The 144,179-nt window shown below is 45.8% G+C and overlaps 2 protein-coding genes across 5 annotated transcripts in view; both read left to right on the top strand.

The window, feature by feature from the left end:
- The window catches only part of POGLUT2 (protein O-glucosyltransferase 2), a 79,234-nt gene extending 49,778 nt beyond the window's left edge, over positions 1-29,456 (top strand). For all 4 annotated transcript variants that reach the window (XM_068113850.2, XM_068113851.2, XM_068113852.2 and 1 more), the window contains exons 8-11: positions 5,923-6,132; positions 22,364-22,453; positions 23,690-23,797; positions 27,214-29,456. In XM_068113850.2, coding sequence (XP_067969951.1) covers positions 5,923-6,132; positions 22,364-22,453; positions 23,690-23,797; positions 27,214-27,231 — 426 coding nt within the window. In that variant the 3' untranslated portion in view covers positions 27,232-29,456. The remainder of the gene's footprint in view (positions 1-5,922; positions 6,133-22,363; positions 22,454-23,689; positions 23,798-27,213) is intronic.
- Positions 29,457-37,059: 7,603 nt separating this feature from the next.
- Positions 37,060-114,665, top strand: LOC137425975 (ileal sodium/bile acid cotransporter-like). Its single transcript, XM_068114698.2, has 9 exons — positions 37,060-37,331; positions 37,610-37,698; positions 40,314-40,552; positions 56,967-57,160; positions 85,411-85,529; positions 106,167-106,255; positions 107,530-107,705; positions 113,388-113,545; positions 114,484-114,665. The coding sequence occupies exons 1-9, from the start codon at positions 37,060-37,062 to the stop codon at positions 114,651-114,653; spliced, it is 1,506 nt and encodes a 501-aa protein (XP_067970799.2). The 3' UTR covers positions 114,654-114,665.
- Positions 114,666-144,179: the final 29,514 nt, after the last annotated feature.

Here is a 144,179-nt window from a genome sequence, read left to right as displayed (position 1 = left end):
TTACTCCCTCCACCCTCATCCACACATTTGCACCCACCCGGACCATGCTCCACACCTCTGTCTCAGACTTACCATCCCTGATCACTGTTCCCCCCAGATACTCAGACCTATTTCTCTCTCTGATCTCCTTCCTCTCTAAACATGATATCCATTTATTTTATCTGCTGTCTGACCCATCACCTCTGTCTTCTCCATACTCATACTCAGTCCATGCTTACCGAATGCCTCGCTCCAGTACTTCCTGCATCTCCCGCTTACTCTCCACCCCAACATGCAGAACGTCCGCATATAACATCCTCCCCAGAATACCTTTCCTTTTTATCCTCCTGCTTACCAGCTTCCTCACCATAATAAATATGAGTGGGCTGAGAGCACTTCCATCCCTTCCACCAACCCAACTTCTGCTTGTAGCAATCACCATTTCTCTTGGTACAGTGTCATAGGCCTTCTCCAGGTCCACAAATCCCAATGCAGTTTCACCTTATGCCTCCAATCTCTTCGCCACCAGCTATTTCAGTGTGATCATCCCATCTGTCGTCCCTCTACCCATTCTAAACCCAGGTGTCATTCTTTGCCGATATTCATCTCCATCCTTTTCCTTATCCTCCCGTCCAGAATCCTATCCAATACCTTTGTGACATGAATAATGTCATGAAGATACTAACATAACTAACGTGAAGATATCCACGGTTTTTTGAATGTCTGTCATTTATGAGATTGGCGTTTATGACACCATTGTGAATATAATGTGAATCATGATATGGCCTTTGCATATAACCTGAATGTTGCATTTAATGTGACAAACTTGTGTTAAGTTAACTGAAACACAAGTGTATTCTCTTTGCCCGGCTGTACAACAGTGGTATGTGATATAGTAATTGGCACATTTGGAATAGCATTTGGGTGGGTGATGACAGACATGCATGGTGTCCAAGCATAATTTATCATGCAGTAACATAACATAGCCAGAGGGGATAATTCGTTTATGGTGGGGACTGGTGAGTCACTTGGATGGGAAGCCACCAGGCTGGTGAATTGCATAGGATGATTGTCCAAGTAAAGGTAGCAAGGTGTAGAGCAGAGACACCATGGCTAGTGAGAATGTAAAAGGGGCCTGATTCATGGGATACGTGGATTGGTTCTGATGAGAGTCCTTTTGGGGAGAGAACGGATTGCCAGGGCGATGTACGAGGCTAAGTTCTGTTGATTGAGGAGAGTACTTCAGGTGGCAGGCAACACGTTTTGAGAGCAAAGCACACATGCGCTGCTCTGAAAGACAGCATTCAACTGAGTCAGAGCACCCGTCAGGTGGCACTGCAGTACAGGATACGCGAGTAGCACACTCTTACCTAGTGGCAGTGCTGCATGTGCGAAATAGGTTCAGCAGTGTGCGGAACATGACCACATGGTTTTGAGAGTGAAGTGCTTTCGTGCTGCTCTGAAAGAGAATGTTTAGATGAGTCGGAGCACAGGCCGGGTGGCTGTATGCTACAGCGGACTTGATTTAGCTAGCACCTGCCAGGCGGGAGCTTTATAAAAGTCTGCTCGTGCATACTCGGAAACTGCTGCAAAGTAGGGCCATGCTCACCACCTCTGAAACCTGAGCCGAGGGTCAGGATCACGAGCTGCAGTGGCCGCATTAACATCGCATTTTGCAGAGGAGTCCAGGCGATAGACCAGCGGCCATCAGATCAGGCGTCGAGGATTGTGCAAGGAGGCAATTTTTTATGTTTATCCTACTTTTCCACCTTTCGTTCGGCATTGGTGTCATCCCTGAGCTCCATGTACCATATGCTAATGAGAGTTCTGGATACTGCCTGGTTTTGATTTGCTACCCCCTCCCCCCCCTCAACTCTCTTCTCTCCCTGACCCCCCCCCCCCCTCTCCCACTTCCTTCCCTCTTCTACCTTCTCTTTCCCTTTGGAAAGAGGGCCATTAAACCTACTCATAATTCACAGAGGTCTTGCAATTCATAGAGGTTCACAGCTGGTGGGGGTCTCGCAACATTTTCTACCCGGGCTATTAACGCCGCCTAACCCAACTTTTTACTTGCAATCAAGACTATGTCCCACTCCCCCCCCCCTCCCCCCCTCGTCTCTCCTTTTTTTCCTGCTTGTTTATTCCCCTTCTTAATGAGTCTAAATAAGACCCCACGTTTCCGCTATCAGTCCATTCATTGACTTTGTGATGACGTGCTAGGGATAGCGTAAAAGGAAAATGTCTTTAAACAAGAAACTGGCTTTAAAAATAATTTAAGTTGATATATTTTAAGGTGATAAGCAGAGTGGCAAACAGTCTGTTTGTTGCCTGTGAAAAATGAAGTAACTTCAACATCATGTTAAGACGACTTGCGTTCCTTGCAAAACATAAAACGTGGACATCCTACCAAAGTTTTAAGGAACATTTTCTGAGCCTTGCTACTAATTTACAAGAGTTGACTCATCACTTCCTTCTTACCTCCACCACCAAAGGTGGATGGGTGAAAATCGGATGAAATTTGGCAGAGTGGGTGAAAATCGGATGAAATTTGGCAGTATGTGACGAGGCCGAAATGATTCGATTTTGGTGAAGATCCAGATGCGGATTCAGTTAGTAGAATTTTTTAGTAAGTCTTCACCATTGGGAGATAGAGCCAAACACGATACATCGCAGGATATCTCCAAAAGTTGTGGACGAATTTGGACGAAACTTGTTGTTAGGGTTTTGTGTGTGTGACAAGGAAGAATTGTTTCAATTCCGGTGAAGATCTGGATCCAGATCCAGCTAGTTTAATTTTTTAAGTGATTCTTCACCATTGAGTGATACGGCCAACCAGGCGGAGGTATGCTCTCTACTGAGTGCCGTTCTAGTTTATTTCTCTTTTTCATCGTTTGTTACTATGTGGAGGTCATTTCAACCCTTTGGTGTCTTGGAATTTGTTTTTCCTGTAAACTATTTTTTTTATCAATGAAAATATTGATTGAATAGGTGGATTTCTCAGATGTATACAAGTTACTGACCCCCAATGTTTAAGAAGAAACAACATTTAGCAGTTTTAAGTTTCTCCAACATGTGATTGACGAGGTTTAAAAGTGTATATTTTGTCTTTCAAATGACCCATGATGTTCTTGACTTATCTGACCATGTTGGCTCTGCGTGTTGTTTGAGAGCGACCACAACCGTAAAAAAAAATCCAGCTGTTCGCACAGGTTACCTGGCAGAGACTACAACCTGCTCTTTCACAACGGGCTTCCTTGGCTGCCAAATCTGATATTGATTCCAATGTGGGAATGCCCTCACAAAGGATTTCAAACGCACCGGTTTTCCTTTGTGTCCTGGTACACTGAATCCTTTGGTGAGGCACTTGTGGTCAATCAACTTACTTTCTCAACATGGAAGGATAACTAGATTGAGGGCAACCTCGATTCACTCTGTGAGGCTCACACAAGTGTGTCCATCATTGAGCAAGCCAGGAAACATAATCTTGCGACTACTTTCAACAAGTCTCTTGTTTGAAAGTTCTGGTGCATGCCACCCCTCTCCATCCCCTTTCTCACTGTAATGGCCTCGCACTGCTTGAGACAAAGCAGAATGGCTTAAATTGCTGTTTGCCTCCAAATTTTGGCCACTCAACCCACCAACTCTGTCATCATCTTACCCGTTTATACCCAATGCCCACTGAGCTTTGTCTTTTTCAAACAAGAAGGTCGACTTTCCATCTGCAATGGGCTCAGGTAGCAACACTGCCTGTGTTCTCAAATGCTATTCTGCTGCACTTGTTTCTCCACTGTCTACTCTCTTAACCCTTTCCTCCTCCTCCTCTTGTCACCTCTCATCTACCTGGAAGTCAGCTAACATCACTCCCATTAACACCCCCAATCATTTATCAGATCTTCTTTTGCTTCTTTTTGATACAGAGTCAAGGCAGAGCGAGAACACTGAACGGATCAGGATGCAACAGTGCAAAGGAACAGTATGAAGAGGAGGGGTGGGGGGGGGGGGTGAGGGGTTAGGGGTGGCAGATGGGGGAAAATGGTGGGAAAAAGTTGGAAAAAAAAAATAGGAACAGTTGAGTGGAGGCGAAAAGTGATTCTGGATTTTGGTACTTTCACCAGAAGGTGGTTGTTGTCAGATGTTATGTGCCCTGCAGAAGCTGGGGGGTGGGAGGGGGTGTGGAAGGGGGACAAAGCACAAAACGAGCAGAGGGTGCAAGTCCAGAAAGGAGGCGGGATAAGATAGAGAGACTAGCGACCTGTCTGCGATGGGAATATGATATGCCCATAGGCTCAGCTTCAGTGCGGGAGATTCCAATGATTTTGATGGCCTTGGTTTCCATTGCATCAAGCTGAGCAAAGTGTGAATAGATGCGGCGGCCTAGATGGGAGAGCAGTGCTCCACAAAGCTGTGGATGAAGGCCTTGCAAGTGGTGACACCAAGTGCAGGCAAGCTTACGAAAAATGTTGAAAACCTTAAATGAAAGTGACATGGTTAAAAAAGACAAAGGCTATGCTTATGTAATATTAATGAAAGAATAAAACTTTATTAAACCGGGAGCTTACTTCCATTTCCAATTCCCTTGTATGCTCGATTTGGTGTGGCCAGAGCATTCAGGAAGTTTGGCAGTACAAGCTGCCAAATGAAAGGAAGGCCAAACAAGCAATAAGAAATACAAAGAGTTCTCCTTCTTTTTTTGTATGCAGCACATGGCTGTGAGAAGCATCAATGGCTGAGGAGGCCCAGCTGTGCTGCTGACTGATGCAACACCACAAGTAGGTTAGGGCAGGAATTTAGAATTTAGAACTGCTCTTCATGAAGAACACCGAGGGATCTTTAACGCCCTGTTTGATATCCACCCGAGGGATAGAACACACATTGATGTCTCACCCAGCCTGCGATTATACAAGGATGACAGTTTATCTAGGTAGACAGCTTAGAGACGAGTGCGCGTACCTCTAGGCCATCTAGCCAGCCCTGCTGTGGCTCTGATGCAATTGGTCTCTTAGTTAAAACAATTGGAATATTAAGAGAACACGTCGCCACGAGACTGAATAGGCTGTTTGAACTTGCATTTAACAGAGCCCCGTCCTTGGAGTGTTACCATCTTTTCCTTATGTACGTGTTTTTGTATCAGTTCTTTTTTGTTCTGTATACAAGACTGAGGCTCACGGAAGAGCGAGACTCATAGGTAAGTTTCATGAGTCTCCAGAAATATATTGTCTGGAATAATAAAAAGAACGAGATCATTTTCAGACATTAATGAAACCGATATTTTATTTATTTATTTGACTATTTTAAAATCATGACCATGGTGAACAGTCAAAGCTTCAATTTTCATCGTGCCAATCGTTTTGAGTTGCGTATGTTACACTTTAATTCTGTGATGAACTTCGAAGATGTGCAGTATCAGAGATTTCCTCAACTGTTTAGTAATGAGCACACACAATGTGTCCGTTTCTCTCATGTTTTTCAAACTGAGCAGGTTAATAAACTGGAAATTTAATTTTGGATGTAAACTGGAATTCCTGCATAAAATCGTTATTTTGACCGTATTTCCATCGGTCCTGAAGTTCGCATTGATGTGAAATGAAAATGAGGCTTTCTTCACTTAATTTACGATTTCTCTGGAGTACATTTTTTATGATGTGCATGAAATATTTGACTTTTAATTATTGCAAGGAAAGGTTTTATATGTTGTATTTCTTTAATATATATATCCATATTTCACCTGATTATCCACCAACCTGTTTTATTCCTACATTTTCATTATTAAATCTAAAGACATTAGCTCTGTTTGTTTTTACCATCTTCATATGTTTTCTTCCTTATTGCTTAGCTCTGTTTTTTCCAAGATGGGAAATAAAATTTTGAAAATACATTTTTGAAATAAAAAAACATTTTATGAATCCTTTTTTAATCCAGGCTGGCAATCTTTTTTTTCTGCAGCACAAGTATCAGATCAACCTGGATGGTACAGTAGCTGCATACCGCCTGCCTTACCTGCTAGCTGGTGGCAGTCTGGTACTCAAGCAAGACTCATCATACTATGAGTTTTTTTACAAGGATCTTGTTCCATGGAAGCACTATGTCCCATTTCGCCGTGACCTGGGAGACCTTATGGACAAGATACAATGGGCCAAGGATCATGATGAAGAGGTCAGTTTTGAAGATTCAAAAAATATATATATTTATTCATTTTATATTTCTATCCAATTTCTATCTTGTTCCTATTAGTAAAAGAGATACTAATTTTTACTCATTATGTATGAATTTATTTGTTTTTACAAAAATATGATCTCGTGGATAGGTAACATTTACAAGGCTAACCCCTGCTCTAGCAGGGAAAATTGCCTTAAAATGCATGTTGTTGTTGTGTTGTATAACATTCATGAGTAGCTTGAACCACATTTAGAGGCAATTTTTCCTCGCAGGGGCAGGGGTTGGCCTTTTTCGGGCACCGTAGTCGCCTTTTTGAAGCAATATTTTATGGCCGGATGCCCTTCCTGCCGCCAACCCTGTTGGTCGCCTCTTGCGAAACACAGGGAATTACCAGTGAACTGGTACTCAATTTGCCGACCTCGGAAGGATGACAGGCTGAATCAATCCCCCTGGCGTTAATTCAGCGATCGACCGGGATTCGAACCCTAGGATCCCAAGCATCCCAAGCTGGCACCCTAACCGCTAAGCCAACACCAGGCTCTATTCATGAGTAGCTTAGCCCTCCTAAATGTTAATTCTTATTTCCATCCAACCGTAATGTTTAAAACAACAACAACAACAACAGGCATTTTAAGGCCATTTTCACTACTAGAGCGGGGGTTAGCCTTGTAGGCCCCATGACAATATTCTCCATTTTGCCCTATTTTCTGCATCTCCCCTTGTTAACCCCCTTGCCCGCATTTCTTCTTCCACCATCTTTAGCCAAGTCTTTCTCAGTGTTCCCCGTCCTCTACTTCCTTCTACATTCATTTCCATCACTCTTCTCATCCAGTCACTTTCATCCTTCCTCAACACATGACCAAACCATCTCAACCTGTTTCTCTTCACAGCATCCATCACAGGCTCTATTCCCATCATCTTTCACAATTCATCATTTGTCTTCCACTCTCTCAACGATACTCCGCACATCCACCGAACCATTCGCATTTCCACCCTTTCCAGCCTTCGTTGCTGCTCTACGTTCATTACCCATGTCTCGCTCCCATAAATCATAACACTTCTCACACATGCAGCATACACCTTTCCCTTCAGCTTCAACGACACTCCCCTCCTTGTCAGCACGCCACTCATTTCCTGAAACTTCTTCCATGCACATCTCACTCCAGCAACCGTTGCCGAGTCTGATCCACCTTCTCCATTCAGCATGACTCCAAGGTAACAAAATGTTTGCACACCTTCCAGCTTCATGCCGTCTCCAATATCCAACTCAACATTTCCTCCATCTGCAGCTCCCTCTGTGCACACCTTACACTTGAATGTAGCTGCCACACTGGTTAATGACCCTCTCAGACCACTACATTTTTGATGAACCCACTCAGCGCACATTGTACATTGAATGAAGTTCACTCCAACACCCTTCCTGCACACAGCACACGGCCACTTCCCAGTTCTTTCCACCTCACCACATGCTTTACCACTTGCCATCACCTTCGTCTTTCCGATAGTCACCTTCAGACCTTTTGCCCCCCACTTCCCAGTTCTTTTCACCTCACCACATGCTTTACCACTTGCCATCACCTTCGTCTTTCCGATATTCACCTTCAGACCTTTTGCCCCCATACATGCCTTCCACTTGTTCATCTTCTCCTTCAGTCCATCCATACTCTCTGCAATCAACACCAGATCATCTGCATACAACAACTCCCACGGTAATCCCTACTTTACGTTCCGTGCACAGCTGTAAGGACGAAGGACGGGAACAGTGGTGAGTTTGAGGTGAAGGTGGGAGTGTTTATAATGTTTAAAATTAATGTAATTAGCAAGTCATTCCCTAATGTTTAAAATAACATAAGAATTTGGAACACTTGTGACCCAAAATTTTCAACCCACAACAGAATGATAGGATTACCCAAATCATTGTTCTGGGTATTTATAAATACGAGGAACATCTGCCCCCTTTGGGAGCATTGGCAAGTTGTCTTCTCCCTTCCCCACTTGCAAGGGTGGGGTTTGGAAGTAGGGGGGGCTGGCGTTACACTGGGCTCTACTAACATGTATACAAAATTTGGTAGCAATTGGTCAAAAATCTTAAGTCGTCCCCAACCCCTTCCTGGGGATTTTTCTTTCTTTTTTGCCCATGACCTGACCATGGGTACTACCAACATTTATGCAGATTTTGGTGGAGATTGGGCCATCCCTGTTTTTTTCTATAATTTTCAGATGTACATACATGCATACATACATAGTGGTGAGAAAAAGTTTGTGAACCCTTTAGAATTCTCTGTATGTCTGCATAAATTTGATCTAAAATGTGATCAGACCTTCATCTGTCATAATAATAGATAAAGAGAACCTTATTAAACAAATAGCACAAAAATCTACTTTCCATTTATTAATTGAGCGAAATGATCCAACATTCAATTATTTTGTCAGAAAAAGTCTGTGAACCTTTACATTCAGTAACTGGTGGCATCTCCTTGAGCAGCAATAACTTCAACCAAACGTTTCCTGTAACTCTGTGTCAGTCCTGCACATCATCTTCGAGAAATTGTGATCCATTCCTCCTTACAGAACTGCTTCAACTCAGAGATATTTGTGGGCTTACTTGCATGAAGTGCTCTCTTCAGGTTCTGCCAGAACATTTCAATTGGATTAAGGTCTGGACTTTGACTTAGCCATTCCAAAACACAAAATGTCTTCTGCTTCAGCCATTCTGTTGTAGATTTATTTACTTGTGTGTTTAGGATTGTTGTCCTGCTGCATGACCCACTTTCTGTTAAACTTCAGCTCACGGACGGATGCCCTCATATTCTCCTGTATAATTTGCTGGTACCATCCAGAATTCATGGTTCCGTCAATAATGGAAAGCTGTCTGGGTCCTGAGGCAGCAAAGCAGCCCCAAAGTTTCTGTTTTTTCATATAGGGCAGCACCACCCAAGCTCACTCCTGATTATCATCCCATTGAATGAAACACCTGACTGCAATTACCCCACTTAATTGAGCTGATTAACCTGGAGGTTCACGTACTTTTTCTGACAAATAACTTGAATGTTGGATCATTATGCTCAATAAATAAATGAAAAAATCGAATTTTTTTGTGTGTTATTTGTTTAAGCAGGTTCTGTTTATCTATTATTATGATTGAGATGAAGATCCAATCATATTTTAGGTTATATTTATGCATAAATAAAGAAAATTCAAAAGAGTTCACAAACCTTTTCTCACCACTGTACATACATACTGTACATATAATTCCCTTTTTTTTTGTATACTCAATCGAGGCTCGTGAAAGAGCTAACATTTATTTCACAAACAAATCAACCAGACAAACAAAATATATAACAAGTACAGATACATTCAAAGTACACCGCCCCATGCCAAATAATTAAATATGCTGCAGCGCGGCATTGCCGGGGCGCCTCCGGCGCCCGGCAATACCGCAGTGCAGCTCATTGAGGCTGCATTGGGAGGGAGAGGTGTACACTAATTGATTGATTAATTGTATAATTAAAATCAATAAAAGATTATCACAAAATATTTTCATAATCAATTGGCTAATCGCATAACTAAACCACTAGTGCTTCATCCGAAGATGTATCTTTTAGAAATTTAATTAAATAAGTCATTTATAAAAAATTAAATAATTAATTGATTACTCAATAAATAATTAATCGATTAATCAATAAATAATTAATAGATGAAATGATTAATCAATAAATCAAAAATATCCTTGATAGCCACATCACTTGGTCACTCATGTCCAAATATTAGCTTCCCAGCTCAAAAGGTGCCTGAGATATTGGCCAAATGAGAAAGAAAATAAATAAATGATTAATAATGAAAATAAATAAATAATAATCATAAAAAAATTAAATTATTAATCAATTTGGTCAGAGAACACATAAACTACCACTATTTCATCAGAATCTGTAACTTTAAAAAATATATTTTTTTTGTCATTAATCGAATAATTAAATAATTAATCGATTAATTGATTAATTAATAAATCAAAAATATCCTTTGCAGCCAAATCACCTGGTCATTGGCATGTCCAAATAACAGCTTCCTAACTCAAAAGGTGCCTGAGTTAATGGTACGAAGAGAAAGGAAATTTGATTAATTAAATAAGTACTTAATTAATCGCTAATAATTAAATAACTCCTCAATTTATTGATTAATCAAAAAACAAAAAATAACGTTTTTGACAAAGGACTTGCTCACTATTGTGCCGAAATTTCAGCTTCCTAGCTCAAAGGATGGCTGAGATATCGCCTGGACAAACAAACAAGAAAACAAACAAGAAAACAACCAGAGTGAAAACTGAGTACTCTCTTTCAGCATGCGTCACTGCCGAGCCCCCTTCGGTGCCCAGCAATGACGATTTGCAATGCCTGGAGATGGCATAGGCAAGGAGCGGTGTACAAAAAGAGGGAGCGGAAGACAAGATGGGGAGAGAAGGGGAAGCACACAAACATAACATTTGAGAGCAGGGAGATGTGTGGGAGGGAGAGGGCCTGGGGGGAGGAGGCGTGGGAAGGGGGGGGGGGGGGGTGGGTGGGAGAAGTATAAAACACAAGGACACCAAGGACTTCCAGGAAAGAAGTTGGTATTTCAAAAAAGTGGATTTGGGGTGAAATTAGCGGGGGTAGAAAAGATCAAGGTTTTGGATGGGGGAAGATAAGAGATGGTGGTGAACAGCTGTTTTAAAGACCTGGAGGGAGGAGTGGGATTAAAGGGAGTGGGGGAGTTTGTTCCAGAGGCGGGAGAAAAGAGGAATGAAGGAGTGAAGGTGAGCAGAGAGTCTTGATTTTGGCAGTTTAACCATAAGAGGGTTGCAGGCAGAGCTTGTGCGACCTGTAGGAATATTTGGGGGACAGAGCCCAGAGAGAGCTGGGGCGGCAAGGCCAGAGAGGAGTCGGTAGAAGACGGAAAGACCACCAACCTGCCTGCGGTGAGTGAGTGAAAGGCCCCTGGAGTTAGCTTCATCGCGGGAGATTCCAATGATTCTGAACGCTTTGGTTTCAACAGCGTGAAGACGAGCTAGGTGTGAGGCAGGAGCACCAGCCCAGAGGGGACACAAGTATTCCATTGAGCCGTGGATGAAAGCCTTGTATGTGGTGAGGAGCTCAGGTGTGCCAAGGAAGGACTTCGCACGACGGAGGATGCCCAGTTGGCGACTGGCTTTGGAGGCCAGATTTGAAATGTGGTTTTCCCAGGAAAGATCATGGCAGATATAATGAGACCCAAAAGCTTGAGTGACAGAACTTCTTGGAGAGGATCTTTCAGAAAGTGGATGGGAGGGTTGTCCAGTCGGTCTTTTCGGAGAGACATCGTAAGAGTGTGAGATTTGTCAGGATTGAAAGACATGTTCCACTTGTTTGCCCAGTCTGTGATTTTGTCCAGGTCTGCAGAGAGTGAGGAGGCTGCAGACTGCTGACCTGAGGGATGAGGAATGGAGCGACAGAGAGTAGAGTCATCAGCAAAGAGATAGGTAGTTTCATATAATATCGTTTAGTCCATTGACCCCAATCCCCTCCCTCACACCAACACAACACACTACTTAATCTGACCAATGCATTATCATACACTAGCAGAGTACTCACCCTTATGGGTGATCATATTTCAAGCATGCAACACATTCTTCTGAATCTCTCTGAACACATTCAGAGCTCAGAGACAGGATTGTGTTGAGGCACAGATCTGGGGAAGCCTACAAAAATTTTCTGCTGCATTGAAGGTTCCCAAGAGCACAGTGGCCTCCATAATTCTTAAATGGAAGAAGTTTGGAACAACCAGGACTCTTCCTAGAGCTGGCAGCCCGGCCAAACTGCGCAATCGGGGGAAAAGGGCCTTGGTAAGAGAGGTGACCAAGAACCCGATGGAACTCTGGCTGAGCTCCAGAGATCCTGTGTGGAGATGGGAGAAACATCCAGAAGGACAACCATCACCGCAACACTCCACCAATCTGGGCTTTATTGCAGAGTGGCCAGACGGAAGCCTCTCCTCAGTGAAAGACACATGAAAGCCCACAGAATCTTGTTTCTCACAGTCTGAGAGTCCTTTAGGTGCTTTTTTTGCAAACTTTCACTTTCACAAGCCAGTGAAAAGGGAGCATTTCAATCACCTCTGACTTCAGTTAACACCTTATCTTAAGTATTGACTTTGCAACTCCAATATTTTCTGTTCTTGTATTGAAAATACTTTTACAGGTGGGGGCGGGACTTAAATATTTCTACAAGGCGAGGAAGTTTAAGATTCTTTATATGATGTGGATTTTTTTTTTTATATGCAGAGCATTGATCATGATGAACTTGGGTGACATTCGTGAATGTCATTTAGTTATATGTGCCAGCCACAATTTCAAATTTATTTGAGTACCCGACAGATAATGTTGATAATCTTTCATAATCAGCGTAGAAGTGTCAGTAATGGAACCACTGGAGAATATTCTGAGTTGGAGCTTGAGGTAAATTTACTTTTAGTACTTGTTGGTAATTTTCTGTCAACTAAAAGTTTCTGTCAACCCTCGACTCTGATTCTGCAACTGGTCCTGACGGCATCAGCCCACGGGTCCTAAAATCATGTTCCTCCGCTCTTTCACTCCCTCTCTCTGCTCTCTTCACCCTCTCTTTTGCTCAAGATCATCTGCCATCTGCTTGGAAATCAGCCAACATCACCGCTTTGCACAAAAAAAGGGTGCAAAAACAGATCCTAGCAACTACAGACCAATCAGCCTTCTCCCAATTATCAGCAAAGTCATGGAATCCATCATTGCTTCAGATATGAAATCTTTCCTCTTCTCCAATGGCTTGATCTCTGACCATCAATTTGGTTTCAGACCTGGTCACTCTACTCTGGACATGCTGCTTCTGCTTTCTCAACAATGGATGGAGGTCCTCAACGCCAAACAGGAAATTAGAGCTGTCTCCCTTGACATTTCACGCGCCTTCGATACGGTCTGGCACCCCGCTCTGCTCACCAAACTCTCCTCCTTTGGTATCCATGGAAATCTCCACGCATGGCTGGCGGACTTCCTCTCTAGTCGTAGTCAACGTGTGGCCCTGAATGGGTTTCTCTCATCTCCTCTTCCTGTTCAGGCTGGAGTTCCCCAAGGCAGTGTTCTGGGCCCTGTGCTTTTTCTGGTCTTCATCAATGATCTCTCTGACTCTCTTGAAAATCCTCTCTATCTCTTTGCTGATGACTCTACTCTCTGTCGCTCCATTCCTCATCCCTCAGATCGGCAGTCTGCAGCCTCCTCACTCTCTGCAGACCTGGACAAAATCACAGACTGGGCAAACAAGTGGAACATGTCTTTCAATCCTGACAAATCTCACACTCTTACGATGTCTCTCCGAAAAGACCGACTGGACAACCCTCCCATCTACTTTCTCAACAATCCTCTCCAAGAAGTTCTGTCATTCAAGCTTTTGGGTCTCACTATCTGCCATGATCTTTCCTGGGAAAACCACATTTCAAATCTGGCCTCCAAAGCCAGTCGGCGACTGGGCATCCTCCGTCGTGCGAAGTCCTTCCTTGGCACACCTGAGCTCCTCACCACATACAAGGCTTTCATCCGCAGCTCTATGGAATACTGTTCTCCCCTCTCGTCTGGTGCTCCTGCCTCACACCTAGCTTGTCTTCACGCTGTTGAAACCAAAGCGTTCAGAATCATTGGAATCTCCCGTGATGAAGCTAACTCCAAGGGCCTTTCACTCACTCACCGCAGGCAGGTTGGTGGTCTTTCCGTCTTCTACCGACTCTTCTCTGGCCTTGCCCCGCCCCCCAGCTCTCTCTGGGCTCTGTCCCCCAAATATTCCCTACAGGTCGCACAAGATCTGCCTGCAACCCTCTTATGGTTAAACTGCCAAAATCAAGACTCTCTGCTCACCTTCACTCCTTCATTCCTCTTTTCTCCCGCCTCTGGAACAAACTCCCTCACTCTCTTCAATCCCACTCCACCCTCCAGGTCTTTAAAACAGCTGTTCACCACCATCTCTTATCTTCCCCCATCCAAAACCTTGAGCTTTTCTACCCCCGCTAATTTCACCCCAAATCCTACACTTTTTTGAAATACCAACTGTTGTGAGAATCAATCAAGTCCACAACTTTGTCCCATAGGTAGGTTTAATAACAATCAGATCTCTGGCATCATCCTGTGGAATACAATCATGCAATATATATCAGGATCTTGGCATCATATAGGAAGGATCGATTATATTAGTCAATGCAAGCAAGCCTGGAATATCAGCGGGTACGTACCATCCGAGTCTACATGTTATAGAATAATGTCGCAGGAGTGGCCCGAAGTCTCGGACGTCCGAGGTCTTATAGACGCCTCTCAGTGGTTTAAGTGAGCATCACACCTGGGTTCAACTTTGATACATTTTCACTACATTCTCTCCGCCGTTAGAACTACACTGCCGCTACGCAGGACTCAAGCGTGCGTCAGCATTAATTGATTAGTGATGTCAATCCATGTCAGTCGGTCCATCCGTAGAGGTCAGGGCCGCGAATTGCCCTGCCAGCTCGGGTCCGGAAACTACCGGGTACGACATCCCCAAGCCCAGAGTCCCCTGCATCGGAGTAGCCGCTGGAGGCAGGCGTCGGAGGGGGCACCTCAGTGCCTTCAGGCAGGGGTGTATCTGGCGATGGGAGGGACGGCAGATGCTCCATAGGCGGAGCTTCGGGAGAGTCCATAGACTCGTAAATCGGTTCGTGGATATCCCTATAAGGGTCGATGACCCCACAAGGGGTGAGATGGCGTACGGAGACAGTGGACTCACGTCCATCTGCCGTCATCACGCGAGCATGCTCGGGATTAGCCTGGAGTACCTGCACCTTATCCACTAAGGGATCGTACTTGCTCGTGCGAACCGCACGTTTGAGATAGGCCGGCCCCGGCTCAGCGAGCCAACTGGGTAAAGATCGGATACTACCCGAGCTTCTAGGGTGGTGGAACAGCCTTTCGTGAGGAGTCTGGTTTGTGGCCGTACATAGTAGAGCCCTGATCGAGTTCAGCGCCGCAGGTAGTGACCAAGCCCATTTATCTAGGCCCCGGCCGAGGGTCCTGAGGCTTAGCATGACGGCCCTCCATATGATCCCGTTGAAGCGTTCGACCTGCCCATTCGCCTGTGGTCTGTACGGAGTGGTATAACTCGAAGCGACATTATGTTGGAGCAAGAAGCTCCTCACTTCCTGGGACAGGAACACCACACCACGATTTGTATGCACGTAGGCCGGATACCTAAACATAGAAAACAAATTCTGCAGGCACCGTATGACCGTGGCAGCCGTCATATCTGCGCACGTGAAAGCGAAAGGGAATCGCGAGTACTCATCAACGATAGTGAGCAGATAACGAGAGTTACTCGACACCGGCAGCGATCCTTTGAAATCCATCGCCAATCTCTCCCACGGTCTAGTAGCCCTAACCAGCGTCCCCATGGGAGGGTTGTAAAAACGCGGTTTGAGTTCCACACATACAGTGCAGTCGCGGCAGACCCGGCGGATGTCCTCAACCGGGTACGGCAGATTACCACAACGCACAAAATTAGCGAAACGCGTCACCCCAGGATGACACATAGTGTCGTGCAAAGCGTGCAGACCCTCCAAAGTTATAAGACCCGCACACGTAGCCGGCCTCGATAGGGCGTCGGCGACCAGGTTATCCTTCCCCGAGCGATATTTGATGGTGTAGCAGAAGTCGGCGAGTTCGATACACCAGCGAGTGATTTTCTCATTCTTAATGCGTTGGGCATGTAAGGTGTCGTACATAAACGCCACGCTCTGTTGGTCCGTGATAATTTGGAAGCATCGCCCGAGCAAGTACGGGCGCCATCGCCTAATCGACTCGACGATCGCGTACGCTTCCTTTTCAACAGACGAATGCCTCCGCTCAGCGGAGGTGAGAGTCCGCGAAAAGAAAGCCACAGGGCGCCCCCCCTGGGAGAGAGGCTCCGCTATCGCATGATCAGATGCATCACTTTCTAAGACGAAAGATTTGCTCTCGTCGATCGTCGCCACAGCAGCGCCAGCGATGTCGGACTTAAGGCCACGAAAGGCAGCCAAGGCGGCTGGGCTCATGGGGAACGCGTCGCAGGCCACAAGTGGGCGGAGTTTCACGGAGAAATTTTGCACCCACTTGGAATAATGGGCGAACAGCCCGAGAGCACGCTTCAGCGAAGCTCGATCGCGGGGCGAGGCCATATCGAGCAAAGGTCGCAGACGCTCCTTATCAGGAGCAACAGAGCCGTGGGTCACGGTGTACCCCAGAAGATCTATCGTGCGCATGGAGTAACGACACTTAGCCTCATTCATGGTTAGGCGATACCTCTGCGCGACCTCGAGGAAGCGCTTCAGATTCGCATCATGATGCTCCTGGTCATGCCCGCAAACCGTAAGATTGTCCAGATATACAATGACATCGGTTAAGTTCTCCTTAGTGATGAGGTCATCCATAGCCCTCTGAAAACAGGAAACCCCGTTCGTCACCCCAAAAGGTAGTCGGGTGAACTGGTATAACCTTTGACCCGATTCAAAGGCGGTATAGATGCTGTCAGCCCCGGAGATGGGGATCTGATGATACGCACTACGTAGATCGAGAGTGCTATAGAGTGAGTACTGGGCAACCTGTCGAACCAGGGCGTCCATTCCCGGAAGGGGGTAGGCGTCCAGCTGTGTAAATCGATTAATCGTCTGCGAATAGTCGATTACCATACGTTTTCGATGCGCTTCACTTCACACCACTAAGACCTGTGCCCGCCACGGCGACCGGCTAGGTTCTATGATACCTTCCTTTAAGAGCTGGGCTGTTTCTTCCGCAATGAATTGCGCGTCAGCTCGGGAGTAGCGCCGTTATTTTACCGCTACAGGTGTGCAGTCCGTGGTCATATTGGGGAACAGCGACAGAGACTCCATTTCCATCCCTGCGAGTGCACAAACAGCCAGCGTATCAGTACCACCAAAATCCATTTCCAAACGTCCATGTAGCTTAAGAAAATCATGTCCTAACAAGATATCAGCACATAATACAGGTAAGACCATGAGATGTACATCTGGAAACATTCGTCCCTTTATCACAAGCTTCAATCGACATTCCCCTTTTGTGTTGAGCCTAAGCCCTTGGGAGGCCATAAAGATCCGACGGCATGTCCCGAGGATCGGCCATCCATGTTTTTGCACCAGTCGATGATCGATATAACTATCTGTGGACCCTGTATCGATTAGAGCCCGTGCAAAAATTCCCTCGATCATAAGTGGGATGATGGCCTGAGCCAGGCCAGGAGGTCCGGCAGATGCCGAGCCATCAGAGCAAGACGATCGCGCCTCGCGTGTAGATCCAACGCCAGCTACAGTTCTCCGTTTGTTCGAGCAGCCTCCGGAGGGCGCTCGTGTCAAGCGCGTAGTTTGAAAGCCATCTGCAGTCTTCCGTGCCAAAACGGGAGCTTGTAGTTAGTATGAGCAGCCTTCGGATGGTGCTAGAGTCACGCGGTGAGTCTCAAAGCCATCATGAGACGTTCGGATACCAGCCAAGGACAGTTGCTCCGCGTTCGGTCGTATTTTCGCCATTTGTTTTGGCGGCCCGTTGAATCTCACCAAGGTCGAGCGCGCAGCCAGGGGCCCACGAGGAGGTGTGCCGCTCATCAAAGGCGGGTGAGGTGCCCCGCTCCGTGCTCGGCCTCTTGGCCCGGCGATAAGCACATTCATTGTCGCGCGAGTTCGTTTACCCCGCGCAGCTTTTCGGCAAACTTTTGCAAAATGCCCTTTTGTTGAACACAGATGACATATCGCTTCCCGAGCCGAGCAAGCTGACCTGGGATGTTGTCGATTCCCGCAGAAGTAGCACGTAGCGTTTCGTCCGGGCTTTGGACTCGCAGCTGCGGCTGCCGCCAAGCCAGAATCAGGGTCCTCCTCAGGAGAGGCCAGGGGTTCCGGCAGTGATGCCGTGTCGGCTTCCGTGTCCTCGGCGGTAGCTCTCTCCGGTCGGGCTTGACGAGAAATCCCCGCAGTGACGCGCGTATGATCGTAGGAGTCAGATTGTTCACGAGCTGAAGTGTAGACGTGAGCCAGCCGTAAAGCCTCCGTAAACGTCAAGTCCTCAACTTCCAGAAGCCTCTGTCTAACGGTTGAAGAGCTGATTCCTGAGACAAAAGAATCGCGTACAAGGTCGTCCTGTACTTGCTCGTGTGTCCGTACCTCCTGGGCACTATCAGCGAGCAGACGTCGCAGCTCTTGTGCGTAGTGGTCTAGCGTCTCTGTGGGCTGTTGAGTCCGCTTTGCAAGCAGATGCCGGGAATAGACCACGCTTCGCTTCTTAATGTAAATACGTTTTAGCTCCGCCACCGCTGCATTGAATGTCGTACACTGTTCGATTCCCCTGTAGACGGTATGGTGTACTTTAGTCTGCAGTACCTGTAATTTTGTTTCATCAGTGACATCGGCGTCCTGGGCTCTGAACTGATTGTCCAGGGACTTTAGCCAATGTGTCAGCTCCGAGCCTGCATCCACTGCTTGTGGGTCGGCGGAGAATTGCGGCACCTGGATCATCCTGTGTCCCGCCATGTTCACCTCTTGTCCTCGAGTGGACGGTGAGACTAATTGTTATTAAGTGTTGTGAGAATCAATCAAGTCCACAACTTTGTCCCATAGGTAGGTTTAATAACAATCAGATCTCCGGCATCATCCTGTATAATACAATCATGCAATATATATCAGGATCTTGGCATCATATAGGAAGGATCGATTATATTAGTCAATGCAAGCAAGCCTGGAATATCAGCGGGTACGTACCATCCGAGTCTACATGTCATAGAATAATGTCGCAGGAGTGGCCCGAAGTCTCGGACGTCCGAGGTTTTATAGACGCCTCTCAGTGGTTTAAGTGAGCATCACACCTGGGTTCAACTTTGATACATTTTCACTACACCAACGTCTGTCCTGGCAGTCCTTGGTCTCCTTGTGTTTTATACCTCCCCCCCGCCCCCCCCCCTTCCCACGCCTCCTCCCCCCAAGCCCTCTCCCTCCCACACTTCTCCCTACTCTCAAATGTTGTGTTTGTGTGCTTCCCCTTCTCTCCCCATCTTGTCTTCCGCTCCCTCTTTTATATATTTTGTTTGTCTGGTTGATTTGTTTGTGAAATAAATGTTAGCTCTTTCACGAGCCTCGATTCACAACTTTGCCCTCAACATCGACGGTTTCCCAGTATCCACCTCCCCACATCCGGAATCTTGGCATCATCTTTGACCAAACCCTCCCCTTCGACAAATACACTAAACAGATCACAAAGACGGCCTTCTTTCACCTGAAAAACATCGCCCGTCTCCGTCCATCCCTCTCCTCCACGGCTGCAGAAACCCTCATCCACGCCTTCATCACCTCCCGTCTGGACTACTGCAACAGCCTCCTCTATGGTTCACCCTCAATAATCACCAATAAATTCCAATACATTCAGAACTCCGCTGCCCGTCTACTCACCCATTCCTGGACCCGTGACCACATCACCCCCGTCCTTTATAAGCTTCACTGGCTCCCCATCCCCCAGAGAATCCAGTACAAAATCCTCCTCTTGACCTACAAAGCCCTCCATAACCTGGCCCCATTCTACCTGACTGACCTCCTCTCCAGACACACTCCCACCCGCAACCTCCGCTCTGCTGGTACCAACCTCCTGACTTCCCCCCCCCCCCCCCCCCCCCATCCGGACCAAATTCAGAACCTGGGGGGACAGGGCCTTCTCCATCGCTGCTCCCACCCTCTGGAACTCACTACCTCACACCATCAGAGACTCCTCCTCACTCACCACATTCAAAACATCACTCAAGACCCACCTGTTCAACACTGCATTCAACATTTAACCCACAGCATTTAACCCCTGACTATCTCTTCTCCTGCTCCTTCCTTTTGCTTTGATTATTTACCTATTGATTTTTGTCTTTTTGCACTTGTTGTTTGTACTCTGCCAAAGCGCCTTTGGGCTTCTTGAAAAGCGCTATATAAAATAAATTTATTATTATTATTATATATATGTATGTATATATATATATATATATATTATATATATTATATATATATATATATATATATATATATATATATATATATATATATATATATTATATATCTATATAGATATAAATATATATATAGATATATATATATATATATAGATATATATATAGATATATATATATATTATATATATATATATTATATATAGATATAGATATAGATAGATATAGATATATATATATATATATATATATATATAGATATATATATATATATATATATTATATATATATATATATATATATATATATATATATATAATATATATTATATATATATATATATAATATATAATATATATATATATATACTTCATACGTATCATTTGGGTCTGGTAATGTGTGCTTAAATAGGACCACTCCTATTTGCTTATTAGATCCTGATTTAAATTTCGATTTTTTTTGATGCCTTCGCCAACAAAGTCGCCGGAGGCATTATGGTTTCGGGTTGTCCGTCCAGCTGTCCATGCATCCGTGATAGGTTTTTGTTACTGCGATAACTTGAGAACGGCTGTAGGGATCTAAGTCAAACTTAGTACAGGTATGTATAATGATGTAAAGATGAATTGATTCGATTTTGGGGTCACGAGGTCAAAGGTCAGAGGTCATATTAGATAAGAATTCTATTACCGAGATAACTTGTGAACCAGTGATGAGATTTTGACTAAACTTGATATAAGTATAAATTATGATGCAAAGATCAACTGATGAGATTTCTGCATCAAGAGGTCAAAGGTCAGTTGCTGTAACAGGTTTTTCTTGTTAAATTGAGGTCAAATTTGCTGGTACCATCCAGCCACGTGCTGTTATTGTGAAGTGGAAACGTCTCGGAGCAACAACATCTCAGCCGCAATCAGTGACTAACTTAAGAATGGCTGAAGGGAACTAAGTCAAACTTGCTACAAGTATGCATAATGATGTAAAGATGAACTGATAAGATTATGGAGTCAAGAAGTCAAAGCTCAGAAGTCCTGTCAGGTAAAAATTCTGTTATTGCGCTAACTTGTGAACCAGTAATGGGATTTTGACCAAACTTGGTGCAACTATATATTATTGTGATGAAAAGATGAACTGATTAGATTTCGGCATCAAAGGTCAGCGGTCATGTCAGGCAAAAATTGGATACATGAGGACAGCTGAAGGTACTTACATCAAACTTGTGTACTGCCAACCTGAAGCCCTGGTGACAAGAGTGGAATTGAACCTCCTCCAGCATGGAGAATGGAGGAACAGAAGAGTGCTGTGTTGTTAGCCTGGATTTTGGGAGTTTAATCAGAACGGGGTAACTAGAAGAACGTGTGTGTCCTGATGTAGCTGGGAAGGGTGGCAGGGCTGAGAGCAGAAGGAGAAGGATCAGAGGAAATGCGGTTAAAAAAAAACAACAGGCCGACAACCTGTCTGTGATGTGAAAGCAACATGGTTTGTACTTTGACCTCATGGTATGACATGTCAATAATGTTAGGAGTTTTAGATTCCCAATAATTCACGTGTATGATGCAGTGAAGCCAAACCTACAGATGAGACAAACACTCCATTGAGCGAGAGCAGTACTCCACAAAGGACTTTTAGGCTGTAAATACTTCCGCCTATTCAAGGTATAATTCAGAACAACTGCTGAAGCCCAGTCTGCGGTTTTCTTTGAAGGCCAGCTTCGCTATATCGTCAGCTCTGAAGGTTGTACCTGATATTAAGGTCCTGGAGTTCAAGAGACTGAACATCTTTCAGTGACGGACCCTGTAAATAGATTGCTGCATTTGTTGGATTAGACTTCCTGAGTGACAGGGTGAGCTCTGGTCACTTGTTGAACTTCGTACATCTAGATTAGTTATCTTGATAGTGTAAATCACAAGATTATTGAATTTTTTCATCTGGGTTCTTGTTCTTTTTTTCTGATTTTTTTTTTTCCCCCCATTATTTGTCCCCTACTGGTTACACGAGGGGACTATAGGTTTGCTCTCTGTCTGTCCGTCACACCTGTTGTTTTCCAGACTTTTTCCCCATACACTTTGACATTATTCAACAGAAACTTGGTACATAGCTTTATTATGATTCATTATGACATTCATTGGGACCGGTACGGGACATGTATTTCAAAACGATTCTCATGGTGTGCTTTTATTTATTTTGTTGTTCGGATGTAACTTAAATTGTATTTGCCACAGGTGCAGAAGATTGCCAAAGAGGGCCAGGAGTTCATTCGAAATAATCTGATGTCTGAGCAGATATTCTGCTATTATCAGAGCCTTTTAGAGGTGAGCATACATATATTTACATGTACAGTGCATTCAGAAAGTATTCAGACCCCTTCACTTTTTTCACATTTTGTTATGTTGCAGCCTTATGCTGAAATCGTTTAAATTCATTTTTCCCCTCATCAATCTACACTCAATACCCCATAATGACAAAGAGAAAACAGGATTTTAGAAAGTTTTGCAAATTTATTAAAAAGAAAAAAACTGAAATATCACATTGACATAAGTATTCATACCCTTTGCTATGACACTTGAAATTTAGCTCAGGTGCCTCCCATTTCTCTTGATCATCTTTGAGATGTTTCTCCACCTTGATTGGAGTCCACCTATTGTAAATTCAATTGATTGGACATGATTTGGAAAGGCACACACCTGTCTATATGAGGTCTCACAGCTGACAATGCATATCAGAGCAAAAACCAAGCCATGAGGTCGAAGGAACTACCTGCAGAGCTCAGAGACAGGATTATGTCGAGGCACAGATCTGGGGAAGCCTACAAAAAAATTCCTGCTGCATTGAAGGTTCCCAAGAGCACAGTGGCCTCCATAATTCTTAAATGGAAGAAGTTTGGAACAACCAGGACTCTTCCTAGAGCTGGCCGCCCGGCCAAACTGAACAATCGGGGGAGAAGGGCCTTGGTAAGAGAGGTGACCAAGAACCCGATGGTCACTCTGGCTGAGCTCCAGAGATCCTGTGTGGAGATGGGAGAAACTTCCAGAAGGACAACCATCACCGCAACACTCCACCGATCTGGGCTTTATGGCAGAGTGGCCAGACGGAAGCCAAACAGTTAAATCTTGGTTTCATCAGACCACAGAATCTTGTTTCTCACAGTCTGAGAGTCCTTTAGGTGCTTTTTTGCAAACTCCAAGCGGGTTTTCATGTGTCTTTCACCGAGGAGAGACAAACAAAAGGGTGTTTCTTGGACAAACTTTGACCTTCCAAGCCACTCTCTATCGTATTGTTGCTTGAATGTCTAAACTGGGAATATCTGTTTTGTGGGATATTTCTCTCTGGGAATTGCCTTCTTTGTGTAAAACTATTATTTTGAATCTCAACGAGTTTGATGTAATTTATTGGGCATGATGTGCCTTCATGTTACCTGCCAGAGAGAAATTACAAATTTGTGATACAAATGGGATACTTTTGCACAGTACTGCTCAATGTCGTAAGTGTATTTTGATCCTTGTTATTTTCCATGATTGTATTTTAAATCGTTATTGACTCTTCTTCAGGCTTATGCAAAACGGCACACCTCTGTGCCAAAAATTCGACAGGGAATGGAACTCGTGGAACAACCCAAAGATGACCTTTTTCCTTGCACTTGCCACCGGAAACACCAGGTGAGCAATATTATACTGTATGCATGCTCCTTATAGACTGCCCTTCCATCTCAACACCATCATCATTCATTTGATGGATATTCAAAAGGAGCTATTCAAATGTTGTTGAAACTTACATAACTACGGTGATGCTTGAATAGTGGCACAAACGTTATTGGTATTTTCATCCTCGATGGAAGTGAAATTAAACTCTTTGTTCCTGCCCATGATTACCTAGTTATGAGTCATCCATGTGTCCTCCTCCCATTCTGTTATTCTCATAGGTGTTTGTCGTATATCCCATATCCATGCACATGTGAATTCTTCCGACTTCATGCTTAAGGTCCTTCCCCTCCGCATCTTCCCTTTCAGGCGTCAACCTCAAACTCTTCCCCACCCACCACTTTTACTTCTCCTCCCCTTTTGTCTCACCTCTTCAATATTTGATCCCCCCCCCCACCCCCCTCTGCCACTCCATTGAAACTTCCACTCCTCTGCTGCCTACTCCCTTTCAGAATTCCATTATCCCCTCCCTTACCCCTTCCAGGTTATCATTTCATCCCTACCTCACAAACTCTCTCCTCCCGACACTGATTGTTCAGCTGATGCTTAAGCTCTCCAACAGCCATCAAATTCTGTTCGCATGCGCCAATCTGCATTTAAAGGCTTTTTTTTTTAGATGAATGTATGCATTGTGGTGTGTCCAAATCTCCCATTCAACTCTCTTCAAATGTCCTGGAACCTCTGACTCTGCTGCTCTCCTTGAATCCCTCAAACTCTCTTGCTCTATCTGTCCCCATATCCTTGCTCAGTCAAAAACAGTTTTTTTTGCTTCCAAAGACCTTGGTGAAAAGCCTGGTTTTGTATGTTTGCTATTTTGTTCTATAACTGGACAGTTATTCTTCGAAGATATTGTTGCAGTTCTGCAAACCAGCATTCTCCAAAGCAACGGCACCCACCAAACAGGTTACCGACTTAGTTATTTCCTTATTAAATGTTCAGATATCCCTCCCTTCTGTGTAGTGGGTTTCACGGGTCAATATGCATTGTGTTGGATTCGCTAAGGATTTTCTCTCTCTATCTTTATTCATCTTTAAAACAAAGCGCTACCCCCATCGAATCACCATGGAGCTCAAGCAGCTCATTTGCAGATTTGCGCCAGAACGATGTTCAAATTCCCACGCCAATTCCCAACAGTCACCACCACTATAGGCAACCGCATCGACTACCACTAACTGCTATTAACCTCCCAACCATCTCCACACCACCATACCACAACTACCTCCACAAGAAGATACAGCAACCCACCTTGCACTTTTATTAACCACCAAGCTCAACCACCATCCCACAGATTCAGACCTTCACCACACAACCACAGCAAATGCCCACGACTCTGCCTTTACATTCAAAACTGTCGTCAACAGCCAAACAGTACGAGGGAGGTACGGACGTTGATGTGCCTTGCACCCCCATCTTCAAACCCCACGAACAGGAAGCACAAAAGTGCGCTAACCTCCCCATAACTTCCTACAGATCGACATGACCCTCCACTTGCCTGCCATACCATTTGGGTTCCGAGCACATTTGCACCACAAATGCACAGCAAAATATGTCCGCCCCATGTTAAGTGCGGAGATCCGAGCTGTGGCAAGCCCAAACTTCACTGAAGACGAGATGCGTGTAGCAAACTGGTGGTGAGGATGATATCAGCAAGAAGTCCACCTGGGCCATTGAGCACGCTTAGTTGTTATTGTTGTCTTGAGAACAGTGGGGGCATAGCACATGGACCCCTCTATTGCTTGACACCCATTTCCTTACTTTTGTGCAGCTGTTTGATTGAACAAATTACTCCTCTGCAAATTAATCCTCTTAGATCGAGGAAAGGAATAACTACTTGCAAGAAGTATAGTCTCACTTTTCTTGCAACTTTCTTCTCCCGGCATCCTGCCCCTTTTCCCCTCTTTCTTTCCCTCGCTCTTTCCAAATGTGATCCCCATCTGTCCCACTTCTTCCCCATATTTCTCTCTTTCTCTCATATTTGTTTAGTTTCAGTAAACCTCACCACCCTTTACCCGAACTTCTTGTAGATTCCCCCTTAGCCTAGATGTTTTTGAGCCATCAATTTGAGCCATTTGAGCCATATAAGATGAGCCATCTTATATGAATGAAAATCATTGGTTGCTTTTTTTAAAATGACTTTAGTTATTCTCTTTCCTTCATTCTATTAAAGACAAAATATTACAATTGGAGGGGGATTGTTATAATTAGTGAATCTTTATTCTGTTTTTTATTATTCTGACATATACTCTTGGTGTGTCAGTCATTGGTCATGCCTACCTGTCCACGTTGCTGACGATTTTAATCCAAAGATGGCATGTTACATTTCACAAACATATTGCATACGTATCTATCTGAGTCTCAATGAGGATGTAAAAGGAAGCGAAATGCGTGAAAAAAGGATTTTAAAAATAAACGTAGTTGTTGGTGGTGTTGTTGCTGCTGCTGACGTCATGGCTGTGGTTGTTGTAGTTCATGTTGTTGTTGTAGTTCATGCACTCCTTCCATGAACTATTATATATATTTATATTACTTTCAGAAGTATTATTATATTTTGTACGTAAATATAATTTTGTGTGTGCTCCTTTTTTGACATTAATTTTTGTTCCAATTAAATCGATTATTAGCTTTCCAATATATATATATATATATATATATATATATATATATATATATATATATATATATATATATATATATATATATATTTATATATATATTTATTTATATATTTATATATATATATATATATATATATATATATATATATATATATATATATATATATATATATATATATATATTATTCCATGATGGCAGCATCCCTTTAGAGTTTAGAATAAAGCATGATGGACACATGGATGCTTCTCCTTTTAGTAATAGAAGACCGTGCCACAATGAGATCAACATTGTTGATGATATATAAAACTAGCAGAGTCACCTGGCGTTGCCCGGAAAATAAAGTCAGTCACGTGTGTGTAGTGGGCTTTTTATAGTCAGCCCCTTGGGCACACCCCACTGCCGCGTCCCGATTCAAAATCTGATGTGCCCATGTTTTTTGTCATGAAAAGTTACTCCCCATTGGATGCCCTCTTCCCTCTCTAAGTGACGTCCTTGGGCTGTCCATGAGGCACAACCAAACAAAAAGATGTTCATAAATAGGGTTATTTTAGATAAGTGTCCACTGTTTGTTATGCTGTTTTGAAATTATAGCATTTATTGTTAGGTACTGAAAAACAGTATTGATGGTTCAAAATGTTTTCTTGGACCATTCAAATTGTCATTAAGCCATTCAATACTGACCAGACATTGCTGACTTCCATTGTTTTTATAAATGTTGAACACATAGTTGTGTTTATGGATTATTTTACCGATTGCAGATGAAGGATGAACTTTGATGGTGCACCTTCACTCGATGACCATCTTCGGACGGGGTCCAAAGGATTCTCTGCCAATCCTGAACGTTGTTATTCCTGCATCTCACAATTTTCTGCAGCAGTTCTGCTGAATTTTAATGAAATGCCATTTCCCTTATATTGCTCATTTCATTTTTTGCTCATGTAAATGTGGAAACATGTTATCTGCAGTTAATGAGGTGATAAAATGTTGATGAGGATCTGCTTGCAATCGGACCTATAAAATGTATTTGCCAAATATTGCTTTTTTGAGGTTTGTGGGTTGCTATTTTGTTTTCTTTTCAACATTGTGGTTCTGAAATTGATTTTTGGGGGGCTGGTGGAAATGTGGGAAATAGAGCATAAACATTTGTAATATTTGCAAGATTTTCACTTTGATTTCTAAACAAAATAGCCTCGGACATGTGAAAGTAGCCGTTCAACTAAGCTGCCGATCGAAGCTTCAAATCAAACGTTTTTGGATAACCACTCCTTACATACAAATATGTAAATTAATGACAAATAGTTTGTACAAAATGGCAAAGAAGTATCTGTAAATCAATCACCTCTACCTTTCCCCTACTTGTGTGCAGCAAAACATGTATTTTAAAATATTCTCTCTGAAAAGGAAATCGCTCTATTCATTTCCCCAGATGTCTGAAAAACTTTTCATTAGGATCGGTTAAGGTGGCATTATAGGATATTATTTTATATTCAATACACTTTTGTGAAGACGTAAATTTACTGTTTCTTGATCAAAAGAGATTAGAGCGATGCAAAATAGTTTCCTTATTTCTCAATTAATTGAAATTATCCATTTTTATATGTATGTTCCATCACCGGTGCTTTTTCTGAGCTGGGACAAGGGCAATTGTGACATCAATCCAAAGGTCTAATATACCATTCCAAATAAATTGTATGACGCAGCCCCAACGGTTCAAATGTCTTTCTCGCTGTGATTCATGCGAAGTGAGAAGCCCCTGCAGTTTTCACTGAAAATTTATCTTGCACAAGCTCAACTGTTTATGATTGATAGATACATACATTTTTAGTGTTGAAAGTTAATACACCAACACCATTCCTCAAGACAACCATTTTGGTACTTTGCTGTAAAGACACCTTTCTCACAATGAGCCTTAAAGCTGGTTGAAGATGCAGTCACCTTTTTATGGCAAATAATAATCCTACTATCTTCTACTTACTATTAATTTGCAATCACTGGCTTTGATACCATTACAGTTTTTTTTTATAACGAACCATATTGGCATCGAAAAGCTACATATATTGAACAAAGTTTCAAATGGAGCACTTCGTCGCCATTAGGGCATTTTAATTGCGTCCGATGTGGCAATAAGTGTGAATTGTTGGTCCCAGCTTACCGGCTCAATGACAGAAGATTCCGTTTGCATTTTTGCTACCACCATCCCTACCCATTTAGAATCCCATGCAGGCAAGGGCATCTTGCTAGTATACTCAGTGTTGACAACTAATTAGAGCTTTGATCATAAAATCAAATTTGATGATGAAGTTATTGCATTACAACTATGAAATGTTTTTGTTTTTTTTCATTAAGAAAAAAAAAAAAAGGTCGGAGATTTTGTTCAAGTTGAAGTTCTGTTTTTTCAGTGTTTACTGCTCATAATATTTTTGAAATCTGTTTTTCGTTAAAAAAAATCAAAGAAGTTGTTAGCAACTGTCAAAACATAACTCAAAATATATTTTAAAATGTTTGTGTGACCTGAAATCAAAGAATTTGCTGTTGACTGTGAAAACTTGACTCAAAATGCATTGCCTTGATTTTAATTTTATTGAAACGAAAGTGGATTACCGATACTTCTTAGGAATGTGTCTTAAACTAACTTAAGCTTGAGGGTTAGCTGCCAGTATTCCGAGGTGTGGCTACCTGTCGCTTCGCTGACGGATTTAATCAGAAGACAGCAAGTTGTACCTCACAAACATATTTTCTGTCTATCTGTGAATCTCAATGAGGATGTAAATGAAGGTGGGCAATTCGTGGAAAACTGTTATTTTATAACATGCAATTGTTGTTTTGGTTGGTGTTGGCGGTGTGCTCCTTCCATGTACTTTTATATATTTTTCTATTGCTTCAATAAGTCTATCTATATATAATTTTGTGTGCTCATTCTGTGTCCGTGATGCTTTACTCTAAAGGGTTCCTGCTGTCGTACAGTTGGGACGTCTACATTAAAGCTCAAGGTTGTGTTTCATTTTCTTCCATTCTGGAAAGACTTTTAAAGCAGGTAATATTATGATTGATCGACACAAGTCTTTTTTCGGATATTGCCTCAGCAGCACAGCTATACCCTCAGCCAAAAACATGATCTGTAACCTGTAAAAAACATGACATGCAACCTGTAAAAAACATGACATGTAACCTGTAAAAAACATGACATGTAACCTGTAAAAATCATGACATGTAACCTGTAAAAAACATGACATGTAACCTGTAAAAAAACATGACATGTAACCTGTAAAAAACATGACATGTAACCTGTAAAAAACACGACATGTAACCTGTAAAAAACATGACCTGTAACCTGTAAAAAAAAGACATGTAACCTGTAAAAAACATGACATGTAACTTGTAAAAAAACATGACATGTAACCTGTAAAAAACATGACCTGTAACCTGTGAAAAAAACATGACCTGTAACCTGTAAAAAACATGACCTGTAACCTGTAAAAAAACATGACCTTTAAAAAAAACATGACCTGTAACCTGTAAAAAAAACATGACCTGTAACCTGTAAAAAAAATACATGACCTGTAACCTGTAAAAAAAATGACCCATATTAAACCTGTAAAAAAAACATGACCTGTAACCTGTAAAAAAAAACATGACCTGTAACCTGTAAAAAAAACGACCTTTAACCTGTAAAAAAAAACATGACCTGTAACCTGTAAAAAAAACATGACCTGTATTAAACCTGTAAAAAAAAAACATGACCTGTAACCTGTAAAAAAACGACCTTTAACCTGTAAAAAATACATGACCTGTAACCTGTAAAAAAAAACATGACCTCTAAACATGTATCGCTGTAATCAGCATTGAGAGTGCTTCCATTCAACCAATCCCATGACCAGATTCTGCACATGAACAAAATTTTGATATTTTATGATGTCATCGACTTGCTCCTGATGCTGGTGAGCTTCAGGACCCGTGGTCTTATTTTTAGCTCACCTGGAAGGAAGTTCAGGGGAGCTTTTGCGATGGTGCATTGTCTGTCAGTCCGTAAACACTTGCAACTTCTTCTCCAAAACCGCTGAAGGGATTGTGACCAAACTTAGCACAAATGATATTTGTTGTGTTGTGACTAGAGTTTGTTCACGCCATTAAAAAAAAGTCGGGGTTTAAGGGGGTTTACGTGGGTCAAAGAGGATCCAGATTTGACCCCCCAAATAGGAATTTGCTTTTTTCTCTGAAACTACACACGCAATTTCCATGAAATTTCACCACAACCTTCATCACCCGTGATGTACCAATGTTTGTTCAAGGCATTAGAAAAATTGGGGTGAGGAAGTATATGGGTTGGGTGAGGGAGGTTGCCCCCCAAAATAGGTATTTTGTTTGTTTGTTTGTCTAAAGTCTTATGATTATGTTAGTATGATTCTACATGCTGCCTTCTCTTCTAGCAACCATTGAAATTGGTTTTAAATACCCTTCGTCAGTGCAGTGTACTGTTTATTCTATCAGGTGAGTGCCAGGGGTATTGCCCCTATGTTTATTATTCTACGACCGCAGGAACCCAGTGTGACGGACACACATATGGATCAACCACTTCTCTTTTTAGTAATGGATAACCCTCATAAGGTGATTGTAGTACCTCGAGTGGATTTGTAGGTACCTACCATTTCCATGTTAAGCCATTGTAAATTCAGGCTAGAACAACAAAATGTGAAAAAGTCAAGGGGTGTGAATACTTCCTGACGGCACTGTATATATCTAATACATAAAGGAGCTCAGTCTCGGTGTGCCTGCATGCGTCCAGCCATCGACGGGCTTTATGTTCTCGTGTATTTTAAAGTAGCACCACAGGGGAAGGGTCCAGACCAAAAACCAAGAGGAGCCCCCTGGGAGATTTATTGCTGCAGATCATTGCCGACAGTAAATAAAAGCAAAAACCAAGAGGAGCCTCCTGGGAGATTATTGCTGCAGATCATAAAAGAGACAGTGAGGGCTTCAGAGAACATTTCAGACAAACGAGAGGCGTTCTAGATGGCATCATCACAAACTTAGCTCCACATGCATTTTGTGGGGAGGTGGCATTTTATTGAAGTATTTGGGGAGATGGAGGGGGGGGGGGGCTTTTATGATTTCCCTTTTTATTACTTCAATCCCCAATGACATGTCTTTCAAACTTGATGCTTCAAAACCTGTTACAAAAGTCTTTCAAACATGGAGACACTAATGGTTTGTAGCTTGCTGCTAACCTGATGTTTTCTTCCAAATGATGACACAAGCAAGCATAACCTTGCTAACTAGGTGTTGCTTTCATAACAGATGACTGCATGGGGTCATTTTATGATATTTTGAAAAACAAAAATCCATATCCCTTTAAATTTGCTGAACCAACAATACTGACATTATAGGGGCCAAAGAGATACTGTACTTGCCTTATGTTATTTAGTGCCTTTTGATCCACCAAGATCACCATATGCTCCACTGTAAGGGATGATTTATCACATGATGTGCACAAGCATTTGATACCCACTCCAGAAACGTCATTCCCATGTGTTCCCTCCCTTCCCCACTTGTTCTATATTCTTTCTCTCAAACTCTTTTGTACTTCATTCCTCTTGTCCTCAGTCTTCTTGTTCTCCTTTACCCTTTATTTTTCTTTTATTCACAGTGTATTCATGATGAGTACATCCATCCTGCATACGTAATATGTGAATGACTCCAAAACTTTGGGGTGGGGGGGGGGGGGGGGGGATCTAATCACAGGTGAGATACATAATGTGAAGCCAATGCACCAAGTATTATGACTATGTATTGGATTACCCAGTATGCTTCAGAAAAATGACAGAAGAATATTCGAAAGCAATATTCCAGAAAAATATCATTACTCCCCAAACCTACCCTAACTACTTCTCGAATACTATCTTTCCCACTTGAGAAGTAGGCGGAGAGGTTTCTGGAAAATCTAGACTCTTCTGGAAGACCTCGGCATTCTGCGACAGACCCAGACGACTGTTGGATTCAGACCTGGTCATTCTTACCTGAACATTCTGCTTCAACTCTCCCAACAATGTATGAAAGCTCTCGATGTCAGACATGAGGTCAGGGCCGCCTTTGTTGACATATCTCGAGCTTTCGATGCAGTATGGTACCTGGCCCGGCTATCCAAGCTCTCTGCCTATGGCATCCAAAGCCACCTCCTCTCATGGATCACTGACTTCCTCCACTCCCGGAGTCAGCGTGCTTGTCTTAACAGGATCTACTCATCTCTCCCTGTCAAAGCTGGAGTGGCCCAGGCAGTGGCTTTGGCCCAGTCTTGTTCCTCATCTTCATCAATGATCTTTCTGATTTCCTGGATCTTTTCTTTATTCTTTTTTTCTTGGGCTAGGACACACACACACACACACACACACACACACACACACACACACACACACACACACACACACACACACACACACGGACATACTGACAAGACAAAAACCTAACACAGCCATCGAGCTTGGGGGAAGTTCCGTCACTTCCCAGGATACTCTGGGCACAACAATGGCGCTGCTTTTCTCACCATACTCAGCGGTCATTTCCTCCTCCCCATGGATGCCAACCGATGGGGATTGTCCGTGCTCTATCCTTTTCAAGCAAGGAAGCAGCACGTGCCATTTTAAAGTCTTTGGTATGACTTGAACCGGTCCAAACCAGATGTGTGTGTGTGTGTTTTTAGGAGACCATCTCCTTACTGGATGGCCGTTGGTTCCATACTGGAAGTCATCTGCCCTTTATCAGGTGTTGTGTTTGTTCCGGGCAGGGTGTCATAGTCACCCTCCCCACCAGCAAAGACAGTGAGGGGTGTCTGTTTAGTCGCAGACAATCCGACCATGCGGCAGGTAGCACTGGGTTACATGTTACCGGTGGCAGTCCCAAAAGACTGACCTGGCCAGAATCTTTTCTGATTATTCCACCCGCACACTTTGATGCACCCCAACCCCTGCCCCCCATTAATGTGAACCACCAGGGTGGCATGTTAAAGCTGAGTCAAGATTTGAACCCGAGGTAGACAGGATCTCTAAGCTATCCTAAGGTAGACAGGATCTCTAAGCTATCCTGGCAGATCCTCTGAAAGTGCACATACCGTACAGTATTGGATACTCCCAAACAGATAATCAAGACTAATTGAATGACGTCATCCGTAATGACTAAATTGGGATCCAGTACAGTCTGCATACGTTGCCAAAGCTACAAGCTCATTGCAATCGCTACGTATTGTAGATTGCACCTCATTATGAGCAACATTCCACGCATGATGTGCAGGAAGAACAAGGTAAAGTACATTTGCTTACCACACTTGGCACAAAGAAAGAATCGATTGAAATTGAATGAAGGATTGCCATGGAGTATGTGGCTTAATGTTGATATATCTTCCTTTTCATCGCAGGAATTGCAATTTTTCTGGTGTGATTTTTATCTTGCTTGGTTTGCTGGAATATTGGCTGCTGTTGCCAGTCGAACGCACCTGCATCCATTTCTGTTCCCCTCTGACTTGGCTCAGATGTGAACTGCACGACGACAACGCTTTCCGTGAGCTTCGGCTTCGTCGCTGGTAAATGAGTTTGGCCATCTTTTACCCTTTTGTGGGAAATGGGAGACTTTTTATGAAGAAAATATCTGTTCAACCTTTTGTCAAACATTGATAATTACTTTTGATTGAAACATTCATCTTTTTCACTGCATGCCATCGTAGTAAAGCTCATTTATTTAAGGGACACCAGCCAGGTTTTACTGATGTCTCAAGGAGAGTTTAGGCACCACAGAATGATATACTGTATCCGCCTTTCTAAAATAACAGTTCTGTGGCTTTAATCACCTTTTTTTTCATCTTTACACTAGGAATCGATAATTAAATAATGGTGTCGAGCTCTTCTTTTTACAAACATTTATTTAACTTCATCTGTTACTGCGTAGCCCGTAGGGCAATGCCATCTGGAACAGCGTTTGTCTGCCCTTCCGGTGAGTGTATGTATGTATGTATGTCCCTCAAACGTCCACCAATCATAGCTGAGGATCTGGTCACATGACATGGGGACAGCAGATCTTCCACTCAGCAGATCCTTCACTCAGCAGATCCTCCACTCAGCAGATCTTCCACTCAGCAGATCCTCCACTCAGCAGATCCTCCACACAGCAGATCCTCCACTCAGCAGATCCTCCACTCAGCAGATCCTCCAATCAGCAGATCCTCCACTCAGCAGTTCCTCCACTCAGCAGATCCTCCACTCAGCAGAACCTCCACTCAGCAGATCTTCCACTCAGCAGATCCTCCACTCAGCAGATCTTCCACTCAGCAGATCCTCCACTCAGCAGATCCTCCACTCAGCAGATCCTCCACTCAGCAGATCCTCCACTCAGCAGATCCTCCACTCAGCAGATCCTCCAATCAGCAGTACCTCCACTCAGCAGATCCTCCACTCAGCAGATCCTCCACTCAGCAGATCTTCCACTCAGCAGATCCTCCACTCAGCAGATCCTCCACTCAGCAGATCCTCCACTCAGCAGATCCTCCAATCAGCAGTTCCTCCACTCAGCAGATCCTCCACTCAGCAGATCCTCCACTCAGCAGATCCTCAACTCAGCAGATCCTTCACTCAGCAGATCCTCCACTCAGCAGATCCTCCACTCAGCAGATCCTCCACTCAGCAGATCCTCCACTCAGCAGATCCTCCACTCAGCAGTTCCTCCACTCAGCAGATCCTCCACTCAGCAGAACCTCCACTCAGCAGATCTTCCACTCAGATCCTCCACTCAGCAGATCCTCCACTCAGCAGATCCTCCACTCAGCAGATCCTCCACTCAGCAGATCCTCCAATCAGCAGTTCCTCCACTCAGCAGATCCTCCACTCAGCAGATCTTCCACTCAGCAGATCCTCCACTCAGCAGATCCTCCACTCAGCAGATCATCCACTCAGCAGATCCTCCAATCAGCAGTTCCTCCACTCAGCAGATCCTCCACTCAGCAGATCCTCCACTCAGCAGATCCTCAACTCAGCAGATCCTCCACTCAGCAGATCCTCCACTCAGCAGATCCTCCACTCAGCAGATCCTCCACTCAGCAGATCCTCCACTCAGCAGATCCTCCACTCAGCAGTTCCTCCACTCAGCAGATCCTCCACTCAGCAGTTCCTCCACTCAGCAGATCCTCCACTCAGCAGATCCTCCACTCAGCAGATCCTCCACTCAGCAGATCCTCCACTCAGCAGATCCTCCACTCAGCAGATCCTCCACTCAGCAGATCTTCCACTCAGCAGATCCTCCACTCAGCAGATGCTCCACTCAGCAGATCTTCCACTCAGCAGATCCTCCACTCAGCAGATCCTCCACTCAGCAGATCCTCCACTCAGCAGATCCTCCACTCAGCAGATCCTCCACTCAGCAGATCCTCCACTCAGCAGATCCTCCACTCAGCAGATCCTCCACTCAGCAGATCCTCCACTCAGCAGATCCTCCACTCAGCAGATCCTCCACACAGCAGATCCTCCACACAGCAGATCCTCCACTCAGCAGATCCTCCACTCAGCAGATCCTCCACTCAGCAGATCCTCCACACAGCAGATCCTCCACACAGCAGATCCTCCACTCAGCAGATCCTCCACTCAGCAGATCCTCCACTCAGCAGATCCTCCACACAGCAGATCCTCCACTCAGCAGATCCTCCACTCAGCAGATCCTCCACTCAGCAGATCCTCCACTCAGCAGATCCTCCACTCAGCAGATCCTCCACTCAGCAATTCCTCCACTCAGCAGATCCTCCACTCAGCAGATCCTCCACTCAGCAGATCCTCCACTCAGCAGATCCTCCACTCAGCAGATCCTCCACTCAGCAGATCCTCCACTCAGCAGATCCTCCACTCAGCAATTCCTCCACTCAGCAATTCCTCCACTCAGCAGATCCTCCACTCAGCAGATCCAAGCCTGGCTATGCCATTGTTAAACTGTCTTTTTTTCTTCTTCTTTACAAGACGAGAGGCGCATGGAAGAGCAAGGTAAAACTGACAGTGGAATTGTTATGTGTTGTTGTTGTTGTGGAACATTACCTCATGCCTTCATCGTGCTCACTATGCGGTGGTAATCGTTACTCCCATTTGACCGATGATGAAGATTTTTAAACCACCCTCACCGCTGATCTGTCCCTTCATGCTTCCAACCTCGGTGATGCTTGGCATCAATGGACACAGCTGTTCGAATTGTTTTTGGAAGCAAGCAACAGGAGAGAGAGAGAGTTCGGGGTCGGCACCGGCTGAGAGTAAGAAAGCCACCATCTTGTTGCATTGCACCAACGAAGCTGCGCGGATTGTACGCAATACCTTCAGGTTCAGCGAAGCCATCGACACCAAGAAACTCGACTCACCATGCGAGAAGTTCGAGAAATATTGCAATCCAATAACAAATTTAGTCTATGAAAGGTCGGAAATGGATGACATGGTTCGACATCATAGTTTGCGCCATGTTGGATGTATGCCTAAGGGAGCGTTTACTTCATAAAATAGATTTTAAACTCAGCAAAATGGTGGAAATATGCAGAGCAGCAGAGGTCAGTCGCACCCAGTTGAAGACCATGACAGAGACACCACTTGAGGTACATGAAATGCTCAATTCACGACAGCAAGGCACAGTGCTGTATCACACCCATATACCCCACAGTGAACACTGCTCCTCATCAGCCTGGGAAGGGCCACCAACCACCAGTGCATGTTCTCGATGCGGATCCCAAAAGAAACGGACGCATGAATGCCGAGATAACGAAAGGAAGTGCAACAACTGTGGCCACGTGGACCACTTCAAGAAAATGTGTCGCGCTCAACCTCGAGGACAATTGCATGCCATCGACAATCACAGAGATGACGAGTATGACGTAAGTCTTGATCAGTTGTTTATTGATGCCATTGATACTACACTGTCACAGACAAGAATTGCTTTGCGGACTTATTGATTGAAGGGCTGAAGGTGAAGGTCAACCTCATACTGATGTGCAAACATCTGTCATGCCCTTTGCCCTTTATCAGACATGCACTCAGACAGTTTACGGGGGACACCAGGTTGCACACTGGAGTAAAGCTATCCTTCGCTACCAAACAGAGATGGCACGTTTGAGTTCTGTATTGTTGATTCTTCTCCACCACCTATACTCAGGTTGACTGCTTGTGTTGCCCTCGACCTGATTCAGTTTGATGATAACGTGGATATTTGCTATACGCACCTGCAGCCAGAGCCGCTTACAGGTAATAGACCAAAAAAAATAAATGAAAACACCTGGGTAAATGAGGTTTAGTAATGGCTTCCACACAGGTGTGGCCCATGTGTTAATTAAGCAAATAGCATCCCAGTATGCTTAGGGTCTGACGAGTTTTTAAGGCTGAATCGTGTTCACATCCAGGATTAATAAACAAACTCCATATCACGTGTGCATGGACGTGCAATTCACAGATGTGAAATAAATAAATAGACGGGAAATTATTATTTTTTCGGGAAAAACACCGATATTTTGTCGTTATTATTTTACAAGCTATGTGCACGTACACCTTAAATAACTTTATTTGAAATCTTTAATTTAAAAAATGTCATTTTGTATGCTGTTAAAAAAATGTCAAAAAACGTTTTTGTTTTCTTTGATCAAATATGGTTGCCAGACCAGTGAGCGATGACATCATAAATTTATATTCTCTACTAGTACCCGACTGCAAAGCCGCAATGAGCCGGCAAAGCCAAAGCCTCTTGCCACTATTTTACCCATCACTATGGCATCAGTAGGTTAGGTAGTTGGTAGTAGGTAGGTGTAGTAGGTACCGTACCTAGTTCAAAATGACACCATTTGCATTCTGGATGAGATTAAAATTTATAAAATTTACTTCTTGATTAATTCGGTGAATTCCGTCTCAACTTCGGATATTTCCGGCCGTGAAAAACTATGCCCTAGGCCGAGAGATTTCTAAAAAATAATTCTTCGTCAATTTTAGAATATTTGACGCCGTTTTCAGCGTCCGAAATGTGGTAAAAAGCTTTTTTGAAATATTTTTTCAAATGGTCGAATCTCATTGGTTCCGGTGTTTGGTGACGATTTTCGTTGAAGATAACCAGGGCCCGTGTGGGCCCGGGGAACGAGGTTGGTCTTAAAGTATTTTAATTACAAATTAGAGGTGCATAAGATTGTGAATCAAATAAAGATGGGTGAAACAAACTCCTATTGAACTTTTTCACAATTTTTTTATGCATACTTCCGCATCCGGAAGATGGCGGCCTCCATTGAGTGATTTGGTTTTTGAAATATTTTTTCAAATGCTCAAATCTCATTGGTTCCGGTGTTTGGTGACGATTTTCGTTGAAGATAACCAGGGCCCGTGCTGGCCGAGGTTGGTCTTAAAGTATTTTAATTACAAATTAGAGGTGCATAAGATTGTGAATCAAAAAAAGACAGGTGAAACAAACTCCTCTTGAACTTTTTTCAATTTGCTATGCATACTTCCGCATCCGCAAGATGGCGGCCTCCATTGAGCGATTTGGTGCATCAAAGCTTCAAAATTCTCAAGGGATCCAGCAAAATCTGGCTTTTCAACATAATATGTATGCGTTCATTCACAACACCGGCTTCGCCGGCTATAATTGTTGCATAGATCATGCTCAATAAATTCCAATCTGATCAGCCAAAGCGTTGTCTTTGTCAAATTATGACGTCATAATTATGGAATCAATTACGTCATCATTGATCAACATCTATTCCCCATATGGAGTTCTTTACAATGAGCCACATTTCAATTTTTTCCATAGAGTGGTTTTGGAGATATAGACATGCAACGTTTTTTTGTTTTTTCCAAGATGGCACCTGAACCACATGACCTATGACGTCACGCTTATAAAAAATATTCTAAAGGAAGAGGCGCTCCTGTGGTGAAATTTCGTGTCCATCGGACCAAGAATTGCAGAGAATAGAAATTTATACTGATCAAATCAAGCGATGTACTTGTCGAATTATGACGTCATAACTAAGGTACTGATGACATCATCATTAATATATCTTATTCCCCAAGGGAAGTACTTGACAATGAGCCATGTTTCAATTTTTTCCATTGAGCAGTTTGGGAGATGTAGAGGTGTAACGTTTCTCCAAGATGGCGTCTGTACCACATGACCTATGACGTCATAATTTTTAATAGAAATATTCTACAGGCGGAGGCGCTCCTATGGTAAAATTTCGTGTCAATTGGACCAACGGTTGCCGGGAAAATGGATTTTTAAAATGCAGACACGTACGGCACACGGCACACGTACTTAACTGAATGCTTAACCCCGCTTTTCACTTCACGAGCGCAGGGTAATAAATAGTAATTGGCTATTTATGGGAACTATAAATAGCCCATATTAGCCCCGCTGCAGCACGTTAAGCACGAGACGCCTCGGTTGCTCTTCATCGCTTCAGTGTTTTATTTTATTTTTTTACCATTGAACTCCAGTGTGTCTGTCCATGAGGCAATACCTTCTTTTTTTTTACCAATTGAGCTTTTGTCATGAAATCTTCAACAAACCTTTATTATGAGAATATGGAAAAAAAACAATGAATAAAATATCCAATTTTTTTTTTTAACTGCTGTTTTGGTCATGTTTAGTTTGAGTAGTGAGCGGACATGAATGGGCTTTGCATTTTGAGATGCTTTGTAGTTTTAATTTGAGGGCATGACGTTTCTGTACCTTTTAAATAAATAAATTCCAAAATCGAAGTATGCTTGAATCCTTGTTACACGAACATCATAATAATAATGTATATGTCTTCCATATTTGTTTTCTATATGGCTTCCATATTTGAACATCATATACCATATTTGTTTTGATCTTTCTTTTGCAGTAGAGATGGACAACAATCTACATGACTGCTTGCGCAATGCTACTGGTTGTTCTGGAGTGACCACAAGTACCTGTAATGAGTCTTTCTTGAGTCTCAATGTTTCGGAGGAATGTACAGACACCGCTGCCATGAAAGCCTTATCGTTGGTGTTGAGAACTGTATTGAGTGTGCTGCTTGCCTTAATCATGCTCTCAATGGGGTGCAGTGTCAAGTGGATGCAGCTGCTCTACTACCTCAAGGTTAGTACTTACTCCTTCCACAACCAAGGGTTCATATTATACATAGCCCAATAAAAAGTTGGCTCATAAAATTTATTGTTAATTATGGTCTTATAACCATGTCTCATTACCCTGCGCTCATGAGGCGAAAAGCATGGTTAAGCGATTGGTTGCATGCGTGTGTACGTGTCTGCATTTTAAAATATCATTTTCTCAGCAAGCGTTTTTCCGATTGATACAAAATTTTGCACCATTGGAGCGCCTATGATAATTATGATGTCATAGGTCATGTTGGCGCCATCTTGGAAAAACGGAAAAACGTTGCACCTCTATATCTCTGAAACCGCTCCATGGAAAAAATTGAAAAGTGGCTCATAGTAAGGAACTCTGAATGGGGAATAAGTGTTGTTACCAATGACGTCATTGATGCCTTAAAATCTTCAACAAAAGAAGTATGTGGCTTAAGCGAACGGTCAGGTGGCAAGATTTAATGGCATTATATGGAAGGCCATTACTCTGGGTCTTAAGTCTCGTGGACTAGGACTGGACCGATGGACCTGGATGGTGCACCGGGCGTTAAACTCGATCAGGACTTTATTATGCACAGCTACTAAGTGCTTCAGCACTGGCTTCGACTGCTGGCGAATTACCTCGGAGCCCAAGCTGATCTCCCGGATGAGACAAAGCTCGCAGTGCTTAACTCTCGCGTATCCCATTCTGTTTATCAGTACATTTCTCAGTGCGTCACGAACAGTACTACTGAAGCGGAACTACGTCGAATCTACATCAAGACTCGAAGCGCAGTCTACACCCGGTACCTGCTCTCTTCACGACGACAGGACCCTTCGGAATCCATCGACCACTTCGTTCAGAATCCCCGCCATTTAGCGAAGGACTGTACAGGTGAATCTAGATCCCATGAACAGGTCTGTGACAATTTAATGAGAGATTCATTTGTTTCCGGGATACACTCACCGATGATACGTCAAAGATTGCTAGAAACTGCCGATCTAACTCTTCAGACTGCCCATAAGTTGGCGCTCGTTTACTACGAGGCGCAGACACAATCGGAGGCATACCATCGTCCGTATGTCACTGCGGGGCTAACCGGTGAGTGACCGGAGAGGTCTGTGGCAGCGGAGCGAGCGGATGCTGAACCTCCGCTGGAATCGGGGACAACGGACACTCTCGAGGCTTCGGGCCTGAGCGTGACAGCCGCTGCTGCCGTGACCCCATCTGCCGGGAGTACCGCAAAGTGCTATTTTTGTGGAAATCAAAATCATTTGAGAACAGTTTGCCCCGCGCACGAAGCGACGTGCCATTCGTGCTCATGGAAAGGTCATTTTTCAAAGGTATGCCGCTCGACACGGGGCCGGCGAACTCGCCCGACATTGTCCGTGCTTTTCGCATAGTCCGGGGCACAATCTGCATCTCACGCGACCTTGACTAGGATCCAATCGCAGCCTGCGAGGCGCCGTCGCGCGCCCTTGACTGGGATCTCCCCGTGCCGGCCTCGCACGGCACGCACGCCCTTGACGGGAACTCTTTAATCGCCCGCGGGGTGATCCGCGCCACGATCGACACTAGCTGGCGTCGGACCCGCGTGCGTGGCTCGATCGCCACCTCTGGATGTTTCGACAACTACAGGGCCACCCAGGTTAACCAACGCTGTTATTCCAGTCATGATTGAGGGACAGATGGTCAACGCCTTGATCAACACGGGCTCTACTGATACCTATATTGACGTGCGGCTCATGCAGAAGCATGGCTGGCCGATTCTCGGGACAACACGCAGGATTTTCATGACTTCCCAAGCTCTTTGGCTGCGTACCAAAGGCGAATGCCGGCTGAAGCTAGTGATCAATGGCCGAATGTTTCCGGATGTGCATTTAATGCTTTTATCAACGTTATGTGCAGAAGTGCTACTAGGTCACTTTTTTCTCCGTCGACATGGACGGTTAGAAATGGAATTTGGAAGAGACAATACTCTCTCTGTGTGTGCTCTGGCCGGGATGGAAATTGAACCCCTGATGCTGTTTCCAAATTTGACTCCTGACTGCACCCTGGTTGCCATTAAATTGCGACGATACTCCTGGGCTGACACACAATTTATAGCGGAGGAAACTAGCCGACTTCTAAAGGAGGGTATAATCGAACCTAGTCGATCGCCTTGGAGGGCTCAAGTTCTGGTAGTCCAGACAAAATCATCGCAAACGCATGGTAATCGACTACTTGCAGACGATTAATCGGTTTACGCAATTGGACGCCTACCCACTCCCGGGATTGGATTCCCTGGTTCGGCAGGTAGCACAGTACTCGATCTACAGCACATTAGATCTCCGAAGCACGTATCATCAGATCCCTATTGCGGAGGCTGATCGCATCTACACCGGGTTTGAATCCGGACAGAGGTTGTACCAGTTCACTCCATTACCTTTTGGGGTCACAAACGGGGTGTCATGCTTTCAAAGGGCCATATATGACATAATCGCTAAGGAACACTTAACCGATGTCTTTGTTTACCTGGACAATCAAACAGTTTGTGGGTACGATCAGGCCCATCATGATGCTAATTTGCAGCGTTTCGTCCAGGTTGCGCGCACGTATCTGCTAACCCTGAACGAGGCTAAATGTCGCTATTCCGCCCGAACGATAGATATCCTGGGGTACACCGTGACCCAAGGCACTATCACTCCAGACAAGGAGCGACTGCGACCTTTGCTCGACATGGCCCCACCACATGATCGCGCTTCGTTGAAGCGTGCCCTCGGACTGTTTGCACATTACTCGAAGTGGGTCCAAAATTTTTCTGAAAAGCTCCACCCACTTGTGGATTGCAAAGTGTTCCCCATGGGCCATGCTGCCAAGGCTGCTTTCCATGGCCTGAAGTCTGACATAGCTGGCGCTGCTGTGTCGTCTATCGATGACAGTCAACCCTTTGTTTTGGAAAGCGATGCGTCAGACCACGCGATAGCTGCCACGCTCTCTCAAGGGGGGCGACCTGTAGCCTTCTTTTCAAGGACTCTCTCCTCCGTGGAGAAACGTCATTCATCTGTCGAGAAGGAAGCGTACACCATCGTTGAGTCTATTAGGCGTTGGAGTCCCTATCTGCTTGGTAAATGTTTTGACGTTAGTACTGATCAGCAAAGCGTCGCTTTCATGTATGACACGCGCCATGCTCAGCGCATTAAGAACGAAAAGATCACTCGCTGGCGGATAGAGCAAGCTGATTTTTGCTACACTATTAAGTATCACTCAGGGCGGGATAATCTCGCCGCAGACGCATTACCACGCCCTTCGGTGTGTGCGAGTCTCACCTCCTTTGAGGATCTGCATGTTCTTCATGAAACGTTGTGCCATCCCGGAGTGACGCGTTTCGCTCATTATGTGCACAGTCACAATTTGCCCTACTCTGTTGAGGACATTCGGCAGCTGTGTCGCACTTGTTCCGTTTGTGCTGAACTCAAACCTCGTTTCTACAAACCACCAATGGGTACGCTAATTCAGGCTACTCGGCCGTGGGAGAGATTGGCAATGGACGTTAAAGGGCCTCTACCGGCTTCGTGTCTCCCTGCTAGACCAAGCCTACCGGCCTCGGATAGCTCTCGCTATCTCCTCACGATAGTTGACGAGTTCTCCAGATTCCCTTTTGCTTTCCCATGCAATGATATGTCCGCTGCGACGGTTATCTGGTGTCTGCAGATTTTGCTCTCCATGTTCGGGAATCCGGCTTAGGTACACACCGATCGAGGTGCTGTGTTTCTGTCCCAGGATGTGAGGACCTTTTTGCTCCCGCGCAATATAGCTTCAAGCTATACTACCCTGTACAGGCCACAGGTGGAAAGATTTAATGGCATTATATGGAAGGCCATTACTCTGGGCCTTAGGTCTCGCAGACTAGGACTGGACCGATGGACCTGGATGGTGCACCGGGCGTTAAACTCGATGAGGACTTTATTATTCACAGCTACTAATCAAACTCCTCACGATCGTCTGTTTCGTTACTCGCGCCGTTCTGGTGCTGTTTGACCTTTTCCAGGCTGGCTAGCTGAGCCCGGACCGGCTTTCCTCAAACGCGCTGTTCGTCAAAGTAAATATGACCCACTTGTCGACAAGGTTCACATTCTCCAAGCCAATCCCGAGCACGCTCGAGTGCTACTGCCAAATGGACGCGAGTCTACAGTCTCGGTGCATCATCTTGCTCCGTGCGGGGATATCGTTCAGCCGGAACTCAGCCTGGGGGACCAGTCAATGGGGCATTCACCGTCAACTCCGCTCCAGCACACGCCCGATCCGGTCGGCCCTGAGCCGCCATCGCCGTCTCCCGAGATAGGCGTTTATTCCGACGTGGGGGAATTTGGTCTCGCGGTTGAAGCTCCCGACGCTTACCAAACACGTGCCGGAAGAGAAATTCGCCGCCCCGATCGCTACGGCTGGGACTGACATGCATTGCTGCTCTATGTACCCTTTTGCTAACTGACATTTTCTATACTGTGAATCCGCTTGCTTTCACCCCTCGGGGTAGTGTAGTTTTAACGCCGGGGAGAATGTCATGAAATTCCGTCTTACGTCTGAATCCAGGTGTCATGCGTCTTTTGTCCACTACGCGGCCGTTATAAGAACTCGGTCATTCAGCGCTATGATCATACCTGAGACATTTACTGTATGCTATGCTGGTGCATAAATAGATGGTACGTACCGCCACTTTGTTACGGCTTGCTTGTGCTCATCTGTAAACTCATTACTAGTTCAGATGTATGCTGAATATTATTGATATGATGTTCGATGGTTCTCTTTACAGGTACTGTTAGGGATCGATTGAGATTAAACTCATGATCTGAGACAATGTTGTAACTCTGATTCTTACAACAATGACATCATAATTCGACAAGTACAACACTTAGTCCGATCAGAATTGAAATTTCATGCGTGTGATCTACTCAGCAATTATATTAGAGAATGTAAATGTATGATGTCATAGGTCACATGGTCTGGGAGCCATATTAGATCAAAGAAAAAAAACCCCTTAAAAACAGAAGAGTTGGCTCACACCAAGTTGACTGCATGCGGTAAGTATTCTATGAATACCATCTAGTTTTTATGTGCTAAAATTTAAATTAACTTAAATTAAATTACACTTACTGTTTTAAATCTAAAACAGAAAACACTCTGCCTTTTCGTTGGATCACTTGGGGAAGGGTTTTCCAAGCCCTTCACGAACCGGCTGACCAGGCCTGATGTTCAGCTGATGAAGGTGGCAGGAATTTATAATTTGGCCAGAGTGCCGGCGATAACTCGCCCATTCTTGGTGGAAGACACCTTGAGATCTCTAACATCCACTAATGTGTGCTAGCAGGTGGGACGCCCAGCTGAAAGTCCCTCGAAGTGATCCGATGACATACTTGGTGATGCAACACCATACCTGTGATGCATCAATTCGAAAGTATATACAGACTTGGCATTTAGTATGGAATATTTTTTTTGGGGGGGTGAACTTACTTTTCAAGATGTCTTAGAACCAAAAGTTCATTGGAATTATGTTGAAATTATTCTAGATTTTGTTAATGTGACCTTTAAAAGAAACAAAAAACACATTTGACATTTCGAAACAAATAAATTGATCCTTGAAAGTGATGTAAACTGATATCGAACTCAATTCATGGACAGTACTGTGTTAAACTTCTGTACGTTTTCCAGAAGTACCTCTTTATTTTGCACATTAGCCCAAATTTTTTTTAACAAAAACAAAAGTTAAATTACGACTGGGATTACGGACAGTAAAATTACAGTTCAGTACTACGTGTAACCCCCACGAGCATTCAGGAGAGCACGTACACATTGAGGCATGCTGTTCACGAGATTTGCCAAGGTTTGGACAGGAATCGCTTGCCATGCAGTGACAATAGCCTGCTGCAATTCACGCACAGAGGTCGGCTGCTGGTCCAAGTGGTCGATTTGACGCGTTAATTCTGCCCACAAGTTCTCTCTCGGATTCATATCCGGGGACATGGCAGGCCACTCCATATGCTCTACACCACGGTCAGCAAGAAAGTGTTGGATCATGCGAGCACGATGAGGCCATGCATTGTCATCTTGGAAGACAAAGTTTCCTCGAAAGGCTGCACGAGCAAATGGAAGCAATGTTTCTTCCAGAATGGCCCTGTACTTGAACTGGTTCAGGTTTCCATTCAGAACAACCAGGTCAGTTTTGCCCCCTGCATGAAAAGCAGCCCAAACGGTCACCCCACCACCTCCAGCTAGGACTATTGGCACTATACAATCTTTGTTGTAGGCTTCATGCACTTGTCTGCGCACTCAGACGCGGCCATCTTGACGATAGACCAGAAATCTAGACTCGTCACTGAAGATCACGTGATTCCAGTGTCCTGGCTGCCATTGACGGTGCTCTCTGGCCCACTGCAATCGGCACTGGCGGTGTTGTCTGGTCAGGCGTGGCTTTCTCATTGGATGCCTGGCACGATAGCCTGCTTGAACCAGTCGTTGGTTGACTAGCCTTCTGGATACAGGCACATTTGTCAGTTGCTGCCACTCAGCCCTAAGCCGATTAGCTGACTTGGTACGGCCATTGCGGACTAACCGGTGCAGCTGGCGATCATCCCTCCTTGTGGTCCTGTGGGGACGTCCTGGCCTCGGTATTGGAGTAGGGACACCCCTCTGAGCATTTCGTTTCAGGATCTTTGACACCTGACCTTGAGTGATGCCATACTGCTGAGCAATAGCACGCTGTTTCATGCCGTAATTTCGGAAAGCCACCACTCCATGACAAACAGCATTGTCGAGTTGACGGAACATCTCCAGAGGAAGCGGCAATAACTTTTGGAGACGTGCAGCAGTTGTTTTCCACTAATGCAGAACGCAACAACCCTTGTATACCCGACTGTGAAGCCAATCATCAAATGCACCTGTCCGTACATTTTGCCACGCCATCTGTGATATAATCCTGTTGTTGACTTCTTGCTGCGACAGACAATCAGTGACATGGTTCTTTAAACAAATAAATCACCAAAGTGTAAAAGAAACTCACCAGATTGATATACTGAGTTAAGAAAGTAAACCCAAGTCAAGAAAAAAAAATTATTCCATATTAAATGCCAAGTCTGTAGTTATAAGGCGAGAATCAAACCCAGGCTGGACAGTTCAAACGCAAGTGTGCTACCTCTGCACAATCCTACAGGACAGCTTATAATAAAATATGAAATTAACGTTTATCATTATAACCCTTCAAATGCCCCCAATCCATAAACCGAAGAGAAACCTTTTCAACCAAAAAACACAATTTACTCTAAAACATGATGAAATTTTTATTTTATTTTATGATAAGCTTATTTTTTATTTTATTATAAATATATTTCATGATATATTTTATTATATTATTTTATATTGGCATATTTTATTTTATTTTTTATTTCTATTATATGTATATATATATATATATATATATATATATATATATATATATATATATATATATATATATATATATATATATATATATATATATATATATGTGTATATATATATATATATATATATATATATATATATATATATATATACAGACTTGGCATTTAATATGGAATATTTTTTTTGTGGGGATGAACTTACTTTTCAGGATGTCTTAGAACCAAAAGTTCATTGGAATTATGTTGAAATTATTCTAGATTTTGTTAATGTGACCTTTAAAAGAAACAAAAACCACATTTGACATTTCGAAACAAATAAATTGATCCTTGAAAATGATGTAAACTGATATCGAACTCAATTCATGGACAGTACTGTGTTAAACTTCTGTACGTTTTCCAGAAGTATCTCTTTATTTTGCACATTAGCCAAAATTTTTTTTAACAAAAACAAAAGTTAAATTACGACTGGGATTACGGACAGTGAAATTACAGTTCAGTACTACGTGTAACCCCCACGAGCATTCAGGAGAGCACGTTCATGTTGAGGCATGCTGTTCACAAGATTTGCCAAGGTTTGGACAGGAATCGCTTGCCAAGCAGTGACAATAGCCTGCTGCAATTCACGCACAGAGGTCGGCTGCTGGTCCAAGTGGTCTATTTGACGCGGTAATTCTGCCCACAAGTTCTCTATTGGATTCATATCTGGGGACATTGCAGGCCACTCCATATGCTCTACTCCACGGTCAGCAAGAAAGTGTTGGATCATGCGAGTACGATGAGGCCGTGCATTGTCATCTTGGAAGACAAAGTTTCCTTGAAAGGCTGCACGAGCAAATGGAAGCAATGTTTCTTCCAGAATGGCCCTGTACTTGAACTGGTTCAGGTTTCCATTTAGAACAACCAGGTCAGTTTTGCCCCCTGCATGAAAAGCAGCCCAAACGGTCACCCCACCACCTCCAGCTTGAACTCTTGGCACTATACAGTCTTTGTTGTAGGCTTCATGCACTTGTCTGCACACTTGGGCGTGGCCATCTTGACGATAGACCAGAAATATAGACTCGTCACTGAAGGTCATGTGATTCCAGTGTCCTGGCTGCCATTGACGGTGCTCTCTGGCCCACTGCAATCGGCACTGGCGGTGTTGTCTGGTCAGGCGTGGCTTTCTCAGGGGACGCCTGGCACAATAGCCTGCTTGAACCAGTCGTTGGTTGACTAGCCTTCTGGATACAGGCGCATTTGTCAGTTGCTGCCACTCAGCCCTAAGCCGATTCGCTGACTTGGTATGGCCATTGTGGACTAACCGATGCAGCTGGCAATCATCCCTCCTTGTGGTTCTGCGGGGACGTCCTGGCCTCGGTATTGGAGTAGGGACACCCCTCTGAGCATTTCGTTTCAGGATCTTTGACACCTGACCTTGAGTGATGCCATACTGCCGAGCAATAGCACGCTGTTTCATGCCGTAATTTCGTAAAGCCACCACTAAATGACAAACAGCATTGTCGAGTTGACGGACCATCTCCAGAGGAAGCGGCAATAACTTTTGGAGACGTGCAGCAGTTGTTTTCCACTAATACAGAACGCAACAACCCTTGTATACCCGACTGTGAAGCCAATCATCAAATGCACCTGTCCGTACATTTTGCCACGCCACCTGTGATATAATCCTGTTGTTGACTTCTTGCTGCGACAGACAATCAGTGACATGGTTCTTTTAACAAATAAATCACCAAAGTGTAAAAGAAACTCACCAGATTGATATACTGAGTTAAGAAAGTAAACCCAAGTCAAGAAAAAAAAAAAAATTCCATATTAAATGCCAAGTCTGTATATATGGTATATATATATACCATATATACAGATGGCGCTATATATATATGTGTGTGTGTGTTATTTATTTGTTTTTTGAAATTTCTAGTTGCAAGTTACTGAACATTTGCTTCTCGAAACATCTGATAGATTTCTCCAAAAAGATTAGGGAATTGTACCAAATTCACTTCCAACTATTGTTTTGAGCTCTCGACTCTGTTATATGTTGTTATGTGCCTCGGGAAGGGTGGGAGCATCCTGAGTTGTACACATGTTCATAAGGGCAAAATGCCATGTCATATTGCTGTTGTGTGTGGCTATGTATATGAGGTCAGCCATTGATCAGATAGAACGCTCTCTGGTGCCCTGTGATCCTTGATCCTACCCATAAACCCCTTCCTTTTTATGATTATCATTCCCCTCATTACCCCAAGTGCAATGAATCCACGTCATTCCACCCTCTCCATAACCCTAAAATTGGTGTTATCCTCGGATATCCTTTAACTTTGATATTTTCATCACAAATCAACCCTCTTACTTGCAGTTTACTGCTTTCTCCCTCGTTCTCTCTCATCTTCCTGTTCATTCATTCCCCTGCTTGGTGCATCCCACTTTTTGTGGACAGTTAACAATCAAAAGATATTTGCATCCTTGAACTGAAAAAATTGCATTGAAAGTATTTTTTTCCAAGTCTAATATATTTTGTGAATCTGAAAAAGACGTCAAAATCACATTCTGTTGATGTGCCTGCAGGGGGTGATGTATCTCTAAGTTTGCCCTGATTTGATTGGCGATTTCAAACTTTATGTCCCATCAGTTATTAAGTTGTCGATATTAAAGATCTTACTGTATCTCAAAAAGAGTACGATTCCCTTTGATAAATGTCTTCCTTAGTAGTTAAATTAAGTTACAGTAAGGAGATGTGTATGTTGAGTTAGATTATCTTAAAACAGTAAGCATTAGGTTTGTACATTGAAGATAAGCACCTTGACACATAAAGTTAATCCGGTGTGAATATGACACTTGCATAATGGGCCAAATGGCCTTCTTCTGTGGAGCAGTTTCCTTGTGAAATATTTTCTTGTATTAAATGTTCACTTTATTTTCATTAATACTAGCAAATACCACCCGTCGCTTTTCTGATGGGAATATTAAGAGAGGGAGAGGGAGAGAGAGGGGGAATTTAAATTTATATTGTCTATTCCAATTGTCAATCTAAATTGAAACAAACGGAATTTCAGTGAATCTAGTTTAACCATGCGAGGGTAGGAAAGTTTCTGGCAAACTCGACTCTGATTCTGCAAATGAACCGGACAGCTCACGTCTTCTCAAAACTTGCTTTGCTGCTCTTCTCACCCTACCATTTCACCGAGGTCATCTTCCATCTGCTTGGAAATCAGCCACCATCACCAAATTACATAAAAAGGTGCCAAAGTGTATCCCTTTAACTATAGACCAGTTACCTTACTTCCGATCATCATCAAGGTCATGGAATCTATCATCGCAGTTTATATGAAATCCCTTCATTTCTCTTTGACCAATTTGGTTTCAGACCAGGTCCCTCCACCTTGGACATGCTGCTTCTACTCTCTCAACAATGGATGGAGGCCCTCAATGTCAAACATGAGATGAGGGCCGTCTCTCTGGACACATACTGTGCTTTTGATACAGTCTGGCATCCTGCCTTACTCTCCAAGCTCTTTGCCTATGGCTTTCAAAGCCAAATCCTCACATAGTTCACTGACTTCATCTACTCTCATAGCCAATGTGTGGCTCTCAACAGAATCCTTTCATCTCCTCTCCTTGTCAAGGCTGGAGTGTCCTCTGGAAAATCCCGTTTATCTATTAGCTGATGACTCCACCCTTGGCCGTTACATCCCTCATTCTTCAGATAGGCAAGCAGCAGCTTCTTCCCTCTCTTCAGACCGTGACAAAATCACAAGCTGGTCAAACACTTGGAATCTGTCTTTCAACTCTGACAAACCTCACACTCTCACTATCTCTCTCCAAAAGGACCATCTGGCAAACCCTCCCATCTTCTTTCTTAACAGTCCTCTTGAGCAAGTTCATCCACTCAAACCACTATTAGCCATGATCTTTCTTGAGTAAATCACATTTCGAATTTGGCCTCCAAAGCCATTTGCCGACTGGGCATCATCCTTCCATGGCAGACCTGAAATCCACCTACAAGGCCTTCATCTGCACCTTGATGGTGTACTGCTCTCCCCTTGGGGCTGGTGCCCCTGCCTCACATCTTGCTCAACTTGCTGCCATGGAAACCAAGCCCTTAAAGATCATTGGAATCTCCCGAGATTAAGCTGAGTCGATGGATCTTACACTTTCCCATCGCATAGAGGTCGGGGTCTCTGTCGTCTTCCGCCTCCTTTCTGCTCTTGCACCATCTGCGGTTTCCGTGCTTCACCCTCCCTTCCTAGGTTTCTGCAGGTCCATCTTCAACCCCTTTCTGGTAAAACTCCAAAAAACCAGGATCATTGCTCACCTCTACTCATTTTTGCCTCTTTTTTACAACCTGTGGGATCAACTCCACAATTATCTTCAATCTCATTCTTCTCTCCAGGTCTTCAAGACAGCTGTTCACCACCATCTCAGATCACCCCCCATCCAAAACCATAAGCTGTCCAGCCTTTATGGTGTCTAGCCTGGGTTTGAATCTCGGCCCAGGTATAGATATTAACTCTCATCCCAATGTTTCACAGGCAGGGTGATTCATCAATTTGTGTGCTGTGCTGTCCCTTGGATGGAAGTTAAATTGGGTTTCCCGTCTGCCGACATTAATTATAGGATGATAAAGATCCCACGGTATCCTTCGCGAAGATTAGGTGAGCTATCACCGCCAACCTGACCAAAATTCCATCCCTAGCCTCACTTTCCCCCTGTTGCAAGGAAATGAAGTGCTAAGGGTCAACTCCCCAACAACACCCCTTAGCTGGGCATGCGGATTAGTAACAGTAGTAGTTGTAGTCATATTGGTAGTAGTAATCTGGTCTTTCATTACTTCAATCTCCAATATGTAATAATAATTATTATTATCCCGTCCCCCATGTAGCGGGAGACGGGGTTTTGCAATCACTGCTGTGTGTGTCTCTCTCTCTGTCTGTGTGTCTGTCTGAGCCGAAACATTTTTTTACCATTTGAGCTTTGTGTCATCACATTTTCAACAAAGCTTTGTGATGAGAACATAAAAAGTAACCATTCCTTTCACGCCGTAAGGTGCATATGGCTGCCAAGGTAGTTTCATTGGCTAAAGACTAAAATCCTGGATGGGTCGCCACTCCACCGCAGGATACTCGGATGGCTTATGGATGGCAGGCTGAGTCCAGAAAGAATCCAGAATGAAGGCCTTTACCAGAAAGGGGTTGATGATGGACCTGCAGAAACCTAGGAAGGGAGGGTGAAGCACGGAAACAGCAGATGGTGCAAGAGCAGAAAGGAGGCGGAAGACGACAGAGACCCCGACCTCTATGCGATGGGAAAGTGTAAGATCCATCGACTCAGCTTAATCTCGGGAGATTCCAATGATCTTTAAGGGCTTGGTTTCCATGGCAACAAGTTGAGCAAGATGTGAGGCAGGGGCACCAGCCCCAAGGGGAGAGCAGGACTCCATCATGGTGCAGATGAAGGCCTTGTATGGCAGACTGAGTCAACCCACCTGGTGTTCTTTTAACAGCACGACAGGGGCTCAAACCCAAGACCCTAAGCTACCCACCTTAACCGTTAAGCCAACACCAGGATTATTATGAGAATATGGAGAAGACAAATTAATAATTTGGTCAAAAGTCAACGTCACCTAAAATCAGCAATTTTCATCCAATTGCCTTAGGTTTTAACAATTTGCATATTGGGTCACGGAAGCCGATTGCTTTTGAGATCAAAAGATCAAGGTCACCGAAAATCGTCAATCTTTTTGTATTTTTTTTTAGCTGTTTTTGTCACGTTTCGCATATGGAAGAAGAAGTCCGAATACAAAGCTGAGGACGGGCTTTGCATTTTCAGTTGCTTTCTATTTTTTTTTTTATTCACTGCTTCATTTTAAAACATTAATCTGTAGAAGTATGTGAAAATTTCATAACAACACAATATTCTATTTGTGGCAGCCTTTATTTAAAAATATGGCATCTGACTGATATTCTTCTGCAGAGGATGATGTGGTTGAGCTTGAAAGTGGTTGGAAGTCAATGAAAGATAGTCTGTTGGGAGCCGTTGGTGAGGTATGTGGATGGACAAAAGGACCACCGAGGTACTCGGAAACATGGTGGTGGGATGATGAAGTTTTTTTTTTGTTTTTTTTTTTGTATAGAGTCGAGGCTCGTGAAAGAGCTAACATTTATCAAACAAACAAATCAAGCAAACAAGTAAACAAAGCACATAAAAGTGGGAGCGGTCGACAAGATGGGGAGAGAAGGGGAGGAAGCACACAAACACAACATTTGAGGGCAGGGACATCGGGAGATGTGTGGGAGGCAGAGGGCCTGGGGGGAGGCAGGATAGGTATAAAATGCAAGGACACCAAGGACTTCCAGGAAAGAAGACAAAAGTCACCTCAAAAAAGTGGATTTGGGGTGATATTAGCAGGGGTAGAAAAGATCAAGGTTTTGGATTGGGGAAGATAAGAGATGGTGGTGAACAGCCGTTTTAAAGACCTGGAGGGAGGAGTGGGATTGAAGAGAGTGAGGGAGTTTGTTCCAGAGGCGGGAGAAAAGAGGAATGAAGGAGTGAAGGTGAACAGAGTCTTGATTTTGGCAGTTTAACCATAAGAGGGTTGCAGGCAGATCTTGTGCGCCCTGCAGGAATATTTGGGGGACAGAGCCCAGAGCCCAGAGCTGGGGGAGCAAGGCCGGAGAGGAGTCGGTAGAAGAGGGAAAGACCACCAACCTGCCTGCGGTGAGTAAGTGAAAGGCCCTCCGAGATAGCGTCATCGCGGGAGATTCCAATGATTCTGACCGCTTTGATTTCAACAGCGTGAAGAAGAGCTAGGTGTGAGGCAGGAGCACCAGCCCAGAGGGGAGAGCAGTGTTCCATTGAGCTGCGGATGAAAGCGGATGGAAGTTGGAAAGAGCATTGACGAGAAGAGGAAGAGGTCCAAGGAGTGGCACAAGGCGAAGGGTACGGGGGCAGAAAAGGCAGAGCATGAAAGTTATAAGGCAGCCAAGAAGGCTGCAAAGAAAGAGGTAGCAAAGGCACAGGAGGCATGTAGGAAAATGTTCGGAGAACGCTTGGATTCGGAAGAGGGTCAGAGAGCGGTATTCAGGATTGCAAAGCAGATAGCGAAAGAGAGGTGTGATGTGATGGGGGTGAGTTGCTTGAAGGATGAAGTGGGACAAATCGTTGTGGACCTAGATGGAATTAAAGGAAGATGGAAAAGATATATGGAAATGCTGTTGAATGCAGAGAATGAATGGGATGGCAACATAGAGAGTAACCCAGTTTTAGGACCGGCAGAGAAGATAACTGAGAAGGAAGTTGAGGAAGCGATAAAAGCAATGAAGAGTAGAAAAGCGGGAGGGCCGACAGGAGTTGTGGGAGATATGTTGAAGGGAGCAGGAAGTTGGAGTGTGAAGAGAATGACAGAGATCTGTAATCTGGTGGTGAAAGAAGGCCGCATTCCAGTGGATTGGGAACTGAATACCCTCGTCCCTCTATACAAGGGGAAAGGTGACCCTCTGGACTGTGGCTCGTATCGAGCGATAAAGTTATTGGAGCATGGAATGAGGGTATTGGAAAGGGTGTTGGAGAGGAGGATAAGGAAGAAAGTGAAGATCGACTAAATGCAGTTTGGATTTATCCCAGGAAGAGGAACGACAGACACGCTTTTTATTGTAAGGCAGTTGCAGGAGAAGTACATGGAGAAGAGGAAGAAGTTGTTTCTTGGGTTTGTTGATCGGGAGAAAGCATTAGATAGGGTTCCACGCGAAGTAGTGACGTGGGCATTGAGGAAGTTAGGAGTGGAGGAATGGTTGAGCAGAGTTGTGATGTCAATGTACGAGAGAGCGCGCACAGCTGTAAGGACAAAGGACGGGAACAGTGAGTGGTGAGTTTGAGGTGAAGGTGGGAATGCATCAGGGGTCACTACCAAGTCCACTACTATTTGTAGCTGTGATGGAGGTGCTGGCTCGGAACATAAAGGTGGGTTTGCCATGGGAGTTGTTGTATGCAGATGATCTGGTGTTGATTGCGGAAAGTATGGATGGACTGAAGGAGAAGATGAACAAGTGGAAGGAATGTATGGAGACAAAAGGTTTGAAGGTGAATATCGGAAAGACAAAGGTGATGGCAAGTGGTAAAGCATGTGGGGAGGTGGAAAGAACTGGGAAGTGGCCGTGTGCTGTGTGCAGGAAGGGTATTGGAGTGAACTCCATTCAATGTACAATGTGCGCTGAGTGGGGTCATCAAAAATGTAGTGGTCTGAGAGGGTCATTAACCAGTGTGACAGCTACATTCAAGTGTAAGGTGTGCACAGAGGGAGCTGTAGATGGAGGAAATTTTGAGTTGGATCTTGGAGACGGCGTGAAGCTGGAAGGTGTGAAAACATTTTGCTACCGAGGAGACATGCTGAATGGAGGAGGTGGATCAGACTCGGCAACGGTTGCTGGAGTGAGATGTGCATGGAAGAAGTTTCGGGAACTGAGTGGCGTGCTGACGAGGAGGGGAATGTCGTTGAAGCTGAAGGGAAAGGTGTATGCTGCATGTGTGAGAAGTGTTATGATTTATGGGAGCGAGACATGAGTAATGAACGGAGAACAGCAACGAAGGCTGGAAAGGGTGGAAATGCGAATGGTTTCGTGGATGTGTGGAGTATCGTTGAGAGAGAGGAAGACAAATGATGAATTGCGAAAGATGATGGGAATGGAGCCTGTGATGGATGCTGTGAAGAGAAACAGGTTGAGATGGTTTGGTCATGTGTTGAGGAAGGATGAAAGTGACTGGTTGAGAAGAGTGATGGAAATGAATGTAGAAGGAAGTAGAGGACGGGGAAGACCGAGAAAGACTTGGCTGAAGGTGGTGGAAGAAGAAATGCGGGCAAGGGGGTTAACATGGGGAGATACAGAAAATAGGGCAAAATGGAGAAGATTGCCATGGGGCATGCAAGGCTAACCCCCGCTCTAGCTGGGAAAATGGCCTTAAAATGCCTGTTGTTGTTGTTTGACTGATATTCCTCTCTATTTCCAATACTGCCTCCAAAACAGCATCCTTGGCAAGCGGGACTAGCCATTGGCTGCCTCTGCCAATTTGGAATAATGCCACTGGCTGCTTTCACACTTGCCCTGAGTCTTCGGATGTCAGCCATTGAGGCAATTACGGTGATTATTATGGGCTCAAGCCCTGGTGGAAACCTTTCCAATGTTCTCTGTTTCTGGCTTGATGGAGACATGGACCTGAGGTTGGTGGTAACGATCACGTTAACATCCTAGAGGCAATATTTGCTTTTTACAAAGCCATAAAAGCTTAAGAACAAGCTACTCAAAATTAGTTAAAGATGAAAAAAATGGAATTATACTGAAAAAATGGAATTATACTGAAACAAGACCGAAAGTCTAACAGCGGCGTAGCCGGGCTTGTAAAATATTATAAACCACAAACACATATGATTGGCTTTTTAAACAGTTGCTATGCTGTTTGTAACATTAATAAATAAAATTTATAACATTTGGAGGAATCCCGGCATCCATGAGGTAAGTTTTACTTACAGAACTGAGCGAAGATCTACTGTAATCTATGTACACCACAAGGGTTGAGGTGTGCTCATTTACCAAGCAGCAAGCTAGCGCTTGCCAAGCCAGCTGTTCATTAAGGGTTTTGAATGGAGTGCTTGCTCGAATGTTTAAACCACTTGGCGATCTCTCCACAAGAAACTTCGTAAATGAACACACACCCAATGTTCTTGAGACCCGACCATAGATCGACTGTAATCTACAGTGCATTCAGAAAGTATTCATACCCCTTCACTTTTTTCACATTTTGTTATGTTGCAGCCTCATGCTGAAATCGTTTAAATTCATTTTTGCCTTCATCAATCTACACTCAATACCCCATAATGACAAAGAGAAAACCGGATTTTAGAAAGTTTTGCAAATTTATTAAAAAGAAAAAACTGAAATATCACATTGACATACAGTCACGTGAAAAAGTAAGTACACCCCATGTAAAGTTTTGACTTTTTCAACATATTTCAACATACAGCTATTTGATCTTCATTTCAACAATATTGATAGATAAAGGTGATATTGTGGCGGGCACAAGGGACAATAATTCCGCGCACCAGTGGGTGGTGCGAGCGTCCAGGCGGGGAACGAAAGCGCATGCCCCGCCTTCGACCGATCGGCCACGCCCAGGGACAAGGCGTGGCCTCGGGACATATATGCGGGCTCTAAGATCGAGCCCGCCCAGTGCTGAAGTGCGAGCTCTGAATAAAGACTCTTTGTTTGTACCAACACGTTGTGGCCTACCTCTCTGGCAATCGAGTCGTGTGTGCGCAGCACCACACTGGTGACCCCGATTGGTTCAGCCGTTGCTGACCCCCAACGTGCCATGGCTACCAACGCCGTCGCCGTCAAGCTCCCGGAGTTTTGGGAAGCACAAGCCGACGTTTGGTTTGTGCAGGCCGAAGCTCAATTTCAGCTCCGAGGCATCACGGCGGACGAGACCCGGTACTACCACGTGGTCGCCGCCCTCGGGCCCGGCACTGCCACCCGAGTCGTGTCCATCCTTTGGCGCCCGCCGGGCGACAACAAGTACGAGGCGCTCAAACGTCTCCTCCTCACCACGTTCGGGCTCACGGAGACCGAACGGGCCGACCGCCTCCTGGACCTTCCCGCCCTCGGCGACACACGTCCATCCGTCCGGATGGATTTCATGCTGTCGCTGCTTGGAGACCAGCGCCTGGATTTCTTGTTCCGTGCACTTTTCCTCCGCCAGCTACCGATACAGGTGCGCCTCGTGCTGGCCGATTCCAACATCACGGAACCCCGCGCCCTGGCCGGAGAGGCCAACAAGTTTTTTGCGGCCTGCGACACGCAGTCGGTTTACGGTGCTGCCGTAGTGGATCCCGGGGCAGAGGCTACAGCGCCCCCGGCTTCCCTCGTGGCCGCTGCTGCGCCCCGCCCACTACCGCCGCCGCCACCACCCCGGCCGCCGCGGCCGCCACTGCCGCAAACCTGGTGCTACTACCACGCCAGGTTCGGCTGCAAGGCTAAAACGTGTCGCCCGCCGTGCTCTTTTGACAGGTCGGGAAACGACCGGGCCGGCGCTCATTAGCGGCCCTGAGCGTCGGCCATTCCGGCAGCCTCCTGTTCATCACGGACACCTTGTCCGGGCGCCGTTTTCTTTGCGACACAGGAGCGCAGGTTAGCGTCCTCCCTGCCTCCACGTCCGACAAGCAAGCCGCGGACCGGGGCCCCGCTTTGCTTGCCGCCAACGGTACACCCATCCGCACATTCGGGAAGCATTGCCTCTCACTGCGGTTCGGAGGGCAGCGCTTTCAATGGTCATTCGTGACCGCCAGCGTGCCAATGGCCCTGCTGGGCGCGGACTTCCTATGTGCGCATGGGCTGTTGGTCGACGTGAAGCGCAGACATCTCGTCCAGGCCGAAACCTTCAGCTCGCTCGCTTGTTCGCTGAGCGGCTCGTTGAGCGGCTTGCCAAGCGGCTTGCTGGAACGTTCCGTCCCGGCGAGTTTAGTTTGCACGCTTCTGGCAGCGGACGACTTTACCCGCCTCCTAGCCAGTTTCCCGGCCCTCACGCAGCCCACCTTCTCAGCGGTGGCCGTTAAACACGGGGTGGAGCACCATATACCCATGGTCGGGCCGCCGGTCTACGCCCGGGCACGCCGACTCAAACCCACGAAGCTCGCCGTGGCGAAAGCGGAGTTCGCCACGCTGGAGCGGCTGGGGATCGTACGGCGCTCCAACAGCGCTTGGGCTTCTCCTCTGCACATTGTGCCGAAGCCCGGCGGGGGATGGCGGCCGTGCGGGGACTACCGCCGGCTCAATGATGCCACCACCCCCGACCGCTACCCGGTCCCGCATATCCAGGACTTTTCCGCCCGGTTGGCAAACACGACCGTGTTTTCCAAGGTGGACCTCATCCGGGGCTACCACGAGGTCCCCGTACAACCGGGCGTTGTCCCGAAGACGGCCGTCATCACCCCTTTCGGCCTCTTCGAGTTCCTGCGAATGCCTTTCGGGTTGAAGAATGCGGCCAAGGCGTTCCAACGGCTTATGGACAGCGTCTTGCGCGACTTACCTTTCCTCTTTGTCTACCTGGACGACATCCTAGTCGCGAGCGCGTCCCGGGAGGAGCACCTGCTCCACCTCCGCACGCTTTTCGAATGCCTGGGCCAGCATGGCCTAATCATCAACCCCGCCAAGTGCCGTTTCGGCGTCGCCACCATCGACTTCTTGGGGCACCGCATCACCAGGCACGGGGCCGTCCCTTTACCGGCCAAGGTGGAGGCGGTCAGGGATTTCCCGCATCCCCGCACGATCAAGGGGCTCCAGGAGTTCCTGGGCATGGTAAATTTTTACCACCGCTTCGTGCCCCACGTCGCCCAGCTCCTCTGCCCCCTGCACGAGGCCCTCCGGGGCGAGCCGGGCAAAGGTGACATCGCATGGTCGGAGCCGATGGCTGCGGCGTTTGCGGGCGCAAAGCTGGCCCTGGCCAACGCCACCATGCTGGCGCACCCGGCGCCCGATGCGCCGATCGCCCTCACCACCGACGCGTCGGACTACGCGGTGGGCGCGGTGCACGAGCAGTGGGTGCGTGGTGCTTGGCAACCGCTGGCGTTTTTTAGCCGGCAGCTTCGCCCAGACAAACGCCGCTACTGCACCTTCGACCGGGAGCTGCTCGGGCTCCACCTGGCGGTCTGACACTTCCGCCATCTGCTGGAGGGCCGCCCGTTCACGGCTTTCGTCGACCACAAGCCCCTTGTGTTCGCGATGGCCAAGGTCGCTGAGCCATGGTCGGCACGGCAGCAGCGTCACCTCTCTGCCGTGTCCGAGTATACGACGGACATCCGTCACGTGGCGGGTAAAGACAACCCAGTGGCGGATTGCCTTTCCTGGTCCGTCGCGCACGCGGTCCACCTCGGGATCGACTATGCCCGTATGGCGGAGGACCAGACCGCCGACCCCAGCGTCCAGGCCTTGCGGACCGCCGTCGCGGGCCTCCGTGTCACCGAGGTGCCGTTCGACGCCGCGGGCGCGGCCCTCCTGTGCGACGTCTCCCTCGGCCGGCCTCGCCCCATCGTGCCCGCTGGTTGGCAGCGCCCAGTGTTCCACGCCATCCACGGCCTGTCCCACCTGGGCACGAAGGCCTCCAGAAGCTCGTCGCGGCGAAGTTCGTCTGGCATGGCCTCAGGAAGGACGTCCGCGACTGGGCCAGGACGTGCCTCGCGTGCCAGCGCGCAAAGGTCCACCGCCACACCCAGGCCCCGTTGGCCCCGTTTGCGGCGCCCGAGCGTCGGTTCGACCACGTGCACATCGACTTGGTGGGACCTCTGCCCCCCTCCCGGGGGTTCACCCACCTCCTCACCATGGTGGACCGCACCACAAGGTGGCCGGAGGCCGTTCCATTGGCGGCGACGTCTGCGGCTGATGTGGCGCAAGCCTTCATCGCCACTTGGGTTGCCCGGTTCGGTGCCCCCTCGGACATCTCATCCGACCGCGGCCCCCAGTTCACCTCGGAGCTCTGGGCCACGGTGGCGCAAGGGCTCGGCGTGAAACTACACCGCACCACGGCCTACCACCCCCAGGCCAATGGCCTGTGCGAGCGCTTTCATCGTTCGATGAAGGCCGCGCTCCGGGCCAGCCTCCACGACGGCAGCTGGGCCGACAGGCTCCCCTGGGTCCTGCTGGGCCTCAGGACGGCGCCCAAGGATGACCTGCGCGCGTCCTCGGCGGAGCTGGTCTTCGAGCAACCACTGCGGGTACCGGGCGAATTTATCCCCGACTCCACGGCTCCTTGGTCCGCGGCGCAACAGCGCTCCGCCCTTCAGGAGACCGCCCGGAGGTTCGCCCCGGTGCCGACGGCACACCACGGTTGCCCGTCTTCCCACGTCGCCCCGGAGCTTCGCATGGCGGAGTACGTCTTCGTCCGGCACGACGCCCACTGGGCACCGCTATGGCCCCCGTACGACGGGCCCTTCCGCGTGCTGGAGACCGGGGACAAATATTTCACCATCGACATCGGCGGTGCCCCGGATCGCATCTCCGTGGACCGCCTCAAGCCGGCCCACCGCGATCTGGACCACCTCCCGCCAGCAGCTCTGCCTCCGCATCGAGGCCGCCCCCCTGCGGTCGGACCCCCGGCCCCGCCGTCCCGCTACCCCCCAGCCCTGCACCCATCGCCAGGGGGCGTTTCGGCCGGGTCATCCGGCTTCCCCGCAAACTCACCCTTCAGGTGCGCGGGAATTCTGGGGGGGCGCGTGTGGCGGGCACAAGGGACAATAATTCCGCGCACCAGTGGGTGGCGCGAGCGTCCAGGCGGGGAACGAAAGCGCATGCCCCGCCTTTCGACCGATCGGCCACGCCCGGGGACAAGGCGTGGCCTCGGGACATATATGCGGGCTCTAAGCTCGAGCCCGCTCAGTGCTGAAGTGCGAGCTCTGAATAAAGACTCTTTGTTTGTACCAATGCGTTGTGGCCTACATCTCTGGCAATCGAGTCGTGTGTGCGCAGCACCACAATATAATATAACAAATATCATGAAACATTTACATTTTGTAGTCCATTGTATAATTTAAATAAACATAAATGCAAATTTCGCATGTGGAAAAAGTAAGTATATATTGTTGCGGATATCCCGAAGCCCGTTCCCGTTACAAAGGGGGGATTAAACCCCTTTTTCCCCCCTTGGGTCTTCGTGTCCACGAGGCCGAATCGAACGTGCATGCAAGAAACGGAAGCCTCTCCTCAGTGAAAGACACATGAAAGCCCAGGTGGAGTTTGCAAAAAAAGCATCTAAAGGACTCTCAGACTGTGAGAAACAAGATTCTGTGGTCTGATGAAACCAAGATTGAACTGTTTTGCTTCCGTCTGGCCACTCTGCCATAAAGCCCAGATCGGTGGAGTGTTGCAGTGATGGTTGTCCTTCTGGAAGTTTCTCCCATCTCCACACAGGATCTCTGGAGCTCAGCCAGAGTGACCATCGGTGACCATCCTTTTGCTTTAAATATTTCCCTATTGATTCTTGTCTTGTCTTTTTGATTCTTGTCTTATATATATGCCGTATATCGCTGCTGTTTGTTTTCTTGATTCTTGTCTTTTTGCAATTGTTGTTTTCATGTATTGTTATGCATTATGTTTTCCACTCTGTCAAAGCGCCTTTGGGCTTCTGGAAAAGCGCTATACAAAATAAATGAATTATTATTATTATTATTATCGGGTTCTTGGTCACCTTCCCTTCTCCCCCGATTGCTCAGTTTGGCCAGACGGCCAGCTCTAGGAAGAGTCCTGGTTGTTCCAAACTTCTTCCATTTAAGAATTATGGAGGCCACTGTGCTCTTGGGAACCTTCAATGCAGCAGAAATTTTTTGTCGGCTTCCCCAGATCTGTGCCTCAACACAGTCCTGTCTCTGAGCTCTGCAGGCAGTTCCTTCGACCCCATGGCTTGGTTTTTGCTCTGATATGCATTGTCAGCTGTGAGACCTTATCTAGACAGGTGTGTGCCTTTCCAAATCATGTCCATTCAATTGAATTTACCACAGGTGGACTCCAATCAAGGTGTAGAAACATCTCAAAGATGATCAAGAGAAATGGGAGGCACCTGAGCTAAATTTCAAGTGTCATAGCAAAGGGTATGAATACTTATGTCAATGTGATATTTCAATTTTTTCTTTTTAATAAATTTGCAAAACTTTCTAAAATCCTTTTTTCTCTTTGTCATTATGGGGTATTGAGTGTTGATTGATGAGGGAAAAAAATGAATTTAAACAATTTCAGCATAAGGCTGCAACATAACAAAATGTGAAAAAGTGAAGGGGTCTGAATACTTTCTGTTTGGACGATACATACCCCAAAGAGGAATGACCCTTCCTGCCACCCTCAAAGTGAGCGAGTGTTCACGCCGTAATGACATCATATACGTAATGACGTAGCATGATAGCCGGACACAAAACTTCCGCTACTTTAATATATACAAGATATATATTTAGCCTCCACTAACGTTTGCAGTCACTACAAAGGGATTAGTGTTACGATTACATTTACTATAATAATAACGTTATGTTATTGTTACGAAAATTATATTATTTTTTAAAAAACGAGGTGAATTGCTTACTTCCACGGTTTACACCACTTCAATCCACCAACTTTCCATTCATGACATTTGGATTAAAGTGTTATGGTTATATTTACTATAATATTATTATTATTATTACAAAAACGATACTACTGAAACGATAGACTACTGTATTAAGAAACCTGGATTTAATTTGTCCAAGTGGAAGGTGAGCCGTAACACCTAAGGCCTATACGTACCGTATTGTTGGAAGAGACGTAACGTCTATGCTTTCGATATTTGATGATCATTTTAACATTTGGTTTGTTTGTGTTTCACACTGAATGAAAAACGTAATGGTAGAGCATGGCGATTGTGATATATGACAGGTTCGACAATATGTTCAGCCTGCACGGCATAGGAATCAAAATGGCGGAGTGTGGAGAGTCAACCACGTACGCCGTAATGACATCAGATGTAATCATATCACCCTGTCATGTGACCAGATCCTCAGCTCTGATTGGTATACGTTTGAGGAGACATACATGCACACACACATACATACATACAGACGGATGGACAAACACTGTTGTAGACGGCTCTGCCCGATGGGCTCCGCCGTAAAAATCGAATTATACTGAAGAGGTTGGACGATTTATCAACATCTATTCGAGGATAGACAACACTCATAGAGACAATTAACTTTTCCAAACAAATGTTGAGAGAGGTATGCCAATTGCCATGTGAAGGAAGGTGAAGCGACGTTTCTGGCATGAGTGGAAAGTTTTCCTTGTGGAAACGATCCTAACGATTTTGCTACAAATGTTGCTATCAATAATTCAGCCACAATCGAAAGTCAAATGCATTTGTAAAAATGAATATCTTCAGGGTCCGAATGGAAAGCATATTCTTCAACGTGGTGCGAATGTTTGACGCTCTTGGAAAAGCCAGAACAAAAATGGCTGGCTGGGCGCTCCATTTGTGTGTTCCTGTTAGTTCAACACAAGATGGAAAGATCATTTTAAAAACAATGAGTGAACAGAGGCTCCTGACACTGAATGTTTCATGACCGGGGAATGGCAGGGGGTTGAGACCACCCATTTAGTGGGCCAAAACCATGCACAAAGGGAAAGAGTGTGGTGAAACACCGTGATGGAAACCACACATTGTCTGCATTTTCAAAAAGATCCAAACAACCTAACAATTTGAGGGCCAATTCCCCCTTTAATAATTATCATTACTATCTTAACATGAGCAACATTTACGGCTGATCAGTGAATGTACACTGCATCGTGATGTAAAATACACAATACAAACTATTCGTAAATACGCTAAATACACCTTATCAGTGAATGTCCACTGCATTGTGATGTAAAATACACTGTTACGTGGTCCCCTCGGTGAATACCTGGTCTCGGTGACCCCCGGACCGTGAGAGGAACTCCGCCAGAAAGCTGTATTATATATGCGCTTTCGCCACGCAATCCATATGAATTTCACCCAGGAGACAACTGATGTTCAAGGATATATTTCCAATGGTAATGATACCATACAATTTCAATGACCCAACCACGGAGATTTTCCCCGAGCAATCAACAATACACAACCATCAACAATATTTCAATGACACAACCACGGAGATTTTCCCCGAGCAATCAACAATACACTACCCTCAACAATTCCCCAGCCACAATCAATTCCCTATGAGTAAGATGGCCATCTTATACATGTGTGTCCCGGTGAGTACTCACGACACCCTTTTGGTCTCGGTCCCGCACAATGTCTCTGGGCCCCTCCTGACCAAGATGATGGTCGCCGTCGCCGCTCTCGGGCGGTTGAACGAACCCCGGGTGGACGTTTTTCCACCGGGCAGGTATCGTACCAGGCACCGAGGCTGCAGCCCCTCGTGGCCACGCGAAGCGGATACGGTAGAGCAAGCCAAACCCCACGCCGCTTGCAAGGCGCGTTAGGCCCCAACGTGCGACCCGCACGCATCTGTTTGGACGGTGCCGCGAACGAGGCCAGACGCGGGTTCGATGCACGGCCCCACGTCAACTTGACGTCTCCACCGGGCAGGTACACGTTCCGGTAATTCCTCTCGCCAGCCAGGCTTCGGAACGCCGCGGTTCCACGCAGCGCAAGGTCGATCCCACCTTTTGTCGGAGCGGGGCGAGGAAGAATAATAATCGTCCTTTTTTCCTCGTGTCTTTTTCTCTTCCGTTTCCGGTCACTTCCGTTTCCGGCCACTCCCTCAGAAGGGCTCCTGACCCTCCAACCACAACAACTACACAACAACTTAATATACTACACACGGATAAGCAAAGACATGAATGGTAATTCACATACATTCACATAAATATGTAACACTCCCCCCCTTCAAGAAAGAAAGTTTGAACCCAGCGAAAACTTTCTTTGCCGGCCAATTTGGAGAAACAAACCAGATAACTCAACCCCCCCCACATTATCCGTTCCCCCCGGGCACAGTTATCACTTAAAAATAAAGCAACCAAAATTTCACCACAACCCCTCCAGATTACTCCCTCTGGACTAAGTACCAACAACGACATTGTCCCTGCCAAATCAAACTCCATCTCATGACCCTCTGACTTTGACCGCCAGTTTCTTGGGAATGAAGGTTAAGGGGTTGATCAAAGATCCAAAGTTAAGCAACTCGATAGCACGTTTTCCGGGAGGCCAAGCCGAGTATTCACTACATGGATGCCTTTAGGAACGCGGAGTTCACGGTTAGTCCGTGCATGAAAGTTCACTACATGGACGCCTTTAGGAACGGCGTTCACGGTTAATTCGTGTAGGAATCTTGGCTCGGCGGCTCCGCCGCCTTCAGTGCTTCAACTTCTCAGAACTTCCCTAATAATTAGGGTGGGACCACTGGTCCCTGTAGTCCCATGAATAGCGGTCTCCTTCTCGGCCACTACCAAAACTACCGCCCAGTTGTCCTCTCCTGTAGACCTCTCGACGCCTACGAAATGCCTTCCCTACTGTTATGGTCCGACCCTCCAACTCCTTGCCATTCCAATTCTTCTCTGCCTCTTTGGCGTCTTTTGTGCTGGCAAACGTGACAAAGCCGAACCCTCTTGACTGTTGCGTTTCCCAGTCTCTTACCAACCGCACTTCCACCAGCGGCCCATATCTGTTGAAGACAGAGGTCAGAACTTCTTCCTCTGTTTTGAAGTTCAGTCCCCCTACAAATAACTTGCCACTTTTGTCGCCATCCCGAGCTGGTGTGGTGTTATTTTCCCTGCTGGGCTCTTTACCAACCCTCAGGTTACCATAAACTTGACCCCCGGCCAAATCATTCCCGATAACCACAGATACACCCTCTACAGGAAGCGTGGCTTGTAAACCGACGGTGACCGGTCCTGACACCAAATCGGACTCCAACTGGATGACCTGAAGGGGAGCACTAACACCGCCCCCGATCCCCTGTAAACGAACACTATCCCCCGTTGCCGTCTCCTCGGACCATGGCAAAATGCCTTCAAGCATTAAAGATTGCTGGGCCCCTGTGTCCCTCAATATCCTAACCGGTCTCCGGTTAGTCGAGGCTCCATCCAGTGACACAAACCCCTCTGAAATAAATGGTTGGTAACCCTTTTGATGGCGATTTCTTACGCTAGCCATCGCATTCGGAGTTGTAATAGTCGGACTCCGCTCTGGGTTGTCCCTTTTCATGAGGTAACAACTGGACATCAAGTGTCCAGGTTTCTTGCAAAACGCGCAAGTAGGCCCGGAGGAAAAACTCGGGGTCTGCCTCGGGCCCCCCGAACTATAAGTTTGTCTTGGGCCCGCATCCCTCTGATTTCGAACCGGTGGGGTATCATAGTTGTCCCCATAATCATCTCGAGGCCGCTGCCATGTATGGTCGTTCTCCGCACCTGCTGTTCCCCACCTCCCCTGCGGAGATCTAGGCGAGGAGTTAGGTTCGTGGACCCCTATTCGGTGGGTTAAGGCATAATCATCTGCCATGGTGGCTGCGTCCCACAACTTTGGTACCTTCTTTTCCTGCAGGTACACTTTGATGTCCTCGTGGACACACTGCTGGAATTCCTCCACCAGGATCAACTCCCGCAATGTCTCGAAGTCTTTCCCGACTCCTTTTGACTCACACCACCGATCAAACATGTTTTCTTTCACTCTGGCAAACTCCACATGGGTCTCACTCTCCCTCTTCCTGGCATTCCTGAATTTTTGCCTGTAAGCTTCCGGAACCAACTCATAGGCCTTGAGGATGTGCTTCTTCAGTACCTCATAATCTGCACATTGGTCCATTGGTAGCGCCGAATAAATTTCCTGAGCTTTCCCCACCAGCACACTTTGCACGAGTATGGTCCAGGCCTCCTCCGGCCAGTTTAATTGTCGAGCCACTTTCTCAAAGTGTGGAAAAAATTTCGCGACTTCTTTTTCATTGAACGGTGGAACCAGCCTCACATGTCTGCCCACATCCCAGGTTTTCTGGTTAGGTGTCGACCCCGTCAGCAAGGGTGGTGCCTCTCCCCGTTCTCTCATTAACTCCAGCTCCTTGAATTTGATTTCTTGCTGAAGCTCCATGTCACGTTCCTTTAATTCCCTTTCCGCTTTTCTCTCCTCTGCTTCGAGGTCCCTTGCAGCTCTCCTTTCCTCTGCTTGTTCCTTTTCTCTTCTTTCCTGGAGTTCTCTTTCCACTCTCCTTTCCTCTGCTTGTTTCTCTTCTCTCCTCGCTTCTGCTTTCCTTTCTTCTTCTTTTAACCTTTCCTGGAGTTCTCGTTCCACTCTCCTTTCCTCCGCTTGTTTCTCTTCCCTCCTCTCTTCTGCTTTCCTTTCTTCTTCTGCTCTTTCCTTTTCTGCTTTCCTTTCTTCTTCTGCTCTTTGCTTTTCTGCCTTCCTTTCTTCTTCTTTAATCCGTTCCTGGCTCCGTAATTGCAACTCCAGTTTCCGGAGCTCAACGTCTTCTGGTTCTTCCGGTAGCCACTCCCAGGCTAACTCGTCCCATGTTCCTAATCCCACCATAGATTGTATCACCGTGGCCTGCAACTCTGCCTTCCTCAAATTAGTTCGGACCTCCAAGTTAAAATGTTTGGCCAATTTCAAGAGGTCCGACTTTAGCAACGCTCGGAACTGTGCCTCACTCGGGGTTACCCCAAAGTTCTGTGCCACAAACGCCATGGTGCCTATCGTTAACACCTGTTAACCTTCACCCAAGACTTTACCCCAATTTCTCAAAAAAAAATTACCAATTAATAATTAATTCATAATTTTTAATTAATAAAAAATTATTATTTTATTATCTATCTATAATTCCAGCAATCTCTGTGTGTCTGTGTGTCTGTGTGTCTGTGTGTCTGTGTGTCTGTGTGTTTGTCTGTGACCGCTGTTTCTCGACAACCACGGGTCCGATATACTTGAAACTTGCCAGGTATATTGCTGGGGACCCGAGGATGTGCCTTTTCAAGGTTTTAAATTAATCGGACAAGTACTTACCGAGCTATGTCCAAAAAACGCTTCAACCAATCAGAGAGCAGCGAGCTATCACGTGTGCCGAACGTGGCGATCAGACTCTGCCTCGGACGGCACATTTGACAGCGTATTCATTTATTTCACGTTGGAAAACTATGTTGCCGTTAAACTATGTTTTAAAACGAATTCAAACTGCGATTAAATTAAAACGATTCATCGTAACTGCGATTTGCGAACTTCCGGACAGTGACGACTTCACTTCCGGCAGCCAATCACAGAACGCTTTGTTGCGTAGGCGTGGCCGATGTGAGACGAGCGGAGCTGAGCGCGTTACGAGCTGACCGCCATTACGGTACGTAATTCGATTTCTTATGCGCATTATTTCTCCCAATTCAGTCAGCGCGAAGGGCGGAAGCGAAGAGCGTTGTTTTTTTTGTTTACGGGCGTACGGGCGGGGTAGAGCGTACGGGTAGCGTTTTTTTTTTTTTTTGGCAAGGAACGGGCACCCACGTACGGGCAATGCCCTAGTTTTATACAATTTTAAATCCCGGACGTAGACCCAATTGCGAAACCGCAAATCGTAATTTGGACGAGCCCCCAATTCTGTTACGTGGTCCCCTCGGTGAATACCTGGTCTCGGTGACCCCCGGACCGTGAGAGGAACTCCGCCAGCAAGCTGTATTATATATGCGCTTTCGCCACGCAATCCATATGAATTTCACCCAGGAGACAACTGATGTTCAAGGATATATTTCCAATGGTAATGATACCATACAATTTCAATGACCCAACCACGGAGATTTTCCCCGAGCAATCAACAATACACAACCATCAACAATATTTCAATGACACAACCACGGAGATTTTCCCCGAGCAATCAACAATACACTACCCTCAACAATTCCCCAGCCACAATCAATTCCCTATGAGTAAGATGGCCATCTTATACATGTGTGTCCCGGTGAGTACTCACGACACCCTTTTGGTCTCGGTCCCGCACAATGTCTCTGGGCCCCTCCTGACCAAGATGATGGTCGCCGTCGCCGCTCTCGGGCGGTTGAACGAACCCCGGGTGGACGTTTTTCCACCGGGCAGGTATCGTACCAGGCACCGAGGCTGCAGCCCCTCGTGGCCACGCGAAGCGGATACGGTAGAGCAAGCCAAACCCCACGCCGCTTGCAAGGCGCGTTAGGCCCCAACGTGCGACCCGCACGCGTCTGTTTGGACGGTGCCGCGAACGAGGCCAGACGCGGGTTCGATGCACGGCCCCACGTCAACTTGACGTCTCCACCGGGCAGGTACACGTTCCGGTAATTCCTCTCGCCAGCCAGGCTTCGGAACGCCGCAGTTCCACGCAGCGCAAGGTCGATCCCACCTTTTGTCGGAGCGGGGCGAGGAAGAATAATAATCGTCCTTTTTTCCTCGTGTCTTTTTCTCTTCCGTTTCCGGTCACTTCCGTTTCCGGCCACTCCCTCAGAAGGGCTCCTGACCCTCCAACCACAACAACTACACAACAACTTAATATACTACACACGGATAAGCAAAGACATGAATGGTAATTCACATACATTCACATAAATATGTAACATACACAATACACACTATCAGTAAATATACTTACTCGGTGTGTACCCTGGTAGAATAGGTACACCGTATCCCTGCGTGTCGTAAGAGGCGACTAAGAGGGTTGGCGTCAGGAAGGGCATCCAGCCATAAAAACATTGCCTCAAAAAGAGAACCATGACAATTACAACTACATATGGGCAGGGTACAGCCCGAAGTGGAGATCGGTTTCTGAGGTTTGGGACATGGCATGTAGGGACAATGACAGGGAGATCAGGAGAAGTGGTGGAAGTATTGATCAGAAGAAGAGTGGACATATGTTGTGTGCAAGAGACGAGATGGAAGGGAAGTCGTGTGAGAATGGTGAAGGGTAGGCAGGGACAGAAATACAAGTTTGTGTGGCAAGGGTGCCCGGAGGGCGTGAATGGTCTTGGTGTCCTGTTTTCTGAGGAGTTTGTAGACAGTGAGGTGAGTGTGACTAGAGTGAGTGATAGGTTGATGATGGTGAAAATGATGATTGGAAAGCTCTTGGTGAACGTCATGTCGGGATATGCTCCGCAGGTTGGTCGAAGCGATGAAGAGAAGGACAAGTTCTGGTGTGCGATAGAGAAGCTGATGGAAAACGTGAAAGATGAGGAAGTTGTTGTGGTAGGAGGAGACCTACATGGACATGTGGGAAGGAGTATGGATGGTTTTGACGGAGTTCATGGGGGTTATGGATATGGTGTGAGAAATGGAGAAGGTGAAAGGATTTTGGAGTTTGCTGATGGAGCTGATTTGTTGATTTGCAATACTCAGTTCCAGAAAGAGGATAATAAGCTTGTTACATACACGTCAGGTGGGTCGACGACAACCGTTGACTACCTGATGGTGCGTAGGCGAGATAGGGGGCACCTCCGGGACACAAAGGTGATCCCGGGGGAGGAGGCTGTTTCACAGCACCACTTGGTTGTCTGCAACATAAGGGTGAAAGGTGCGAGGAGAGCTCGGCGGGTGAAGTACCAACCGAGAATGAAGGTGTGGAGGTTGAAAGAGGTGACAGTAAGGGAGGCATTAAAAGAGAGGCTGAGTAGGGTCGAGGATGATGTGGTTGAGCTTGAACGTGGTTGAATGTCAATGAAAGATAGTCTGTTGGGAGCCGTTGGTGAGGTATGTGGATGGACAAAAGGACCACCGAGGCACTCGGAAACATGGTGGTGGGATGAGGAAGTTGGAAAGAGGATTGACGAGAAGAGGAAGAAGTTCAAGGAGTGGCAGAAGGCGAACGGTACGGGAGCAGAAAAAGTAGAGCATGAAAGTTATGTCAGCCAAGATGGCTGCAAAGAAAGAGGTAGCAAAGGCGCAGGAGGCATGTAGGAAAATGTTCGGAGAAAGCTTGGATTCGGAAGAGGGTCAGAGAGTGGTATTCAGGATTGCAAAGCAGATAGCGAAAGAGGTGTGATGTGATGGGGGTGAGTTGCTTGAAGGATGAAGTGGGACAAATCGTTGTGGACCCAGATGGAATTAAAGGAAGATGGAAAAGATATATGGAAATGCTGTTGAATACAGAGAATGAATGGGATGGCAACATAGAGAGTAACCCAGTTTTAGGACCGGCAGAGAAGATAACTGAGAGGGAAGTTGAGGAAGCGATAAAAGCAATGAAGAGTAGAAAAGCGGGAGGGCCGACGGGAGTTGTGGGAGATATGTTGAAGGCAGCAGGAAGTTGGGGTGTGAAGAGATTGACAGAGATCTGGTTGTGAAAGAAGGTCGCATTCCAGTGGATTGGGAACTGAGTACCCTCGTCCCTCTATACAAGGGGAAAGGTGACCCTCTGGAGTGTGGCTCGTACCGAGCGATAAAGTTATTGGAGCATGGAATGAAGGTATTGGAAAGGGTGTTGGAAAGGAGGATAAGGAAGAAGGTGAAGATCGACGAAATGCAGTTTAGATTTATGCCAGGAAGAGGAACGACAGACGCGCTCTTTATTGTGAGGCAGTTGCAGGAGAAGTACATGGAGAAGAGGAAGAAGTTGTTTCTTGGGTTTGTTGATCTGGAGAAAGCATTCGATAGGGTTCCACGCGAAGTATTGACATGGGCATTGAGGAAGTCAGGAGTGGAGGAATGGTTGATCAGAGTAGTGATGGGAATGTACAAAAGAGCGCGCACAGCTGTAAGGACGAAGGACGGGAACAGTGGTGAGTTTGAGGTGAAGGTGGGAGTGCATCAGGGGTCGGTACTTAGTCCACTACTATTTGTAGCTGTGATGGAGGTGCTGGCTCAGAACGTAAAGGAGGGTTTACCGTGGGAGTTGTTGTGTGCAGATGATCTGGTGTTGATTGCAGAAAGTATGGATGGACTGAAGGAAAAGATTAACAAGTGGAAGGAATGTATGGAGACAAAAGGTCTGAAGGTGAATATAGGAAAGACGAAGGTGATGGCAAGTGGTAAAGCATGTGGTGAGGTGGAAAGAACTGGGAAGTGGCCATGTGCTGTGTGCAGGAAGGGTGTCGGAGTGAACTCCATTCAATGTACAATGTGCGCTGAGTGGGTTCATCAAAAATGTAGTGGTCTGAGAGGGTCATTAACCAGTGTGGCAGCTACATTCAAATGTAAGGTGTGCACAGAGGGAGCTGCAGATGGAGGAAATGTTGAGTTGGATTTTGGAGACGGCGTGAAGCTGGAAGGTGTGAAAACATTTTGCTACCTCGGAGACATGCTGAATGGAGAAGGTGGATCAGACTCGGCAATGGTTGCAAGAGTGAGATGTGCATGGAAGAAGTTTTGGGAACTGAGTGGCGTGCTGATGAGGAGGGGAGTGTCGTTGAAGCTGAAGGGAAAGGTGTATGCTGCATGTGTGAGAAGTGTTATGATTTATGGGAGCGAGACATGCGTAATGAACGTAGAGCAGCAACGAAGGCTGGAAAGGGTGGAAATGCGAATGGTTCGGTGGATGTGCGGAGTATCGTTGAGAGAGAGGAAGACAAATGATGAATTGCGAAAGATGATGTGAATAGAGCCTGCGATTGATGCTGTGAAGAGGAACAGGTTTGGTCATGTGTTGAGGAAGGATGAAAGTGACTGGTTGAGAAGAGTGATGGAAATGAATGTAGAAGGAAGTAGAGGACGGGGAAGACCGAGAAAGACTTGGCTGAAGGTGGTGGAAGAAGAAATGTGGGCAAGGGGCTTAACTAGCAGAGATGCAGAAAATAGGGCAAAATGGAGAAGATTGTCATGGGGACCGCAAGGCTAACCCCCGCTCTAGCACGGAAAATGGCCTTAAAATGCCTGTTGTTGTTGTTGTAAATATACTTACTACACCTTATCAGTGAATGCACACTGCATTGTGGTGTAAAATACACAATACACACGATTCGTAAATACATTTACTACACCTTATCAGTGAATGCACACTGCATTGTGATGTAAAATACACAATACACACTATTCGTAAATACATTTACTCCACCTTATCAGTGAATGTACACTGCATTGTGATGTAAAATACATAATACACACTATTCGTAAATACATTTACAGCACCTTATCAGTGAATGTACACTGCATTGTGATGTAAAATACACAATACACACTATTCGTAAATACACTTACTCCACCTTATCAGTGAATGTACACTGCATTGTGATGTAAAATACTGTAACGAATTTGAGAAAGTGTAAAGAATGTGAGAATTATGGTTTTGTTGTGTGTAAATGGCACCCTCCGTAATGTAAAGAAAGGTCGAAGCTCGTCCTCTTAGTTAATTCCATAAACCTACACACAGGGCACCATATATCCTTTTAAATAGTTAGTCCCTTATTCTATGCAGCTTAAGGATGTGTTTTCCAAATAGTTTGACTCTTCATTGCACCGAATTAAATAAGAGTAGGTCCCTCCGACGCCCCATGGCATCTTCTGTTTGCCAGGTTTGCTGCATTTGACTCCATTACGCACGAGGTAACCACGAAGAAGAAAGGCGGGTCTCCACCTCGTCATAGAGGGGAGGAGTGAGTCGGGCCCGCTCATCCAACCCAGAACGAGGGGTTTGGCTTGAGAGGGCGGAGAGAGAACGCTTGGGGGAGGTTCGCAAAGGTTGAAGGGCGGGGCCTATATAACCCGCAGCGGGACGCTCCCCACGCCAGATGAGTTATGAGTTCTGGGTTCTGAGTACTAAGAGGTTCCAAGAAAGTGTTGCGCCAGAGACGGCGGATGAGTCGAGACGAGCCCTCGGAGAAAGAAGGGAGACGCGTCCTGAGGTGAGCCAGAGAAGCAGCTTTGGCTCCACCAGCAGTTTGGCTCCACCAGCAGTTTTGTCTCCACCAGCAGCTTTGGCTCCACCAGCAGTTTTGGCTCCACCAGCAGTTTGGCTCCACCAGCAGTTTTGGCTCCACCAGCAGTTTTGGCTCCACCAGCAGTTTTGGCTCCACCAGCAGCTTTGGCTCCACAAGTAGCGTTGACTCCACCAGGCAGTGTGGGCTCCACCAGGCAGCGTGGGCTCCACCAGGCAGCATGGGCTCCACCAGGCAGCGTGGGCTCCACCAGGCAGCTTCGACCCGTTACCCCGCGGGAACCAGATTGCGGTGGCATCGGTGGCCGTCGAGGTCCAGCCCGACGTCCCGTGCGGGATCACGCCCGAACCATCTGCCCCAGCTGAACCTTCCCATTCCTCCTTCGAGTCATTCCTGCCTCCATTCCCCAGTCGTGTAAGTGTGATCGTAGTCTGTCTTTTGTCTTGTCCTTGGGTTTCTAAGTAAGACTGTAATAGGTAAGCTAAGTTTCACTGTGTCCTTCTGGTCCGTCCCTCTTTCTGCTTTATTTTATTATCCTTCCTTCTCCTTGGTTTCTTTTGATTGTAAATAGTAAATAAATCATATTCGTATTTCCTACCTCTTGTCTTCGTCTTCTTCACATCCGTCGTCTTTGTCTTTTCCAAATTGAATACCGGTGGCACGATTTGGCCAACGTTTGAGAATCGGGTTAGTCATTGTTAACGGTTCGTGCTGCGGTTGCTAAACACCGCTCGGCAATCAAGTAACATCTTATCCGCGGTACGAACGGGGCTGTGCACCGGCCTTTCCGGAGGCCGCGGTGCAGCTTTAGGGACCACGTCGGTCAGCAATAATCGAGGGGACTAATCCCCCCTCAAAGGGGAACCATAGGCTGACGTTGGGTTCTGTAACAATACACAATGCACACTATCAGTAAATACACTTACTACAACTTATCAGTGAATGTACACTGCATCGTGATGTAAAATACACTAAATACACACCATCAGTAAATATACTTAAAACACCTTATCAGTGAATGTACACTGCATTGTGATGTAAAATACACAATACACACTATCAGTAAATACACTTACTTCAACTTATCAGTGAATGTACACTGCATTGTGATGTAAAATACATTAAATACGCACCATCAGTAAATACACTTACTACACCTTATCAGTGAATGTACACTGCATTGTGATGTAAAATACACTAAATACGCACCATCAGTAAATACACTTACTACACCTTATCAGTGAATGTACACTGCATTGTGATGTAAAATACACTAAATACGCACTGTCAGTAAATACACTTAATACACCTTATCAGTGAATGTACACTGCATTGTGATGTAAAATACACTAAATACACACGACAGTAAATACACTTACTACACCTCATCAGTGAATGTACACTGCATTGTGATGTAAAATACACTAAATACACATTATCAGTAAATATACTTAATACACCTTATCAGTGAATGTACACTGCATTGTGATGTAAAATACACTAAATACACACTATCAGGAAATACACCTAATACACCTTATCAGTGAATGTACACTGCATTGTGATGTAAAATACACTAAATACACCCTATCAGTAAATACACCTAATACACCTTATCAGTGAATGTACACTGCATTGTGATGTAAAATACACAAAATACACACTATCAGTAAATACACTTAATGCACCTGATCAGTGAATGTACACTGCATTGTGATGCAAAATACACTAAATACACACTATCTGTAAATACACTTAATGCACCTGATCAGTGAATGTACACTGCATTGTGATGTAAAATACACTAAATACACACTATTAGTAAATATGTACATGTACACTATCACACTTAATGCATCTTATCAGTGAATGTACACTGCATTGTGATGTAAAATACACTAAATATGCACTATTGGTTCACGAATTATCAAGTGACCACTATATTCGTCATGTGTGTGCGTCTGTCTGTGTGTGTCTCTGTGTGTCTGTCTGTCTGCAGCATAACTACCCGATGATATCATTAGATATTGATGAAACTTGGGTGGGAGGTTGATATCATGATCTAGTTGTGTCCTGCCTCGAGTGGGCGTATTGCGCCCATTGTGGGCAGAGCCACGCCCGAAAAAGATGTTTTTTTCGGGGGTAATCGATTTCAAGCTACATCTTCTCCGAGGGAGTTGGTGGAATCTGACAAGGGGTTTCGATATTTGGTTAGGTCAATGTCATGTGTAGTTAGGCCAATGTCATCGGCGCTCGATTTTTCATTTACGCCCCAAGGTCAAGGTCACAAGGTCACGAAATTTAGAAAAGTCGATTTTTGATGGTTCCTCCCATACCACCCCTCCCTCTGGACTCCCATCCTTTCCCCGTGAGGCTCGTGTGTTTATAAGTTACTAGGGCATTGCCCGTACGTGGGTGCCCGTTCCTTGCCAAAAAAAAAAAAAAACGCTACCCGTACGCTCTACCCCGCCCGTACGCCCGTAAACAAAAAAAACAACGCTCTTCGCTTCCGCCCTTCGCTCTGACTGAATTGGGAGAAATAATGCGCATAAGAAATCGAATTACGTACCGTAATGGCGGTCAGCTCGTAACGCGCTCAGCTCCGCTCGTCTCACATCGGCCACGCCTACGCAACAAAGCGTTCTGTGATTGGCTGCCGGAAGTGAAGTCGTCACTGTCCGGAAGTTCGCAAATCGCAGTTACGATGAATCGTTTTAATTTAATCGCAGTTTGAATTCGTTTTAAAACATAGTTTAACGGCAACATAGTTTTCCAACGTGAAATAAATGAATACGCTGTCAAATGTGCCGTCCGAGGCAGAGTCCGATCGCCACGTTCGGCACACGTGATAGCTCGCTGCCCTCTGATTGGTTGAAGCGTTTTTTGGACATAGCTCGGTAAGTACTTGTCCGATTAATTTCAAACCTTGAAAAGGCACATCCTCGGGTCCCCAGCAATATACCTGGCAAGTTTAAAGTATATCGGACCCGTGGTTGTCGAGAAACAGCGGTCACAGACAAACGTACAAACAGAGATTACTGGAATTATAGATAGACTAGGGCATGCCCGTACTATATATAAGCTAGGACGTGCCCGTACGTGGGTGCCCGTTCCTTGCCAAAAAAAAAAAAAAAAAAAAATTTGTGTAGGGGTGTGTGTGTGTGTGTAAACATCCTAGGGCGTGCCCGTACGTGGGTGCAAAAAAACATGCGTGCAAACAACAACAAAAAAAAACTTTGAAACCACGTGGCAGTAACGACCACAGAACCCCCCCCCCCCTCTATTTACATGAATGGTTTGGTCCATTCGCAACGACCACAGAACCCCCCCCCTCTATTTACATGCAATGGTTTGGTCCATTCGCAACGCCAAAGCGAACGGCGAACGGCTAAATCGCCATAGCTCGGTAAGTACTTGTCCGATTAATTTCAAACCTTGAAAAGGCACATCCTCGGGTCCCCAGCAATATACCTGGCAAGTTGCAAGTATATCGGACCGGTAGTTGTCGAGAAATCGTTGTCGCATACATACACACACACATACACACAGAGATTACTGGAATTATAGATAGATGAATCGTGAGAAAATGACACTGAAACAAACAAAAAATAATAATTTTAAAAATGTTTTAAAACTCCTATTGAGGTGTATAGTGTTAAAAATGTGATCAATTAAGTTTCATTGCGATTGACCTTGGGAGCTCAGAAGGAACACATTACCAAGCAGATTGTAGAGCGCTCGCCAAGTGGCTTAAGCATTCATGCAAGCATTCCAACACAATAGTTGATAAGGAATGGCTAATCGTGTGTTTGTAAGATACTAGGGCATGCCCGTACTATATATATACACAAAGAATTAAGTTAAGCACCCCTACACAACGAATTAAGGTAAGCACCCCCTAATATATATTCTTTGTGTATATGTATACATTGGCATATATTCTAAGGTATGTGAGATCAAATAATGATTGGTATGACATTAGCAATTATCCATTGATGAAATTGAGTGATCAAAGTGAAAAAAAGTGATTGGTTGAGTCAGTGATCCGATCACGTGGGTCCTACACACGTTATTGACGCAAAGATCGCTAGAGGTCTTCACAGAACAATGACTGTACGTTAGAAAACATAAACGTCATCCACACTGTCTGTGATGGACCTATAGCTCCATACTTAAATTGAGGTGAAAATATGCCTAAAATTCCCAAAAAATTTCACCTTAAATTATTCAGAATAAAATATTGAAAACGGCATGATTGTTATGTTTTTATGTGACCATAATATCACTTCTCCAGAAAATATAGCAATATCATGGGTATATTACACTGTTTTGACGACAACAAACTTGTAATGTGCGAGGTTGTAAAAAAACGGGGGGGGTGCTTAACTTAATTCTTTGTGTATATATCTAAAATTATATCCCCCCCTCTATTTACATGAAATGGTTTGGTCCAAAGCGAACGGCTTGCGAGTACGGTGGCAATCCCCCCCCCTCTATTTACATGAAATGGTTTGGTCCAAAGCGAACGGCTTGCGAGTACGGTGACAATCCCCCCCCTCTATTTACATGAAATGGTTTGGTCCAAAGCGAACGGCTTGCGGAGTTTGGTAAAGAAATCGCCATAACGTGCACAAACGCGCAGGAAAGCGAAAGAATCGCAAAGTAGTTTTAATTAGTTTTAAAACATAGTTTAACGCCAACATAGTTTGCCAACGTGAAATAAATGAATACGCTCTCAAATGTGCCGTCCGAGGCAGAGTCTGTTCGCCACGTTCGGCACACGTGATAGCTCGCTGCTCTCTGATTGGTTGAATCGTTTTTTGGACATAGCTCGCTAACTACTTGTCCGATTAATATGAAACCTTGAAAAGGCACATCCTCGGGTCCCCAGCAATATACCTGGCAAGTTTAAAGTATATCGGACCCGTGGTTGTCGAGAAACAGCGGTCACAGACATACATACATACATACATACATACATACATACATACATACATACACACAGAGATTACTGGAATTATAGATAGATTGAGTTATAAGCGACACATCACTGTGTCTAGCAGACAGAAGGTAACTGCGTTTCATGTCCCAAAATGTGGCAAAGCTTTGTATGGAGACTGGCGGTTATGTTTCTGGGCCGTTGGAGAGAAAGGCGTGGCTTGGCTCAAAGGCGGTTCTTCTGGCATTGGGGTAGAGGAGGGAAGGCGTGGCCTGTAGAATGGGCGTCGCTTATAAGCCACAGACACGAACTCAGCTTTATATCTGCAATAACAAGCATTCTGAGTATTGCGCTGCAATACATGTCCCCTACCAAAGTTCAAAGTGCCATAACTTTGTCAAAAATGATCGAATATGCAAATTTATGCACAGTTGATGCTGGTTTTCAAACTTGATCTGAGGTATGCTGAGACACGTGTGTCACGCCTCGCCTCGTTGATAAGCCCGCAAGGTCGCTCCGTGGAGCGGCCTGCACGTATTGCACTGTGTGAATTACATAAATTATTACCAACTCACGGTCTGAGGTACTAGCGATTCAAGAGATATCCATTTTTTTATGGCACATTGGAGAAGCCAATGCGAGGTTTCTTCTTCCTCAGCTTGTCACAACTCTGTCAAATGCGATCGATTTAAAAAAGTCAGAATTTGACCAAATCTGTTTTATTCGTTTGTTAATATACCTCAGCTATTGACAAATCTTAAATTAGAATTTTATTTGAGGTTAAAATGACCGCGACAGGTCGTGTCCAACGATGCTTTCAGTCTGTACACGTGATAAATAATTAAATCCGCACACCTACCGCCTCTTCTTCTTCACGCAATAACAACTTCTAGCTTCCAGATCGTACATCCAATCATCTTGAAATTTTGCACACTTGTTACACTTCATGACTTCTACTATAGTATGAAGTTTCACGTCGATCAATAAAGCGATTCAAGAGATATCCATTTTTAAAAATATTTTCGTTAAATTAACGATATCTGCCAAACCACGTGAGCTATCGCAAATTCCAAATGGACATTTTAGTAGACTGACATGCGGAACAGATATGTGAAGTTTCCCCTCGATTGGATCAAAAATGAGGGAGGGGCTCGGTTTTAAAGGTTCATGCTTTGAAACGTCATAACTCTGAAACCATGTGACGCATGACGTCATGCTCGCTGACTTTTTTGTTCGTCATGGGTATGCGATTCTGCCTGCAAAGTTTAGCCTCGATCTGTTCAGCCGTTGCAGAGAAAAATGGTTTTTCGTGTTTTCATGAAAAACAATATGGCGCCCGAACCACGTGACCTGCGACATCATAATTACCATTAAAATATTCTACAGACCGAGTCCCTCCTATGGTGAAAATTTGATCTCAATCGGTCCTATTATTGCAGAGAAAATCTTTTTGAAAGGAAATTAAAACGTAAAATGGCACTGAGTTAAGGATCATCAGAATTATCAGAATTCCCAAAGTTCAAAGTGCCATAACTTTGTCAAAAATGATCGAAACGTCGTGACGTTCGAACTTGATCTGTAACCTATCATGAGGAAACCATGTGCCAAGTTTGAAATCATTAGCATTAAGCGTTTAGAAAAAAAGTCCGGAAAACTGTTCTTTGCGTGACGGACTGACAGACTGACGGACTGACGGACGGAGGGACGGTGTGCAAACCTATAGTCCCCTCCGGTGTACACCGGTAGGGGACTAATAAAAGGCAGTGTCCGTCCGTCCGTCTCCGCCATAACTCCAAAGCCATGAAACATAGCGGCCCCAAACTTTGCATGCATACACCTGGACCTCCAACAGATTGCAGGGATGAAAAATGGGTGTTTGGGTGTGTTAAAACATCATTTTTGAAGAAGATTAACAAAGGTATTCATAACAAAAAAAAAACCCAATGTGGTGGCTTACCAATATGGCGGCCCGCCATCTTGGTCAGCGCACTGCCCCTCGCTGGGTTCTTTAGCTGCCATTTTGTTTTGGCCTACTCAAACGTGCCTTGCCTTGGAAACACGATCGATAATTATCATTAAATAATTGAAGCATATCATCAAAATATGGATTCGGATATGAGGATTGGATGTGTAGACTAAATAATGTCCAAATCTGGAGTGAAATCTGACAAAATGTACCATGTATAGTCAGGTTCACTATGTCAATAAATTATATTTCGTTCAAAATCATGGTAGATTAGCAAACCTATACATTTTTGGAAAGGTTATAGCATAAGGAAACTAAAAATCAATGTTTACATTTGGAGAGATACCTGTATGGCGGCCATTTTGGATTTTCAAAATGGCCACTGTAAAATACATATTTTGTTCTATTTCTGCCTCTAATTACCCTAAAAACTTTTTAAAATATACTAAACCTATATTTTCAGGGACAAGGAATCCAATGAAAGTATCAAATTAGTGCTATGGGGACTGGTAAGACACGAATCAAAGGTTTTGAATTGCAAAATACTGTCTTTATATTCGCGATAAGTTGCATAATCAAATACATGTTATCATTTTGTACAGGCAGTTAATAACATCAAAATGTGTCACAATAATTCATATCACCAAACATACACAGGCAGTCAGCAAAATCATATATACACATGCAGTCAGTATAACTTCACATCTACACAGGCAGTCAATGACAAAATATACACAGGCAGTCAATGGCATCAAACATACACGATTACAGAATATGCCATTTAGAGTTCGTCATCACTGTCCTGTGTGTCGTATCCGACAATATAGTCCGCATCGTTTTCACAGTCCGTTCCACACAAGCAAAGGTCGGTCAAATTGATTGGCAAATCGAATTGGTCGAATGGTCGATCGAATCGAATTCGATGAATCGAATCGAATCGATCGAATTGGTCGAATGGTCGAATGGTCGATCGAAGCGATTGGTCGAATGGTAGAATTGGTCGAATGGTCGATCGAAGCGATTGGTCGAATTGGTCGAATGGAATTGGTCGATTGGTCGAATTGGTCGAATCGAATTGGTCGATTGGTCGAATTGGTCGAATCGAATTGGTCGGAATTGGCAAATGTAAACATTGATTTTCAGATTTTCCATGTAATAACGTTTTCAAAAATGTATAGGTTTGCTAATCTACCATGATTTTGAACGAAAAAACATAGTGAACCTGACTAGTATAACGATTGGTGAACGCTATTCAGGCTGCTTTTGCAAGCCATGGTGTTACAATAGACAGAGCTCCATTTTTGTTTTTAGTCACAAGGCCGGGAGGTTTGGGTGTGTTATTACACCCTTTTTAAAATTTGTATGCTCTCAGTGGTTTCCACATGATTTGCTGCTTGAAATAGATCTGTTTTTAAAATTCCTCAGCCATTTAACCACAAGCAATCAGCTTGCTATCGCTTGCCAAGCCGGCCATTCCTTATCACCCATTTCGTTGGAGTGCTTGCTGGAGTGCTTAAGCTGCTTGGCGAGGTCTCTACAAATACAAATTAAGTGAGAAATGCACGTGTACTTAATTAATTAGTCACAAGGCCGGGGAAGTTTGGGTGTGTTATAACACCCTTTTTGAATATGATTAACGAGGTGAACCATCACTTGGTGAACACTATTCAGGCTGCTTTTGCAAGGCGCATGGCGTTTTTGTTTTCACGTACCCATTTTTTAATTGACTACCATTTTTGTGCGATATAGTCACTCTCTCCCTTTCCCCCTCCCCGCTTCCTCGCTCCACCCTCCTTCCCTTCTCTCTCTCTCCTCCCTGCTCCTCCCCTGCCTCGCTCCCCCACCCCTCCTCACCCCCTTCCTCCGTTCACCCCCTTTCCCACTCCACCCTCCCTTCTTCTCTCCTCCCTCATTTCTCTCTCTCCCCTCCACCCTCCCTCCTCTCACTCCCACTCCACTACCTTTCCTTCCTCCTCCCTTCCCTTCTCACCATTTCCCCCCCTCCCCTCCCTCTTCTCCCCTTGCCCCTCCCCTCCCTTTTCTCCCCTTGCTCCTCCCTTCCCTTTTCTCCCCTTGCCCCTCCTCCTCCCCTAGCCCCTCGCCCTCCCCTAGCCCCTCGCCCTCCACTCGCCCCTACCCTTTCCCCCCACCCACCTCCTTTGCCACCTTCCTCTTCCCCCACCCACCTCCTTTGCCACCTTCCTCTTCCCCCCCCCCCCCCACCTCTTCCTTTCCCCCCTTTCCCTTCCCCTCCCCCTCCCCTCCCCTCTTCTCACCCCTTCCCCTTTCCTCCCTCCCTCCTCCTCCCCTCTCCCTCCCTTCTCTCCTCACACCCTCCTCTGCTCCCCCCCCCATTCATATTCCCATTAGGAAGTGACTCATTGTTACCCGGCAATGCCAGGTACTTTTGCTGGTCGAAGATAATGCAAAGATTAACTGATGAGATTTTGGCATCAAGAGGTCAAAGGTTAGAGTCTGTAATATATTTTTGTCTCTGCCATAACTTACGGACCACTAAAGAGAACTAAGTCAAACTTAGTACAAGTATGTATAATGATGTAAAGATAAACGGATTTGATTATGGGGTCAAGAGGTTAAAGGTCAGAGTTAGGTAAAAATTATGTTACTGTTTTATGTTACTTCTGTGTTCTAGCTCTTCCATGAGCCTTGACTATGTCTACAAAAACACCACTCATGATGTTTTCCATTTACAATGCAAGAAAAAAAATTAAAAATTAAAAACTTAACCCCAATTTCTGAATGACCCCATTATTCCCCAGGATAGTGTTTTATTTATCATTTAATTGTATTGTTCACTGAGGCAGGTGATAATTCTCCCATCAAATTTAAATAACAATTATAATTAATTACTAGTTTAATTCACTCGTACTTGTGCACTGCTGAAACTGTTTCTTGGCTCGGTTTTTGAAACTGTCTCCTCTTCTTTTGTACACGTGGATTTGCCACTGATGCCCCCTGTAGGTTAGAGCAGGAATTTGTAATTGATTAAAGGTGCTCGTGATTTTGTATTTATAGGTATCTTTTTATCCAGATATTTTTGTTATATATTTAAAATTGTAAAGGAGAATTTCAGCATCTATGGAGCTAATGATGGGCACGTTTTTTTTTCATCAATAGCTCTTTAATATCATGATTTTGCATCACCTTTGTGTCAATGAGATTGTACTTTTATCTCCTGCCATGTTGTCCTCCTTACTCCCCAACAGCATCAGCATGACGAGTGCATCCTCACTGCTGGCCTTGGGCTTCATGCCTCTATGTTTGCTAGTGTACACCAAACCTTGGATAGATGGCAGCACCATCACAATTCCATACCTCACGCTCGGTCTGAACCATACCACTCATTTCATGTACACTGTCTCATTTGTAGTACCATTGGCTAAGTCTCTCTTCATTTGGATTACTAGGGCATGCCCGTACTATATATATATCTAAAAGTATATCCCCCCCCCCTCTATTTACATGCAATGGTTTGGTCCAAAGCGAACGGCTTGCGAGTACGGTGACAATCCCCCCCCTCTATTTACATGAAATGGTTTGGTCCAAAGCGAACGGCTTGCGAGTACGGTGACAATCCCCCCCTCCCCCCCTCTATTTACATGAAATGGTTTGGTCCAAAGCGAACGGCTTGCGAGTACGGTGACAATCCCCCCCCTCTATTTACATGAAATGGTTTGGTCCAAAGCTAACGGCTTGCGGACGCGGAGTTTGGTAAAGAAATCGCCATCGCGTGCACAAATGCGCAGGAAAGCGAATGAATCGCAAATTAGTTTAAAAACATAGTTTAACGCCCGAGCGAGTTTAACGCAATCGCAAATCGCATCGCAAAGCGAAAGAATCGCAAATTAGTTGTAATTAGTTTTAAAACATAGTTTAATGCCAACATAGTTTGCCGACGGGAAATAAATGAATACGCTCTCAAATGTGCCATCCGAGGCAGAGTGTGTTCGCCACGTTCGGCACACGCGATAGCTCGCTGCTCTCTGATTGGTTGAATCGTTTTTTGGACATAGCTCGGTAAGTAATTGTCCGATTAATATGAAACCTTGAAAAGGCACATCCTCGGGTCCCCAGCAATATACCTGGCAAGTTTAAAGTATATCGGACCCGTGGTTGTCGAGAAACAGCGGTCACAGACAAACGTACAAACAAACAAACACACAGAGATTACTGGAATTATAGATAGATAATACAAAGTAGGTGGGAGAAAATGGTAAATAACCATCTATACCAAAATTTTATTTGAGGCCCTGGTTTCCGGATCTTTCCGTATCACCCTCAGATGGTAGTTGGTAGTTTTGGGAACCAGCGTCTTCACCTGCATTTTTATTGCTCAACGTAATCTTATAATAATGGCAGATCACTAAATGATTATGAATTGGTAGTGGCAAAATTTGGAAACTCGTATGGGAAGTGACATCACAGTTGTGCTTCAGATTTCTGGATATTTCCAAAGCAGCAGCAAAGAATGTCGAAATGATATTTCTTTTCTGGTGAACAATTAAACCACCTTTAGAGGCCATTTTTCCCCGCAAAGCGGGGGTTGGCCTTTTTCGGGAACAGTGGTTGGTGTTGTTTTTTTTTGGTCCCCTTTTGGAAGCAATGTTTTACGGCCAGATGCCCTTCCTGCCGCCAACCCTTTTTGTCGCCTTTTACGACAAGCAGGGAATTACCAGTGAACTGGTTCTTAATTTGCCGACCTCGGAAGGATGACAGGCTGAGTCAACCCCCCTGGCGTTAATTCAGCGATCGACCGGGATTCGAACCCAGGATCCTAGGATCCTAAGCCGGCACCCTAGCCACTAGCCCAACACCAGGGACTCATTCTGGTGAACAATTGCACATCAGAATTGGAAGACTCCTGTGTGAAATCGCCTTACCTGGAAACAGGAAGTCATAGCTGTCTCCTTCATTAACTCTTCTGCATTAAATATTACAAGCAACGGTACCCGCCCTATGGGCGGAGCTTCAATTGGGAGGCCCAAATGAAAGGCAAATATCAGAAATTGAAGGGTTTTTTATTTTAAACGATTCATATAAACATCTGTTGAATCATATCACACGCAAATCATCAAAATGTAAACAGTACATGGCGCCCATTTTGAAAAATGATTGAATTCTGCAAAACGGAAGCGGCCGCTACACGTCTTTCTCAGTCACACGTTTATGTGTGAAGAGTGCGCGCCGAATCTGTAACACGGAAGCGGCCGCTACACCTCTTTCTCAGTCGCTTTGCACACGCTGCTGTGTTACTTCGGAGCCGCACGTTTATATAGGAAGAGTTCGTCAGGAGTCGATCTACTCTCTCATGGTACGTAGAATAAACAGTATTTGTAGAATTTCACCAAAAGCCACATCACAGCTCATATCGGTAAATATTATTCCATCGTGTTTGGAAAAATAGGGAAAATTGGAAAACTTGGAAAAATTGGAAAAAACAATATAGCCTATTTTACACCCAGGGGTCCCAGGAATACCCACCCAAAATATCGTTGCGATCGGTTGAGCCGTTTTTGCGGTACCTTCAAACGGACGGACGGACATTTGGTGAATTATAGTAAGATATGACACTCACCTATATTTTCCAAGGTGTGGGCATTTGCCATACGAGGTGCCTTCTTGCATACATTTCGGACTTCATTCGTGGAACCAAACATGGCGCTCTCGACGATGTCTTTTCCTCTATACTCCTGCTTGAAGCTGGTGTCCACTGTACTGTGTCCTTGAACTTATTCTGTTATAATCTAGAATAAATAAACTGTCTTCTTCCCTGTAGCTGGTGAACGGCATTTACCATTTTTCAGCTGATGGTGTTTGGACACTGCCTAAAAGTTTACCATCCATGTTTCGGGAATTCTGGAGCTGCCTTCCTCTCTGCTGGTCTGCATAAAATCCCAGCTTGTGTATCAACATGGAACATGACTTTTAATTCAGGAAAATCTCAAGCTCTCCCAATGAAATCCAAGCAAGTCACCCCCACCTTGAAATCGACTTCAGTGGAGAGCTGCTTTAAGACGAGCGGTACTGTCTCTGAAACCGCTCTCTCTCTCACCATCTGCCACAATCTCTCTAGGTTTGGTCAGAAGGTCAATTTGACTCCATATGTATATGCCACTTCTGCATTACCTGCCACACCAGATCCTCCTTGAAAGCCCCTTAATTTCTCACAGCTTTGAAGTCATTTGTCTGTTGTTCATTCAAGAATGCTTCTCCACAATAGGCCGGGGCAGCACCCACCCATCTGACACTACAATACATGCTGTTGAATCGAAAGCACTGATGATCATTGCCATTTCCCACAAGTTGCAGGATCAGGTGCTTGTCTTCCGCATCACCCCAGACAGAATGGCTGCCCTGCTTTTACGTCCATTGTCCACACAACTTTTTCTGGTTGAAACTCTTTCTCCCTTCCCACTCTTCTACCTCCACCCTCCATCCCCTCCCCTCACCAGACTCTAGGTTGGTTTGTAAACTGATTGTCTTCTGTTATGAGCTCTTCCATTATATTGTTACTGTCGCGGTTAAGATGTTATATTGACCGAGCGGTGGTGTATTACCGCGACCTAACACTAACAGTTCCCCCGATTCTTCCCCAACTCACCCGATTCACCCCAAACTTTGGCCGTATCGCACCGCAGCTGCCCAATCTGGAAAACTCTAAAACGACCGAATGCAAAGAGGAAAAGGAATAAGACGAGAAGACGGACAGAAGAGTAATTGGATTTATTATACACACAAGCAAAAAGAAAGCAGTCACGTTTATTTACAGACGAGATTAGATACACAGTGCAACGCTAGTTACCTACAGTCTTAATTAACCCAGGGACAGAACAAACAAAAGACAGACTCACGTACGCAAATGGATGGAAATTGCAGGCAGGAATGACAGGAGGTGGGTGGCTGGAGGAAGGCCCGGAGCTGGCTGGAGTTTGATCCCGCACGGGACGTCGGGCTGGACCTCGACGGCCGCCGATGCCACCGATCCTGTCGTGTGCGCGGGGTAGCGGGTCGGAGCTGCTTGGTGGAGCCAAGCCAACGCTGCTGGTGGGGGTCTGGCGTGACGGGTTCTCTCGCGTGACGGGTTCTCTCTCTTACTAACTCCAGGACTCTTTCTCTCTTGCTTAGTCCAACTCTTCCTCACCACCGACAACTCAACGCAACCCCTCCACTCTCCGCAAACACTGACCACCACTGACGACCAACCCAGCTCTGAGCAAAAAAACCACACACTCCGCTCTTGTCGTAGCTTATCCCGTCAAAGCTCATCTCCTTTGGACACGCCCTGCCTTGGGTTATATAGGCCCCGCCCCTCAACCTTTGCGAACCTCCCCGATCGCTCTTCCTCCGCCCTTTCTAGCCAAACCCCTGGCTCATGGTTGGTCGAGTGGGGCTGGCTCACTCCTCCCCTCTATGACGAGGTGGAGACACGCCTTTCTTCTCCGACCCTGCCTCGTGGTCAATGGCGGTAATTGGAGCGGAGGTAGTTTCTAATCGACAAAAAGGGGGAATGGAGGTTTTGGGAATGGGAATGAAGGGAATCTATCTCTTTCACTTGGTGCAATGGAGTACTTCTATTAATGGGAGACACAGCCTTACCCTAAAACACAGAATAAGATATAACTATTGAACAGGGGTATTCTATGATTGGCTGTGGTGTGGATGCTTTATGGACTAATTATGGGATGCCCTTTGACCTTTACACAGCTCCGGAGGCAGGAGGCGCAGAATAAACAATAATAATAATTCACACAATCAAAAAAATATACAGTCCTCATATCCGCAACACTGCACCCTCCTCCTCATAGGCACGGTCCGGGCCTACAACTTTTTATTTAGTGTGACACGTAGGTGTAGTTCCCTCTACTTTAACCTGACCCTGAGTGCGACAGTTTTTAAAACATAAATAAATGTGTCCCGCTGCTCCATTGCACCCTGCCTAACAGACTTACACCCACAGTTAACCGAATTGCGGAATTGTCTTCAAACTATACACTGACGGTGGGGAGCATTATTTACAATGACGCTATTTTTATTTACAAAACTAACCCAGGACCTGTGATTGTTCTTTCTGGGGGGGAGACAGTCTGCTCTGCATCAATGCACCATGAAAGCACCCAAAAACGCACCAATACACCCCCAAGCACCAATCGGTGCAGTCACCATTGTTCAAGAAAATAAAACCAACAACCCCTAACCCTGCAGGTGATCTCTTGCTCTTCGGCTCCCTCTGCTGGTTATTATTATTTGTTCTTCCAGATGTTGTCTTTCTTTCATTTTCTTACTGGCGGCCTATTTGCAATAAAGTGTGCCCAACGTGTCCATTTTATTTTCTTTATTTATGGCCCACAGGGCCGACTACGTGTGGTTCACCTGTGGGGCATCGGTGCCCTGTGGCCAAGGTCCGCCAGCAAGATTTCGGGCCCTCATGGCCGGTTCCAGCAGAGGGGCCATGCCCCAACCCATGGGGTCCATAAGTGGTGCTCGGCCACAGACATGTGGTCCATAATGTGGTGCATCGATGCAGACAGCTGGTTCTGAGAGTTCCGGGCGCACAATGGCCGACTCACGCACGCTCCCCTCGGCGCCCCATGGCGCACAGGTCATGTGGGAGACAAAAGGGGGACAAGAGAAATGAGCAAGGGGTAAGGTCACAAGGGTACACGTCAATAAGGCAATGCAAGGCGAAATGCGTACGGAGAGCGAAGTGAGAAAGCTCGTCCCTACCGTACGTCACCCCCCTGTCACCTACACTACCCTTGCCCTTACCCCATATGTACAAAATCTACACATTTACAAATTTGTCGCTAATGTCTCGTCTCCCCATATTTCTCCAATACCAAATTCGTCACCACAATCCCTCTAACCAAAATTTGCCATCACCCAATTCATCATCAATCCTCATAAGGAGGAAGAGATGGAACAACAAAGCACAATGTCACACCCACGTCATGATGCGTCTCACAATCCAAACATTTGCACAGTAAAAAATAATCAAAACATGGCATGGTGTGGAGTACCTGTCACCTCAGGTGAGTGGATGCAGATGGTGCGAGGAGACTCCAATCCTAACTATCCTCTAAATGACCTTAACACACTTTACACTACCCGGGGTCTCTCCCTGCCAATCCATTGGCCAACTTACACTATGGGTTCTAAAAACCAATTCCCATTGACCAAACTGTGGTGCTTCTCAATTTGGGGTCTCACTCCCCCGATTCATCTCCCGGTGCCATCGCACAATTTCTGGGCTGCGACGTGTAGCTCTCCCAGCAGGACTACCCACCTGCACACCTCCACCACTGCAGTTGCCACCCGAGCTTACCTAGCTCCTCACCCTAACCTAACTAACTGGGGAAAGCCCCTCCTGGCTCTGTCACCCCACTCGGTGCCCTCTGGCACTGGGCTACCCGGGTCCGTCCTCCGGATCCTCGGGCCCCATCCACAACAACTACTACCGGCTCCAGAGCCCACCTGCGGCCTCACCTGGCCGACATCCTCACAGTGGTGGAGCGCCCAACCAACTACACACACTAACAGGCTACACGCCCAGCCATTTCCACAACACTAATGCACCCATCCAAAGACCATTCTTTCACCCGCACCACAGATGCCAATATCCAACCACAATTTACCTGTACCCTCTACCTAACACTTACACTACCCGCCCCGGGTATCCGTGATGGGGGTCCACTCTTCCCCCATTCACACCTTCGCACCATCCACTCCACTCCACAATTTCCACCATACTCACTCCACGACCATCCATTCCAATACTCCATACCATTTATTCCATACACCTGTCCTCCATTCACCTGTCGTTGCACACCTGTGCAATCATACCTGGTGCCACCTGCACCCTCCTCCTCTTCCTAGACCATTTGGTCAGCACAATACACAATCACCTTCACTCACTCATACACTGCTCCACACACCTGTTCAGTTGCACACCTGTGCAATCACACCTGTTCAATCCTCAAACACACGGCATCATCTCAGCTAACTACTCCCCTCTGAAACTTGCGCTTCCCAGTCGTCCCTTTAACTATTGCGCTCCCTCGTCATTATAATCCACACTAATCTACCTGCGTCCCCACTACAGGTATCCGTCACTAACTAATCTTAGCGTCACCTAATGTCATCTTCGCTAGATCCCTACACACAATATCCTAACCCACCCGGGCTAGTTTTCACTGCCATAAACCCCATAATCTAGTGCTCCTTTGCCCCCCCCCCTTCTGTGGGGGGATGGTGGACTGCCCATCCCACCACATCGGGGAGGTCCCACTATCAATTTGGCACACCAAATTTCAGCCAATCAACTGCCAATCACCGTACCAATCATCAAATTTTTTTTTTTTTTCTAATTTCGGGGCCAAAACACTATCCTCATCACCCGTCTACTTATTAGATCCTCTCGGTGCGCCAATTCCCTTCTAAAGCTCGGCTTCGTACAGCCGAGCAATGAATACGGGTTGTTTTGTGCCAGCGGCTGGATACGTCCTGCATTCGGGGCAGGGACGGGGGCTTACCCGGGCCGAGATCCCACGCACCACCTCGGCGTGGAGCCATCCAATGTCCCGATCTCGACCTGCCGGCACGTCTCAACAAAAAGTGGTCGCCATGACGACCCTTCCTATCGAGCTGCCCGCTCCGCCTAGTGGAGCACGGACGCGGCCGTTCCAAGCGAGGCCCAGCGTGGATCGCGTACGGCGGTCCTTTCGAACACGCCGTGGCTCGGATCCCCGCTGGTTCTCGCGGCACGCGAAGCCCGGCACGCACCGAGGGCCCGATTCGGCTAAAAGTCGCTCTAACCGCTAACCCGGTTACCGTCGATGCCTCACCTGCATGCTTACACGCATACGCTACCCCTTTCTTGCTACTACCTCCAGCTGTTCCCATGCTCCTCGTACCTTTCCTTACACACCTCGGTACACTCATTCCGCTCACCGACTTGGTCACACACCTGACCACCGAACACCTTGGCACACATTCGTCGCTCGCACACCTCACCAACACACCTCTTCGCGCCCCTTCCTCGGTCACCTGCAAACTTTTTATTTGGTTAGTGAGCACCTCATCATGATTTGAACACAGACCTTGTACATATTCCATGACTTCCTCCTTTATCTCCCTCTTAGTTTCCCTCCGTCTCTTCTTAATTTCACTCACCCCCTCTTCCACCTCCTCTAATTTTTCCTTTACCTCCTTCATCTCCCGGTGCGCCCCCTCTATCTCTTCCTCTAACGCCACCTTAACCGTTTCTATGTGCGTCCTCACCTCTCGGTCCTTCGTCTCCATTACTTCTGTCACCTCCTCCAACTTCTTCGTCAATCCCTCATGTACCATCTGACATTCCTTTTGTGTTGCTATTAATTCGTTTTTAATGTCCTTTTGTGTCGCTTTTAAACCCCCGATGATTGCAGTGTTCTTTTCCACTTGGTCCGCTAGTTCCCTTTGTCCGACTGTCAGCTGTTCTACTCCCTTCGTCAGACCCTCTATTCCCCCCTGTAACCTAGCCGTATTATTCCTCACCTCTTTCTCCATACGCTTCTCACCTCGCTTTACCTCCTCGCGTAGCCCCGAAACCTCCTCACTTACACCTCGTCGTATCCCCTCTTTCATCTCCTCCATCTCTTTTGTAGATGCCACCCTCATCTGTCCCAATTCATCCCTCTGAGCATCCAGTTTACTTTCTAACCCGATTTGCACCTCCTCTATCTGGTTCCCCATTCGTTTGATTTCCCTGGCAGATTGTTCCCCTATTTCCCGCAATTTGTATTCCATCCTATTTTCTAACCCCATTAACCCATTTTTCACCCCCTCTAACCCATTGTCTAATCCCTCAAATTTCTTGTCTAATCCCTCAAATTTAGCTTCTAGCCGTTCCCCCATTTCTCCCATTTTGCCCCCCATTTCTCCCATGTTGCCCCCCATTCGCTCACTATCAGCCCTCATTTGCTCACTATCAGCCCTCATTTGCTCACTCTGAGCATCCATCCGATTCCCCATTACCCCCATTTGGCCCTCCAATCGCTCCCCCTGAGCATCCATTTTTGCCATCATTTGAATCATAAAGACTCGCATGTACTCTGGCATCTCTGGCTCGGCTGCCGCGACCACGGGCGCAGCGCAATTTGGTACTGCTACGGTCACGGGCGCGGCAAAATTTGGTGCCGCTACACCCACGTGCGCGACGACGCCATCTTGTGCGTCTGATACTCCCTCAACCGCCTCCTCATTGCTCCCCTCCATTTGATCCTGGGTTACTCCTAACCCCTCCTCTAGCTCACCCACCGGCATCCGATCGCCTTGACCAGCCATGGCGCGATTTCCAAAATTTGGGTTTTTGTAAAACAAAAGCAAATTTCGGCTACTTTGTAATTTTGAGCGCGTTAAACGCTTCAGGTCCGAATCCGACACTTCTGACACCAATTGTTACTGTCGCGGTTAAGATGTTATATTGACCGAGCGGTGGTGTATTACCGCGACCTAACACTAACAGTTCCCCCGATTCTTCCCCAACTCACCCGATTCACCCCAAACTTTGGCCGTATCGCACCGCAGCTGCCCAATCTGGAAAACTCTAAAACGACCGAATGCAAAGAGGAAAAGGAATAAGACGAGAAGACGGACAGAAGAGTAATTGGATTTATTATACACACAAGCAAAAAGAAAGCAGTCACGTTTATTTACAGACGAGATTAGATACACAGTGCAACGCTAGCTTACCTACAGTCTTAATTAACCCAGGGACAGAACAAACAAAAGACAGACTCACGTACGCAAATGGATGGAAATTGCAGGCAGGAATGACAGGAGGTGGGTGGCTGGAGGAAGGCCCGGAGCTGGCTGGAGTTTGATCCCGCACGGGACGTCGGGCTGGACCTCGACGGCCGCCGATGCCACCAATCCTGTCGTGTGCGCGGGGTAGCGGGTCGGAGCTGCTTGGTGGAGCCAAGCCAACGCTGCTGGTGGGGGTCTGGCGTGACGGGTTCTCTCGCGTGACGGGTCCTCTCTCCAGGACTCTTTCTCTCTTGCTTAGTCCAACTCTTCCTCACCACCGACAACTCAACGCAACCCCTCCACTCTCCGCAAACACTGACCACCACTGACGACCAACCCAGCTCTGAGCAAAAAAAACACACACTCCGCTCTTGTCGTAGCTTATCCCGTCAAAGCTCATCTCCTTTGGACACGCCCTGCCTTGGGTTATATAGGCCCCGCCCCTCAACCTTTGCGAACCTCCCCGATCGCTCTTCCTCCGCCCTTTCTAGCCAAACCCCTGGCTCATGGTTGGTCGAGTGGGGCTGGCTCACTCCTCCCCTCTATGACGAGGTGGAGACACGCCTTTCTTCTCCGACCCTGCCTCGTGGTCAATGGCGGTAATTGGAGCGGAGGTAGTTTCTAATCGACAAAAAGGGGGAATGGAGGTTTTGGGAATGGGAATGAAGGGAATCTATCTCTTTCACTTGGTGCAATGGAGTACTTCTATTAATGGGAGACACAGCCTTACCCTAAAACACAGAATAAGATATAACTATTGAACAGGGGTATTCTATGATTGGCTGTGGTGTGGATGCTTTATGGACTAATTATGGGATGCCCTTTGACCTTTACACAGCTCCGGAGGCAGGAGGCGCAGAATAAACAATAATAATAATTCACACAATCAAAAAAAATATACAGTCCTCATATCCGCAACACTGCACCCTCCTCCTCTTAGGCACGGCCTGGGCCTACAACTTTTTATTTAGTGTGACACGTAGGTGTAGTTCCCTCTACTTTTAACCTGACCCTGAGTGCGACAGTTTTTAAAACATAAATAAATGTGTCCCGCTGCTCCATTGCACCCTGCCTAACAGACTTACGCCCACAGTTAACCGAATTGCGGAATTGTCTTCAAACTATACACTGACGGTGGGGAGCATTATTTACAATGACGCTATTTTTATTTACAAAACTAACCCAGGACCTGTGATTGTTCTTTCTGGGGGGGAGACAGTCTGCTCTGCATCAATGCACCATGAAAGCACCCAAAAACGCACCAATACACCCCCAAGCACCAATCGGTGCAGTCACCATTGTTCAAGAAAATAAAACCAACAACCCCTAACCCTGCAGGTGATCTCTTGCTCTTCGGCTCCCTCTGCTGGTTATTATTATTTGTTCTTCCAGATGTTGTCTTTCTTTCATTTTCTTACTGGCGGCCTATTTGCAATAAAGTGTGCCCAACGTGTCCATTTTATTTTCTTTATTTATGGCCCACAGGGCCGACTACGTGTGGTTCACCTGTGGGGCATCGGTGCCCTGTGGCCAAGGTCCGCCAGCAAGATTTCGGGCCCTCATGGCCGGTTCCAGCAGAGGGGCCATGCCCCAACCCATGGGGTCCATAAGTGGTGCTCGGCCACAGACATGTGGTCCATAATGTGGTGCATCGATGCAGACAGCTGGTTCTGAGAGTTCCGGGCGCACAATGGCCGACTCACGCACGCTCCCCTCGGCGCCCCATGGCGCACAGGTCATGTGGGAGACAAAAGGGGGACAAGAGAAATGAGCAAGGGGTAAGGTCACAAGGGTACACGTCAATAAGGCAATGCAAGGCGAAATGCGTACGGAGAGCGAAGTGAGAAAGCTCGTCCCTACCGTACGTCACCCCCCTGTCACCTACACTACCCTTGCCCTTACCCCATATGTACAAAATCTACACATTTACAAATTTGTCGCTAATGTCTCGTCTCCCCATATTTCTCCAATACCAAATTCGTCACCACAATCCCTCTAACCAAAATTTGCCATCACCCAATTCATCATCAATCCTCATAAGGAGGAAGAGATGGAACAACAAAGCACAATGTCACACCCACATCATGATGCGTCTCACAATCCAAACATTTGCACAGTAAAAAATAATCAAAACATGGCATGGTGTGGAGTACCTGTCACCTCAGGTGAGTGGATGCAGATGGTGCGAGGAGACTCCAATCCTAACTATCCTCTAAATGACCTTAACACACTTTACACTACCCGGGGTCTCTCACTGCCAATCCATTGGCCAACTTACACTATGGGTTCTAAAAACCAATTCCCATTGACCAAACTGTGGTGCTTCTCAATTTGGGGTCTCACTCCCCCGATTCATCTCCCGGTGCCATCGCACAATTTCTGGGCTGCGACGTGTAGCTCTCCCAGCAGGACTACCCACCTGCACACCTCCACCACTGCAGTTGCCACCCGAGCTTACCTAGCTCCTCACCCTAACCTAACTAACTGGGGAAAGCCCCTCCTGGCTCTGTCACCCCACTCGGTGCCCTCTGGCACTGGGCTACCCGGGTCCGTCCTCCGGATCCTCGGGCCCCATCCACAACAACTACTACCGGCTCCAGAGCCCACCTGCGGCCTCACCTGGCCGACATCCTCACAGTGGTGGAGCGCCCAACCAACTACACACACTAACAGGCTACACGCCCAGCCATTTCCACAACACTAATGCACCCATCCAAAGACCATTCTTTCACCCGCACCACAGATGCCAATATCCAACCACAATTTACCTGTACCCTCTACCTAACACTTACACTACCCGCCCCGGGTATCCGTGATGGGGGTCCACTCTTCCCCCATTCACACCTTCGCACCATCCACTCCACTCCACAATTTCCACCATACTCACTCCACGACCATCCATTCCAATACTCCATACCATTTATTCCATACACCTGTCCTCCATTCACCCGTCGTTGCACACCTGTGCAATCATACCTGGTGCCACCTGCACCCTCCTCCTCTTCCTAGACCATTTGGTCAGCACAATACACAATCACCTTCACTCACTCATACACTGCTCCACACACCTGTTCAGTTGCACACCTGTGCAATCACACCTGTTCAATCCTCAAACACACGGCATCATCTCAGCTAACTACTCCCCTCTGAAACTTGCGCTTCCCAGTCGTCCCTTTAACTATTGCGCTCCCTCGTCATTATAATCCACACTAATCTACCTGCGTCCCCACTACAGGTATCCGTCACTAACTAATCTTAGCGTCACCTAATGTCATCTTCGCTAGATCCCTACACACAATATCCTAACCCACCCGGGCTAGTTTTCACTGCCATAAACCCCATAATCTAGTGCTCCTTTGCCCCCCCTTCTGTGGGGGGATGGTGGACTGCCCATCCCACCACATCGGGGAGGTCCCACTATCAATTTGGCACACCAAATTTCAGCCAATCAACTGCCAATCACCGTACCAATCATCAAATTTTTTTTTTTTTTCTAATTTCGGGGCCAAAACACTATCCTCATCACCCGTCTACTTATTAGATCCTCTCGGTGCGCCAATTCCCTTCTAAAGCTCGGCTTCGTACAGCCGAGCAATGAATACGGGTTGTTTTGTGCCAGCGGCTGGATACGTCCCGCATTCGGGGCAGGGACGGGGGCTTACCCGGGCCGAGATCCCACGCACCACCTCGGCGTGGAGCCATCCAATGTCCCGATCTCGACCTGCCGGCACGTCTCAACAAAAAGTGGTCGCCATGACGACCCTTCCTATCGAGCTGCCCGCTCCGCCTAGTGGAGCACGGACGCGGCCGTTCCAAGCGAGGCCCAGCGTGGATCGCGTACGGCGGTCCTTTCGAACACGCCGTGGCTCGGATCCCCGCTGGTTCTCGCGGCACGCGAAGCCCGGCACGCACCGAGGGCCCGATTCGGCTAAAAGTCGCTCTAACCGCTAACCCGGTTACCGTCGCGTCGATGCCTCACCTGCATGCTTACACGCATACGCTACCCCTTTCTTGCTACTACCTCCAGCTGTTCCCATGCTCCTCGTACCTTTCCTTACACACCTCGGTACACTCATTCCGCTCACCGACTTGGTCACACACCTGACCACCGAACACCTTGGCACACATTCGTCGCTCGCACACCTCACCAACACACCTCTTCGCGCCCCTTCCTCGGTCACCTGCAAACTTTTTATTTGGTTAGTGAGCACCTCATCATGATTTGAACACAGACCTTGTACATATTCCATGACTTCCTCCTTTATCTCCCTCTTAGTTTCCCTCCGTCTCTTCTTAATTTCACTCACCCCCTCTTCCACCTCCTCTAATTTTTCCTTTACCTCCTTCATCTCCCGGTGCGCCCCCTCTATCTCTTCCTCTAACGCCACCTTAACCGTTTCTATGTGCGTCCTCACCTCTCGGTCCTTCGTCTCCATTACTTCTGTCACCTCCTCCAACTTCTTCGTCAATCCCTCATGTACCATCTGACATTCCTTTTGTGTTGCTATTAATTCGTTTTTAATGTCCTTTTGTGTCGCTTTTAAACCCCCGATGATTGCAGTGTTCTTTTCCACTTGGTCCGCTAGTTCCCTTTGTCCGACTGTCAGCTGTTCTACTCCCTTCGTCAGACCCTCTATTCCCCCCTGTAACCTAGCCGTATTATTCCTCACCTCTTTCTCCATACGCTTCTCACCTCGCTTTACCTCCTCGCGTAGCCCCGAAACCTCCTCACTTACACCTCGTCGTATCCCCTCTTTCATCTCCTCCATCTCTTTTGTAGATGCCACCCTCATCTGTCCCAATTCATCCCTCTGAGCATCCAGTTTACTTTCTAACCCGATTTGCACCTCCTCTATCTGGTTCCCCATTCGTTTGATTTCCCTGGCAGATTGTTCCCCTATTTCCCGCAATTTGTATTCCATCCTATTTTCTAACCCCATTAACCCATTTTTCACCCCCTCTAACCCATTGTCTAATCCCTCAAATTTCTTGTCTAATCCCTCAAATTTAGCTTCTAGCCGTTCCCCCATTTCTCCCATTTTGCCCCCCATTTCTCCCATGTTGCCCCCCATTCGCTCACTATCAGCCCTCATTTGCTCACTATCAGCCCTCATTTGCTCACTCTGAGCATCCATCCGATTCCCCATTACCCCCATTTGGCCCTCCAATCGCTCCCCCTGAGCATCCATTTTTGCCATCATTTGAATCATAAAGACTCGCATGTACTCTGGCATCTCTGGCTCGGCTGCCGCGACCACGGGCGCAGCGCAATTTGGTACTGCTACGGTCACGGGCGCGGCAAAATTTGGTGCCGCTACACCCACGTGCGCGAGGACGCCATCTTGTGCGTCTAATACTCCCTCAACCGCCTCCTCATTGCTTCCCTCCATTTGATCCTGGGTTACTCCTAACCCCTCCTCTAGCTCACCCACCGGCATCCGATCGCCTTGACCAGCCATGGCGCGATTTCCAAAATTCGGGTTTTTGTAAAACAAAAGCAAATTTCGGCTACTTTGTAATTTTGAGCGCGTTAAACGCTTCAGGTCCGAATCCAACACTTCTGACACCAATTGTTACTGTCGCGGTTAAGATGTTATATTGACCGAGCGGTGGTGTATTACCGGGAGACACAGCCTTACCCTAAAACACAGAATAAGATATAACTATTGAATAGGGGTATTCTATGATTGGCTGTGGTGTGGATGCTTTATGGACTAATTATGGGATGCCCTTTGACCTTTACACAGCTCCGGAGGCAGGAGGCGCAGAATAAACAATAATAATAATTCACACAATCAAAAAAATATACAGTCCTCATATCCGCAACAATATCATTGACTTCTATAAATAAAAACAAGACCGAAAGTCTAACAGTGGTGTAGCCCGGCTTGTTTGATACATTAGTTGAGGAGAATATTATGACCTGGGTGGAGATACCAGTGAGCAAATAATGTAAGTATTAAATTATTTTGAAGTACTCTAAATCTCTAAGCTGTCTGTCACCATGGAAGTGAAGAGATTGCATTGAGACAGTGGTTTATTCTATATGTTGGTCAGTTAGTCAACACTATCAAAGTGACCTCAGCACCAACCCGACACGCACCACTGTGTGTGATACCGAATGAGGTGTTTTACGGTGGTTGGAGTGCAAATCCTGCCACCAACCTCCTTGATAGAGGACCCAGTGAGTTGGTACTCATTTTGCTGACCTCGGAAGGATGACAGGCTGAGTCAACCCCACCTGGTGTTAATTCAACAGCTGCTCAGGATTCGAACTCAGGACCCTAGGATCCCAAGCCCTTCACCTTAACCGTTAAGCCAACACCAGGCTTCGGCAGTCATAAGAAATGCATCAATGTTTGAAGAGCCCTTAATTAAAGTTTTAATTATACATGATTTGGGGGGCATGCACCCCTCCCCCCTCACCACCCCCACCCCCCTGGTCATATATCATTACCCTGTTGTCATAATTTCAGTTCCCCCCCAATCATCAAGTGTGATAATTTGCCCCAACCAGGTATATGACATAAAATATGAACTTTCGTTCCCTAAAGGGTGTTGAGAGAAACATAACTGGCAAAGCCAAATGGCATTACATTCTACCTTTCAGACGCGTAATTGTCGGCTATAAAACTCACCCAATATGTAGGATAAATATGTGAGGGACAAACATACACACGGAGAGACAAACGTTGTAAACACAGGAAAAAACATCTACGCCGTAAAATTTCATCTTACTATAATTCACCAAATGTCCATCCGTCTGTCTGTCTGTCTGTCTGTCCATTCAAAGGTACCGTAAAAACTGCTGAACCGATCGCAACGATATCTTGGGTGGATAATCCTGGGATCTCCAGGAGTAACATTGGCTATTTAGTTTTCCCAATTTCAGCTTTAGTCTCCAGCATTCTCAGGTTTGGACTCCCGCATAACATTCGCGTTCGCATAACGTTCATTGTGACGATGTTTTCATTGTGACGATGTTGTTTACCCAGGTGCCGCACTAACGGCTGCACCGATCGCTGCACGGCTGCACCGATCGGACTCGGTGACCTCGGACAAAGACCTTTTATAAGGACACGGGTTGAAACCCTGCTTGAGAGAATTCCATCCCCCTCCCCGCCATCACGGCCGTCTCTCCAATTCACAATCCCACAAGATATGCGGAAAGGACGACCCAAAACCAATTATCTTCTTTTCGATTTGTATATAAACTTCATTAAAAGTAAATAATGACCTCGGCCAAAGTTCAAACGACGTTTAATCTCAACATGAGGGAATTCCACATAGCTATTTGGGCGGTGTATACGCTAACAGATCACTGTCTCCATCGATCTTGCCAAGGCCGTAACAGCTATCGGCTCAAAATCCTTTTAACTGTTGATTTGGTAGTTTTTACAATGAAGGAAACACGTATCGGGAGTACATACGACATAGCGATTGTGAATGTGACAGCTGTGAGGCGTCTTTTGCTTCGCATCGCAGTGACGGCGAGCACCAATATGGCGGCTGTAAGATTAAAATCTGGCTTCAAACCCCCTCACAGCCCAAAGCCTTCAACCAGACATATTAACACGCTCCTCCCCCTTCATTCCCGTTCTTCAAAGCAAAGCTGTAAAAATTGTTGTATCGCCATTATATATGACGAGCAACGGTACCCGCCCTATGGGTGAGGCTTCAATTGGGAAGCCCAAATGAAAAGGCAAAATATCAGAAATTGAAGGTTTTTTTATTTTAAACGATTCGTATAAACATCCGTTGAATCATATCACATGCAAATCATCAAAATCTAAACAGTATCTTTAGAATTTCAATAAAAGCCACATCACTGTTCATATCGGTAAATATTGTTACGGTTTTTAGAACCTTCACTTTATCAAATTTAGTATTAAAATCCCTAATAACCCCCCTTTGTACGTTTCCCCCTTTATTGGCTGTTAATTGGAATGAGTGCACCTTAGCTAGTCCATCGCACACACGTAGGCCACCATAGAACCTCTCTATAGTTATTTCTTTATTATGTGTATCAGTTAAGGCTCTGTTTTCCACTAGTTGACCTTGCGCTGCACCAAATCAAATAAGATAGATCCCCTTTCAATTGCCTAAAACCTCCATTGCCAACTGTATTGCCAACTGCATTCGCCCTCCATTACGCACGCGGTCAACTCGGGGAAGAAGAGTGTGGCCCCACCTCGTCATCAGGAGGAGGAGTGAGCCAGCCCCGATCAACCAACCAAGAATGAGGGGTTTGGCCTGAGAGGGCGGAGAGGGAACGATCGAGGAGGTTCGTGAAATTTCCATGGGCGTGGATATATAACCCGTCGCGCAGAGCCCCCACCTCAGTTGAGGAGGAGTTGAGGAGGAGGAGTTGAGTTGAGCTGGAGGTTTGAAGGTTTGAGGAGTGGAGGAGTCCTGTGGAGAGCCCCTGTGCGCACGCAGCTTTGACGCGCTGCTACGCGTGAACCAGATTGCGGTGGAGTCGGTGGCCGCTCACTTTCAGCCCCGACGTCCCGTGTGGGATCAAGCTCCAGCCCTGCGTCCAGCTGAACCTTCCTCTCCTTCCAGCCATTCGTTCCTGCCTTCAAGTACCCCATTCGTGTGAGTCTGCTCGTCGTCTGTCCTCTGTGTTGTCTGGGGTATAAGTTCAGCTTGTTTTAAGGATTGCACTGTGTCTTCTTCTTCTTCTGTAAGTTACTTTCGTTTCTTTCCTTCTCCTTTGGTTTCTTTGGTTGTGTAAATAATAAGAAAAAATATCTGTTCCCCCTTATCCTTGGGTTTTCATTCACATCCGATCGTCTTTGTGATTTCCCCCATTGAGTACCTGTGGTGCGATTCGGCCAACGCTTTAGAATCGGGTTTAGTCTTTGCTAATGGCTCGAACCGCGGGCTGCTAAAACCGCTCGGCAAAATACCATCTTGTCCGTGGTTTCGAGCGGAGTTACCCACCTGCCTTGTGGAGGGATTGGCGGGGGTGTACGGGAATCCCTTGACCAATCGCTTCGGCCAATCCCACCCCACAGGGGAGCGGGGTAGCTTCAGGATCGGAGACGGCCAGTGCAAATAGAAAGGGGATTGACCCCCCTTGCTAAGGGGAGCGCCGTCCCCGTTTCCGTAACAATATTATACCATCGTGTTTCAAATCGTGATCAATACACTATGATCGTGATGATCGTGAATCGTGATTGATAATCGTGTTCACAATCGCTATTTCATATGTACTCTCGATACGTGTACCAAATTCCCGATACGTGTAACTGTACCAAATCAACAGTTAAAATGATTTTGAGCCGATAGCTGTTACGGCCTCGGCAAAATCGATGGAGACAGCGATCTGTTAGCATATTCACCGCCCAAATAGCAATGTGGAATTCTCTTATGTAGACATTAAACGGCGTTTGAACTTTGGCCGAGGTCATTATTTACTTTTAATGATGTTTATATATGAATGATGTTTATATTGGTTTTGGGTCGTCCTTTCCGCATATCTCATGGGATTGTAAGTTGGAGAGACGGCCGTGATGGCGGGGAGGGGGATGGAATTCTCTCAAGCAGGGATTCAACCCGTGTCATTATAAAAGGTCTTTGTCCGAGGTCACCGAGTCTGATCGGTGCAGCCGTTTGTGTGGCACCCGGGAAAACATCATCGTCACAATGAGAACAATGAATGTTATGCGAACGCGGATGTTATGCGAGAGTCCAAACCTGAGAATGCTGGAGACCAAAGCTGAAATTGGCAAAACTAAATAGCCAATTTTACTCCTGGAGATCCCAGGATTATCCACCCAAGATATTGTTGCGATCGGTTCAGCAGTTTTTACGGTACCTTCGAAAGGACAGACAGACAGACCAACAGACGGACGGACATTTAGTGAATTATAGTAAGATAGCCATATGCCTTTCCATAATATGTCCATGATCCTGGAATTAAGGAGTTACCATGACATTAAGATAAATTCGTGCATGCAGTCAAGGAATTCCTTGGTGAAACAAATAGAGTACGCTTCATTAACGTCACTTTAGTAACAAGTGTAGGTTCACCTTGAAGTTGGAGAATTAAGATTATGTATTTATTGCTTGAAGTCAAACGTCGTAAGCGTGCATTTGTGGGCATTTTCACTTTTTAGCAAATATTTGCTACATTGTGGTCAAAGCTTGTAACTAAATATCACTGTTTAAAGTTTAATATGCACTTACATGGGATATTTTCGACTGCATATGTAATGTATGGTGTATATGGCCTACTATGGAAAAAATTCAGTTCATTATCTCCAGACGATTCCAAAATATTACTGTTAGTGCAACTTTTTAATTTATTTATTGTACACCGCACCTTTCCTATGCCATCCCCAGGCACTGCATAACGTCATTGCCGGGCACCGAAGGGGGCTCCGCAATGACGCACATTGAAAAGGAGTACTCAGTTTTCACTCTGGTTGTTTGTTTTCTTGCTTTCTTGTTTGTTTGTGTGTTTGTTTGTTTGTCCGGGCGATATCTCAGCCATCATTTGAGCTAGGAAGCTGAAATGTCGGTACAATAGTGAGCAAGTCCTTTGTCAAAAACAGTATTTTTTGTTTTTTGATGAATCAATTAATTAGGAATTATTTAATTATTAGCGATTAATTAAGTACTTATTTAATTAATTAAATTTCCTTTCTCTTCTGACCATTAACTCAGGCACCTTTTGAGTTAGGAAGCTGATATTTGGACATGACAGTGACCAAGTGATGTGGCTATCAAGGATATTTTTGATTTATTGATTAATCATTTAATCGATTAATTATTTATTGATTAATCAATTAATTATTTAATTTTTTATTAATGACTTATTTATTTGAATTTCTAAAAGATACATCTTCGGATGAAGCACTAGTGGTTTAGTTATGCTATTAGCCAATTGATTAAGAAAATATTTTGTGATAATCTTTTATTGATTTTAATTATACAATTAATCAATCAATTAGCGTACACCTCTCCCTCCCAATGCAGCCTCTATGAGCTGCACCGCGGTATTGCCGGGCGCCAGAGGCGCCCCGGCAATGCCGCGCTGTAGGATATTTAATTATTTGGCATGGGGGCGGTGTACTTTGAATGTTTCTGTACTTGTTTTTATATTTAACTTTTTTTTAAATGTATTTGTTTATTTTAACTTTCTGATGACCTTCCTTTTTAATTTACCCAGCGATCTCTCTCATTTCTCTTGTGGTTCCAACGTCCCTTGGCATCGCCCTCAATTACAAGTGGCCAAAAACGGCAAGGATTGTTTTGAAGGTAAAGGCATTGCAACATCAGCAATAAAAATGGTCAACATAGTAGCTGCTCTTTATTACTGATTCCAACTCCACGACGTTACTTTTAAATTCAAAAGCGCAATTAAATATTACTACATTCAATCGCACTTTTAAATCATAAGTAAAATAAAAGGAAAGGTTTGAATCGGCAGGATGAATATTTGCAAGACCTGACCAAATATAGCATTTATTTAATATCATGAGGGAGCCTGTTGGTCCATTGGAACTAATTTCCATTGGTCTTCACCGCGTTGTAGCATGCCTGCCTGGAGTCTTTTGGAGTCTTTTGGACTCTGGAGTCTTTTGGGTCTTCAGAGTCTTTTGGGTTCTCAGGGTCTTTTGGGTATTTGGGGTCTTTTGGGCCCTGTCTTTTTTAGGGTGGCATAGTTCCGAACCCGAAGGATCGGTAACCGACACAATTTCGGTCTTCGAGGCCGGCCGATAGGCACAGTGTGACCAGAAGGGACGAGGTTCTCCTGACCACGTGGCCCTCGACTTGGTGGGGTTTGTCCGCACAATGTGGGCGCTTTCAGGATGAACTTTAGCCGGGGAGCGTTTGGGCGCCCCGGTCTGATACTGCCGCCCACGCGCAGAACAACTTGTGAGTGCACGTGGGTCCCGGCGGTCCCACTGGCCTAGCGCTACCATGTTTAGACAGCGAAATCCGTCCCCGGGCACCGGCACCTACTCCCGGAAGACCCACCAATTTGGGTCCTCTGGGTGTTTTGGGTCCTCGGGGACTTTTGTGTCTTTTCAGTCCTCAGGAATTTTTGTGTTATCTGGATATTTTGGGTCCTTGAGGACTTTTAGGTATTTTGGGACTTTTGGGTCTTTTGGGTCCTTGGGGACTTTTGGGTCTTATGGGTCCTCTGGGTCTTTAGGAATCTTTGGGGTTTTCAATGATCTGAGGGGTCTTAAAGGGTCTTTAAAGGTCAAAGGGGTCTCAGAAGTTTAAATAGTTAAAATGTACATTTCAATATTATATAATTGATTAACAGACGTACGCAATTAATAGATACACTTACCAACACACACACACACACACACACACACACACACACACACCTCATCCATTTATAGTAGAATATTCTTAACTCGCAAAAGCCGGTAGTACCTACTGGTTGGCATGTCTCTCTTTGCTATCATGTTACCATCAAGTAAATTGTTGAACTGCAAGTTCAACTTTAAGAACCCATTGAAAGCATATTTAACATTTCATAGGAACATCTTCTTTCCTCTTCATATTTTTTTAAGGTGGGCTCTGTTATTGGAATCGTATTGATGACGGTGGCCGGTGCTGTTGGAATTGCCCTCTACAGCGGCTCATGGTTCATCACACCTGTTATGTGGATAGCTGCAGCTGTGATGCCTGTCTCTGGTTACGTGTTGAGCCTTGGCATCTCAAAGTTATCAAGGCAGCCTTGGAAACAGTAAGCTTGTTAGTGTGTGACTTCTCAAAAGAAAAGTCTGTCTTTCTGTTTGTTTTCAACACAATAACTTTCAACACATTTCCTAAGAGCAACTGAAATTCAGTGAAATAGAGAATTCATAGAACTCCTTAACCTGCGCAATCTTGAGAAAAGGGACATGGGAAGGGTCTTTTAAGCTCTTGCTTTGCATTTCCAAGCATAATCTACATTTCCTATGAGCTGCGATTTTGTCTGAATCTCAATATTCCTCAACGCTGACAGCATGAACGGTAAATTTGATTGGTCGAGATGGTGTAAAATGGTGTTATATTTTGTCAAATTACTGCTAAACGGAAGGGTTTTTGAAAGTTACAATCATCCGATTTGTGTTCTACAGTGTTGAAGTATATAATTCAGTTGATATAAAAGAAAAGTTTTGAAGACTTGAAAAAACCAAAAAAAACGTTTTTTTGATATTATGCAGCGTCTTTTACACCACCTTATTTTAACATGTTACATTAATTATTCGTGCCTGTTGTTTGTGTCCTTTATGATGTCACTAAAAACAGTAAGTTTCCTGTTTGGAATAATTTTAAATTTTGTTTCACTGCCAGACAGGCAGACAGACTAAGACAATTACTTTACTCCTCTTTGCGCATGCACAATTGGGACGAGACAACGTACAATTGGCCAAATTCTGAGCCAAAGTACAACTAAACTGCAGGTTCGTGTTCCGTTTCATGTTCTACAAAATAAGTAGTTCCTCAGTCATAGACTGATGTCTTGAGACAGACAGACAGACAGATTAAGTGAACCAATGGGTTAACCCCACTGGTTCACTTTGCACGCGAAGGGTAATAATGATTGGAGTGGATATTGATTTACTACGAGCAGAAGTACCAGGCGGGGGAGATGGGGGGAGGGAGAGGGGAGGGGGGCGAAGTGGAGGGGGGAGAAGGGGAAGAGGAGGGGGGGGAAGGGGATGGGGGTGGAGAGGGGGGGAGGGGTGGAGAGGGGGGGAAGGAGGTGGAGAGGAGGGGAGGGGGAAGGGGGGAGAGGAGGGAAAGGGGAGAGGGGGAAGTGGTGGAGGGGGGAGAGGGAGGAAGGGGGGGGGGAGGGGGAAGCAGGAGAGGAAAGGGGTTAATATACAGTGCATTCAGAAAGTATTCACACCCCTTCACTTTTTTCACATTTTGTTATGTTGCAGCCTTATGCTGAAATCGTTTAAATTCATTTTTCCTCATCAATCTACACTCAATACCCCATAATGACAAAGAGAAAACAGGATTTTAAAAAGTTTTGCAAATTTATTAAAAAGAAAAAACTGAAATAACACATTGACTTAAGTATTCATACCCTCTGCTATGACACTTGCAATTTAGCTCAGGTGCCTCCGATTTGTCTTGATCATCTTTTAGATGTTTCTACACCTTGATTGCAGTACAATCTGTGATAAATTAAATTGATTGGACATGATTTGGAAAGACACACACCTGTCTAGTTAAGGTCTCACAGCTGACAATGCATATCAGAGCAAAAACCAAGCCATGAGGTCGAAGGAACTGCCTGCAGAGCTCAGAGATGGGATTGTGTGGAGGCACAGATCTTGGGAAGCCCACAAAAAAATTCTGCTGCATTGAAGGTTCCCAAGAGCACAGTGGCCTCCATAATTCTTAAATGGAAGAAGTTTGGAACAACCAGGACACTTCCTAGAGCAGGCCGCCCGGCCAAACTGAGCAATTGGGGGAGAAGGGCCTTGGTAAGAGGTCACCAATAACCCGATGGTCACTCTGGCTGAGCTCCAGAGATCCTGTGTGGAAATGGTAGAAACTTCCAGAAGGACAACCATCACTGCAACACTCCACCGATCTGGGCTTTATGGCAAAGTGGCCAGACGGAAGCCTCTCCTCAGTGAAAGACACATGAAAGCCCGCTTGGAGTTTGCAAAAAAGCACCTAAAGGACTCTCAGACTGTGAGAAACAAGATTCTGTGGTCTGATGAAACCAAGATTGAACTGTTTGGCTTCCGTCTGGCCACTCTGCCATAAACCACTGAGCTTGGGGGAAGTGACATCACTTCCAGAACACTCTGGCCAAAAAATTGACAGTAGGCCGAGAGTGAACAATCATTTTCTCAGTAATCCCAGCTCTTTCAATTGTTGCTTTGTCCAATGACTGAGGAATCCACCCAGTTTACCTTTTTCCACAAAAATCTTCGTGACAGTTGTCATGCCCAATGGTCGGGAGGTTGAGGAAACAGACTGCTGTATTTTTTTGTTTTTTGGCCTTGCGAATTTGGCTGAGATGGTTGAGTTTGTGGCACCAGCTTCAAGATTGATCTTCTGCTGGACAGCGGCCATCATTGTGAACACGGCTTGTTCCCCCGCAGCTGTACGAACGCCACCTATGAGGAAATGTGTTGAAGTTTCCAGTTTTGCCGTCCGGTTTTATGTTGCATTGTTTACACACAGGCCGCCCATTTCGAATGTTGTTGCCATCATCGACAGTCTCCATGTTAGATAACTGCAGATTGTAACATGGTGTGTTTGATTTTGAACATGGTCTCAATAACCTGGTTTGGTTGATGAAGAAAATGTCAGTGAAGGCATGGTGATGCACACCTGTCTATGACTTAATATTCTACTGCTTAATGTTGTGATAATGTTAGAATATTGCTCCCTCTCCTCTTTTCTCCCTCTCCTCTTTCCTCCCTCTCCTCTTTCCTCCCTCTCATCTTTCCTCCCTCTGCTCTTTCCTCCCTCTCCTCTTTTCTCCCTCTCCTCTTCCTCCCTCTCCTCTTTTCTCCCTCTCCTCTTTTCTCCCTCTCCTCTTTTCTCCCTCTCCTCTTTTCTCCCTCTCCTCTTTTCTCCCTCTCCTCTTTTCTCCCTCTCCTCTTTTCTCCCTCTCCTCTTTTCTCCCTCTCCTCTTTCCTCCCTCTCCTCTTTTCTCCCTCTCCTCTTTCCTCCCTCTCATCTTTCCTCCCTCTCATCTTTCCTCCCTCCCCTCTTTCCTCCCTCTCATCTTTCCTCCCTCTCCTCTTTTCTCCCTCCCCTCTTTCCTCCCTCTGCTCTTTTCTCCCTCTGCTCTTTTCTCCCTCTGCTCTTTCCTCCCTCTCCTCTTTTCTCCCTCTCCTCTTTCTCCCTCTCCTCTTTTCTCCCTCTCCTCTTTCCTCCCTCTCCTCTTCCTCCCTCTCCTCTTTTCTCCCTCTCCTCTTTTCTCCCTCTCCTCTTTCCTCCCTCTCCTCTTTCCTCCCTCTCCTCTTTCCTCCCTCTCCTCTTTCCTCCCTCTCCTCTTTCCTCCCTCTCCTCTTTCCTCCCTCTCCTCTTTCCTCCCTCTCCTCTTTCCTCCCTCTCCTCTTTCCTCCCTCTCCTCTTTTCTCCCTCTCCTCTTTTCTCCCTTTCCTCTTTTCTCCCTCTCCTCTTTTCTCCCTCTCCTCTTTTCTCCCTCTCCTCTTTTCTCCCTGTCCTCTTTCCTCCCTCTCCTCTTTCCTCCCTCTCCTCTTTCCTCCCTCTCCTCTTTCCTCCCTCTCCTCTTTCCTCCCTCTCCTCTTTCCTCCCTCTCCTCTTTCCTCCCTCTCCTCTTTCCTCCCTCTCCTCTTTCCTCCCTCTCCTCTTTTCTCCCTGTCCTCTTTCCTCCCTCTCCTCTTTCCTCCCTCTCCTCTTTCCTCCCTGTCCTCTTTCCTCCCTCTCCTCTTTCCTCCCTCTCCTCTTTCCTCCCTCTCCTCTTTCCTCCCTCTCCTCTTTCCTCCCTCTCCTCTTTCCTCCCTCTCCTCTTTCCTCCCTCTCCTCTTTCCTCCCTCTCCTCTTTCCTCCCTCTCCTCTTTCCTCCCTCTCCTCTTTCCTCCCTCTCCTCTTTCCTCCCTCTCCTCTTTCCTCCCTCTCCTCTTTCCTCCCTCTCCTCTTTCCTCCCTCTCCTCTTTCCTCCCTCTCCTCTTTTCTCCCTCCCCTCTTTCCTCCCTCTCCTCTTTCCTCCCTCTCCTCTTTCCTCCCTCTCCTCTTTCCTCCCTCTCTCTTTCCAACCCCGGAACAATTGCCCGGCACTGCAAAGGCATTGAACTGACACTATAGATTCCTGCACTGCTCTCCCTCCGGGTTTACCAAATGAACTCATTATCTGGTCAAACCCGACGTGTGTCTCATGTGGTGTGTACATGAAGGTCGTTAGAAGCTAGTTCGATAAGATCTTCCATTCGTTCACTTGGCTTGTATCGAGGGCGTGTATTCGGTAGAAGGTAAGGGTTTTTATTATTGATTCATTTTTAGCTCAACTGGAACAAAAATGATTCAGGTGATTCAGGTGATTCAGGTATTCGCACTGTGTGGTGTCCGTCAGTCAGGATTTATGTAACACTCGGATTTTCTTCTTCGAAACTGCACGCACACAATTTCGATGAAACATGAACACAACCTTCATCACACATGGTTTGTTCACGTTGTTAAAAATTTCAGGGTATGAGAGGATCTAAAAAGGGGGAGAGTCTTGAACCCCCCTCCCCCTAACAAAAACATAGGTCGGTTCTTTTTCTTTGAAACTACAAGGGATTTCAATGAAACTTCACCACAACTTTCATCACCTGTGATGGACCAAAGTTTGTTCACAGCATTAAAAAAATCAGGGGTGAGCCCCCCAAAATAGGTATTTACTGTCCTCTCCATTACATAATTTGTGGGTCATCCATGCCTACTAGTTGTTCCCTAGTTCTACCTGGTGAGCCCAGCGGCATTGCCCCCATTTTTACCCTCGCCTGAGGAGAGGGTATTGCATTTGAGTCCGTTTGTTTGTCTGTCTATTTGTCCGCACAGAATAAATAAGATTTTCTCTGCAACCGTTGGTCCGATTGACAGGAAATTTTCACCATAGGTGCAACTCCACCTGTATAATTTTTATTGATAATTATGACGTCATCGGTCACGTGGTTTCGGCCGCCATCTTGGTAAACCTGAAAATATTTGCACCTCTATCTCCGAAAGCGCTGCATAGAAAAACTTGAGAGATGGCTCATTGTAAAGAACTCTCCATGGGGAATAAAATATGTTAATGATGTCATAGGTTCCTCCATTATGACGTCATAATTCGACAAGTACGAAACTTCATCCGATCAAGATAAAATTTATTGAGCATAATGTAGGAATAAATTAGAGGAGAAAAAATAATAATAATGATGACGTCATCGGTCACGTGGTTGGGCCGCCATATTTGTTTTAATACAAAAGCAATGAAAATACATCCTGGGGAGGGTTTGCAATCTCTGATTGCTCTTTCTTGTTTTTATTGCTATTGTGATTGCTTCATTTTTATTGCTTCGTGTAATCCTTCCCCCATATGCTCTTCCACCTTTAAACCTTTTGCATCTCTGAAACACATTTCTACATGAGACAATTCACTGAATTGCACAGTTGATCTGTAAAGTTTCAGTTAGTTTTGGCATATTTGTTCAGCAGCGCCAGTAAAAGGTAAACGCCTCTCCTTCGTTCGAAGGGAATGTCCCACCAAAACACGTTCAGACTTTGTTATAACCACAGCATTTAATCACCACACTTTGTCGGGTGACGAGGCATGAGGCAACAGCACACCAAGATGAACAAGACACCGGAAGGCGGAACCGCCAGGCCGCGCATGCGCAAATAGCGATGATGCATATGCCTACGTCACCAACAGTAATGACAACATATAATGGCGGTTATGCCTCTTTGTGTGCTCAAGATGCAGAACCATTTCACTGGAAACTGGAACGCAGAACATCCAGCTGTGTCTGACTGTACTGCAGTTTTCCTTCCCACTAAAGTTACTTGCTGGAGTCACCCTATTTCCCTTGCTCTACAGTGGTGCTCAGTTGGTTTGTGCTGCATCTTTGGCATTTGGTGAGTAAAATTTGATTTGTGAATCACATCACCATAAATGGCCTTGCTTTATATCCTATACACCTAGATTGTTGTATATAATAATAATAATAATAATAATAATAATACATTTATTAGCGCTGAGGAAGCGCCTCTAGCGAATGACTTCCAGCCAGTGTAACGCGAATTCCTGTCACAGGAATTCTGAGATCATATAAGTGTGACGTGGCAGTTCCTGATTGGTTCGTGTTGGGGAACCCCTTCTCGCTGCCGACGTGACGTAAATTCGCGCACGCGCACTGGTGAAGCGCGAGATTCGGCCCAAGGTTCTTATTATTATTATTATTATTTTTGTATACAAGATCGAGGCTCGAACCATGATCGAGGCTCGAAATTCCATGCCCGAACCTCAGCGCAATCCAAGAGGATTCACTTGTTTTGTATAGCGCTTTTCAAGAAACCCAAAGACGCTTTGACATAGTACGTAAAACAAAGACAAAAAAGACAAAAATACATAATTAAATAAATTTAATATAATAAAATTAAATAAATAAATAAAATAAAATAAAATACATAATAACAAAAATACATAAAATTGAATTTTATATGCTACCTAGAATCATTATTCCAATCTACCTGGAATCATTATTGGCCAATTTTGCTGACATGTTAATTTTAAAGAAATTGAATGTTTGAAAATTGGACTTTTTTAACATAAAATATTTTTTTGAATTAAGAAAAAAAAAATTAATAAAAATAAATAAATTGAAATAATAAATTGGAAATTTAAAAATTTATGTTTTAACTGTAATTGTTGTCAAGTGTTTTAGTTTCATCATCCATCAAAATTAATTTTAAGCTAACATGAAAATGCTTTACAACTAAGATTAATTTTGTTGCAAACATTTTGAAAACAGAAGGTGAATGAGAAAGAATGTAATATTTATGTCATTTTGTAGTTTTTCAGGTGTACAAGCGCACACATCCTCAACCTGAACAGGAACATAGCACCGGGGTTGTTGAGCCAGAAGGCGTTAAGACATCTGTGAGTGTCGTGAATCTCGCTTTTGATATGACACTGGAATCAGAAGGCCAAGGAGGACCTGCTCAGAAGACCAGCTCACGTTGACAAGTAAACCTGCTTTCCTTAAAACTATGAAGCCATTGGATGTCCCTCAAAAATGTTGAAATTAATTAACTACAATCGTTGAAATTACAATGGCTGTCTGTGATTATTAAATTGTTGAGCGAGTATTTCTGCAGTCTAGTCTCCACTTCTTAGAAATGAGTTTTGAGAAGGCTGATACCACCAAACTTGAAGACTGATACCACAAAACTTTGCAAGGTCCTGACATAGTTATATGCAATTTTTGAAACTGTTATATGTTATATGCAATATATGCAATGTGAAAGCCTGAGATAACAGCGTATAGCAGGGCCAATATTCAAACCCAGGCTAGATAGATTAGATGTGAGTGAGTGTACCTGTAGGCCATCCTGCCATCCATCTTCATCAGCCAATCTTTCTGCTTATATATGATACTAGAAAACAAATCACTTCCGCTTCGCTGCGAAGCTCAATGTTGTTTGCTTTGGTTTGAACCTCCACTTACATTAAACATTTAAATGTTTAAAAAAGTAAATTAAGTTAAAAATTAAACACATACAGTAAGTGAAATTAAACATTTTGAAAATTTCGAATTATTCTCATTTCAACATCACCATAATGCATATTGTTAAGTTGTTCAATCACACACTACCGGTTTTCATCAGTCAGAATAATATAATCAGAATGATTCGTTACATTATTTATCTGCATTAGTGCTGCTTTAATGAATAACAAATCATTCTCAGCATATATCCGATCTTTGAAATGCTATTGAAATTTATATAGCTAATATAATCTTTGTGACCATCCTTGCTGCTTATATCTTTATATGGCATGAGCAAAAATCACTTCTGCTTCTCTGTGAAGGTCTGTGTTGAATTATTTGATTTAAACCAAATTAGAGCCGTCTCCCTTGACATATCACGTGCCTTCGATACGGTCTGGCACCCCGCTCTGCTCACCAAACTCTCCTCCTTTGGTATCCATGGAAATCTCCACGCATGGCTGGCGGACTTCCTCTCTAGTCGTAGTCAACGTGTGGCCCAGAATGGGTTTCTCTCATCTCCTCTTCCTGTTCAGGCTGGAGTTCCCCAAGGCAGTGTTCTGGGCCCTGTGCTTTTTCTGGTCTTCATCAATGATCTCTCTGACTCTCTTGAAAATCCTCTCTATCTCTTTGCTGATGAATCCACTCTTTGCCGCTCCATTCCTCTTCCCTCAGATCGGCAGTCTGCAGCTTCCTCACTCTCTGCAGACCTGGACAAAATCACAGACTGGGCAAACAAGTGGAACATGTCTTTCAATCCTGATAAATCTCACACTCTTACGATGTCTCTCTGAAAAGACCGACTGGACAACCCTCCCATCCACTTTCTGAATAATCATCTCCAAGAAGTTCTGTCACTCAAGCTTTTGGGTCTCACTATTTGTCATGATCTTTCCTGGGAAAACCACATTTCAAATCTGGCCTCCAAAGCCAGTCGCCGACTGGGCATCCTCCGTTGTGCGAAGTCCTTCCTTGGCACACCTGAGTTCCTCACCACATACAAGGCTTTCATCCGCAGCTCAATTGAATACTGTTCTCCCCTCTGGGCTGATGCTCCTGCCTCGCACCTAGCTCGTCTTCACGCTGTTGAAACCAAAGCGTTCAGAATCATTGGAATCTCCCGCGATGAAGCTAACTCCAAGGGCCTTTTACTCACACACCACAGGCAGGTTGGTGGTCTTTCTGTCTTCTACCGACTCCTCTCTGGCCTTGCCCCCCCCCCCAGCTCTCTCTTGGCTCTGTCCCCCAAATATTCCTACAGGTCGCACAAGATCTGCCTGCAACCCTCTTATGTTTAAACTGCCAAAATCAAGACTCTCTGCTCACCTTCGCTCCTTCATTCCTCTTTTCTCCCGCCTCTGGAACAAACTCCCTCACTCTCTTCAATCCCACTCCACCCTCCACCTTCTGTTCACCACCATCTCTTATCTTCCCCCATCCAAAACCTTGATCTTTTCTACCCCCGCTAATTTCACCCCAAATCCACTTTTTTGAAATACCAACTTCTGTCCTGGAAGTCCTTGGTGTTCTTGTGTTTTATACTTCTCCCACTCCCTCCCCCCCCCCCTTCCCATGCCTCCTCCCCCCAAGCCCTCTCCATCCCACACATCTCCCTGCTCTCAAATGTTGTATTTGTGTGCTTCCCCTTCTCTCCCCCATCTTGTCTTCCGCTCCCTCTTTTTATATATTTTGTTTGTCTGTTTGATTTGTTTGTGAAATAAATGTTAGCTCATTCACGAGCCTCGATTCTGTATCCAAAAAACCCCCCCAAAAAGCCAAAAAAAAAAACCTGCTTAAAATGAGTGCAATGAAACATTTTGAATTTTTTTTGAATTATTCTCACTCACATTTCAACATCACCGTAATGCATATTGTTAAGTTGTTTAAAATTCATTTAAGAGGAAGATGATTTGTAATACTGGCTAACACCAGGTTGAGCTATATGATGCACATTTACATAGAGATAATTCGGGTCTTTCCCCAACCTGAAACATCTCCCCCAGATATGCTACCCAGACAGAAACCATACTTCGGGTACCCTTAGGCAACATGCAAAATTTGGTTGGATTCATTTCAGTAGGTTTTTAATTTTTGAAGCATATATAAAGAAATAAACAAACAAATAAATAAAAAAATTCACTTTTATAGTATATACGTAGTTCCACTTTACTTTTAGAAGTTGTTAGAAATAATTAGATTTCAAGCAGGTGATTCTCCTTTACTTTGGAATTGAACTCACCTATGGCGAGTTGCAGGTGCCTGCAATATAAAAATCACTCATTCAACCAGTTTGAATAGAGAAAAGGAGTCTTTCTGCTGTTTTGCGTCACTGTGTGTACCGCAATGAGCATGGAGAAAACAAAGAAAACCAGAGAATTGTCTGAGGATGTCAGACACAAGATTTTAGCCAAGCATGATCAATCTCAAGGCTACAAGTCCATCTCCAGAGACTTTGATGTTCCTGTGTCCACCGTATGCAATGTTATCAGGAGGTTTAAGCCAATGTCACTGTAGTCAACCTCCCTGGACGTGGAGGCAAGAGAAAACTTGATCGAAGATTGCAGTGGAAGATTATTCGAATGGTGGAAAAAGCACCTCGATCAACTGCCAAACAGATTCAAGCTGACCTTCAGACACAATTCTGACAGTTTCAACTCGCACCATCCGTTGCAAACTCAATGAAAGGGGATTCTATGGTAGGAGACAGGAGAACCCCACTGCTGAGAAATCCCGACTGGAGTTTACCAAAACATACCTGAACAAGCCAAAATCCTTCTGAGAGAATGTCCTGTGGACAGATGAGACCAAATTAGAGCCTTTTGGTAAACACATCATCTCTATGTTTACAGAAAACAAAATGAAGCCTTCAAAGAAAAGAACACCTTCCCTACAGTCAAACATGGAGGAGGTTCAGTGATGTTTTGGGGTTGCTGTGCTGCCTTTGGCACTGGGTGTCTTGAATGTGTTCATGGCATCATGAAATCAGGAGATTACCAAGGCATTTTGGAGCGCAATGTTCAACCCAGTGTCAGAAAGCTGGGCCTCTGTCGAAGGTTATGAGTCTTGCAGCAGAACAATGACCCCAAACACACTTCAAAAAGCATCCAGGAATGGTTCAAGACATAATGCTGGACTGTTCTGAAGTGGCCAGCAATGAGTCCACATCTAAATCCCATTGAACACCTGTGGGGAGATCTGAAAACAGCAGTTTGGAGAAGGCACCCTTCAAATCTGGGAGAAAAATGGAGCAGTTTGTACAAGAAGAGTGGGCCAAACTGCCAGTAGCGAGGTGTCGGAAGCTCATTCATGGTTATAGGAAGCGCTTGACTGCAGTTATTTTGTCCAAAGGCTGTGCTACCAAATATTAAGTCCAGGGTGCCAATAATTTTGTCAATGCCATTTCTTTTTCTTTTGTTATTTAAAAGGATATATTAAGTTTTGAATCAAAAACAAAGGTTCTGTAATATTAACAGTGAAATAAAGAATTGTGGAGACCAAATACTTTTGTCAATTTCAACTTATTTTTAGAGAAAATGTAAGTTATTTTAAAACTGACACACCTGGCAATGGCACACAACATACAGGTTCCTGATTTAGTTGCTTATTAAATATTCCAGATAGTCTTCTCTTGTGTCTCGTGGGTTTCAAAGGTAATATGCGTTGTGAGGAATTAGTTTGGGGTCTTTTCCTCCTCTTCTCTTGCATTTTGGAGTCGGAGACGCTCTTCTTCTCTCTCGAACCTCAGTGGATTTTGTATGCAGTGCCCTCATTTTCATATGTGCGCCAACGTCTCATTCAAATCCGTGTATCAAAACCAAACTGTTGCCACCACCGCAACAGCACCTCAACTGCAGTTTATCCTTAGACTATAAACCACATCCATGTCACAACACCACAACAGCCTTCCTCCACCACAAGACCAATTACCAACATCTCACTTTATTTGCTCAACATTCGCTCATGCTTGCGCCTCAACCCCAGCTCAACTACGCTGCTTCAACCACAGTACCACTACCACAAGATCTCCCCACTTGACCACTACAACGCTTCAACCACATGCCTGCATCTTACTGCTGCAACTAACATCTCACACTGCACAAAGACACCATTTCACCCATGCTCGTGGGACCATGACCAACAGGACTGTTAGTGCAAACCTCCCCTTTATGTGCTGTGTTAGGTTTAGGATATGATTAGTGGCTAAATAAAGTGAGATTACTGTGCTGATTGTGCAATAAAGATTATATATTTTTCTTCACTGACGTTGTGGCATGAGTCTTGCTTTCCGAGTAATTAGTTAATTAAAACTTCTCGTCCTCGCTTCTTCAGGAGTGGATGCGATATTCCCAGCTACATGTAAACATAAAAAGTTAAGAATACAGGAACACGTCTGTCCGATCCAACTTCAATCATGTGCTCCCAGTATTGTAAATGCATATTGTGAATGAATCTGTCACAGTAGTATTTACCTGCAACGTGTGCAAGGTGTCGCAGGTCTACAAGAGCTCTGCGTGGTTGTTGTTGTTGTTCTGGTTCTTGTTGGGGGGGGGGGGGGGTCGATTTTTTAAAAGTATGCACCCATTGGTCGGACAGCTGCCAGACCACACCCACATTTGTCACTTGACTCCACCCACCCTGACACCCAGATGAAATAATATGGCCCCCATCTTGGTTTTCTGGTGGGCCTTAGACATCAGGCCTGTAGGGACTCTGCTGATTATACACTGCCCAGGTCTGTTGTGTCAGATTTCCATTGGCTTTGTTTGGGTCGAGTGTTATTCACGATGAGGGACCCTGAAAAATGTAATCGTATTGTTACGGTCCGCGGATTAGATGTTATTTTTACCGAGCGGTGGTGTAACCGCGGCCGAACAGTTATTCCCCGACTAAAACCCGATTCACCCTGAACGTTGGCCGTATCGCGCCACAGCTACTCAATCTGGAAAACTCTAAAGCGACCGAATGCAAAGAGGAAGAAGACGTACAGAAGAGTAACGGGGTTTATTATTATTTACACACACAAGCAACAAGGAGCAGTCACGATTATGTACAGGGACATGAGACGCAGGTGACACAGTGAATTCCTTATACAAGCTTAATTACCTACCCAGGACAGAACAAACAAAGACACTGACTCACACGGGGAATTGCAGAGTGGATTGGCTGGAAGGAGGTGTGTGGCTGGAGGGGGAGGACGGCACGGAGCTGGCTGGAGCTTGATCCCGCACGGGACGTCGGGCTGGACCTCGACAGCCGCTGATGCCACCGATCCTGTCGTGTGCGCGGGATCACGGGTCGGATCACGGGTCGGATCACGGTCGGAGCCGACGTGCTGGTGGGGGGTCTGGCGTGACGGGTTCTCTCCTCTCTCTTTCTTTTGTCCAACCACTCTTTCTCCACCGACAACTCAACGCAACCAATCAACGCAACCACTGACCACCCCTGACGACCAACTCAGCTCTTGTCATGGACCTCTCTACGCGCTCTTGCTCTGACGACCCAGCTCTTTCCTTTGTACTCGTCTCTCCTCTGTAAAAGCTCATCTCTCTCGGGGGCGTCTCTTGTCTGCCCTTGGGAGCTTCCCGTGGTGGGTTATATAGGCCCCGCCCCTCAACCTTTGCGAACCTCCCCCAAACGCTCTTCCTCCGCCCTCTCAAACCAAACCCCTCTTGCTCGGTTGGTTGTTCGGGGCTGGCTCACTCCTCCCCTCTATGACGAGGTGGAGACACGCCCTTCTTCTCCGACCCTGCCTCGTGGTCAATGGCGGCAATTGGAGGGGATGTAATTGGCAATGGCAATTGAGGCCTGGCAATGACGAAAGGGGAAATGGAGGTTTTGGGAATGGGAATGAAGGGAATCTACTCTTATTTCACTCGGTGCAATGGAGTGTCATTCTAATGGAAGACAAGGCCTTACCCTAAGACACATAATAAGATATAAGCTACTGAACAAGGGTTTTATCGGGTCCTGCAATGTGGTGTTTATGGAATAACTACCGAGACGCCCTTTTTATCTTTACACAACTCCGGAGGCAGGAGGCGCAGAATAAACAATAATAATAATAAAGCACACAATAAAAAAAAAAAATCCTCATATCCGCAACACTGCACCCTCCTCCTCTTAGGCACGTCCCGGGCCTACAACTTTAATTTAGTGTGACACGTAGGTGTAGTTCCCTCTACTTTTAACCTGACCCTGAGTGCGACAGTTTTAAAACAGAAATAAATGTGTCCCGCTGCTCCATTGCACCCTGCCTAACAGACACGCCCATAGTTAACCGAATTGCGGAATGGTCTTCAAACTACACACTGACGGTGGGGAGCATTATTTACAGTTGACACTACTTTTATTTACAAAACTAACCCCGGACCTGTGATTGTTCTTTCTGGGGGGGAGACAGTCTGCTCTGCATCGACGCACCATGAAAGCACCTATAACACACCAACACACCCTCAAGCACCAAGCGGTGCAGTCACCACAGTTCAACAATGTTCAATGAATAAAAATAACCAAACAACCCCTAACCCTGCAGGTGATCTCTTGCTCTTCAGCTCCCTCTGCTGGCTATTATTATTTTCTTCCAGATGTTGTCTTTTTCCTTTGCTGGCGGTCTATTTGCAATAAAGTAAAATGCACCCAACGTGTCCCTTTTATTTTCTTTATTTATGGCCCACCAGGCCGACTAGTGTGGTTCACCTGTGGGGCATCGGTGCCCTGTGGCCAAGGTCCGCCAGCAAGATTTCGGGCCTTCATGGCCGGTTCCAGCAGAGGGGCCACGCCCCAACCCATGGGGTCCATAAGTGGTGCTCGGCCACTGACATGTGGTCCATAATGTGGTGCATCGATGCAGACAGCTGGTTCTGGGAGTTTCGGGCGCACAATGGAGGACTCACGCACGCTCCCCTCGGCGCCCAATGGCGCACAGGGCATGTGGGAGACAAAAGGGGGAAGACAAATGAGCGAGGGGTAAGGTCACAAGGGTACACATCAATAAGGCAATGCAAGGTGAAATGCGTACGGAGGGCGAAGTGAGAAAGCTCGTCCCTACCGTATGTCACCCCCCTGTCACCTACACTACCCTTGCCCTTACCCCATATGTACAAGATCTACACATTACCAATCCGTCGCTACCGTCACGTCTTCCCATATTTCCCTTATACCAAATTCGTCTTCACAATCCCACTATCCAAAATTTGCCATCACCAATTCATCATCAATCCTCATAAGGAGGAAGAGATGGAACACAAAGCACAATGTCACACCCACGTCATGATGCGTCTCACAATCCAAAACATTTGCACATAAAAAATAATCAAAACATGGCATGGTGTGGAGGTACGTCATCTCAGGTGAGTGGATGCAGATGGTGCAAGGAGATCCTTCCTCCTATCTATCCTCTAAATGACTTTAACACACTTTACACTACCCGGGGTCTTTCCCTGCCAATCCATTGGCCAACTTACACTATGGGTTCTAAAAACCAATTCCCATTGACCAAACTGTGGTGCTGCTCAATTTGGGGTCTCACTCCCCTGATTCATCTCCCGGTGCCCTTGCACAATTTCTGGGCTGTGACGTGTAGCTCTCCCAGCAGGTCTATCCACCTGCACACCTCCACCACTGTAGTTGCCACCCGAGCTTACCGAGCTCCTCACCCTAACCTAACTAACTGGGGAAGGCCCCTCCTGGCTCTGTCACCCCACTCGGTGCTCTCTGGCACTGGGCTACCCGGGTCCGTCCTCCGGATCCTCGGGCCCCATCCACAACAATGCTACCGGCTCCCAGAGCTCACCTGCGGCCTCACCTGGCCGACATCCTCACAGTGGTGGAGTGCCCAAACCAACTACACACACTAACAGGCTACCCGCCCAGCCATTTCCACAACACTAATGCACCCATCCAAACATCATTCTTCCACCCGCACCACAGATGCCAATATCCAACCACAATTTACCTATACCCTCTACCTAACACTTACACTACCCGCCCCGGGTATTCGTGATGGGGGTCCACTCTTCCCCCATTCACACCTTCGCACCATCCACTCCACTCCACAGTTTCCATCCTACTCACTCCACGACCATCCATTCCAATACTCCATATACTCCACACTCCATGTATTCCACACACCTGTTGGTGCACACCTGTGCACTCACACCTGGTGCCACCTGCACCCTCCTTCCTTCCTGGACCATTTGGTCAATACAACTCACATCACCATCACCATCACTCAAACACTGCTCCATACACCTGTTCAGTTGCACACCTGTGCAATCACACCTGTTCAATCACACCTGTTCAATCCTCAAACACATGGCATCATCTGAACTACCTGTTGCCCTGCTAACTTAGTGCTCCCTGTTACGTGGTCCCCTCAGTGAATACCTGGTCTCGGTGACCCCCGGACCGTGAGAGGAACTCCGCCAGCAAGCTGTATTATATATGCGCTTTCGCCACGCAATCCATATGAATTTCACCCAGGAGACAACTGATGTTCAAGGATATATTTCCAATGGTAATGATACCATACAATTTCAATGACACAACCACGGAGATTTTCCCCGAGCAATCAACAATACACAACCATCACCAATTCCCAATTCACAATCAATTCCCTATGATTAAGATGGCCATCTTATACATGTGTGTCCCGGTGAGTACCCACGACACCCTTTTGGTCTCGGTCCCGCACAATGTCTCTGGGCCCCTCCTGACCAAGATGATGGTCGCCGTCGCCGCTCTCGGGCGGTTGAACGAACCCCGGGTGGACGTGTTTCCACCGGGCAGGTATCGTACCAGGCACCGAGGCTGCAGCCCCTCGTGGCCACGCGAAGCGGATACGGTAGAGCACGCCAAACCCCACGCCGCTTGCAAGGCGCGTTAGGCCCCAACGTGCGACCCGCACGCGTCTGTTTGGACGGTGCCGCGAACGATGCCAGACGCGGGGTCGATGCACGGCCCCACGTCAACTTGACGTCTCCACCGGGCAGGTACTCGTCCCGGTAATTCCTCTCGCCAGACAGGCTTCGGAACGCCGCTTTTCCACGCAGCGCAAGGTCGATCCCACCTTTTGTCGGAGCGGGGCGAGGAAGAATAATACTCGTCCTTTTTTCCTCGTGTCTTTTCCTCTTCCGTTTCCGGTCACTTCCGTTTCCGGCCACTCCCTCAGAAGGGCTCCTGACCCTCCAACCACAACAACTACACAACAACTTAATATACTACACACGGATAAGCAAAGACCTGAATGGTAATTCACATACATTCACATAAATATGTAACACTCCCCCCCTTCAAGAAAGAAAGTTTGAACCCAGCGAAAACTTTCTTTGCCGGCCAATTTGGAGAAACAAACCAGATAACTCAACCCCCCCCACATTATCCGTTCCCCCCGGGCACAGTTATCACTTAAAAATAAAGCAACCAAAATTTCCCCACAACCCCTCCAGATTACTCCCTCTGGACTAAGTACCAACAACGACATTGTCCCTGCCAAATCAAACTCCATCTCATGACCCTCTGACTTTGACCGTCAGTTTCTTGGGAATGAAGGTTAAGGGGTTGATCAAAGATCCAAAGTTAAGCAACTCGATAGCACTTTTTCCGGGAGGCCAAGCCGAGTATTCACTACATGGATGCCTTTAGGAACGCGGAGTTCACGGTTAGTCCGTGCAGGAAAGTTCTCTACATGGGCGCCTTGAGGAACGTGGAGTTCACGGTTAGTCCGTGCATGAAAGTTCACTACATGGACGCCTTTAGGAACGGCGTTCACGGTTAATTCGTGTAGGAATCTTGGCTCGGCGGCTCCGCCGCCTTCAGTGCTTCAACTTCTCAGAACTTCCCTAATAATTAGGGTGGGACCACTGGTCCCTGTAGTCCCATGAATAGCGGTCTCCTTCTCGGCCACTACCAAAACTACCGCCCAGTTGTCCTCTCCTGTAGACCTCTCGACGCCTACGAAATGCCTTCCCTACTGTTATGGTCCGACCCTCCAAATCCTTGCCATTCCAATTCTTCTCTGCCTCTCTGGCGTCTTTTGTGCTGGCAAACGTGACAAAGCCGAACCCTCTTGACTGTTGCGTTTCCCAGTCTCTTACCAACCGCACTTCCACCAGCGGCCCATATCTGTTGAAGACAGAGGTCAGAACTTCTTCCTCTGTTTTGAAGTTCAGTCCCCCTACAAATAACTTGGCACTTTTGTCGCCATCCCGAGCTGGTGTGGTGTTATTTTCCCTGCTGGGCTCTTTACCAACCCTCAGGTTACCATAAACTTGACCCCCGGCCAAATCATTCCCGATAACCACAGATACACCCTCTACAGGAAGCGTGGCTTGTAAACCGACGGTGACCGGTCCTGACACCAAATCGGACTCCAACTGGATGACCTGAAGGGGAGCACTAACACCGCCCCCGATCCCCTGTAAACGAACACTATCCCCCGTTGCCGTCTCCTCGGACCATGGCAAAATGCCTTCAAGCATTAAAGATTGATGGGCCCCTGTGTCCCTCAATATCCTAACCGGTCTCCGGTTAGTCGAGGCTCCATCCAGTGACACAAACCCCTCTGAAATAAATGGTTGGTAACCCTTTTGATGGCGATTTCTTACGCTAGCCATCGCATTCGGAGTTGTAATAGTCGGACTCCGCTCTGGGTTGTCCCTTTTCATGAGGTAACAACTGGACATCAAGTGTCCAGGTTTCTTGCAAAACGCGCAAGTAGGCCCGGAGGAAAAACTCGGGGTCTGCCTCGGGCCCCCCGAACTATAAGTTTGTCTTGGGCCCGCATCCCTCTGATTTCGAACCGGTGGGGTATCATAGTTGTCCCCATAATCATCTCGAGGCCGCCGCCATGTATGGTCGTTCTCCGCACCTGCTGTTCCCCACCTCCCCTGCGGAGATCTAGGCGAGGAGTTAGGTTCGTGGACCCCTATTCGGTGGGTTAAGGCATAATCATCTGCCATGGTGGCTGCGTCCCACAACTTTGGTACCTTCTTTTCCTGCAGGTACACTTTGATGTCCTCGTGGACACACTGCTGGAATTCCTCCACCAGGATCAAGTCCCGCAATGTCTCGAAGTCTTTCCCGACTCCTTTTGACTCACACCACCGATCAAACATGTTTTCTTTCACTCTGGCAAACTCCACATGGGTCTCACTCTCCCTCTTCCTGGCATTCCTGAATTTTTGCCTGTAAGCTTCCGGAACCAACTCATAGGCCTTGAGGATGTGCTTCTTCAGTACCTCATAATCTGCACATTGGTCCATTGGTAGCGCCGAATAAATTTCCTGAGCTTTCCCCACCAGCACACTTTGCACGAGTATGGTCCAGGCCTCCTCCGGCCAGTTTAATTGTCGAGCCACTTTCTCAAAGTGTGGGAAAAATTTCGCGACTTCCTTTTCACTGAACGGTGGAACCAGCCTCACATGTCTGCCCACATCCCAGGTTTTCTGGTTAGGTGTCGACCCCGTCAGCAAGGGTGGTGCCTCTCCCCGTTCTCTCATTAACTCCAACTCCTTGAATTTGATTTCTTGCTGAAGCTCCATGTCACGTTCCTTTAATTCCCTTTCCGCTTTTCTCTCCTCTGCTTCGAGGTCCCTTGCAGCTCTCCTCTCCTCTGCTTTTCTCCCTTCTAACCTTTCCTGGAGTTCTCGTTCCACTCTCCTTTCCTCCGCTTGTTTCTCTTCCCTCCTCTCTTCTGCTTTCCTTTCTTCTTCTGCTCTTTCCTTTTCTGCTTTCCTTTCTTCTTCTGCTCTTTCCTTTTCTGCTTTCCTTTCTTCTTCTGCTCTTTCCTTTTCTGCTTTCCTTTCTTCTTCTTTAATCCGTTCCTGGCTCCGTAATTGCAACTCCAGTTTCCGGAGCTCAACGTCTTCTGGTTCTTCGGGTAGCCACTCCCAGGCTAACTCGTCCCATGTTCCTAATCCCACCATAGATTGTATCACCGTGGCCTGCAACTCTGCCTTCCTCAAATTAGTTCGGACCTCCAAGTTAAAATGTTTGGCCAATTTCAAGAGGTCCGACTTTAGCAACGCTCGGAACTGTGCCTCACTCGGGGTTACCCCAAAGTTCTGTGCCACAAACGCCATGGTGCCTATCGTTAACACCTGTTAACCTTCACCCAAGACTTTACCCCAATTTCTCAAAAAAAAAATTACCAATTAATAATTAATTAATAAATTTTAATTAATAAAAAAAATTATTATTCTATTATTTTATACAATTTTAAATCCCGGACGTAGACCCAATTGCGAAACCGCAAATCGTAATTTGGACGAGCCCCCAATTCTGTTACGTGGTCCCCTCGGTGAATACCTGGTCTCGGTGACCCCCGGACCGTGAGAGGAACTCCGCCAGCAAGCTGTATTATATATGCGCTTTCGCCACGCAATCCATATGAATTTCACCCAGGAGACAACTGATGTTCAAGGATATATTTCCAATGGTAATGATACCATACAATTTCAATGACACAACCACGGAGATTTTCCCCGAGCAATCAACAATACACAACCATCACCAATTCCCAATTCACAATCAATTCCCTATGATTAAGATGGCCATCTTATACATGTGTGTCCCGGTGAGTACTCACGACACCCTTTTGGTCTCGGTCCCGCACAATGTCTCTGGGCCCCTCCTGACCAAGATGATGGTCGCCATCGCCGCTCTCGGGCGGTTGAACGAACCCCGGGTGGACGTGTTTCCACCGGGCAGGTATCGTACCAGGCACCGAGGCTGCAGCCCCTCGTGGCCACGCGAAGCGGATACGGTAGAGCACGCCAAACCCCACGCCGCTTGCAAGGCGCGTTAGGCCCCAACGTGCGACCCGCACGCGTCTGTTTGGACGGTGCCGCGAACGATGCCAGACGCGGGGTCGATGCACGGCCCCACGTCAACTTGACGTCTCCACCGGGCAGGTACTCGTCCCGGTAATTCCTCTCGCCAGACAGGCTTCGGAACGCCGCTTTTCCACGCAGCGCAAGGTCGATCCCACCTTTTGTCGGAGCGGGGCGAGGAAGAATAATACTCGTCCTTTTTTCCTCGTGTCTTTTCCTCTTCCGTTTCCGGTCACTTCCGTTTCCGGCCACTCCCTCAGAAGGGCTCCTGACCCTCCAACCACAACAACTACACAACAACTTAATATACTACACACGGATAAGCAAAGACCTGAATGGTAATTCACATACATTCACATAAATATGTAACACTCCCCGTCTTCCATTTAAACTAAGCACATGCCACGTCATCATCCACTCTAATCTACCTGCGTCCCCACTACAGGTGTCATTGTCACTAACTAACCTTAACGTTACCTAAGGTCATCTTCGCTAGATCCCTACACACGATATTTCCTATCCCACCCGGGCTAGTTTTCACTGCCATACACCCCATAAGACTAGTGCTCCTTTGCCCCCCGATGTGAGGGATGGTGGATTGGCCATCCCATCACATGGGGCATCTCTTACTATAAATTTTGCTCGTCCAATTTCCACAAATCAAAAATTTTTCAATTACTGCCAATTCTACCCACTATTCTAAATTTTTGATCAAAACCACTATCACTATTATCATCATCACAGTCCGCTATATCCTAGCCTCGGTGCGTCATGACATCATTAAACTCGGCTTCGTAAAGCCGAGCAATGAATTCGGGTGGTTTGGTCGCCTGCAGGTTGAATCCGTCCGGCTTTCGGTTCAAGGGAGGTGGTTTGGTCGGGCCGAGATTCCATGCACCATCTCGGCGCGGCACCTTGCGGTCCCGGGCCCGATGGCTCAATCTCCCTCGGTCGGAACCCCGTCCCCGCGAGGGGGCACCGTTCCGCTTCCTCCCACTCGCCCTTGAACCGGACTGGTCGCCTCGCCCGCCAAGGCCCGGACTCGACCGTGCAGGGCGGGGCCAAGCCCGAATCGGCAACGACGCTTCGAAGAGAATCGACGCAGCATCGATCCGCGCCGGGCCTCGCACCCAACAAAGCACACCGCGCCCCGAGTGCTCGCATCGGCTATCCGTCGCCCTAACCGCTAACCCGGTTACCGTCGATGCTTCACCTGCATGCTCACACGCATACGCTACACCTTTCACCCTCACCAAATCCGGCGTTCCAACGCCGTCCGTACATTCCACCAACGCACTCCCTGTTACAAACCACGCCTCTCGCACACCCTCTTGCACACACTCGCCGCTCGCACACCTCGGTCCACACCTCTCCTCCGTTACGTCCTCCGTAACACTCACCATGGGCGTGCACTCTGGCATCCACCCACTAACGCGCTCACATGGGCTCTCCCACACTCGCGCTACCACCAACTCAGGTGTGCTTCCTCGCACACATTCCACCACCACCATACTCTCCGTGTCACACTCCGTACACCCCGACGTGCATTCTCGCTCGCACTCGGTTTCACACTCGCGCTCCGATGTGCCCTCTCGCACCTGCGCCATCACCAACTCACTCTCCGTGTCACACTCCATACACCCCGACGTGCATTCTCGCTCGCACTCGGTTTCACACTCGCGCTCCGATGTGCCCTCTCGCACCTGCGCCATCACCAACTCACTCTCCGTGTCACACTCCGTACACCCCGACGTGCATTCTCGCTCGCACTCGGTTTCACACTCGCGCTCCGATGTGCCCTCTCGCACCTGCGCCATCACCAACTCACTCTCCGTGTCACACTCCGTACACCCCGACGTGCATTCTCGCTCGCACTCGGTTTCACACTCGCGCTCCGATGTGCCCTCTCGCACCTGCGCCATCACCAACTCACTCTCCGTGTCACACTCCGTACACCCCGACGTGCATTCTCGCTCGCACTCGGTATCACACTCGCGCTTCGTAACACGCTAACCCCTTGACGCACACTTTTTTTCCACACGCGTGCCATTTCCACTCACACGGGACCCTTCACCAACGCCCGGATGCTTCCTCGATCCCAAGCGCGCGAAAATTCTTTTGTCGCCAAACATCCTCTTACAAAATCTCCCCGCACAATATACAGCACGACTCACCTGGAGGAGCCTTTTCTCCACGCGCACCTGCAAACTTCCATTCGGGTTAAGCACAGCATCGTGATGTGAGCAGGGACTTTGCACATTTTCCATTTCTCCCTGCAATTCCCGGTCTACCTCCGTCATCTCTTCAATTTTAATTCCCAGCACTGCTTTTTCTTTATTCACCTCGACGACCGCTGGCTTTAATAAAACACCCTCCTCTACCTCAGCGGTCGCCGGCTTTTCCAAACCCCGGGTCGCGATTTCTACCCCTGTCATTGTACCCGCACTTTCCTCCGCTTCGCTCAACCAGCGCTTCTCGACCCGCGTTACCTCCTCGTGCACCCCTGGGACCTTCTCGCCCACCATGCGATCCATGGTCCCCCCACATCCTTGCATGCGGTCACCCATTCTGTTCGCAATTTTGCCGATTCGCTCCATTTTGCTTCCTAGCCTCTCAAATTTAGCTTCTAGCCGTTCCCCCATTTCTCCCATTTTGCCCCCCATCTCGCCCCCCAATACGCTCACTATCAGCCCTCACTTCGTCCCTCATTCGCTCACTATCAGCCCTCGCTTCGTCCCTCATTACCCCCATACTGTTTTTTAAACCTCCAATTTGGTCTCCCATTTGTCCCATAAGGGCCCCCATCATTCTGCTTTCCATTTTCTCACTATCGTTTTTTTTCTGCATTTCCACCATGAATTGGGTCATGAAGGCTTGCATTTGGGCCGCGCTCATTGGTTCCGCGGCCGTTACCCCCTCAACCACGTGCGCGAGAGCGCCATTTTGTGCGTCTGAAACCTCCGCAACCACATTGCCATTTTTCTCCTCCTCCCTTTCCTCCACATACATTTCCCCGAGGTCCTGGGTCGATTCCACCCCGTCTATCTCTCCCACCGGCATCCCATCGCCTTGACCAGCCATGGCGCGATTTCAAAATTCGGGTTTTGCTTTACAACACAAATTTCCAGCAGCTCGTAATTTTGAGCGCGTTAAGCGCGCTTCGGGCTTCGTATCTCACTCCCCGACACCAATTTTGTTATGGTCCGCGGATTAGATGTTATTTTTACCGAGCGGTGGTGTAACCGCGGCCGAACAGTTATTCCCCGACTAAAACCCGATTCACCCTGAACGTTGGCCGTATCGCGCCACAGCTACTCAATCTGGAAAACTCTAAAGCGACCGAATGCAAAGAGGAAGAAGACGTACAGAAGAGTAACGGGGTTTATTATTATTTACAAACACAAGCAACAAGGAGCAGTCACGATTATGTACAGGGACATGAGACGCAGGTGACACAGTGAATTCCTTATACAAGCTTAATTACCTACCCAGGACAGAACAAACAAAGACACTGACTCACACGGGGAATTGCAGAGTGGATTGGCTGGAAGGAGGTGTGTGGCTGGAGGGGGAGGACGGCACGGAGCTGGCTGGAGCTTGATCCCGCACGGGACGTCGGGCTGGACCTCGACGGCCGCTGATGCCACCGATCCTGTCGTGTGCGCGGGATCACGGGTTGGATCACGGGTCGGATCACGGTCGGACCCGACGCGCTGGTGGGGGGTCTGGCGTGACGGGTTCTCTCCTCTCTCTTTCTTTTGTCCAACCACTCTTTCTCCACCGACAACTCAACGCAACCAATCAACGCAACCACTGACCACCCCTGACGACCAACTCAGCTCTTGTCATGGACCTCTCTACGCGCTCTTGCTCTGACGACCCAGCTCTTTCCTTTGTACTCGTCTCTCCTCTGTAAAAGCTCATCTCTCTCGGGGGCGTCTCTCGTCTGCCCTTGGGAGCTTCCCGTGGCGGGTTATATAGGCCCCGCCCCTCAACCTTTGCGAACCTCCCCCAAACGCTCTTCCTCCGCCCTCTCAAACCAAACCCCTCTTGCTCGGTTGGTTGTTCGGGGCTGGCTCACTCCTCCCCTCTATGACGAGGTGGAGACACGCCCTTCTTCTCCGACCCTGCCTCGTGGTCAATGGCGGCAATTGGAGGGGATGTAATTGGCAATGGCAATTGAGGCCTGGCAATGACGAAAGGGGAAATGGAGGTTTTGGGAATGGGAATGAAGGGAATCTACTCTTATTTCACTCGGTGCAATGGAGTGTCATTCTAATGGAAGACAAGGCCTTACCCTAAGACACATAATAAGATATAAGCTACTGAACAAGGGTTTTATCGGGTCCTGCAATGTGGTGTTTATGGAATAACTACCGAGACGCCCTTTTTATCTTTACACAACTCCGGAGGCAGGAGGCGCAGAATAAACAATAATAATAATAAAGCACACAATAAAAAAAACACAATCCTCATATCCGCAACAGTATGTTAGAATAAAAATGATTTGTCAGGTTGAATTAAATCCGCTGAGTATGCACAGTATGCACCTCCCTAAAAAAAATAGTGTTATGTAATTTTTTTGAACGTCCCCATATTGGGGTTAAACAATCCGTGACCATGTGATGAATCGGCTCTTTCTGATATAACCGTGGCGGAGGGTGAAATGGATGAGAGGTGTCAAGTTAATATTTTAATATCGCATTAAATGTTTCCCAATCGCGCTGTTCATCTTTTGAGAGCGCACCAAATGCGTGTTTCCCAATCGTGCTGTTCATTCATCTTTTGAGAGCGCACCAAATGCGTGTTTCCCAATCACGCTGTTCATCTTTGAAGAGCACACCAAATGTGTGTTTCCCAATCACGCTGTTCATCTTTTGAGAGCACACCAAATGAGTGTTTCCCAATCGCGCTGTTCATCTTTTGAGAGCGCACCAAATGCGTGTTTCCCAATCGTGCTGTTCATCTTTTGAGAGTGCACCAAATGCGTGTTTTCCAATTGGCCCGTTACTGGATTTTGGTGCAGGTTGTGACCACTTGTTAATCCACCCTAAGTCATTCTTGTTAATCCATCCCAAGTTTGTCCTGTCTGAATTATTCTGAGATTGTGTTTGCCTAGGCCTCTGTGAGACCGTGTGCCCTCGAGCCTTGGAACTGACATGGCCTCTCCCATCTCTTCTGTTCATCTTTTTCTCATACATTCCCTCCACCAGACATATCTTTCATTCTCTAATCTACTAAAGGGTGGGAGTGGGGGGGGAACAAAATTCCCCTTACTCATTCTGCCCTGTTACTCCTTCCTCTGCTCATTCTTTATCATTTTAATCAATACTGTATATACAACCACTTTTTTGAGGTGACTTTTGACTTCTTTCCTGGAAGTCCTTGGTGTCCTTGCGTTTTATACCTATCCTGCCTCCTCCCAGGCCCTCTCCCTCCAAAAACATCTCCCGATGTCCCTGCTCTCAAATGTTGTGTTTGTGTGCCTCCTCCCCTTCTCTCCCCATCTTGTCGACCACTCCCCTTTTTATATACTTTGTTTGCTTGTTTGTTTGATTTGTTTGTTTGATAAATGTTAGCTCTTTCACGAGCCTCGACTCTGTACACCACAACAACAACAAAAAAAACTTCTTTCTTTGTTTCGCTTATTTTTATCTGACTTGGAGAATTAATTTCTTCTTATTTATATCCTTATCTTCTTTTAAAGGACATTTTAAAATGCTTCACCTCCTTTTATTTTCCTTTCCAAATATCTTGCCCTTGAAGTCTTCTCCACCATGCAGTTTCTTCCCGTTGTAGCAAGCTCACATATTTCTACCGAAAGTCCCATTGTTGTGATCCTACAGCGTAAAGTTTCTTTATTCTTTCAATAACCCTTCCCTTCACCCTGCCACATGCCCTGCTGCCTTCACCACACACTCCGTCTTTCGTCATTTCAAGTAGCCTGATCTCAGAGACCACGGCTATACAAAGCTACCTTTATACCTGCCTTTCAAATTTCCTCCACTCACCAATCAACATGTTGCTATTAATGGAACCCTCTACTCTCCTCTCACAGTGGCGGTTGGAATTTCCAAAGGACATTTTGTACAGGGAAATGCACATGTCAACTCATGGAGTAGAGATGAAGGAACATTCAAATCAAACAGCTCAAGACTTCTTGGGCCCAATGTCGTTCCTCATGTAGATATATGACCTCACCAAGGCTCTGTGAAAACCTCTCTTTGCTTTTGCAGATGACTCCACATTATGAGATACAGCACCCACATCCTACTGACAGGCAGACAGCGTCTCTGTTGATCTGAAATTGATTACATGCTGCTCTAATAAATGGAGAACGCTAAATAGTAAATCTCAGTGTCACACTGTCACTCCAGAAGGATCGTCAAACAATTTATCCTAACTTTCTTTGGGATGGGATATTATCTTGAAGACATCTGGCTTAACCCAACCATCTGTAAGCTACTTATGTGGAAGCTTGAACAGTGTTAATCTGTAAATAAGTTGTTCACCTCATTAAACCTTTACCATTAACGTATACATGACCGGTGGAGTCGAACCTTGTACAGAAATATTCAAACGATTCGTGCTATCTGCTTCAATGGAAAGGGCCATTCATACATTCATCAAACACAGGACACCACAAATGAATCAAGTTAATCTTGTATGCTGATTGCTCCATGGTTGGATGCAGGAAGCAAGACACTGGATGACTGTGTTCACAGACGCGTCATCACGTTGAGTGAGTGACAGAGAGCAGCCTACTGGGGAAATTCAAGTTGACCTCTTTGTTTTCTCAACTTTGTGGCCAAGTCCAGAAAGCCCTGACTCCCCAAGGCATCACCAGGCCAATGGAATCATACAATTCTGCATGGTTGCTTCGGCGGTTCACACCCACATTACAAAAGAATAGTAGTTCTCACATGGTACAATCCAAATTCCAATTTATATAAATACTGCAAATGACATTGTAACTTTTTGTTTCCATTTCATATTTATATCCTAATCAATTAATACTGTGTAGCTCCAAGCAACAAGTATGACAATCCATTAGATGCAACATTAAGCTGGTGGTACCGTCTGCTGGCAGCCGTGAGATGTTAAAGATCCAATGGTCTCTTTCGACAAAGAGCAAGCGAGTTATCATTGGCATCTTCACCAAATTCTAAAAATCCTGCATTGAAATATAGGCCAGGACTTCAATTGCACAGCTATGCTCCCCAACGATGATTCAAACCAGCAACCTTGTGGTGAATATCAGAGAAGAAGAAAAAGAAAAAAACAGAAAGGTATAAGTAGAACATAATGATTTGTCTTGTCTTTGCAGAGAATCGGTTCGATCTGCCGAAGTGGTTTCTTTGGCTAGGGTTACAATCCTGGACCACGACAATGCATTGATGCTCAACTGAAGGTGCAGGCATTTGTGACTTGGTTAGGGTTGCGGTGACACTCGTCACCAAGGACATCTTGGGATCTTTGGAAAATTGTATGGCATTTCGTCACGTGTGCACATGCGCACAGAGGAGTAAGGAAATTGCTTTAGTCTATTTGCCTATCTGGTAGTCAAACAAAATTGAAAATTATTCCAAACAGGAAGCTTATTGTTTTTAGGGATGTCATAAAGTACACAAACAACAGGCAGGAACAACTAATGTAATGTGTTAACTAAGGTGGCGTAAAAGACAGTGCATCAATGGCTGTAAACTTTCGAACAAATGGTGTTTTTTTCTACGGCCTTTAAAACCTTTCTTTTAATTCAATTATATACTGTAGAACACAATTTACCTTGTTTACACTTCCAAAATCCTCCAGTTTAGCAGTACTGTACTTGCACAACGTATCAGTCCATTTTATGCAATTTCGACCAATCAAATTTGCCGCTCGTGCACTCAGCATTGGGGAATATCGAGATTCAGACAAAATGGCAACTCATCCTTGTAAATATAGATTGTGTTCAGAAACGCAAAGCATCAATCGAAAAGACCCTTTCCATGTCCTTTTTCTCAAGACTCTGGGGTAAGGTGTTCTATGAACCCTCTAGTTTGATTAGTCATCAACACACGATACCGATAGTTGGCAAAATTGTGAGTTTGTGGTGCCTTGCCCAATTATTTAAATTATATACCATTCAATTCAATTGTAAACCATATGCAGGAAGTTGTAATAAGATTTGTGGCTGTATTTTGTGATGCCACATTGGTAATTTACAAATAGTCTCATTGTCAAAGATCATATGTGGGTAGAACCTTGCAAGTAGGTACATACAAACTATTTTTTTTTATGGATTATTGGTCTATGGGATGTCTAAAATTATATAGGAGAAGGTGCCAAACTGGCACCATTGAGCATTTAAATATATATTTGAAAATCCAAGATGGCCACCACCGAAACGTACAAATCTACTTATTCTCATATCTTCGCAAGTAGATATGATAAAAGCATGAATGAAGTGGCTTTTTACATGTTTTCAGACATATGGAATTCAATGCTGCCATTAACTAATAACTAGAGGTTCCAGGGAACCTGAACTCAACTGGTCTATATCAATATCGTTAGAATATGCATAATAGAACCACAAACGATATACAGTCACGTGAAAAAGTAAGTACACCCCATTGTCTGGGGAGTCATTGCCTGAGAATGGCCTGGTACTTACTTTTTCCACATGCGAAATTTGCATTTATGTTTATTTAAATTATGCAATGGACTACAAAATGTAAATGTTTCATGATATTTGTTATATTAAATCACCTTTATCTATCAATATTGTTGAAATGAAGATCAAATAGCTGTATGTTGAAATATGTTGAAAAAGTCAAAACTTTACATGGGGTGTACTTACTTTTTCACGTGACTGTAGTTTATATGTGCTGAAGAGGTACAGTAACGTTGAAGGTTGAGGTTGAAGGTTAAATTGATTTTTCAATATGGCCGCCCTGCCGCGCCCATTTTGGGCGTGCAACGTGCAACGCCCAAAAGCAATCCCAAACTAGTTTATGTCCTAAAGATGCTGCATAACAAGTTTCATCAAATTTGTTCAATATTTGTGACTTTTCGAGCATTGACGTCGAATTGTAGACAGACAGACAGACGACAGACGGACGACGGACACTGGGTGTCGACAAAAACTCAGCTGGACATAGTCCAGTTGAGTTAAAAATATATATTACAGAAAATATAAGATGGTGGCCATGTGAGAAACGAATGCCTTATTTTGGCCTTGTTACATTATGGTATCAGGATAATTAATGTGTTTATTATTTCACATAAGCGATGGATGAAGACACTGAGGTGGTCTCGGTACCTAGATGTTACTTCTTCAAAACAGGCAAACAAAGGTGATCAGGAATATAAATCGTCAAGAACAAACAGATTCAGACAATCATTGACGCCAGTAAAAAAATGGGGGTGATTCTCTACAAATTGAATTAGAACAACAACTACAGCAAGATGATAAATTAACAATGGGAGAAGGTAACAGGAAATAAAAAGAACTTGGAGCTCAAGACAGAAAGGAGAAGTGTGTGTCACTGAAAAAATGTCAACTATAATAAAGCAGAGATGTGATAAATATCAAAATATATGTAAAATAGCCAAAGGAAGTATTAAATGAATAAATATATAATTAATATAATATAATTACCTTCTATGGAACATTTTGGGGTCCCAGCGGGTGTCGTAAGGTAGGTAGGAGGTTTCAGAAATTCCTCAACACCATCATGATTTTGAAATGTGATCGACACGGACCTTGCTCCCAAATCTGGAAGTGAACAGATGACGACTGTTCGTTGGTTTAATATCTCAATACACTTGTGATTTAACACTATATTTTGATATATTAATACAATAATTGTATTAATTTGTGATTGGAATGATTAATGATGCTGTTTGGAATGAAAATATAGAGATATTGAGTTTAAAGCAGAACGAGGAAATGACGTAAGGGTTTCTATCCGTGACATTCGCGGATTCCCCATTTGCAGTTTCGCCATTGACTGGATTATAGTAGCATTCAGACTGGGGACGTTTTTTGTCCAAGTCCTTCACGAACCTGCCGTCCATGCCTGACGTTCGACTGAAGGCGGCACAGGAATGTGGAATTTATTGTAAAAAATGTAATAAGTACATGATTTGCCAACTTCTAACTGGTATCCGCACCCAGGTCATACTTTCCTCTTCAACTAAAGTATCAAACAAGTCCGGCTACACCATTGTTAGACTATCGGTTTTGTTTATTAACATCTTCAGTTATTTTTTAAAATCTCTGCATGAAGCCATGAGTTGTATTTTACATGAACCCACACTTATTACCATAATCTTTTGTTGTAGTATGATTATTTAGAAAAGTCCTACATCAACTGTTTGATTTAATCACGAAGCAGAGGGCAAGTCCGAAATGATTCGCATCACCCATACGGTATATGTCAGTGTGTCCACGTGCATACGTTCGTGTGTCCAATTCGTGGGAGCCACGCACCCAACACAACAGCCGCAGCTCGCCATGAATAGCAGCCCAAGCAACAATGCGGGCGGCCAATTATGCCGGGTTAAATGTTAGCCGCGCCTGAAAGGCGTCCTCAGTTCCGGCTGCGTGACTCTGCAGGCGCATTTCAAGGCGAACGGCCCTGGGGACTCGGTCTGGGCAAAGGCAGCTTGGAAAGGGAGCATCGAGGCGTGCGCAATGGGCTGCCGAATGGTGCAATGCAACGTGGCCTGTGGGTGGAGCCTAAAGCTCCGCCTGCTGCTCCGCCCACTTCAACTCCCCCCACCAAGTATATTTAAGACCTCAGCAATGCTTCCAGCATCGTTTGTTTTGCTGATGATGCACGAAAAGCAAACCTTCCAGCAGTGATAGATTAGGTGAGTGATTGAGAATTATAAACATCTATTTTGCTCTTATCTCACACAATTAGACAGCTCCTAGGAAAAACCCCTCATCATGAAAAGTTAACCAGTGTATTCATTTGCATAATTCTGATATATCTCGTGGGATAATGAGATGGGATTACCATACACTTTACAGTGCATTGGTGCTGCTGAAGCAGTTTCTTTGCAAGAGTTATGCTGGGTGGTTTGCCATTGCCTTCCCAGCAGTCAGCTAGAGCAGGAATTTGGCCACAGTGCCGGAGATAGCTCGCCTACTCTTCGCGAATGACACCGTGGGATCTTTAACGTCCACCAACTGATTCAGGCAGACTGTACGCCCAGTTTAACGTCCATCCGAGGAAAGGCACACACATCGATGAATCACCATGCCTGGGAAACACCAGGACGGCAGTTTATAGCTGGGTCGGGATTCGAACCCACATTGGACAGCTTAGTCTAGACTCTAGACCATCCTTCCAGCCGTCCACACAGTATTACTATGAACCAAAATGATCAATATATATTTGATTTTCATACGACAACATCGATCCGCCCCCCCCCCCCCCCCCCCTCCATGACAACTTCAGCGAGGCAAAAAAGTTTTTATAAAACTTGTGAAAACTAGAACGGCACTCAGTAGAGAGAATACCTCCACCTGGTTGGCCGTATCACTCAATGGGGAAGAATCACTTAAAAATTCTTCTAGCTGGATCCGGATCCGGATCTTCGCCAAAATGTAATCGAATCTTCCTTGTCACACACACAACCTGTCCGACAAGTTTCGTCCAAATCCATCCATAACCTTTTGCGCTATCCGGCTACGTATCGTTTTTGGCCCCATCTCCCAATGTTGAAGAATCACTTTAAAAATAAAATATTTCTCATATCCTGATCCATATTCATATCTTCACCAAAATCGAAAAAGCCATTAAAGGTTAAAGGACAACATGAATGCAAAAATAAAAAATAAATAAAGAAAAGCTGATGACAGACACAGAAGGAAGCAAAGTTAGAAACAAAAGTAGAAATAGAAAAAGTTTCTAAGTTATAAAGCAAGTAAAGAGAGAATAAGAAATAGAAAAGGCAGAGAGCCCAGTAAAGATAAGTGTATTTCACAAGCTCCTGCATGCCATTAGCGTAATGACTGGATTAACCGCTCACTAGAAGATTGACAGCATCCGACCTTTCACCTCGGCCCCAAAAGCTGCACATAATTATTCACCATTTTGTTCCGAAACTTTATTGCTATGCCTGAATTTTTTTATAACGGGAATGCTGTAGAAACTAGAACAATGCGATTGTGTCGCCAATATGCCACAGTAATAGTCCCACAATGGGTAGATGCCCTCGTTCACTTTCCTAAAAATGAACAACTTTGATTTAAATCCCTTCAGCTGTTTTCAAGTATCACATTTTCACCAGTCATGACAGGTTTCACATCGATCGGTGAAGCAGTTCCAGAAAAGGGATTTTTAAAAATATACATTTTTGGCTGGTATAGCACTTCACTCATGATGTCCTCATTATCATGCTTTTGTTCCCCATTGGGAGTACATGACAATGTGGCAAGTTTCAAATTTTTCCATTCAGCGGTTTCTGAGAATTTTTTTAATTATTTGCTTTAAATCCAAGATGGCTGCCATACCATGTGACCTATGACGTCACAATTATCATAATAACATTCTGCATGGGTGTCACTCCTACCCTGAAAGTTTCGTCTCAATCGGACATCTCAATCGTCTCAATCGTCTCAATCGGATAATCTGAGAAAAACGGTTTAACCTGGACGGACGGACAACCCGAAAACATAATGCCTCCGGCAACTTTGTCGGCGGAGACATAAAAACAAAATCGGTGAATATTTACCTGTCTGTATGCCTGTAGCCAGCCGGAGCATCCGGGGACAATGGGGGCGGCAGGGGAAATTTCAATTCAAGAAGGGGAGTTTATTTTTTTTTTAAAACATCAAAACAACTGGGGACGATGGCACTTCTGCGAGAACACGCGAGAAAGGAGAAAATTCTGCCTTCTACATTTCCAGAAGATTCTTCTGGAAAATTCAAATAAAATGTTACCCTCTTATACCGGAGTTCATGTATTTAAGATACGTGGACTCTGATGATAAAAAGTAGAGCCAAAATCCTCAAAATAAATACACCACCCTTGGTACCTTTTACAGTTTACACCACTCAGTGACTATCTCTATCTCTATCTCTCTGTCTCTGTCTCTGTCTCTATCTCTGTCTCTTTCTCTGTCTCTGTCTGAAATGGAGATGCCTTTAGTAAAAGGTAAAAATAAATGTTTGTGGAGGAAAAAGAAAAACACGGCAAAGAACCGGAAGGAGGAGGAGGAGGAGAACGGCCATGATAGAGATACAGCCGTGAATCGCCTCGAGGCTGGGAGTGGATTTTTTTGATATTGGTCATGAATGAGTTGAGGCTTCCCATGAAAGGGATTGCCCGGGACATCGTCATATATTGCGAGTGCAATTAAACCTGTGTCTCAGGTTTTAACACCAAGTGTGAGTCATCGTTGGAGAAATCAAGTGCCTCCATTACAGGCGTATACGCCATTTTGTCCTCAAAGAAGAAGAGGCTGTCCGCAAGGTGCACCTTGTTTTGTCATTGGGATTCCCATATCGACCTCATCATGTTGATTGCCGTTGGTTTCCATATCGGCTCAAATCCCATATCGACCTCTCACCTCGTAATTCCTCATCCACAATTGTGCCAATACTTGCCTATTGATTTGCCGTTCTGCACGACCTCGATTTCCAACCAGCGTGGGGATCCGTGCCCGGACTTTGGGGAATGTTACATTCCACTCACAGTTGGCGTATCGTGAGTTCATTGCTTTGAGAGCATTGGGGAATGATGGAACCATTATATGTATTGTTCATTTGATGCAACTGACATTTTCATTGTACTTTCTTTAAGTGTTATTATTGTTTATGTGAGAGTTCTTAGTACAATTACTTGTTTTGTTCTGCAATTGCATTGGTGTGGTTTTACCATCGTTTATTAGAAAATTCAAAATAACAAATCTTTCTGCCGTGTTCCCGCTCCAGACTCTGAGGTGCACCGTAACCGGGGTTTGGGGAGGTAATACGTTTGGGGAGGTTTGGGGAGGTAATACGTAACACTACACACGCAATTCCGATGAAGCTTGACCACAACCTTCATCACCCATGATGTACCAAAGTTTGTTCACGACATTAAAAAAAAACAATGTCTAAGAAAGTTTATGGGGGAGGGTGGGGGGGAGATCGAGTCCCCCAAAGTAGGTATTTGCTCTCTTCTCCACACACAGGTTTGATGAAACTTTATCGCAACCTTCATTACCCATGGTGTACCAATGTTTGGTTATGGCATTAGAAAAGTCGTGGGCTAAAATGGTCTACATCGGGTGGTTGCTCTCCAAAAATAGGTATTTTTTTGTTTGATTGAATAAAATACCTTTAGTCGTCGTCGTATACTGCTTTATTCTTCTAGGTGAGCGCCCAGGGGTATTGCCCTTTTTTTTTTTTTTTAAACCACTAATTACATACAGATGAAACCAATTACACTTACTTTGTAACCTTTAAAACAAATAATTTACTCCTGAAGTGATTTCGTGTTAATTAGGCAAATTGTTTGAATTCCCTATGTAACTGGGAATCATCTGATTTTCTCTGTTAATCTCACTTATTTACATTTTATCTGCATTTTCTATCATTAACATTTTGGAATAGTTTGTGAAAAGTCTCTATATTAAGTTTCATTTGAAAGCATCATGAAATAAGCTCAGGTGGCATCAAAATGTGAAAACTTTGAAGGGGGTGAACACTTTATTTGTATCAATGTTGGTGAAACCTTTTCTTTGATTAATATGCAATCCCATACCTGGCCTTAACCAATCTCCACAAAATTTTGCATACGTGCTGGGGGTACCCAGGGTCAGGTCATGGGCACAATCCCCCACCCCCTCCACATCGTGTTTGTACATCTGAAAATCAAGAAACTAACCTCAAACAAGGAAATGAGGCCACTTGGCCCATCATTGCCGTGGTGTACTCCCGAGTTGATTTTTGCTAAGGCTTAAACATTAATCTTTTTGATGGTTTACTAAAGTCCAAATAACCCGATCTTGATCTAGTGTTCCAACTTGTTTACTTCTACACATCGAAGGCCAATATGCAGTTCTTTAGCCTAACTTTAGTACAAACTTTTTATAAGTTTCAATGAATAATTGACCATTGTATCACGGGATGATAGTTGTAGTACATGGTCATCAGTTAGAGTACATGTTCAGTAGTGAAACAAATTCGTGTATTTCTTTACACTTGCTGGCTCAGTTCTTTCTGTGCATGTTCACGCCCCCAGTGTGAACTTGCATAAAGTAAGTTAATGACCACACTTGCAAGAGCTACAGTCGTGGCCAAAAATATTGGCACCCTTGCACTTTTTTCACATAACTCACAATTTTCTCTAAAAATAAGTTGAAATTGACAAAAGTATTTGGTCTCCACAATTCTTTATTTCACTGTTAATATTACAGAACCTTTGTTTTTGATTCAGAACTTAATATATCCTTTTAAATCAGAAAATAAAAAGAAATGGCATTGACAAAATTATTGACACCTTAGACTTAATATTTGGTATCACAGACTTTGGACAAAATAACTGCAGTCAAGCACTTCCTATAGCCATGAATGAGCTTCCTCCACCTCTCTACTGGCAGTTTGGCCCACTCTTCTTGTGCAAACTTCTCCAGTTCTCCGAGATTTGAGGGGTGCCTTCTCCCAACTGATGTTTTCAGATCTCCCCACAGGTGTTCAATGGGATTTATATCTGGCCCCATTCCTGGCCACTTCAGAACAGTTCAGCGTTTTGTCTTGAACAATTCCTGGATGCTTTTTGGAGTGTGTTTGGGGTCATTGTCCTGCTGCAAGACTCATAACCTTCGACAGAGACCCAGCTTTCTGACACTGGGTTGAACATTGTGCTCCAAAATGCCTTGGCAATCTCCTGATTTCATGATGCCATGCACACATTCAAGGTACCCGGTGCCAGAGGCAGCACAGCAATCCCAAAACATCACTGAACTTCCTCCATGTTTGACTGTAGGGAAGGTGTTCTTTTCTTTGAAGGCTTCATTTTTTTTCTTTAAACATAGAGATGATGTGCTTTACCAAAGGCTCTAATTTGGTCTCATCTGTCCACAGGACATTCTCTCAGAAGAATTGGCTTGTTCAGGTGTGTTGTGGAAAACTTCAGTCGGGCTTTCTTTGGAGTGGGGTCCTCCTGGATCTCCGACCAAAGAACCCC

This window comes from Myxine glutinosa, chromosome 4, assembly GCF_964187855.1.
Source record: "Myxine glutinosa chromosome 4, kmMyxGlut1.1, whole genome shotgun sequence".
Classification (NCBI taxonomy): Eukaryota; Metazoa; Chordata; class Myxini; order Myxiniformes; family Myxinidae; genus Myxine; species Myxine glutinosa.
This window is presented reverse-complemented; position numbering and strand designations above follow the sequence as displayed.

Coding starts and splice junctions, on each gene's coding strand:
- LOC137425975 (XM_068114698.2), top strand. CDS start 37,060: ATGAAATGCTCAATTCACGACAGCAAGGCACAGTGCTGTATCACACCC. Junction 57,161..85,410: donor GATGGAGACATGGACCTGAG/GTTGGTGGTAAC, acceptor ACTCCCCAACAG/CATCAGCATGACGAGTGCAT. Junction 106,256..107,529: donor CGGCAAGGATTGTTTTGAAG/GTAAAGGCATTG, acceptor TATTTTTTTAAG/GTGGGCTCTGTTATTGGAAT.